General features: G+C 43.6%; 3 protein-coding genes and 3 long non-coding RNA genes across 7 annotated transcripts; all 6 read right to left on the bottom strand.

Moving 5' to 3' along the window:
• Window positions 1-25390: 25390 nt before the first annotated feature.
• On the bottom strand, window positions 25391-28544 carry LOC127302208 (uncharacterized). The gene is made up of 2 exons (XR_007852729.2): window positions 27477-28544; window positions 25391-26380 (listed from the first exon to the last, which is right to left on the bottom strand). It is a non-coding gene; the product is annotated as an uncharacterized lncRNA (long non-coding RNA).
• A 20822-nt stretch (window positions 28545-49366) lies between these two features.
• LOC127302207 (uncharacterized) lies at window positions 49367-52667 on the bottom strand. The gene is made up of 2 exons (XR_007852728.2): window positions 51457-52667; window positions 49367-50360 (listed from the first exon to the last, which is right to left on the bottom strand). It is a non-coding gene; the product is annotated as an uncharacterized lncRNA (long non-coding RNA).
• Window positions 52668-95765: 43098 nt separating this feature from the next.
• LOC139831764 (uncharacterized) lies at window positions 95766-107738 on the bottom strand. Its single transcript, XM_071821092.1, has 2 exons — window positions 107213-107738; window positions 95766-96322 (listed from the first exon to the last, which is right to left on the bottom strand). Exons 1-2 carry the CDS (start codon window positions 107736-107738, stop codon window positions 95766-95768), a joined length of 1083 nt encoding a protein of 360 aa, XP_071677193.1.
• Window positions 107739-109312: 1574 nt separating this feature from the next.
• On the bottom strand, window positions 109313-112020 carry LOC127302204 (pathogenesis-related thaumatin-like protein 3.5). 2 transcript variants are annotated; one of them, XM_051332613.2, is made up of 5 exons: window positions 111884-112020; window positions 111108-111269; window positions 110454-111016; window positions 110098-110353; window positions 109313-110009 (listed from the first exon to the last, which is right to left on the bottom strand). In XM_051332613.2, exons 3-5 carry the CDS (start codon window positions 110947-110949, stop codon window positions 109715-109717), a joined length of 1047 nt encoding a protein of 348 aa, XP_051188573.1. In that variant the 5' UTR covers window positions 110950-111016; window positions 111108-111269; window positions 111884-112020; the 3' UTR covers window positions 109313-109714. The 2 variants fall into 2 exon arrangements, with proteins under 2 accessions (XP_051188573.1, XP_051188572.1); XM_051332612.2 differs by lacking the exons at window positions 111108-111269; window positions 111884-112020 and having other exon boundaries at window positions 110454-111098.
• A 2-nt stretch (window positions 112021-112022) lies between these two features.
• Window positions 112023-113554, bottom strand: LOC127302205 (small ribosomal subunit protein bS16m/bS16c). Its single transcript, XM_051332614.2, has 3 exons — window positions 113354-113554; window positions 113135-113180; window positions 112023-112559 (listed from the first exon to the last, which is right to left on the bottom strand). Exons 1-3 carry the CDS (start codon window positions 113484-113486, stop codon window positions 112319-112321), a joined length of 420 nt encoding a protein of 139 aa, XP_051188574.1. The 5' UTR covers window positions 113487-113554; the 3' UTR covers window positions 112023-112318.
• A 737-nt stretch (window positions 113555-114291) lies between these two features.
• On the bottom strand, window positions 114292-119456 carry LOC127302206 (uncharacterized). Its single transcript, XR_007852727.2, has 2 exons — window positions 119255-119456; window positions 114292-114594 (listed from the first exon to the last, which is right to left on the bottom strand). It is a non-coding gene; the product is annotated as an uncharacterized lncRNA (long non-coding RNA).
• Window positions 119457-144179: the final 24723 nt, after the last annotated feature.

Genomic DNA, 144179 nt, shown 5'->3' with positions numbered 1-144179 from the left:
TGCAAACAAGAACACAAGCAATAATCTAGAGGTATGTAGAATACTTTGTTCTTTCTGTCAAAAGTGCAATGGGGGAAGAACTTACTGTTCTGACCACTTACATAATGCTATTTTCATATCTAGATCTGAAACATGTATCAAGAATAATCTTATATGTATCTTCCAGTAAGATAGATTGACTGATGAATAGACCGATGATTTCAATCTTGTTTGTTTTACAATTGGCTTGTCGTACTGTTTTTTTTATGCGGTGAAAAGGGAGAGATAAATTTTCTGGCATGTTGTGATTGCTAAACAAAGCGGCCATGCTGCAGTGAAAATAGGAGCACAATCTCATGGAGAATATCAATTGCATCTTCATGAGTTCAGCATAAAGTGTCAAGTAACAAAAGTAACAAAGAGAGGAGTTCACTTTTTGTTAGTTTTTATATCCATACTATATACACTTGGATCAGAACCATGTGTTGGTTGTTGGTTTAGCCTAATATAATGTCTAGAGTATATTGCAAAAATTATGCCGTTGTATGGCATTTCAAACGAAAATTTGGGGTGCTCATCTCTCAACATGATGGTTTTAGCCCGTGTGGTATGTGATTTCAGTCAAAAGATGTATTTGCCGTGATCATCCCCGTAGGGGTTTCCTTCATATATATACAACAAACAACGTGAGGCTCAAGGCACAATCACGTGATGGCAGGATAGGAATCACAAACCGATTCCTTACCCAATATACAAGAAATACATTTAAACCAATTCTATCTCTAATACTCCCCCTAAATCTAAACCGTCGTGTACAAGGTTAAGATTGGAACAAAATTTACAGAGCATGAGATGTGTAACTGGTTTAGTGCAGACATCGGCAAGCTGATCGCCAGATGCAATAAAACGAACATCAAGAGCACCCATGGCCACCTTCTCTCGAACGAAGTGAAAATCGATCTCAATATGCTTCGTCCGAGCATGAAAAAATGGATTAGCCGACAAATACGTGGCACCCAAATTATCATACCAAAGAACATGAGGGCGAGATTGATACACACCCAACTCCTTGAGTATGGACTGAATCCAGATTGCCTCTGTAGTGCCATTTTCTAGGGCTTTATACTCGGCCTCGGTGCTAGAACGAGACACTGTTGGTTGCTTGCGAGAGCTCCAGGAAATGAGATTAGGACCAAGGTAGATAGCAAAACCACCCGTCAAACGACGATCATCAGAGCAACCCGCCCAATCAACATCAGTGAAAATGTTCAACACAGAGGAGGAGGCCTTTCGAAGACGAAGGCCAGTAGACACAGTACCTTTGATGTAGCGAAGAATACGCTTCACCGCCTCATAATGAACAGACGTAGTCAGCGACAAGTATTGACAAACCTTGTTCACAGCAAATGATAAATCAGGTTGTGTCAAAGTGAGATATTGCAACCCGCCAACAAGGCTTCGGTACTTAAAAGCATCCTCAGAACTGAGTGGCTCACCAAGATCTCGAGACAGTTTATCGGTATAAGACATGGGTGTATTGACAGGGCGACACTGCTCCATATTAGCACGGTGCAGCAAATCAAGAGCATGCTTATGCTGAGTCAAAATCATCCCATCCAAAATGTACGCAGCTTCAATGCCAAGGAAATACTCAAGCCGGCCAAGATCCTTAATAGGAAACGTGCAGGAGAGGAGCTGAACCAGCCGATCGACAGCGGACGAAGAGGAGCCGACTAACACAATGTCATCGACATACACCAGCATATAAACAATAACGCCTTGTTGATGGAAGAAGAAAAGAGAGGTGTTGGCCTTACTAGAGGAAAAACCAAGCTGATGCAGCTTATCACTGAGTCTACCATACCAGGCACGTGGAGACTGCTTAAGACCATATAGGGCACGCTATAATTTGCAAACATACCGTGGTTGACGAGAATCCTCAAAGCCAGGGGGTTGCTGCATATACACATCCTCATCAAGAAAACCATGCAAGAAGGCATTGCTAACATCAATCTGACAAAGACACCACCCCCGAGAGACAGCAAGAGATAGCACAAGGCGAACAGTAACGGGCTTCACCACGGGACTGAAAGTGTCATGATAGTCAATACCGTGTTGTTGAGTAAAACCACGAGCAACAAGATGAGTGATGTCTACGCACGCTTCTATTCCTGTAGACAGTGTTGGGCCTCCAAGAGCAGAGGTTTGTAGAACAGCAGCAAGTTTCCCTTAAGTGAATCACCCAAGGTTTATCGAACTCAGGGAGGTAGAGGACAAAGATATTCCTCTCAAGCAACCCTGCAATTACGATACAAGAAGTCTCTTGTGTCCCCAACACACCTAATACACTTGTCAGATGTATAGGTGCACTAGTTCGGCGAAGAGATAGTGAGATGCAAGTGATATGGATGAATATGAGTGGTAATAGCAGTCTGAAATAAAGATGGCAGCGAGTAAACATGCAACAGAACAGTAAATAAACGGAGTTTCAGTGCTTGGAAACAAGGCCTAGGGATCATACTTTCACTAGTGGACACTCTCAACATTGATCACATAACTGAATAAACAAATACTACTTTCTCTACACTCTCTTGTTGGATGACAAACACCATTCATTGTGTAGGGCTACAAGAGCTCCCTCAAGCCGGAGTTAACAAGCTCCACAACATTCGGTGTTCATATTTAAGTAACCTTAGAGTGCATAATAGACCATTGCAATTATATCGAGTACTAACATAGCATGCACACTGTCACCGTTAGGCTATGAAAGGGGGAATAGATCGCATCAATACTATCATAGTAATAGTTAACTTCATAATCTACAAGAGATCACAATCATAGCTTATACCAAGTACTACATGATGCACACACTGTCACCATTACATCATGAAGGAGGAATAGACTACTTTAATAACATCACTAGAGTAGCACATAGATGATAGTCAACTAGATCACAAAGCTCATGATCACATAAAGATCACATGGGAGAGAGAGATGAACCACATAGCTACCGGTACAGCCCTTAGCCTCGGGGGAGAACTACTCCCTCCTCATCATGGGAGACAGCAGCGGCGATGAATATGGCGGTGGTGTCGATGGAGAGGCCTTCCGGGGGCAATTCCCCGTCCCGGCGGCGTGCCGGAACTTTTCTCGTATCGTGGCTTATTCCTTTAGGGTTTTCGCGATGGAGACTTTATATAGGCGGAAGGGAAGCCTCGGAAGAGACCTGGGGAGCCCAGACCATATAGGGGGGCGCCCCCCCTTGGCCGCGCCGCCTTGTTGGCTGGGGCCCCCTGGCTCCCCTCTGGCCCCTCTTCGGTGCTCTGGAAGCTTCCGGGAAAAATAAGATATTGGGCGTTGATTTCGTCCGATTCCGAGAATATATCCTTTCTAGGATTTCTGAAACCAAAAACAGCAGAAAAAGCAACTGGCTCTTCGGCATCTCGTTAATAGGTTAGTGCCGGAAAATGCATCAAATCGATATAAAGTATGAATAAAACATGTAGGTATTGTCATAAAACTAGCATGGAACATAAGAAATTATAGATACGTTGGAGAAGTATCAAGCATCCCCAAGCTTAGTTCCTACTCGCCCTCGAGTAGGTAAACGATAACAAGGATAATTTCTTAAGTGACATGCTACCAACATGATCTTGATCAATACTATTGTAAAGCATATGAGATGAATGCAGCGATTCGAAGCAATGGTAAAGACAATGAGTAAACAACTAAATCATATAGCAAAGACTTTTCATGAATAATACTTTCAAGACAAGCATCAATAAGACTTGCATAAGAGTTAACTCATAAAGCAATAAATTCAAAGTAGAAGGCATTGAAGCAACATAAAGGATGATTAAGTTTCAGCAATTGCTTTCAACTTGTAACATGTATATCTCATGGATAGTTGTCAACATAAAGCAATATAACAAGTGCAATAGGTAAACATGTAAGAATCAATGCACGCAGTTCACACAAGTGTTTGCTTCTAAGATAGAAGAAGTAGGTAAACTGACTCAACAATAAAGTAGAAGAAAGGCCCTTCGCAGAGGGAAGCATGGATTACTATTTTTGTGCTAGAGCTTTTCATTTTGAAAACATAGAAACAATTTTGTCAACGGTATTAATAAATCATATGTGTTATGTATAAGACATCTTATAAGTTGCAAGCCTCATGCATAGATTACCAATAGTGCTCGCACCTTGTCCTAATTAGCTTGGATTAACACGGATTATCATTGCATAACATATGTTTCAACCAAGTGTCACAAAGGGGTACCTCTATGCCGCTTGTACAAAGGTCCAAGGAGATAGATCGCATTTGATTTCTCGTTTTTGATAGATCTCAACTTAGACATCCATACCAGGACAACATAGACAACAGATAATGGACTCCTCTTTAATGCATAAGCATTCAACAACAGATAATATTCTCATAAGAGATTGAGGATTAATTGTCCAAACTGAAACTTCCACCATGATTCATGGCTTTAGTTAGTGGCCCAATGTTCTTCTCTAACAATATGCATACTCAAACCATTTGATCATGAAAATCGCCCTTACTTCAGTCAAGACGAACATGCATAGCAACTCACATGATATTAAACAAAGGTGTAAAAGTTGATGGCGTCCCCAGAAGCATGGTTACCGCTCAACAAGCAACTTATAAGAAATAAGATACATAGCTACATATTCTTCACCACAATAGTTTTTAAGGCTATTTTCCCATGAGCTATATATTGTAAAGGCAAAGAACAGAATTTTAAAGGTAGCACTCAAGTAATGTACTTTGGAATGGCAGAGAAATACCATGTAGTAGGTAGGTATGGTGGACACAAATGGCATAGTTTTTGGCTCAAGGATGTGGATGCACGAGAAGAATTCCTCTCAATACAAGGTTAGGCTAGCAAGGTTGTTTGAAGCAAACTCAAGTATAAAATGGTACAGCAAAACTTAGATATGAACATATTGCAAGCATTATAAGACTCTACGCTGTCTCCTTGTTGTTCAAACACCTTAACCAGAAAATATCTAGACTCTAGAGAGACCAATCATGCAAACCAAATTTTAACATGCTCTATGTAGTTCTTTATTAATAGGTGCAAAGTACATGATGCAAGAGCTTAAACATGATCTATTTGAGCACAACAATTGCCAAGTATCAAATTATTCAAGACAATATACCAATTACCACATGAAGCACTTTCTGTTTCCAACCATATAACAATGAACGAAGCAGTTTCAACCTTCGCCATGAACATTAAAGATAGAACTAAGAACACCAGTGTTCATATGAAACAGCGGAGCGTGTCTCTCTCCCAAACAAAGAATGCTAGGATCCGATTTTATTCAGAGAACTAAGATAACAAAATGAAAATAAAAGCACACAGACGCTCCAAGTAAAGCACATAGGATGTGACTGAATAAAAATATAGTTTCACTAGAGGTGACCTGATAAGTTGTTGATGAAGAAGGGGATGCCTTGGGCATCCCCAAGCTTAGACGCTTGGGTCTTCTTGAAATATACAGGGATGAACTACGGGGGCATCCCCAAGCTTAGACTTTTCACTCTTCTTGATCATAGTATATCATCCTCCTCTCTTGACCCTTGAAAACTTCCTCCACACCAAACTTGAAACAAACTCATTAGAGGGTTAGTGCATAATAAAAAAATCACATGTTCAGAGGTGACACAATCATTCTTAACACTTCTGGACATTGCCCAAAGCTACTGAAAGTTAATGGAACAAAGAAATCCATTCAACATAGCAAAAGAGGCAATGCGAAATAAAAGGCAGAATCTGTCAAAACAGAACAGTCCGTAAAGACGAATTTTTCTGGGGCACTTAACTTGCTCAGATGAAAAAGCTCAAATTAAATGAAAGTTGCGTACATATCTGAGGATCACGCACGTAAATTGGCAGATTTTTCTGAGTTACCTACAGAGAATTCTACTCAAATTCGTGACAGCAAGAAATCTGTTTCTGCGCAGTAATCCAAATCTAGTATTAACCTTACTATCAAAGACTTTACTTGGCACAATGATGGCGTGTAACTCACACGTTCGTTGGGAACCCCAAGAGGAAGGTATGATGCGCACAGCAGCAAGTTTTCCCTCAGAAAGAAACCAAGGTTTATCGAACCAGGAGGAGCCAAGAAGCACGTTGAAGGTTGATGGCGGCGGGATGTAGTGCGGCGCAACACCAGAGATTCCGGCGCCAACGTGGAACATGCACAACACAACCAAAGTACTTTGCCCCAACGAAACAGTGAGGTTGTCAATCTCACCGGCTTGCTGTAACAAAGGATTAACCGTATTGTGTGGAAGATGATTGTTTGCAGAAAACAGTAAAACAGTATTGCAGTAGATTGTATTTCAGTAAAGAGAATTGGACCGGGGTCCACAGTTCACTAGAGGTGTCTCTCCCATAAGACAAACAGCATGTTGGGTAAACAAATTACAGTTGGGCAATTGACAAATAGAGAGGGCATGACCATGCACATACATATCATGATGAGTATAGTGAGATTTAATTGGGCATTACGACAAAGTACATAGACCGCCATCCAACTGCATCTATGCCTAAAAAGTCCACCTTCAGGTTATCATCCGAACCCCTTCCAGTATTAAGTTGCTAACAACAGACAATTGCATTAAGTATGATGCGTAATGTAATCAACAACTACATCCTTAGACATAGCATCAATGTTTTATCCCTAGTGGCAACATCACATCCATAACCTTAGTGGTTCTTGTCACTCCTCCAGATTCACGGAGACATGAACCCACTATCGAGCATAAATACTCCCTCTTGGAGTTACTAGCATCAACTTGGCCAGAGCATCTACTAATAACGGAGAGCATGCAAGATCTTAAACAACACATAGACATAACTTTGATAATCAACATAACAAGTATTCTCTATTCATCGGATCCCAACAAACGCAACATATAGAATTACAGATAGATGATCTTGATCATGTTAGGCAGCTCACAAGATCCGACAATGATAGCACAATGGGGAGAAGACAACCATCTAGCTACTGCTATGGACCCATAGTCCAGGGGTAGACTACTCACACATCACTCCGGAGGCGACCATCGCGGCGTAGAGTCCTCCGGGAGATGATTCCCCTCTCCGGCAGGGTGCCGGAGGCGATCTCCTAGATCCCCCGAGATGGGATCGGCGGCGGCGGCGTCTCAGTAAGGTTTTCCATATCGTGGCTCTCGGTCCTGGGGGTTTCGTCACGGAGGCTTTAAGTAGGCGGAAGGGCAAGTCAGGAGGGGGCACAGGGGCCCCACACCATAGGCCGGCGCGGCCAGGGGGGGGGGCCGCGCCGCCCTAGGGTTTGGGCACCCTGTGGCCCCACTTCGTTTCGTCTTCGGACTTCTGGAAGCTTCGTGGAAAAATAGGCCCCTGGGCGTTGATTTCGTCCAATTCCGAGAATATTTCGTTACTAGGATTTCTAAAACCAAAAACAGCAGAAAACAGCAACTGGCACTTCGGCATCTTGTTAATAGGTTAGTTCCAGAAAATGCACGAATATGACATAAAGTGTGCATAAAACATGTAGATAACATCAATAATGTGGCATGGAACATAAGAAATTATCGATACGTCGGAGACGTATCACACAACAATGCAATAAAATAAAGATAAGGAGAGGTTGCTACAGTAGTAACAACTTCCAAGACACAACAAAACAGTAGCAAACTAAAAACATGGGTTATCTCCCAAGAAGTGCTTTCTTTATAGCCATTAAGACGGGCTCAGTGATTTTAATGATGCTCGCGCAAGAAATAAGAGTTGAAGTAAAAGAGAGCATCAAGAAGCAAATTCAAAACACATTTAAGCCTAACCCACTTCCTATGAAAAGGAATCTTGTAAATAAACAAGTCATGTAAGCATAATGCAACAAGTATAGAAAGGAAACACAAGTGCAACTTCAAGATTCTCAACATAAAGAGGGGAAACTTAATATTATTAAGATGCATATAACCATGTTTCCCTCTCTCATAATAACTTTCAGTAGCATCATGAACAAAATCAACAATATAACTATCACATGAAACATTCTTATCATGAGCTACATGCATAAAATTATTACTCTCCACATAAGCATAATCAATTTTATTATTAATAGTGGGAGTAAAACTACCATAACCATCATTGTAATCATCATAAATTGCAGGCATGGTATAATCATAATAACCTTTATCCTCCATAGTAGGTGGCACCAAAATACCACTATCATTATAATCATCATAAATAGGAGGTAAAGTATCATCAAAGAAAATTTTCTCCTCAAAACTTGGGGGACTAAAAATATCATGCTCATCAAAACCAGCTTCCCCAAGCTTAGAATTTTCCATAGCATTAGCAACAATGGTGTTCAAAGCATTCATACTAATAACATTCCCATTAGCATGCATATAAAGTTCCATGGGTTTTTTAATTCTCTCTTCAAACACATCATGTCCTAATTCAAGATAAAGTTCATAAAGATCTCTCATTTTGTTGTTGTTTTCCATTAAGCCTAACTAGTGAAAACAAGAAACAAAAAGATATAATTGCAGGATCTAAAGGAAATACCTTCGAGCACTCACACACTGGCAACAGTGCTAGGAAATAGCTTAGTAGTCGGAGGATGTGAATACCTTTTACCTTACCTCCCCGGCAACGGCGCCAGAAAATAGATTGATGTCTACGCACGCTTCTATTCCAGTAGACAGTGTTGGGCCTCGAAGAGCAGAGGTTTGTAGAATGATAACCCACAAGTATAGGGGATCGCGGCAGTCTTCGAGGGAAGTAAAACCCAAATTTATTGATTCGACACAAGGGGAGGTAAAGAATACTTATAAGCATAAACAACTGAGTTGTCAATTCAGCTGCACCTGGAAAAGCACTAATAACAGGGGTGATGTGAAAGCAACAGTAGTATGAGAGCAATAGTAATAGTAACACAGCAGCAGTAGCAATAACACAGGAGCAATGGCACCGGAAAATAGTTGATACTACTTCCAATGACATGTAGAACGAGTATATAATGATGAGAGATGGACTGGGGTTCCTAGCTATCTACACTAGTGGTAACTCTCCAATAACAAGTGACAAGTGTTGGGTGAACAAATTACAGTTGGGCAATTGATAGGATTCAAAGCATTAAGTTAGAACATCCAGCTTATTAATCATGTAGGCATGTTTTCCATATATAGTCGTACGTGCTCGCAATGAGAAACTTGCACAACATCTTTTGTCCTACCAGCCGGTGCCAGCCAGGCCTCAAGGGAATCTACTGGATATTAAGGTACTCCTTTTAATAGAGCACCGGAGCAAAGCATTAACACTTGGTGAAAACATGTGATCCTCACATCACCGCCATCCCCTCCGGTTGTCCCGATTTCTGTCACTTCGGGGCATTTGGTTCCGGACAGTGACATGTGCACACAACTTGTAGATACAATCTAAGCAATAATTATAGAGCTTAAATCTAAGATCATGCCACTCGGGCCCTAGTGACAAGCATTAAGCATAACAAGATTGCAGCAACAATAACTTCACAAACTTTATAGATAGACTAATCATAATGTATCATCCATCGGATCCCAACAAACACAACACCGATTACATCAGATGGATCTCAATCATGTAAGGCAGCTCATGAGATCATTGTATTGAAGTACATGGGATAGAGAGTACCAACTAGCTACTGCTAGAACCCGTAGTCCGTGGGGGAACTACTCACGGAGCATGATGGAGGCGGTGGCGTTGATGGAGATGGCTTCCGGGGGCACTTCCCCGTCCCGGCAGGGTGCCGGAACAGAGACTTCTATCCCCCGAATTGGAGTTTCGCGATGGCGGCGGCGCCCCTGGAGTCTTTCTGGAGTTTCGTCAAAAGGTGTCGCGTTTTTAGGTCGGGACGGCTTAAATAGGCGAAGAGGCGGAGTCGGAGGGGCCACGGGGCCTCCTCCCCATAGGCCGGCGCGGCCAGGGTGGAGCCCGCGCGGCCCTGTCATGTGGGGCCCACTGGCTCGCCTCCGACTCTCCTTCGGTGTTCTGGGGCCTTCCGGGAAAAATAAGATGTTTGGCGTTGATTTTGTCCAATTCCGAGAATATTGCCCGAACAGCCTTTCTGGAACCAAAAACAGCAGAAAACAGCAACTGGCCCTTCGGCATCTTGTTAATAGGTTAGTTCCGGAAAACGCATAAAAACATTATAAAGTGCAAGCAAAACATGTAAGTATTGTCATAAAACAAGCATGGAACATCAGAAATTATGGATACGTTGGAGACGTATCAGCATCCCCAAGCTTAGTTCCTACTCGTCCTCGAGTAGGTAAACGATAAAAAGAATAATTTCTGTAGTGACATGCTACTTACATAACCTTGATCATACTATTACAAAGCACATGAGATGAATGAAGTGACTCAAGGCAATAATCTATAGTTGCTAACAAATAGATAACATATAGCAAAACTTTTCATGAAGAGTACTTTCAAGACAAGCATCAAAAGTCTTGCACAAGAGTTAACTCATAAAGCAATAGATTCAAAGTAAAGGCATCGAAGCAACACAAAGGAAGATTTAAGTTTCAGTAGTTGCTTTCAACTTTCAACATGCATATCTCATGGATAATTGTCAACATAAAGTAATATGATGAATGCAAATAAGCAAGTATGTAAGAATCAATGCACAGTTGACACAAGTGTTTGCTTCTAAGATGGAAGGAAGTAGGTAAACTGACTCAACATAAAGTAAAAGAATGGCCCTTCGCAGAGGGAAGCATTGATTGCTATATTTGTGCTAGAGCTTTGGTTTTGAAAACATAAAGAGAGCATAAAAGTAAAGTTTTGAGGGGTGTTTGTTGTTGTCAACGAATGGTAGTGGGCACTCTAACCCCCTTGCCAGACAAACCTTCGAAGAGCGGCTCCCATTTTATTTTATTTTTGGGTGGCATTCCTTCCAACCTTTCTTTCACAAACCATGGCTAACCGAATCCTCGGGTGCCTGCCAACAATCTCATACCATGAAGGAGTGACTTTTTATTTTAGTTTTATTATGATGACACTCCTCCCCACCTTTGCTTTCACAAACCATGGCTGACCGAATCTTCGGGTGCCGTCCAACAATCACATACCATGGAGGAGTGTCTATTTTTGTTAATTAATTTGGGACTGGGAATCCCATTGCCAGCTCTTTTTGCAAATTTATTGGATAAGCGGATGAAGCCACTAGTCCATTGGTGAAAGTTGCCCAACAAGATTGAAAGATAAAACACCACATACTTCCTCATGAGCTATAAAACATTGACACAAATTGAGAAGCATTTTGAATTGTTTAAAGGTAGCACTCAAGCAAATTACTTTGGAATGGCGGAGAAATACCATGTAGTAGGTAGGTATGGTGGACACAAATGGCATAGTGGTTGGCTCAAGGTTTTGGATGCACGAGAAGCATTCCCTCTCAGTACAAGGCTTTGGGCTAGCAAGGTTATTTGAAGCAAACACAAGTATGAACCGGTACAGCAAAACTTACATAAGAACATATTGCAAGCATTATAATACTCTACACTGTCTTCCTTGTTGCTCAAACACTTTTACCAGAAAATATCTAGACCTTAAGAGAGACCAATCATGCAAACCAATTTCAACAAGCTCTATAGTAGTTCTCCACTAAAAGGTTTAAACTACATGAAAAAACTTAATCATGATCTACTTGAGAGCTCAAAACAATTGCCAAGTGTCAAATTATTCAAGACAATATGAGGCATTTTCTGTTTCCAACCAAATAACCATAAGTGATGTAGCTTCCAACTTTTATCATTGAACATTAAAAGTAAAACGAAGAACAAGTGTTCATATGAAAAAGCGGAGCGTGTCTCTCTCCCAAACAAGGATTGCTAGGATCCGATCTTATTCAAACAAAAACAAAAATAAAAGCACACAGACGCTCCAAGTAAAGCACATATGATGTGACCGAATAAAAATATAGTTTCAATAGAAGAAACCTGATAAGTTGATGAAGAAGGGGATGCCTTGGGCATCCCCAAGCTTAGACGCTTGAGTCTTCTTGAAATATGCAGGGATGAACCACGGGGGCATCCCCAAGCTTAGACTTTTCACTCTTCTTGATCATATATCATCCTCCTCTCTTGACCCTTGAAAACTTCATTCACACCAAACTTCTCATAAACTTCATTAGAGGGGTTAGTAATCAAAAAAACTTGAATCCACCTTGGTCCTGTAGTGACACATTGCAAGAACTCAATAAAACATTAGCTACAGCTCTCCACGTCTAGAAAGCCTCACTTAAAGTCCACAAGAGACAATGCAAAAAACAGAGACAGAATCTGCCAAAACAGAACAGCCAGTAAAGAAAAATTTTAAACAGGTACTTTCGTTGCTCAAATCAGAAAACTCAAAACTAATGAAAGTTGCGTACATATCTGAGGAACACACACGTAAATTGGCATATTTTTCTGAGTTACCTACAGAGAAAACAGCCCAGATTCGTGACAGATAGAAATCTGTTTCTGCGCAGAAATCCAAATCTAGTATCAACCTTCGATTAGAGGCGTCACTTGGCACAACATTGCAATAAAATAAAGATAAGGAGAGGTTGCTACAGTAGTAACAACTTCCAAAACACAACAAAACAGTAGCAAAATAAACACATGGGTTATCTCCCAAGAAGTGCTTTCTTTATAACCATAAAGATGGGCTCAGCAATTTTGATGATGCACTCGCAAGAAATAAGAGTTGAAGCAAAAGAGAGAATCAAAAAGCAAATTCAAAACACATTTAAGTCTAACATGCTTCCTATGAAAAGGAATCTTGTACACAAATGAATTCATGAAGAACAAAGTGACAAGCATAAGAAGATAAAACAAGAGTAACTTCAAAATTTTAAGCATATAGAGAGGTGTTTTAGTACCATGCAAATTTCTACAACCATATTTTCCTCTCTCATAATAATTTTCAGTAGCTTCATGAACAAACTCAACAACATAACTATCACATGAAGCATGCTTCTCATGATCCATAAACACATAATTTTTATCAAGCTCAAAAATAGTGCGATTAAAACTTTCAAACACACTTTTATCAATAATATAACAAGATGGTTGATCAATCTCAAGAGATATGGGACTCATAGATAATGTCAAGACCTCTCCAATCCCATTTTCATTAGTAGTACAATTAATATTATCAAGTAACATAGGACCATCATCAAGAGCTTTATCATAAACATTTGCTACGCAAAATTCTTTAGTACCATGCATTTCGACATCAGGCACAAACAAAGCATTATCATAAGATTTATCAAAGTAGCATGGATTATCATAAATAACAGTAGCATAATTATTCTCACAAGTTTTACTCATAGGGAATATTTCAAGAGATTCCACAGGAACATAACATTCAACCTCTTTCGGTAAGCATGGAGGACAATCAAATAGTGTAAGAGATAAAGAGTTACTCTCATTAGAAGGTTGACATGGGTAGCTAATCCATTCTTCCTCCTTTTGTTCATCACTCTCCTCTTCTTTTTCATCCAATGAGCTTTCAGGTTCATCAATTTCCTCCTCTTTTTCATCCAATGAGCTTTCAGGTTCATCAATTTCTTCTTCCACAGGTCCCTGCAAATTGTGAGTGCATTCTTGTGCATTAATGAGTCTCTCTTTATAATCAATGATATAAGGATTATCAGTGTAACTTTCATTGCAAAAATTAAGGATAGAAGAGACATAATCTTTAAGGTCCTTACAAACAACACAAGTTTCATAATTTTTAACCATGAAGGATTCTATCTCGGAGGCTCCCATAAATATGACAAATTGTTTTACTTCTTCGAACCCAAAATGAATATAGCTATTCCGATTATAGTTCTTAATTAAAAATTCCTCACTAAAGCCACATTGAAATTTAAGATGTTTAGTGTCCTGTTGAGAGCAACAGTTTATATCATGGCGTTTAAGCAAGATTTTAGCAGTTGTATTCAATTTTTCTATCACAGCACTCATCACTTTTCCCGCTCTTGATTCTCTATAATTATTATAATATTCTATAAGCTCCAAGTAGGTTATGGGTTCTCCCATAACAGCAGTTTTTAATTTTTAGGTTTTTCAAATTTTTATAGATTTTTGGGTATATGAGAAAAGTAAAACAAGACAAAAAGAAACTAGAAAAAAGTAAACTAAGAAAAATAAAACAAGACAGAAATAAACTAAGCACAAATAAACTAGACAAAAGTAAACTAAGCAAAACAAAATAAAATAAAATAAAAACAGAGATAGAGGTAGAGTGTACTCCCCAGGTGAACTTATGAGTAGAGCTATGCCTCCCCGGCAACGGCGCCAGAAAACAGTCTTGATAACCCACAAGTATAGGGGATCGCGGCAGTCTTCGAGGGAAGTAAAACCCAAATTTATTGATTCGACACAAGGGGAGGTAAAGAATACTTTTAAGCCTTAACAACTGAGTTGTCAATTCAGCTGCACCTGGAAAAGCACTAATAACAGGGGTGATGTGAAAGCAGCAGTAGTATGAGAGCAATAGTAACAGTAACACAGCAGCAGTAGCAATAACACAGGAGCAATGGCACCGGAAAATAGTTGATACTACTTCCAATGACATGTAGAACGAGTATATAATGATGAGAGATGGACTGGGGTTCCCAGCTATCTACACTAGTGGTAACTCTCCAATAACAAGTGACAAGTGTTGGGTGAACAAATTACAGTTGGGCAATTGATAGGATTCAAAGCATTAAGTTAGAACATCCAGCTTATTAATCATGTAGGCATGTTTTCCATATATAGTCGTACGTGCTCGCAATGAGAAACTTGCACAACATCTTTTGTCCTACCGTAGGTGGCAGCCGGGCCTCAAGGGAATCTACTGGATATTAAGGTACTCCTTTTAATAGAGCACCGGAGCAAAGCATTAACACTTGGTGAAAACATGTGATCCTCACATCACCGCCATCCCCTCCGGTTGTCCCGATTTCTGTCACTTCGGGGCCTTTGGTTCCGGACAGTGACATGTGCACACAACTTGTAGATACAATCTAAGCAATAATTATAGAGCTTAAATCTAAGATCATGCCACTCGGGCCCTAGTGACAAGCATTAAGCATAACAAGATTGCAGCAACAATAACTTCACAAACTTTATAGATAGACTAATCATAATGTATCATCCATCGGATCCCAACAAACACACCACCGATTACATCAGATGGATCTCAATCATGTAAGGCAGCTCATGAGATCATTGTATTGAAGTACATGGGATAGAGAGTACCAACTAGCTACTGCTAGAACCCGTAGTCCATGGGGGAACTACTCACGGAGCATGATGGAGGCGGTGGCGTTGATGGAGATGGCTTCCGGGGGCACTTCCCCGTCCCGGCAGGGTGCCGGAACAGAGAACAGAGACTTCTGTCCCCCGAATTGGAGTTTCGCGATGGCGGCGGCGCCCCTGGAGTTTTTCTGGAGTTTCGTCAAAAGGTGTCGCGTTTTTAGGTCGGGACGGCTTAAATAGGCGAAGAGGCGGAGTCGGAGGGGCCACGGGGCCTCCTCCCCATAGGCCGGCGCGGCCAGGGTGGAGCCCGCGCGGCCCTGTCGTGTGGGGCCCCCCTGGCTCGCCTCCGACTCTCCTTCGGTGTTCTGGGGCCTTCCGGGAAAAATAAGATGTTTGGCGTTGATTTCGTCCAATTCCGAGAATATTGCCCGAACAGCCTTTCTGGAACCAAAAACAGCAGAAAACAGCAACTGGCCCTTCGGCATCTTGTTAATAGGTTAGTTCCGGAAAACGCATAAAAATATTATAAAGTGCAAGCAAAACATGTAAGTATTGTCATAAAACAAGCATGGAACATCAGAAATTATGGATACGTTGGAGACGTATCATAGAACAGCAGCAAGTTTCCCTTAAGTGAATCACCCAAGGTTTATCGAACTCAGGGAGGTAGAGGACAAAGATATTCCTCTCAAGCAACCCTGCAATTACGATACAAGAAGTCTCTTGTGTCCCCAACACACCTAATACACTTGTCAGATGTATAGGTGCACTAGTTCGGCGAAGAGATAGTGAGATGCAAGTGATATGGATGAATATGAGTGGTAATAGCAGTCTGAAATAAAGATGGCAGCGAGTAAACATGCAACAGAACAGTAAATAAACGGAGTTTCAGTGCTTGGAAACAAGGCCTAGGGATCATACTTTCACTAGTGGACACTCTCAACATTGATCACATAACTGAATAAACAAATACTACTTTCTCTACACTCTCTTGTTGGATGACAAACACCATTCATTGTGTAGGGCTACAAGAGCTCCCTCAAGCCGGAGTTAACAAGCTCCACAACATTCGGTGTTCATATTTAAGTAACCTTAGAGTGCATAATAGACCATTGCAATTATATCGAGTACTAACATAGCATGCACACTGTCACCGTCAGGCTATGAAAGGGGGAATAGATCGCATCAATACTATCATAGTAATAGTTAACTTCATAATCTACAAGAGATCACAATCATAGCTTATACCAAGTACTACATGATGCACACACTGTCACCATTACATCATGAAGGAGGAATAGACTACTTTAATAACATCACTAGAGTAGCACATAGATGATATTCAACTAGATCACAAAGCTCATGATCACATAAAGATCACATGGGAGAGAGAGATGAACCACATAGCTACCGGTACAGCCCTTAGCCTCGGGGGAGAACTACTCCCTCCTCATCATGGGAGACAGCAGCGGCGATGAAGATGGCGGTGGTGTCGATGGAGATGCCTTCCGGGGGCAATTCCCCGTCCCGGCGGCGTGTCGGAACAGAGACTTCTGTCCCCCGAATCTTGGCTTCGCGATGGCGGCGGCTCTGGAACTTTTCTCGTATCGTGGCTTATTCCTTTAGGGTTTTCGTGACGGAGACTTTATATAGGCGGAAGGGCAGCCTCGGAAGAGATCTGGGGAGCCCAGACCATAGGGGGCGCCCCCCCTTGGCCGCGCCGCCTTGTGGGGTGGGGCCCCCCTGGCTCCCCTCTGGCCCCTCTTCGGTGCTCTGGAAGCTTCCGGGAAAAATAAGATATTGGGCGTTGATTTCGTCCGATTCCGAGAATATTTCCTTTCTAGGATTTCTGAAACCAAAAACAGCAGAAAACAGCAACTGGCTCTTCGGCATCTCGTTAATAGGTTAGTGCCGGAAAATGCATCAAAACGATATAAAGTATGAATAAAACATGTAGGTATTGTCATAAAACTAGCATGGAACATAAGAAATTATAGATACGTTGGAGACGTATCAATGAGCCTTGTGTTTGTCAACGAAACCATCAGGGCGAAACTTTGTCTTGAAGATCCACTTGCTGCCAACTATATTTGTGCCAGGCGGACGAGGCACTAAAACCCATGTCTGATTACGCTGAAGTGCATCAATCTCATCTTCCATAGCAGAACGCTAGGCGGGCTCAACTAGGGCCGTACGGTGAGAAGCTGGAACAACCAGAAGAGCATGTCGTTGATAGGGATCATAGCGAACAGTGCCATCCCGGTAAACTTTCGGTCGATGCACATTATTCTGGCCGCGAGTAACGATCGTACGCGGCGCAGCAGCTGGCGGAGGCGATGGTGCCCGCGCAGGTGGGCTGGGCGGCGAGGATGACCCATCAGTGGACCAGGGCGGCGATGAAGACGGCCCAACATCAGATGACCCACCTCCACTGGTGGGTGTGACCACAGGGTGCTCCACAGCGGGCGAGGAAGCCTCCTCATCCGGCCCAGATGAGGCAGAGCCAGGGGAGCCCGGCTCGGGCGACGAGGCATGCACATGCACGTCGATCGCTCCACGAGCCGGTACACCATCGGCAGGAGACGTCGTAGGGGAAAGCACAACACCTGGGACCTGCATAGGAGCACAAGGGAAAGTACCAAGAGGGTCAACTGGTAACATGGATATGTCATAATTACGCACGTCATTGTTCTGAACCACTGGCTCGGTGGGTGGAAAAGACACGGGGTGAAGTTGAGAGACATCGACAATGACACCCGGAGTAGCAAACGGAAAAACGTTCTCGTCAAAGATGACATCACGAGTGATGTAGATACACCCAGAGGAGCGATCCAAGCAGTTGTAGCCTTTATGCATAGGACTGTACCCGAGAAAAACACACACTTTAGAGCGAAACTCTAGCTTGCGAGAGTTATATTTGCGAAGACTGGGTGATGTGGGCATTACCCTTCGGGTAACTAATGTTGCGCTACCTCTTGCGGCCCAACCAGGGGCCCATGAAGGCAGTCGATGGCCAGGTGGGCCACTACGTTGGTTCCAAAGAAGAATCCTTGAAGAACAAGACAAGGAGACGAAGAATACAAGGAAAGCTTAGAACTAGGACCCTTTGTAATCTAGTCGTACCTGGACAGATCTCTCGAGACCTGGCTCCCAATATAAGGGCCAAGAGAGAGGCTGCCGAGGAACACGCAATCTTAGCAATCATAGCCACCACAAGTCTAGAGCTAGCTCCCTGCAGAACTTAGTCTCTCGACGAGATCATAGCCGAAACCTTCGGCACCCCATTGTAACCCGATATTTTCATAATCAAGATCAGACAGGCAGGACGTAAGAGTTTTACCTCATCGAGGGCCCCAAACCTGGGTAAATCGCTCTCCCCGCTTGTTTGATAACCGATGTCTCGTGTCAGCCTACATGATTCCATCTACCCTAAGCCCCATACGGAGGGCATTGCCGAGGAGTACCCTCGACACTGGGCCAGCAAGCGCAACCAATGGTGCGTAGGAACGTGTAATCTGGGTTGATGTTGAGAAGCCTAGTGATGGGGGTGGCATTATCAAGGACTGGAGAAGGCATCTGATTAATGAGGTAGCAAGCAGTAAGAAACGCCTTGATAACCCACAAGTATAGGGGATCGCAACAGTCTTCGAGGGAAGTAAAACCCAAATTTATTGATTCGACACAAGGGGAGGTAAAGAATACTTATAAGCCTTAACAACTGAGTTGTCAATTCAGCTGCACCTGGAAAAGCACTAGTAACAGGGGTGATGTGAAAGCAGCAGTAATATGAGAGCAAGAGAATGCAAGAATACGAAAGCAGATAATATGAGAGCAATGGCACCAGAAAATAGTTGATACTACTTCCAATGACATATAGGACCGAGTATATGATGATGAGAGATGGACCGGGGTTCCCAGCTATCTACACTAGTGGTAACTCTCCAATAACAAGTGTTGGGTGAACAAATTACAGTTGGGCAATTGATAGGATTGAAATAGCATTAAGACAGAACATCAAGATTATTAATCATGTAGGCATGTTTTCCATATATAGTCATACGTGCTCGCAATGAGAAACTTGCATAACATCTTTTGTCCTACCAGCCGGTGGCAGCCGGGCCTCTAGGGAATCTACTGGAAATTAAGGTACTCCTTTTAATAGAGCACCGGAGCAAAGCATTAACACTCCGCGAAAACATGTGATCCTCATATCTAAGCCTTCCCCTCCAGTTATCCCGATTCTTTGTCACTCACGGGGCCTCGGGTTCCGGACATAGACATGTGCAAACAACTTGTAGATACAATCTAAGCAATAAGTATAGAGCTTAAATCTAAGATCATGCCACTCGAGCCCTAGTGACAAGCATTAAACACAACAAGATTGCAGCAACAATAACTTCATAAACTTTATAGATAGACTAATCATAATGTAACAATCCATCGGATCCCAACAAACACAACACCGATTACATCAGATGAATCTCAATCATGTAAGGCATCTCATGAGATCATTGTATTGAAGTACATGGGGGAGAGAGTACCAACTAGCTACAGCTAGAACCCGTAGTCCATGGGGGAACTACTCACGGAGCATGATGGAGGCGGTGGCGTCGATGGAGATGGCTTCCGGGGGCACTTCCCCATCCCGGCGGCGTGCCGGAACAGAGATTCTGTCCCCCGAATTGGAGTTTCACGATGGCGGCGGCGCCCCTGGAGTCTTTCTGGAGTTCCGTCGATTGGTATCGCGTTTTTAGGACGAAAGGGGTCATATAGGCGAAGAGGCGGCGCAGGGAGGTGCCTGGGGCCTCCTCACCATAGGCTGGCGCGGCCAGGCCTGGGGCCGCGCCGCCTTATGGTGTGGTGGCCCTCTGGTCCGCCTCCGACTCTCCTTCGGTGTTCTGGGGTCTTCCGGGATAAATAAGATACTGGGTCTTTGTTTCGTCGAATTCCGAGAATATTGCCCGAACAGCCTTTCTGGAACCAAAAACAGCAGAAAACAGCAACTGGCACTTCGGCATCTTGTTAATAGGTTAGTTCCGGAAAACGCATAAAAACATTATAAAGTGTGAGCAAAACATGTAGGTATTGTCACAAAACAAGCATGGAACATCAGAAATTGTAGATACGTTGGAGACGTATCAAGCATCCCCAAGCTTAGTTCTTGCTCGCCCTCGAGTAGGTAAACGATAAAAAGAATAATTTCTGTAGTGACATGCTACTTACATAATCTTGATCATACTATTGTAGAGCATATGAGATGAATGCAGTGACTCAAGGCAGTGATCTATAGTTTGCTAACAAATAGATAACATATAGCAAAACTTTTCATGAATAGTACTTTCAAGACAAGCATCAAAAGGTCTTGCATAAGAGTTAACTCATAAAGCAATAAATTCAAAGTAAAGGCATTGAAGCAACAGAGAGGAAGATTTAAGTTTCAGCAGTTGCTTTCAACTTTCAACATGCATATCTCATGGATAATTGTCAACACAAAGTAATATGATGAATGCAAATAAGTAAGTATGTAAGAATCAATGCACAGTTGACACAAGTGTTTGCTTCTAAGACGGAAAGGAGTAGGTAAACTGACTCAATCTTAAAGTAAAAGAAAGGCCCTTCGCAGAGGGAAGTGATGTCTACGGGTGCTTCTATTCTTGTAGACAGTGTTGGGCCTCCAAGAGCAGAGGTTTGTAGAACAGCAGCAAGTTTCCCTTAAGTGGATCACCCAAGGTTTATCGAACTCAGGGAGGAAGAGGTCAAAGATATCCCTCTCATGCAACCCTGCAACCACAAAGCAAGAAGTCTCTTGTGTCCCCAACACACCTAATAGGTGCACTAGTTCGGCGAAGAGATAGTGAAATACAGGTGGTATGAATGAATATGAGCAGTAGTAACGAGCGCCTTTAAAAGTGCTAACTGGCAGCGTGCGATTGATGGTAGTAATATTGCAGGAAGTATAGATGCAGAAACAAGAAACAAGCAGCGATAGTAGTATTTAGGAACAAGGCCTAGGGATCATACTTTCACTAGTGGACACTCTCAACATTGATCACATAACAGAATAAATAGATAGATGCTAGACTCTACACCCTCTTGTTGGATGATGAACACCACTAACTGTGTAGGATTACACGAACCCTCAATGCCGGAGTTAACAAGCTCCACAATATTCAATGTTCATATTTAAATAACCTTAGAGTGCATGACAGATCAACATAACCAAACCAAGTACTAACATAGAATGCACACTATCACCTTCACACTACGAAAGGAGGCATAGATCACATCAATACCATCATAGCAATAGTTAACTTCATAATCTACAAGAGATCACAATCATAGCCTACGCCATGTACTACACGATGCACACACTGTCACCATTACACCGTGCAGGAGGAATAAACTACTTTAATAACATCACTAGAGTAGCACACAGATAAATTGTGATACAAAACACATTGCAATCATAAAGAGATATAAATAAGCACTTCACTATGCCATTCATAACAGTGAATAAGTATTCTGTGACATATAGCCTAAGAGACCCACACGGTGCACACACTGTCACCTTTAGACACGTGGGACAAGGAGTCTCCGGAGATCACATAAGTAAAATCCACTTGACTAGCATAATGACATCTAGATTACAAGCATCATCATATGAATCTCAATCATGTAAGGCAGCTCATGAGATTATTGTATTGAAGCACATAGGAGAGAGATGAACCACATAGCAACCAGTACAGCCCCGAGCCTCGATGGAGAACTACTCCCTCCTCATGGGAGACAGCAGCGTTGATGAAGATGGCGGTGGTGTCGATGGAGAAGCCTTCCGGGGGCACTTCCCCGTCCCGGCGGCGTGCCGGAACAGAGACTCCGTCCCCCGCATCTTGGCTTCGCGATGGCGGCGGCTCGGAAGGTTTTCTCTCGGTTACGTCGAACGTGATAGGGTTTTCGCGACGGAGACGTTAAGTAGGCGGAAGGTCAGCCTCGGAGGGGGGCTGGTGGGCCCCCACCCTCGGGGGGCGCGGCCCCCTCCGGCCGCGCCGGTGTTGTGTGGGCCCCCGTGGCTCCCCTCCGGCGGCTCTCGGGTGTTCGGAAGCTTCGTCCAATTATAAGACTCGGGCGTTGATTTCGTCCAATTCCGAGAATATTTCCTTACTAGGATTTCTGGAACCAAAAACAGCAGAAAACAGGAACTGGCACTTCGGCATCTCGTCAATAGGTTAGTTCCGGAAAGGGATTTCTATTTTCGTGCCCTCAGGTCGTTAGTTGTACTCAGTTTTCCCCAGCCCCTTAGTTTTTTCTCAGTTTTCTCCAAGCCTATGTCTGAAACCCGCAGAAGGAGCTCAGACGGAAGGAATCCGTTTATTTGGACGTTCTGTGCTGACGTGTTGCGCCACGTTGTCTGTGGGGCCACGTCGTGTGGGGCCGCATCGCGTGGGGCTGGTAGAAAGGGACCGCGTGGGACAGGACGAGAAGTGTTTGGTTGCACGTGAGCAGGAGCTGGGTTTTGTCTCTCTCGGCCCAAATTGGCATTTTTAAGAGCACCTTTTCCCCTCTTTCTCTCTCTGTCTTTTTCACCAAATTAGTATCAAATCTAGAGAAGCTTCTATTTCTGTCTTTCTTCAATATGGCAGCAAATCTAGTAGCAAATCTAGTAGCAAATCTCTAGGGTTATTTATGCCTTTTGGCCCTCGTTTTTTGCCCAATATGGCAGCAAATCTAGTAGAAAATCTAGAAGCTAGTATATGATAAATTCACAACAGCATAATCACAAAACTAAGTATAATACATAAACTGCATACAGCAGCCAAAAGCAGGCAATAACGTTGTTAATGTTCACGAAAAACTAAGCTGAAAAATATACAAGACGCACGCAATGTATGGACAACAAGAAGATTAGGATGAATGAATTTGTTCTTCATTCGTCCTCATATATTTCTTCGTCGCTCCATTCGTGCATTTCCCCAAGGAAATATTCATTGAACTCCTTCCGTCTGCAGTGTGCGGCCAATACATCCTCCAAACGGTATGGCTTGTGTTCATTTCTCATATCGTACCTTCCTATTCTATCCACACGTACTGGCCACTCATCCCAGGCCTTTGTATCATGAGAGTACTCTCTGATATAACCCAAATCCGCGTAGTAGATGCTGCCAGGTCGAAGTGTCGGGTACACTCTGGTGTCGACGGAGATACACCGGATATAATTCACGAAGAAGGTACTACTGCCAATTTTACTGACCGGATGGAGAGAGCGGCTCTGAGTGTCCACACGGTACACCAATGGTTTGCCCGCCAAAGCCTCGCTGACCAACAACACAAGCAGCAGATCACCATCCGACTTCACAAGGTAGAACTTCTGACGTCCAAGTTCTGGAAATGAAATTAGTGTCTCCATCTTGACAAGGTTTCGCGCGCTGCCGCAACTGTACATTGGTGCACACTATTCTTCCGATCTCAAAATTGTCCGCAGCTACTGCATACAGTTCACCATTGAACGGGGTAATGCAACGTAGACAATGGTTCTTGATCGAAAATCTTCCTTCTCCCCAATCTTCATTTATATCCTTAGTTGGAGTGCTCTCATCGACCCAACCAATTTCCAACGGGTAATGTGTGGCAACGAAGACCATAGTCGGGGATTTGATAACAGCGACTGATTTCAGAAAAACAGATGGCATCTGCGCCTCAAACATAGTGTTCGATTTCTTTGTGAGTGGGTTCAGCAGCCGTATCTTGTGCGGCGGGTTCTTAAGGCAAGCACGATGACACCACGGCAAAAGCCGACGAAGTAGTATCTAAAATATATTGATGAAGATAACATTCAGCACTAAGATGTGTTTAAGATTGAAAATAAAAAGGTAGATATGGAGGAATTTGAACCTTGTATGAACTTCCGATAGATCTATGGTGACGTAGCGTGATGTGCCGAGTTGGAGGAAGGTGAACTCAGCGACGCGTGGAAGGGCGTGGTGTAGCATGATCCATTCGTCCAGTGCACGTCGGGCTCGGAGCAAACCTGAGCGCCAATTTCTACAGACTTGCCTCATAGCGAGTAGGTGTCGGCGTACTCCCTCGTTCGCCGATGGCATTGGCCGATCTTGTGAAGTGGTCCATCAGCCGAGAGAGAGGCCCGGTTCACGGAGGCGCCACGCTTGGATGCACCGCCCTCGGAGGCGACGCGCTCGACGGCGGCGGCGCGCTCGGCGGCGACGGGCTCGGCGGCGACGGGCTCGGCGGCGACGGACTCGGAGGCGACGGGCTCGGAGGCGACGGGCTCGGAGGCGACGGCCGCCGGCGCATTCTTCTTCTCCATCGCCGGCAGGGTAGCGTGCGTACGGCGGTTGGGGTTTTTTCGATTTGGAGAAGTTGATGGGACGTGAGAGGGGTGGTTTCGTGCGTGAGCGAGAATGAGACGACGTGTGCGAGAGGAGGGAGGGAGGGGCTTACGCGTCCTAAATGCGACCCGCGTCCTACGCGTCCACTATTTGCACGTCTGCACCGCGACACGCGTCAACAATGGCACGTCTTCCACTTCTGCACTGCAACACGCGTCCTCGGGTCTAACCCTGGAAATTTAGATATACTCAGGTATACCCCCGATTCATATACTAGCATTTTTTGTGTGCTCAGTTTTCTCCTTGAGTGCTAATACTAGCTAGTGTAATATACTCAGTTTTACCCTCAAGTGGTTGGTCAACAGAGAGTCAACAAATGGGATTAACTAGTTAAATGAGTTATTTAATGTGCAAAAAATTCCGAAAAGGAGTGGCACTTTGTAATATCCCAGGATTGGGGGTTACAAAAAGAGAGGAAACAGATGTGTGCATTGCATTCATGCATAGAAAATCCGGGGAATTTTCGCGCTTTTGTTTAAAACCTCCAACGGGGTCGAGGTTTATCTTACATCGGTGGAATTGAGTTAGTCTTCGATGTGGGTGCGATAAATTTCGACATAACTTTTATTAATTTATTATGTTTTCGAGGGAAATAGTTTGAATTCAAATTCAAATATGAAAGACAGAATTCAAATAAGATCTTGGATTGGAATTTGAATTCTAATCAATTATATAAATACAAAGTAAAAATAAATATAAATGAGAATCAAATATTACAAATAACAATTCACTTAAGTATGATTACAACACTTATTAAAATATTACAAGTTACAAAAGAATTATGAGATTACAAAATGGAACTAAAAGAATTCCTAAATCTAAATCTTCTCAATCTTTCCAGTCTTCTCTTCCTCTTCCTGTAAGATGCAAAGAAAACAAAGGCAAACAGAAATAACAATGGTTAATGTTAAGATGTTGCCATCACCAAGGTGAGGCATTTTAATTTTGGAACTCAACTATTAGACAGTAGGAATTCATCCTAGTATCCAAATAGTGGCTAGAGGGATCAACCTCAATCTGTTGGCAACAAGACATATATCATGGATCAAACTTGGATCACTTTAGATCATTCCCGACAAGTAGGCAACAAGGATTTAAGGCAGCATTTTATCCATACAATAAAAGGGACAAGGCAACATTGTATGATCCATCTTAGCAAAGGGACAGGAGGCAACATTTATCAATTTATCTTAGGCAAAAAAGATAACTAATTGATCCCTCTAACCTAGTCAAGTTCCTATTTAAAACTAACCCACATGTTTTAATTAAGTAATCCACCATTGACAATAGTTAGTCAAGATGAATCAATAGCCAGAAATATTGATTAATAAGTCTCAGCCATCAATTTAAATACATGTAACTTCTCATCCAATCAAAGTAATACACCTGGCAGTATCAACAATAAAGGCCCAACTAGGATAAGAGCAACCTGACGTTGCTAGCACTAGGAGGAGAAGCAAACCAACTTGATAACATACACATGGAGAGGGGGCCACTTGCAAGCAGCACTATCACACCTTGCATGCTAGTGTGCTGTCACACACACAATGAACAGCCAACTGTATAAAAGCAGGGCCATCACAGCCAGTCAAACGGTTGGGTGCATACATCACGGTATTCTCTATCAGAAGCTCTTTAAGCTCACACACATCAGCAGTTCATCTTGAAACCATCAGCTCCAGCAAAATAGCTAGAACAGCAAGAACACATCAGCAGTATCCTATTTTGTTCCACACAAATAAGATCCAAATAGCAGATCAAGCCGGAGCTAGGAGGAGGTGCAGTCAAACAAGCAGTAGATCAAGATCAACATCACCAGCTATCCAACTTTGCTACAACAGGTTGATCCATTGATTTAATATAAGCATCTCAACATACTAGGTTGCACAACTAGGATCAGGGGAAATAAAGAGAAGAATCCACAACACTCCATCAAGCCACCCTTCAACTAGATTTTCATCTAGGAGGTTGGAGAGATGGATTTTCCTCTCAGACTTGCATAGAGGTGCTATGCATGTTCATCACCGAGGTTTAGAGAAGCAACAATCCAGTAGTATCTGTTCATATCATAGATTGTGCCTCAGCCTTTGCATCATAGGCCGGGCCAAAGAATCAAGCCATATCTGTTCTTATCAGATTAATTATAAGCAAGCCATCCACATAACCACAAGATCTGATCATGTATGCACATGATCCAGTAAGCAGTTCCATCCATCAGCGGCTATAAGCATACAAGCTAACACAGCAAGCCATCAAGTAAATTGCCTAACAAAGCATCCAGTAAATATAGAATGCATCCTTTCAGTAAAAGCAACATAACCAGTCATGTATGCCTGGGATGATAAAACAATTCCAAACAGGGGCATCACAAGAATATAGCAGCCAGTAGGGCAATTACATGTTCATCAACAGATTGTAAAGGTACATGGTGTCCAGGAATTATTCTTAGGCCAATCGAGTAACTTCAATAGCCGTAGTGCTTCAACCAGAATTTAGTGCCACCCAAAAATCAATTAAAGTATACAGTTGCTTAAGCCAGAAACAAATAGACATACATTACTTGTCTGGTTGAAGCGGATATATATGAGCTTTGATGCCCTGAATGATCAGCTAGACCAATATTTAGCATTGTGCAAATATAATTAACCACTTGACCCAAGTTTGAATAGCTCCAACCAAACTCACAAGCATATGCAATAATCAGGCCAAGCACACACAAACTCATGGCCAATAAATTCATCGTTTTAGAGCAGACAGAGAGAGAGGGAGAAAGGGGAATAGCTCACAGTGGTTCGGGCGAATAGAGGAAGAGGTCGACGCCGGGGTTGCGCCTACAACACCGTCCAGCCGGCGTCGAGAACGAAGTAGCCGCCACGCCACCAGTTCACCGCAGTAGGCGTCGAGGCGGTGGGTGGCAGCAGCAACTCCTATGGCGGAGCCACGCGCAGGAGCAGAGAGCATCCAGGTGGTGAGGGCCGACGGCGAATACCTTGTCGAGGCGGCGCCAAAGGCGGCCATCAATGGCCGGGAGAAGATGGCGGCGGAGCCACACCAGGGAGCGCTGGGCGTGAGCAGGAGCAGGGCGGCGCGCGCACGTAGGGCAGCATCGAGGCGGCGGGTGAGGGCGAAGCCTCACCGGACAGCAGCAGCGACCAGCGGCGGCGCGGGGTTGGCCGGCGACGGCCAAACCAACCAGCGACCGCCAGGGTTTCCAGGTTTGGGGGCGGACAAGGTAGAGCCGGAAAATCAAATCGAACGGGACAGAGAGGTAGAGGACGTCGAGGGGAGCCAGAAAAATGTCTTGCCGGTGCCGGAGTAGGCCGGCAGCGGCCAAGGCGGGCTAGGGTTCGCAGGGGTCGTGCGTGGAGCACGGCCGAACATCGAGACGGTGGGGAAATCGAAGACGAGATGGAGGCGAAGTAAAATTAGAGAGCGGCGGTGCCGGACCTGGCCGGCGACGGCCGGAGCAGCGGGTGGCGGCAGCGCCATCACAGGCGCGTGCGAGGATTGTGTCCTGGTCGTGTGCGTGCTCGTGGTGGAGAAAGAGATAGGAACGAGAGTGAGAGAGAGATGTGAGGCGCTGGGTTGTGTTGGACTCGTACGTGTACGGGTCTGACCGAGTCATGTACTCATGTGCGTGTATGTAGGATACTGACCCCAAATTAACTCTAGCCCAATAATAGCATACGTACGTGAATACTAATTGGCCAATTAATTATAATAATTAATCCACTAGTGTGTATATATTTGTGTCCTAGCTAAGTTAATCAAATTATATGATGCATCACACCTAAATTAGTGTAAGCTAGTATCATTATTTGGTTACAAATTGAAAACTATAAAAGTTTCTCTACACAAATACCAAACAAGTATTAAAAAAATAAATACATGGTGTTTCCTAACTTCTATGGATTAGGAACATTATTCATGTTAATATTAAATTGAGTTCCTAAAATGCTTAAAATATTATTTTGACTTTAATCAGTAATAAATACTTTCCAAATAATTTAAACATGGTTTCAACTTAGAATTTGATTTTTATTAAAATTTGCATATAAGAAATTCCATAAAATCTAACATAAATACTAATTAGTTTTAAATTATATTCTAGTACCAATTTATATTTGTAAGGAATGTTTCCCTTCACCCAAATTAGTAAATTAAATCCAAGATACTTTAGGAAATTCTTATGCCTTAAAAATAATTCCTTAAACCTATATATGATATGAGTTGCTATAACTCTATACTAGGAACTTGCTTTCACATCTAAAAACACGCAAACTCAAACCACACTTTAAGACATATTATTAAACATCTTTCAGCCAAATGAAATTGTTTGACTTCCTTTGCATGACCAGTTTGATACTTATAAGTAGGAATTTTATGGTTGGATCTTGTGTAGAAGGTCATAGCTAGAGTGATGTATTACTTGTATACACCAATCCATCATTAGTCCAAAGTTAACCCTTATCCAATGAATTAATCATACCTTGTTAGTGGGGTCATTCCATAGTATATATTTATGGGAATGATACCAAACCAAATAATCATTAGCCATCACCTCTAGTTCAACTCAACAAAGTGTAAAACCTAGCTCCTATCCTTAGAGATATCAACCTTAACTAACCATACTTAGCATCACACCATTGTGATGAACTCTAATAGCAACCATGCCTAATATTTTGCATCATTTGCTATACACACTAAACCCTACGAGTGTTACATATTTATGAACCATCCTATTTAGGAACCAACTATTCCCTACCAAGTGAATCCAATAGCAAACCCTAGACAGCCTCCACCTTAATTGTAATACTTCTTATTCTTTAAGAAGCATGTTCTTCAAAAGTTATTCTTTTGAAGAAATAAAGAGTAGCCACCAACCTTGCCTAATAGGACTTATAAACCCTAACTATCTATCACCCATAATATATACCACCTTGATAGAAACCATTGATAATTAAGATGCTTATACTTAATTAAAACCATACAAGCCCTTGTTACTGATGAATTCAACTTTGTTGTGATCTATCCCATCCTTACCCAAAAACTATTGATCGAGAACCCATAGTAAACCATAGAACTCCACAACCCTAATTATCATACTTGTTCTTTATTAAAGAACATGTTTCCCAAAAGTTATTCTTTTGAAGTATATGATATGTAATCATTAACCATGCCATATAGCACTAAAACTGACAACTGTTCATTACATGTTTATACCAAATGTATTCATTGTGTGCGAGAACTGTTATTATTGTGATATATTACACTACTTGTTTATGTTACCAAGTAATCAACCTTTAATAAGAACCTTGTTTGTCAATCACTCTAAAAGTGCAACACACCCTGAACTAATCATTACAACTCACTAATCCTAAATCATCGGGGTTAGGTCACGCTTAGAACGATTGCATCTCATACTTATGCATTATTGCATCCTTGGCAATCTTTTGAACATCGTCCTTACCGGACGATGATGCTATTTCAGAATTTGGAGTTATTGCGTATCGAAGACCTTGTCTGCATAATCTTGCAGTCAAGAAAGGCAAGTTCATCACTTGCTCATGTCATTTGAGTATTTCTATCAAATTACTTGCAAAGTACTATGGTTATCACTATTGCATAAAAACCAAAACCACTACTTTCATAACTATGAATATGACTATGTGGTGGGCAATGGAACCATGGATTGAGTTGATATGGTGGAGGTTCCATTGCAAGGGTTTATATCCATCTAGGATTAAACAACAAATGTCGCCAGTGATTCTTGTGCCATAATACCCGTGTTAACCATAAGATCTGGAGTGGGACGGAATAGTCAATTGTATTTCCACCTCTTGTACATCAACGGATGCGCTTTACCGTAGACCCTTGATCCAAGAGAGGACAAGTGGTACCCTTGATCCAAGAGAGGACAAGTGGTAGGGTGGGGGTCCCGATGAAGTCCCCACGGTAATTGCGGTCTATGATGGGTTGCAGCTGCCGGCGAAGGAGTTCATGGTAGAGACCTGAACTGTTGTCGTGGTCGGGGTCCACCCGTAAGTGGGAATAATGGGACCGGCGAGGACCCAGGGTTGGAGTTTGCAGCAAAGGGTGGGTGTATGAGGCAGCGGAGGAATATGATTGGCTATGACCTTATACCGGGCCTCACACCAAAGGAAGTGTGGACGGGGTGTACGCCCGGTTGGCACCAAGGTTAAGATCTCTTATGGGTAAAGCAACACACCTCTGCAGAGTGTAAAGAACCGTGACCTGTCACTCCCTATTCCGGGATATGGAACTGCGAACGCGGCCGAAAAGGAGCTCCATGAAGTTCTAGTAAACCGGTGAAGGCTGACGGACATAGTTCTTCTGAATAAAAGCAACCTTTTGAAGAAATGGTTATGAAAACTTGCATTGGTATTAGACTTTCTGGTCTAATGCTGTAGCTAGTGCATTAAACACCTCTTTCCTATAATGAACTTGTTGAGTACGCTCGTACTCATCCCACTCTTAAATCCCCTGCTTAGATATGGAGGCATCGAAGGAGGATCTACAGTGCAACTCGAAGGCCGAGGAGTCAACAACTACTTCAAGAGACAGGACCCTGTCAGAGGAGTCAGATACCACATCCAACAAGGAGAAAACCTAGTTTAGCCATAGAAGGGAACTAGCTTCCTAAACCTAGCTCCTACTTAGCTAGAATCTATTCTTAGCCTCTATAGCTAGTTAAATACTCTACAAATAGAGTTCGTCATAAGACTAGATCATGAGTCGTTCTTCTGGAGTTTATTTGCAGCTTTACCTCATTGTAAAGTAGGAGGCTATGATGATCTTATGTAACAGAGTCAATGTTGTAATTCTATAGACATGCCTTGGACCCGCATATGTTTCTGTTGTACCACTCTGAGCGATATAATACTAGTGGAACGGTGTTTCATTGGTGTTATATCAGACTTGCATACTACACCATGCAGTGGTATGCTGGGTCACCACAGTTGGTATCAGAGCAAATGCTTTGACCCTAGGAGTAAAACCCTTTAAAGGAGACCTATAGGATTGGTAGTGTCCATAGGAAGTGTCCTAGGTAAACCAAATACTTTTTATGACTTGAGATGGATATTCACTTGAGAATAATCCTGACACACTTGAGTCAACATTTCTTAGCTAGCTTACCCAGATAAAATAAAGTTAGTTAGCTAATCCCAAACATATAGTACACCATGAAGTCCTTAAACAATAGATGAGTAGACCCCAGTTGGTATACAATACATGGTAGTCCAAAGAGAGGATACAACCATAAGGAAGATATCCTATTGGAAGATGTGTACCAACACAGGTTATGGATAAGTAAGAGTTATCCAGAACTGTAATAGGAGTTATATCAAGTGATGAAGTTAATTAAGATATCCTAATAGAAGATGTAGACCCAGATAAGTAATGAGTAAGTAAAATTATCTAGACATCTGAAACCACTGATAGTAAGTGATAAAAACAACTGATATGAGGTAGTATAGACCATGATGAGTCAATCATGGGAGATAAGGAAGAGTGATAGGAATAATATATGTCTACCTACATGGTAGAGTTGCTAATCATATATGATTCACTTGAGAGTCATTATGTGATGAAGTAGAACATCTAAAGTATTTAGGTGGAGTACAATAAGAAGCCAAGTGCTAAACAAATAGTGCAAGAATTGTGTTCCAAAACAATAAGAAGTGTGCCAAGCACATCATGACCATAGTTTTACAATAGAAACACTTGGAAGTGTAGGAGCTATAGTCCAACAGTTATGTGTTTAGAATAACTATGTTAGAATCTAGATATACCATATGAAGTAGTCCTCAACATAATGAAAGCTAAGTTAGTAATTCCAAAGAAAATTAGGTTAACCTTAACCATCCCAAACCACTTTGTTTCAAGTTTATCTCATTGCAAATGTGCAATTAAGGTAAAGGGTGAGACAAATAGTAGAATCCCAAATATTCGTGCTAAGTATCACGATTTAATCCTATCTTATGTGGTGTTATATACTACACATCTCAGCCTGATGTTTAGAGATGTCTTACTCAACTATCATTATTCAGGCTTATGATGGTGTGTATTATAAGCACAAAGCTAAATCTTCTTGGATTTTTATTGGATTTTCATTGATTGACTAGATCTGTGCATAAAGTTTGACCTTGGTGTGCAAATGCATGTTGCATCATTGAGTTCTTTCTTGATGTTACAGGTCTAGAGGGTAAATGGGATCGCGTGAGGGAGAGACGAGTTACCAACCAACTGAGGAATTAGTACCGACTCATGAAGAGAGGGAGGCAAAAGAAGGTCAGGAAAGAGAAGCTAAGCGGAGGGAAGAGGCATTCTTCGCCACTAGATCATCAACATCAACCCCTGTTCTGCTTGAGCAAGAATTCTTTGAGTACATGGAAAGGATGGCTGAGGATAGAGCAGCAAACTTAGCACAACTGTCGTCGTGGTGAACGAGCAGATGCCATAGGATGGCTTAGATTGGGGCCGAATGGACGCAAGAGGATTCGGGGGAGGGTTTGCGATCAGGTGGGAAGAGATTCCGGATGGTTTCCTCAAGAACTTGGCCAAGGCCAGAAGTTGAAGAAGAAAGACACAAGGAAGAACTCCCTCTAGATCACCATGTTCATAGATTCACACAAGTTACAGGCTCTGCCTTCCTACATACACGCGTACATACTTGCCCGTGAAGATGGGCTGCCCCCTCTCCTTATATAGGGGAGAGGGTGGCTTACACTGCAAGAAACCCTAATGGCATCTTTGACTGGACAAACTCCTTTCTGAGTTCTTGTACAAAGCTACTTTAATCAAGCTCTTGTACAAAGCTACTTTAATCATAGATGACACCGGGGCCTTCTTTTATCATAGAAGCTGACGTCCCCCGGCTTCTTTCTCCGTCACCTCTCTCTTTGGCGCCAGGGCTCTGAATAAAGTTACTTGGCGTAGCTCATCCTTGTCTTCTTGCTCTGAAGAGAATCTTTGACCAGTCCTGCCGACAGGCTCTCCTTTCCGGTATCTTTTATACCGGGTCCCGGCATACCCCTTTGGGGATACCGGCTTAGCCTTGCTCTCCCGGATTCCTTCTAGGCTTCCGGCAAGAACATTAAACCGGTATCTCGATGGCTCAAACCATCCGGTTTGGCATGCCTTTGGCATACCGGGGGTTATCCCCCCAACATTAGTCCCCGAAGCTGGTATAGCCTGGAGGATTTTATCCTACGAGACCATGCCAGGTTTTCATCTTTCTAAGATACCGGTTTAGTCACTCATCTCTTGAGCTTAGTTCCGCACCTTTACCCTTGTTCCTTTTCTTCTCTTTGCAAGGCTCGTTAAGGCATCTCTTTTTTCCGGCACCACGTGTCTCTGCTCCTTCCCGGCGAAGTCGAGAATATATCGGGCCCGCGCTGTCGTTGACATGCGCACTGTAACTGACGCGCCAGTGCCCGCTGTCACATCGTTTCGACTCCCGCGCACGCATTTAATGCACCGCAGCGGATCCCACTACCTCTTCGGGATCCCGCGTGCGCCTCCGTGTGGCCTCCGTTTTCGCGCGTGTATCCGTTCGCCACGTGGCGGCCCAAAGGTGCGAACCGTCGCGGGCCGCGAGGCGAACCGCCGCGGCTCCCGCCGGTTCGCTGCCCACTTTCTCTCTCTTATATAAGCACAACTGCCCGTTCCCCTTCATCTTCTTCGCATTCTCCTCCTTCGCGCACGTAGCTCCACGCCTCTGCGCCTCCGCCGCTCTCCGTCCGCCGTCGCCCGTTCAAGCTCCGGCGCCCGGCGGGCTCGCCGCCCCTCCGCCGAACTTCGCCGTGCGGAGTTCTTTGGCAGCACCTTCCTCGCGTCCGCCGCATTTGTGCTTCTTCGCGAGCTTTTCCGCTTCGCCATCGACGGAGCTCGCCGGCGACCGCAGAGCCGCTCAACCGCCAGCAAACACTCCCCTCAGCGTCCGCGCCGCTCAAGGTTGGTATCAATTTTGCTTTACTCGCCGTTCGCTTGCTTTCCAGATCTTGAGCCTTTGGTGTTCTTATTTGCTCCTCTTCTTTGGTTTTCTTCTTACTCGTAGATCTTCACACGGGGTTGAAGTTTGGGATTCCTGTTTCTCCGCCCATCCTTGCGATGTCTGACGAGGGATCTTCCTCTGCATCCTCTTCTTCTCTTTCTCTCAAGCGCCGTAGACCTTCTCCCGGTGAATCTACGGCCTCCGATCCAATGGAAACCGATTCCGGCAACCAGCAGGAATCCGGTGACCCCCAAGAGTCCGGCGGCCACCTAGAATCCGGTAGCTTTAGCCAAGCTTCCGGTAGCCAAGAGGCCAGTGGCTCTGGTCAAGCCTCTAGCAGCTCCAGCCAATCTTCCGGCGAGGAGCCTTCCCCAACCACCCGCGGAGCCTGGATGGGCTCCTACGTTACTGAGTTTGAGATCGATTGGCTGTACCGGTCTCGGAGGATTCCGGAAGGAGTTGCCTGCCGGATTCCGGATAACGAGATCGAACCGGATCCGGAAGACGACGAGCATGTTGTTTTTCTCGCTCACTTTGAGCGCGGCTTCGGCCTTCCCGCTCTACTTTTTCCGGGATTTCCTGGATTTCTACGATCTCCAACCTCACCACCTTCCTGGCAACGCCCTTTTCTATCTTTCTTGTTATGCCACCTTCATGGAGGCTTACATCGGCATTCGTCCCACTCGTGAGACGTTTGCCCGTTTCTTCAACCTGCGGATCAACTCCGTCCAGGGCAAGGAGATCCCCAAGCCCAAGCCGCCCGTGCAGTGCGGCTCCTGCATCGTCGGCTCCCGCCAAGGGAGCACTTTTCTTAAGCTTTCCGGCCTCGAGTCTTGCCGCACCTGGCAAGGAACTTTCTTTTACGTGAAGAACACCGGCCGCGCTGATCGCATCAATCTTCCTCCATATCAAGCGGGGCCCCCAGAGGAACCAACTGGAGCTACAACCCAAGGACGGAACACGCCGAAACCAACCGGGTAGTGCGTTTCTTGGCCTCTTCGAAGAAGGAGACCAACATCTGCTTACGACGATATCATCCGGACTTTCATATCGCGCCGGGTGCTTCCTCTGAAGCGCCGCGCACATAGGATGAGCGAGATGTATGGCCCGTGCGATCCTACCAAGATCACGGGCCGCGCTCTCAAAGAAGAAAGACGTTGTTCTCAAGGCCAAGCAGATTTGTCAAACCGCTATGCCTTTTGCGTGGGAATGGGGCCTCCTTCCCTCGGTTTCTCTAACCGTCCGACCCAAGAAGTAAGAGATTGCGCAATTTGGGGTTGTCTTTGCCGGTAAGTTTCTGATTTTGCTAACCATCTTTTTTACCTTGTTTCGGGCCGGGGACCGCTTCCCCTCTATCCAGGCAGAGCCGCGAGGACCTCTCCGGAAGCGTGCCTTTGACTCCTTCGACCCGGATCCCTACATCTTAGGGAAGGATCTCAAGATGGGGAAGACTCCGGCTGCGCGCCTTGGCCGGGACCCGCCGGAGCCCACCGGAAATCCGGAGGAGCTGGTTGTGCTCGAGGTATTTTCTTTTCCGGCTTCTTATACTTTGCCATTATCGCTTTCTTGCGAATTGCTTCTTAGCCATATCCAACTCACAGATCCACGAGCGCGTGCCGCCCTGCGCGCCGAGGCCGGCACCGAGTTTGTGGACAAACTCATGGCCCAGGGCCGTAAGAACAAGCAGCCGGCATCTACCGCCGGCTCCAGCCATGCTCCTCCCTCCAAGCGCTTCCGGACGGAGCCCGTGGGGGAGAAAGAAGTGGGCGTGCGCCGCTACGGGCGCAAAGCGATGCCAACCGCTTCCGGTAATTTCATTTTCCGGCTTGCCTCCTTTTTGCTAAGTTCTTTTTCCGGTTGCTTCTTCTCAACCACTTGTCTTTTTTCTTTTTCTCAGCCCCGCTCTCAAGCTTGGCCCAAGGCCATCGGGCTCTGAGGGATCCGCAAGGACCTCAACCCCTCCTCCTCGTTCAAGCCGGCACCATCCGGTGCCGCAACACCTCTCGCCTCCCTTTCGGGGGCACAACAAATTCGGGCGTGCGGCCCCTTCACCGTCGGATCACCGCACGGAGGAGGATCTTTCCTTCCTCCCGGAACACCAAGACACCGGCGCCAGCAACACCGGCGCCGGAGAAGAAGAAGCTGCCGGGCGGGCGGAGCCTTTGCTCCTCCCGTCCTCGAAAGACAACCTCCGCGCCGGAATCTTCCGCGCCGGAAGGCTCCAAGACGGGTGACGCTCCTAGCGCTCCCCTTCTCCACGCACCATCCTCATGCCTCCGCACGAGGCTCCTCGCGCCCAGCCCTCCAAGGCCGCTCCTGGCGCGCCGCCGGCTAAGACTTCCGGGGCCCCTTCTACCGCGCCGCCGCCCAAGCCCTCCAAGCTCATCGAGGGGAAGGCGACGGCCTCCAGCGCCCCTTCGGGCGGCCAGCAGCCCTTGGTGCTGCACGTCTCCAAGGCTGCCAAAAGCGCCGGCATGAAGGCCACCGGCCTCCTCGGCCGCATTACGGAGTTCCGGCGCCAAGGCCGGGACCTGGGGCACCTCTGCCGTATGCCCAAAAGTGGAACGCCGCGGACATCACTCCGGCGACCCGCGGCATGGGCAAGGATCGGCTGCCGGCACCTGATCCTGTCGGGGATCGGTGTTTCGAGGAGCACTTCATGCGGCTCCGGCTGCCGTAAAAGAGCTTGACAGCGCGTGGTACGATTCCACGAACAATCGACGGTATGTTCTATTAACTTTCAACCTTTGCCGGTTTCTTCGTTTCCGGTTCTGCTTTATCTTTTCCTTAGTTTCATGCCGGTTTCTCTCTTGTCTATCTTCCCAGTCCCGAGTTTTGTGGTGAGAGCGCAGCTCTTAGCGCAAAACTTAACTTAAGTTTTTAGCGCAAAACCGGCACTGCCTTGCCCGATCCGAGTTTCGGGTTAAACATCTTCTTCTTAACACATAATTTACCTTAGAAATGCGCAAAACCGGCACTGCCCGATCCCGAGTTTCGGGTTAAGAACTTGGTTCTTAGCACAAAATTTTACCTTATTTCTTCTTTTTCTTGAACAGGTCACCGCCGACACTCGGAAGGCCCTCTTCGAGGAGCTTTTATGGGAGCACCGGGAGCTCGCCGAGGCACATGACAAGTGCCAAGGTAAGTTTTCGTTTCACCGGCATCTTTGCTACCGGAAACCTCTTTTCCTTGTGATATTTACAATTTCTGTTCAACAGTGATCCCGGAAGCTTCCATCGATGCTCTCAAGGAGCAGCTCGCCACGGCCCAACGTACTATTTTTCCTTTCTCCTTTGAACTTGGTTTCTTTTCAGTTTTACTAGTGTAGCCTTGCTAACACTCATTTTTCCTAAGCAGGGGAGAAGGATGAGCTCAGCCGGCAGCACCAGGAGGAGCTAAACGCCCTCAAGACCAGCTACCAGAGCTCAAGTCTCGCTGATTCAGGCGGGGCTTGACCACGCCAAGGCCCTCAAGGCCGCTGAAGTGACTGCAGCGGCCAAGTTGGACGAGGCTCGGAGAATGCCTGCAATGCCACCGTGGTGTTGCGGGCGTAGCTGGAGGAGATGACCAAGGCCCGGAAGGGTGCCGAGGAGAAGGCCGCGCGGCTGGAGGAGGGGCACAAGGAGTGCGATCAGCCGATCCTGAGACCGACACACTTGCCCTCCGTAAGTTGTTTTCTTTTACACTTTGACTACCGCATACGAGCCTTCTTTCCTTCGACCCCATTTTCGTTTCCGCTATCTTTCCGTCCGGTCTCTCTTCTTCCGGATTCTTTTCTCTCCGGTCTCTTTTTTCTTCCGGTCTCTTTTTCTTCCGGTCTCTTTTTCTTCCGGTCTCTTTTTCTTCCGGTCTCTTTTCTTCCGGACTCTTTTCCTTAAGCTTTTTCTTTCTTTGCACAGCCTCTTTCCGGACTCGCAGAGGTATGCCGTCAAGAAGGTCGACGCGCAGCGCAAGGACAAAGGCCAAGCGGATCTTACCGTGCCATGGACGCCCAAGGACCATCGGGTCGCGCTTAACGCGCGGGTGTCCCATCTGCGCTGCATAGACCGCAATCTTTCGGACATCCCTGATGTAGCTACACAGCTATACAGGACTTTATGGCCTGGCGAGGAGGTGCCGGACACCTTCTCCTCATCAACGACCGCCTGAAAGGTGCCGGCGGGAGGATCCGCGAGTGGCGGTGCTCTGCTGCCCGCGGCTGGAGCGGACTCCGCCCTCCGCGTCGCCTGCTCCTGGTACCCGGAGCTCAATCTGACGCCCTTACCGGCGTGCGCGAAGGCGCGAACGGATCTGGACCCGATCCTCTCCGCCAAGCGGCAGGATCGCGCGTACCGCATCGCGGAGTATGCCGACATGCGCACCTTCATCCCTCCCCCTCCTGGCGTCACGGATTATCTCGACGAGGAGGAGGGTGAAGCCGAAGAAGAGGTCCTGGGCGATGCTGGTGCCGGCGATGCTCCTCCGGAAGCCCCTGCTGCATGATGATTTCCTTTGAAGTGTTTGCTCATTATATCTCGTTGGTCCCGTTGCTTTAAGACAATATCTGTTAAATTCTGCCCCTGAATGCCGGGGCTTATGATGTAAAACTTAAGTTTGCCTGTGGTTGTGCTACAACATTTCCTGCCGGTAAGTTATACCGGTAGCTAAGTACTTATGAGTTTGCCTTAGCATATTTTGCTTTTGGTTCCGCTTTTATCCTGCACTGCAAAGATTTCTCAATTGCTTCCGCATCCAATTTGATGCATACTTGGTTCTTTTGCCTTGGCTCTGCCTGCCTTCTCTGGGCGTTCTTTGGCGTATGAGCACAAGGTTCTTTCACCAAACAAGCATCTTCTTGAACTTAGAAATAACTTTGAAATTTTGCAAAAAACCGGTTTAACCGGGGTTAGTTAAATTTTTCAGATTGTTCTTTCCTCGCTCTCCCTTTTCGCAGCTTCATGTGCTTATCCCCTACCGGTTTATCTTGCTTGCCATGAAGCCGGTTTGCGGACAGCAGCGAGTCGAAGACTCCGGTAGGATTTAGCACACTACTAAACCGGAAAGAAAAAACATTCAATAAGCAACCGGTAAACTGAAAAAATAGACAAGTTACATGCAACTTAAGTTGGGGTAGTCCCCGAGATTCACTCAAGGTTCCGGCATCTTTTATTCATAGCATATAAGGTACAAAAAGGAACTTCTTACACCACCACTTCAAGAGTAGAAAGGACGCAATGAGCTACGTTCCATGGACGCTTGCTCTCCTCGCCGGACTGTCCGCCTTTCCTTTCTTCCATTCCTGTGCATCTATCAAGTAGTATGCATCATTGTGAAGCACCTTGCTTACAATGAAGGGACCTTCCCACGGTGGCAAAAGCTTATGCCGGCCTTCAGTGCGCTGCACCAGGCGAAGTACAAGATCTCCTTCCCGGAAAACTCTTGGGTTAACCTTCCGGTTATGATAGCGTCTTAGGTTTCTTTGGTAAATGGCTGTTCTTGCCAAAGCCAGCTCTTTTGCTTCTTCTAGCAAGTCCACATCGTTTTCTCTGGCCTCTTTGACCTCTTGCTCAAGATAGAGCTGTACCCTTGGTGAATCATGGATGATATCGGTTGGTATCACCGCTTCGCTCCATAAACCATGAAGAAGGGAGTGTATCCGGTAGACCGGTTTGGAGTTGTTCTTATACTCCACAGTACTGATGGTAGCTCATCGAGCCAACATCCCGGTGACTTTTCCACCGCATCAATGAGTCTAGGCTTGATACCGGAAAGCACCAAGGCATTCATTCTTTCTACTTGGCCATTGCCACGTGGATGTGCCATCGAGCATAAATCCAACCGGATGTTCTTTTCTTCACAGAACCTTTTGAACTCACCTTGAGCAAAGTTGGTTCCGTTATCGAGTGATGATCTTTGTGCGGGTATCCATACCGCAAAATGACATCTTTCAAGAATTTCACAGCTGTATGCCCATCACACTTTGCGATAGGTTTTACTTCCAGCCACTTGGTGAACTTATCCACCATGACCAAGATGTGAGTCATGTCGCTTCTTGCAGTTTTGAATGGTCCAACCATGTCAAGGCACCAAACAGCGAATGGCCATGTTAGCGGTATTGTCTTTAAACCGGATGTCGGGGTATGGTTTTGCTTGGCGTACCTGCAGCCGTTGCATTTTCTTACCAAATCCTCAGCGTCCTCCAAAGCGGTGGGCCAATAGAACCCATGCCGGAATACTTTTGCTACCAAAGCCCTTGATGAAGCATGATGCCCACATTCTCCTTGGTGAATTTCCTCAAGCATTTCTTTTCCTTCCTCCGGTTCCACACATCTTTGAAGGACACCGTAACGCTTCTCTTGTACACCTCACCATTGATGAATGTGTAAGCTTTGGACCTTCTTTGTATCCTCCTTGATTCATTTTCGTCGGCCGGCAAGGTGCCGCTGATCAGGAATTCCTTAATAGGTTTAACCCATGATGGTATTTCTCGAACCAAAAACACCGGTGCATCTATCTCCATGCTATCTACCAGCATCGTTTCTTCCGGTATGGGTACAGCAGTCCCCGAGCCTACCGGAGCAGTCCCCGAGCTTGCCGGAGCAGTCCCAGGTTCCCTTCATCGATATCCATGGGTACTACGTGTGACTCTGGTACAAAAATTGATTCTGATTCCGGCTCGGCTTGATCGATGGCACTCTTAGGTGAGCCAAAGCTATTCCGGGAGGAATTTCTTGCCTAGATGAGCCCAACTTGGACAAAGCATCCGCGGCTTCATTTTCTGCTCGCGGCACATGGTGAAACTCACATCCTTCGAAGAATCCGGCAATCTTTTGCACGTGAAACCGGTACGAGGCCATGTTGGCGTCTTTTGCATCCCAATCTCCGAGCACCGCCGTACCACAAGGTCTGAATCGCCATAGCAAATGATCCGGTGTGCACCGATTTCTTTTGCGACCTTAAGCCCATGGATCAAAGCTTCATATTCAGCGACATTGTTCGATGCCCTGAAATGTACTTGCAAAACATACCGGAGGTGGTCTCCTTTTGGTGAAGTAAGCACCACACCGGCACCTAGACCTTCCTTGAGCTTAGATCCATCAAAGTGCATCTTCCAAAGATTCTATCCTCTGATCTGGCGGTTTGTATTGCATCTCCGCCCAATCAACAAGGAAATCAGCCAAAGCCTGTGATTTTATGGCATCTCTTCTTTCATATACCGGCACGTACGGTGATATCTGGATCGCCCATTTTGCAATCCGGCCGCTGGCATCTTTGTTGCACATGATGTCGGAAATTGGTGCTTCACTCACCACCTTCATGGGGTGTTCCTCAAAGTAGTGCTTGAGTTTTGTGGCGGCCATGTACACGCCATAAGTCCTTTTCTCTAAGTGAGGGTAGTTTTGTTTTGAGAGGGAGAGCACCTCGCTCAAGTAGTATACCGGCCTCGGACGGTTTTTCTTCCTCTTCTCTTTCAACCACAACCACTACACTCACAACCCGGTTTGTTGCTGCTATGTATAACAGCATAGGCTCCCTTTCTAGAGGTGAAGCCGGTACGGGTCTTGTGGCTAGCATCGTTTTTAGCTCCTTAAACGCTGCGTCTGCTGAGGTCCAGACGAACGTGTCGATTTCTTCATGAGAGCATAGAGTGGCGAGCTTTTTCTCCCAACCTGCTTACAAACCGGCTCAGCGATGCCAAGCTTCCGGTAAACTTTTGCACATCTTTTAACTCTCGAGGGATAGCCATTCTTTCTATCGCCCGGATCTTTACCGGATTAACCTCTATGCCCCGGCTTGAAACCAGGAAACCGAGCAGCTTGCCGGCGGGGACACCAAAGGTACATTTTGCCGGATTGAGTTTCATCCGGAACCGCCTTAGGTTATCGAATGTTTGCCGGATGTCATCGATTAAAGTGTTTTTTACCTTAGTTTTTATCACGATGTCATCCACATAGACTTGCACATTTTTTCCAATTTGATCAAACAAGCATTTTTGCATACGAGCGTAGTACGTTGCACCGGCGTTGCGCAACCCAAAAGGCATAGTGACATAGCAATAAGCCCCGTGCGGGGTAATGAACGCAGTTTTTATTTGATCTTCCTTTTTAAGGGAATTTGGTGGAAACCGGAATAGGCATCCGGGAAGGACAACAACTCACACCCAGCGATTGAATCAATCACTTGATCGATTCGTGGCAAAGGAAAAGGATCTCTTGGGCAAGCCTTGTTCAGGTTGGTGTAGTCGATGCACATGCGCCACACCTTCGGAGCTTTTGCCTCCGTGTTCTCATCTTTCTTCTTTTCAACCATTACCGGATTGGCCAGCCACTCTGTGTGCGTGACCTCCACAATGAATCCGGCAACAAGCAGCTTGGTTACTTCTTCTCCTATGATCTTTCTTCTGTCTTCAGCCGAACCGACGCAGCTGGCTGCCGCACCGCTTGGCATCTTTCCGGACGTTTAGAGAGTGCTCAGCCAGCTCCTCGGAACACCTACCAAATCATCGGTTGACCAGGCAAAGATATTCCGATTCTCACGGAGGAAGCCGACGAGCGCGCTTTCCTATGCTTGATCAAGGCCGGCGCCGATACGAACGGTGCGCTCTGGGTAAGCCGGATCCAGCACAATGTTCTTTGTTTCATTGGTTGGCTTGAATGCCGGTGTGCCCATGTTTTCACTCATTGCCGCCAAACTCATTTGTGAGGATTGAGCCGGCGCAACAATCTGCATTCTTTTCTTTTCCTCCGCGATCACCGGTGATTCTGCTAGGTTTGATCCGGCGAGATGCGGTTTCCGGTTGAGATCTTATAGTTTCCCACCACGATCAATGGCCCACGAGGTGCCGGCATCTTCATCTTGAGGTAAGCCGTATGAGTGGTGGCCATGAAAGCAGCCAACGCCGGTCTCCCCAGCAATGCATGGTAGGGACTGTCCGGATCCACCACCTCAAACTCCAGATTTTCCACCCGGCAATTGTCACGTCCTCCAAATGCCACGTCCACCCGAACTTTTCCTATCGGGGCACGGGACAAGCCAGGGACGATCCCATGGAACGTTGTGCGCGTTGGCTGAAGCATGTTTCTGTTATGCCCAGCGTTTGCATGGTGTGCTTGTACATGATGTTGATGCTACCGCCATTGTCTATCAGCACCTTGCTGAACTTCACTCGAAGTTTGCGGCCCTTTCATGATCGGGTCCACAACAAGAGCGTATCCACCCGGATTCGGCATGATCTTTGGGTGATCCTTGGATGACCAGGTAATTTCTGATTGGACCACATCATGTACTTGGGAACTGCCGGCATCACAAGCATTGACCTCCATGGAGCGCCGGTGTACACTTTGCCGGTCTGTTGGCTCGGTGACAAAGACAACACAGCACGAATGCGGATCTTCGTAAACATTCCGGCCTAAAGGTGCCGGTGGAGGTGGCTGGTTATCATTTTGCTCCACCCGGTTAACTTGTGGTCTTCTGCCGGTTTGGCTGCACCGGTAAAGGCGTTTGCCCCGGTAAGTGGTGGTGGTGGCGGTAGCTGTTGTTGCTGCCGCGGCATGTCTTGCGGTGGCCGCGCATCTTTCACTGTTCCTTTTGCATCAAGTACTTGGTCCAGGTACAATCCTTCGTCAGATGCTTGGACGGATGTGCCCGATTCGGCGTCTGCCACCGGCAAGGTTGATCAATGGCAGCTTCCATGGTGTATTTCGCGTGTTCTTGCCAGTTCTTCTTACGGACCCAGGGTTTCTTTTCCACCCATTGTTTCTTAGGACCCGCCCATGGCTGCGATCCGGTTTTTGCCTCTGGCTGTCGCTGGCCTCAAAGTTTTCCTGCACAGCGACAACTTGCTGCGGACCGTACCTTCGATCCGGAAAATCTTCCCTTCTTTTGTTATTCCGGTTGTCCGGTGTTGTTCGTGGCGCGGCTGTTCCGGCTCCGGTTGCCTTGCCGGTTGCGTTGGGTCTCCCAACGCATAGCTATCCGCCACACGTATCATCTCTGCCAACGTTGTCGGCATGTTGCGCTGCAACTTTTGCCACAACGGTGAACCTCTTCTCGCATCCACTGCTAAACCAAGCAATGGCTTGTGCCTCGATCACCCCCTCACAGGAGTTCCTTGTGGTGTTCCACCGGGCTAGATAATCCCGGTCTGTTTCGTTCGGGCGCTGCGCACGAGAGCAAGTTGCTGCGGCCTGTTTGGCCTCTCGATAGGTGCTGCTGAAATTGCTCACAAAGGCCTCCTCAAAATCCAGCCAGCCATTTATGCTTCCTGCCGGCAAGTTGTTTAGCCGTATTCTTGCCGGTCCAACCAAAACGATGGTATGATCCTCACGGCCCAACGCCGGTTTCCTCCTCTGCTACGGTTCCTCCACCGCCTGCAACGTATACCGCGGTCACGTAATCCGCGAGCCAATCTTCCGGCTTCGTGGTGCCGTCATACGTCTTTGTGTCACGGGGCAACATAAAGTTGCGAACTGGTGGTTTTTCTTTCATGATCCTTGGGCCAAAACACTTTGGACCTGGAGGACCTTCCTCCTCGATCATTTCGACAAGTATACTCTATCCAGACGGTGCCTCGCATCCCGTTCCGGTAAGTATCTCTCTCCCGAGGCGTTCTCCCAATGGGTTCCGGTATGCTGCCGGTTTCGTGGAATCGGCTTCATCGTGACATTCCGGTACCGCGGCCCTTGCCTCGCCGATACCTTGGGGGATCTATTTCCTCCTCCTCGTACGCTGCCCTTGCAGCTCGATAGTTTTGCCCGGTCTCATATCTACCGGCATGATTGTTTCCGGCATAGCCTCTGGCATAGCCTCGCTCTGCCCCTTGGCTTTTTCTACCGGCATCGTGTTGCCCGGCTTGTTGCTTTCCGGCAAGAACCGGATCGTACACGGGCATCTGCTGCGCATTCACTTCTTTTTCTCTCCTTCTATCCGGATGGGGGGAAGCCTGCCCATGGGATTTGCTACCGGCATTCTTTGTTGAACGCGCGGATTTTGAGGCCGCTGCCTTGTTCAGCTTAGCCAGCTGCTCAGCATTTTGCTGCTCAATGGTGTCCGGCAGCTCTCTAACACGCTCTTGCTGCTTTACCAAAGCCTCTCCGGCCAGCGACTCGCACCGCTCTACAGCGGCCTTAGCAGCTTTTATAGTTTTATCCGGGCTGCTATACTTAGGCTTTTCCACGATGCTAACAGATGCGAGGCGCTCTTGCCGGTAAGAATCTCTTTGCGCAAATCTTGATCTAGGTTGCGAGCTTTTAGCCGGTTTTCCGGCATCCTAGCAGCATGTGCGCTAACAGAAGCAAAGCCATGGGCAGCGTTATACTCACGTACGGTTAGGTTCAGCTCGCGCTGCGCCCTGACGATGTCCTTGCCGCTCTCTAGCATCTTCGGCGCTGCGCCTCCAGCTCCGCTTTGAGCCGCTGCCGGATCGATGTTCTGCGCGATGGGGGTGGCGAGGACGTTCATCGCCGCCTGGAGCGGTGTCTCCGGTGGCGCGGATGATGCTCCCGCTGCGCTGCGCCGCGCTCAGCGGTGGCTTAGCCGCACGGGTCGAAACCGCGCGACCGGCACCTTCAGCCGCAACCTCCTTTCTGCACCAGCCACACCGGTCATCATTACCTCGACGCTGCCGGCGGCGCGGCCAGCACAGAGCCATCTTGGCGGGTCCGGTGCCACCAGCACCGGCGAGAGCGGCTCGGCGCACGGGGACGGTGCCGAAGTAGACGCGATGGCTGCCGAACTCGATGATGCGGCCGTTCTTGGGGAAGACGCCGCCGTTGGCGAAGCAGCCCGCGTTGTCGTTGATGAAGTCCATGGCGTAGATGCTCTGCACCAACGCGGACACCGTACGTTCGCCGGAGATCTCGAGAACGCCCGCCCGAATGTAAACTCCATCAAGCGCCACTTCAGGCCCCACGGTGGGCGCCAACTGTCGTCGTGGTGAACGAGCAGATGCCATAGGATGGCTTAGATTGGGGCCGAATGGACGCAAGAGGATTCGGGGGAGGGTTTGCGATCAGGTGGGAAGAGATTCCGGATGGTTTCCTCAAGAACTTGGCCAAGGCCAGAAGTTGAAGAAGAAAGACACAAGGAAGAACTCCCTCTAGATCACCATGTTCATAGATTCACACAAGTTCTGAGGCTCGCCTTCCTACATACACGCGTACATACTTGCCCGTGAAGATGGGCTGCCCCCTCTCCTTATATAGGGGAGAGGGTGGCTTACACCGCAAGAAACCCTAATGGCATCTTTGACTGACAAACTACTTTACAGAGTTACCGTACAAAGCTACTTTAAGCGGCTCTTGTACAAAGCTACTTTAATCATAGATGACACCGGGGCCTTCTTTTATCATAGAAGCCGACGTCCCCGGCTTCTTTCTCCGTCACCTCTCTCTTTGGCGCCAGCTCGAATAAAGTTACTTGGCGTAGCTCATCCTTGTCTTCTTGCTCAAGAGAATCTTTGACCAGTCCTGCCGACAGGCTCTCCTTTCCGGTATCTTTTATACGGGTCCCAGATACCCCTTTGGGGATACCGGCTTAGCCTTGCTCTCCCGGATTCCTTCTAGGCTTCCGGCAAGAACATTAAACCGGTATCTCGATGGCTCAAACCATCCGGTTTGGCATGCCTTTGGCATACCGGGGGTTATCCCCCCAACAACAACAAAATGAGTTTTTCAGTCGTTTGATACGTGAGAATAATGGAGGTATCAGAAATGGAGGGCCAAAAGGAGTGAGTCTTACGGAATTCCTACAAACCAATCCACTGACTTTTGCTACCGCACCAGAACCTATGGATGCGGATGATTGGTTGAGGGACACTGAGAGGAAATTAAATACAGTTCGGTGTAATGATGAAGAGAAGGTTAGATATGCCACCTATCTACTATCAGGACTAGCAGCATTATGGTGGGATAACATGATTCTAATTCAACCTTCGGGACATGTTTTCACGTGGGACGAGTTTAAGAAGAAGTTCCGAGAAGCCCAGGTTCCTGAAAGTATCATGGAACTAAAGAGAAGAGAGTTCGAGACCTTGAAGCAGAATGACTTGTCGGTATGGAAATATCTAGTAGAGTTTGATCGTTTATCACGTTATGCAGCAGAAGATGTGAACACAGAGGAGAAAAGGATAAAAAGGTTCTTAAAAGGGATGAATCCATTCCTGAAAATGCAGTTGAATCTAACCAAATGCACAAGGTTCCACGAGCTAGTGGATACTGCAATTACTTTGGAGAATGATTATGAAGAAGTGCAGAATGAAAGAAAACGGAAGGCAAGGTTGGAACCACAACCAATTCAGATACAACAAACTCATTCAGAGATGAATTTCCAAACTAGAGATGAGACAATCACACCGTTTTATAGTCAAGTTCGATGCCATAACTGTGCAAGAAAAGGTCACTATGCCAAGGATTGCACGCAACAGGATATTACCTGTTTTGGATGTGGACAACTAGGTCATATGAAATCAGAATGCCCAGATCCATATCTGGTACGAAGATCAAATGAAGCAATGAACCAATTTTCAAATCACCGGGGGAGCTCATCATCTAAGAAGTTCGAACAAGGAAGTGGATGGAGCACAAGGACGGATGCATAGGACTTTGACCATACTTGTTCTGAACCAATCAGTATGTGGAACACAACTTCTTCATGTAGCACAATATTAGTTGCAGAATAATATCTTTAAATTACTCAAGCTTTCATGGGCAACACACTTGTCCTGTGTAAAGTTGGAATAACCATAGTTGCATAACCAACTAACATAGCGTACTGGTATTCACAGCCATGTGGGTACACAATCAATCCAAATAGGATACCCTAGAAAAGTACGATAGAAAGCCCAGGAAAAGACATATAGCCTAACCAAGGAGCTAGTTGGTTGGGGAAGATAAGTTTAGCAACCATTAGGACATCCCTAAGGGGGAGAGCGAGGGATCAGTTGGATCCAATATGAATCAATACTTTGAGCAAGATAGTTGATGAACGTCTGAACTGAGAGAAAGCTCGATCTTATTTTCATAAGATTGTCGAACACTACTTTCAGAAGGATGTCAGACCAGAAGCCGAGGTTTTTACCTCGAGGAAGTAAAAATTGGATTATCACTTGAGCAAGTGAGTAATATTTACTCAGAAGTATGAAAGCTCAAGTAAGACAAAATTAATGAAGTTGGACGAAGAAAATATCAGAGACATAACCTTATGGATTTCAGGAAGAATCTGGACAAGGGATATATTCAATTATATCTAGTAAGATCACCACGGAGTTCGAGAGAAGTCGTAGTCTGCATAAGTCAGATCCACACTCCGGAAACGTAAGAGAGTTCAAACTTCGAGGACGAAGTTTAGTTTAAGGGGGAGAGACTGTAATATCCCAGGATTGGGGGTTACAAAAAGAGAGGAAACAGATGTGTGCATTGCATTCATGCATAGAAAATCCGGGGAATTTTCGCGCTTTTGTTTAAAACCTCCAACGGGGTCGAGGTTTATCTTACATCGGTGGAATTGAGTTAGTCTTCGATGTGGGTGCGATAAATTTCGACATAACTTTTATTAATTTATTATGTTTTCGAGGGAAATAGTTTGAATTCAAATTCAAATATGAAAGACAGAATTCAAATAAGATCTTGGATTGGAATTTGAATTCTAATCAATTATATAAATACAAAGTAAAAATAAATATAAATGAGAATCAAATATTACAAATAACAATTCACTTAAGTATTATTACAACACTTATTAAAATATTACAAGTTACAAAAGAATTATGAGATTACAAAATGGAACTAAAAGAATTCCTAAATCTAAATCTTCTCAATCTTTCCAGTCTTCTCTTCCTCTTCCTGTAAGATGCAAAGAAAACAAAGGCAAACAGAAATAACAATGGTTAATGTTAAGATGTTGCCATCACCAAGGTGAGGCATTTTAATTTTGGAACTCAACTATTAGACAGTAGGAATTCATCCTAGTATCCAAATAGTGGCTAGAGGGATCAACCTAAATCTGTTGGCAACAAGACATATATCATGGATCAAACTTGGATCACTTTAGATCATTCCCGACAAGTAGGCAACAAGGATTTAAGGCAGCATTTTATCCATACAATAAAAGGGACAAGGCAACATTGTATGATCCATCTTAGCAAAGGGACAGGAGGCAACATTTATCAATTTATCTTAGGCAAAAAAGATAACTAATTGATCCCTCTAACCTAGTCAAGTTCCTATTTAAAACTAACCCACATGTTTTAATTAAGTAATCCACCATTGACAATAGTTAGTCAAGATGAATCAATAGCCAGAAATATTGATTAATAAGTCTCAGCCATCAATTTAAATACATGTAACTTCTCATCCAATCAAAGTAATACACCTGGCAGTATCAACAATAAAGGCCCAACTAGGATAAGAGCAACCTGACGTTGCTAGCACTAGGAGGAGAAGCAAACCAACTTGATAACATACACATGGAGAGGGGGCCACTTGCAAGCAGCACTATCACACCTTGCATGCTAGTGTGCTGTCACACACACAATGAACAGCCAACTGTATAAAAGCAGGGCCATCACAGCCAGTCAAACGGTTGGGTGCATACATCACGGTATTCTCTATCAGAAGCTCTTTAAGCTCACACACATCAGCAGTTCATCTTGAAACCATCAGCTCCAGCAAAATAGCTAGAACAGCAAGAACACATCAGCAGTATCCTATTTTGTTCCACACAAATAAGATCCAAATAGCAGATCAAGCCGGAGCTAGGAGGAGGTGCAGTCAAACAAGCAGTAGATCAAGATCAACATCACCAGCTATCCAACTTTGCTACAACAGGTTGATCCATTGATTTAATATAAGCATCTCAACATACTAGGTTGCACAACTAGGATCAGGGGAAATAAAGAGAAGAATCCACAACACTCCATCAAGCCACCCTTCAACTAGATTTTCATCTAGGAGGTTGGAGAGATGGATTTTCCTCTCAGACTTGCATAGAGGTGCTATGCATGTTCATCACCGAGGTTTAGAGAAGCAACAATCCAGTAGTATCTGTTCATATCATAGATTGTGCCTCAGCCTTTGCATCATAGGCCGGGCCAAAGAATCAAGCCATATCTGTTCTTATCAGATTAATTATAAGCAAGCCATCCACATAACCACAAGATCTGATCATGTATGCACATGATCCAGTAAGCAGTTCCATCCATCAGCGGCTATAAGCATACAAGCTAACACAGCAAGCCATCAAGTAAATTGCCTAACAAAGCATCCAGTAAATATAGAATGCATCCTTTCAGTAAAAGCAACATAACCAGTCATGTATGCCTGGGATGATAAAACAATTCCAAACAGGGGCATCACAAGAATATAGCAGCCAGTAGGGCAATTACATGTTCATCAACAGATTGTAAAGGTACATGGTGTCCAGGAATTATTCTTAGGCCAATCGAGTAACTTCAATAGCCGTAGTGCTTCAACCAGAATTTAGTGCCACCCAAAAATCAATTAAAGTATACAGTTGCTTAAGCCAGAAACAAATAGACATACATTACTTGTCTGGTTGAAGCGGATATATATGAGCTTTGATGCCCTGAATGATCAGCTAGACCAATATTTAGCATTGTGCAAATATAATTAACCACTTGACCCAAGTTTGAATAGCTCCAACCAAACTCACAAGCATATGCAATAATCAGGCCAAGCACACACAAACTCATGGCCAATAAATTCATCGTTTTAGAGCAGACAGAGAGAGAGGGAGAAAGGGGAATAGCTCACAGTGGTTCGGGCGAATAGAGGAAGAGGTCGACGCCGGGGTTGCGCCTACAACACCGTCCAGCCGGCGTCGAGAACGAAGTAGCCGCCACGCCACCAGTTCACCGCAGTAGGCGTCGAGGCGGTGGGTGGCAGCAGCAACTCCTATGGCGGAGCCACGCGCAGGAGCAGAGAGCATCCAGGTGGTGAGGGCCGACGGCGAATACCTTGTCGAGGCGGCGCCAAAGGCGGCCATCAATGGCCGGGAGAAGATGGCGGCGGAGCCACACCAGGGAGCGCTGGGCGTGAGCAGGAGCAGGGCGGCGCGCGCACGTAGGGCAGCATCGAGGCGGCGGGTGAGGGCGAAGCCTCACCGGACAGCAGCAGCGACCAGCGGCGGCGCGGGGGTTGGCCGGCGACGGCCAAACCAACCAGCGACCGCCAGGGTTTCCAGGTTTGGGGGCGGACAAGGTAGAGCCGGAAAATCAAATCGAACGGGACAGAGAGGTAGAGGACGTCGAGGGGAGCCAGAAAAATGTCTTGCCGGTGCCGGAGTAGGCCGGCAGCGGCCAAGGCGGGCTAGGGTTCGCAGGGGTCGTGCGTGGAGCACGGCCGAACATCGAGACGGTGGGGAAATCGAAGACGAGATGGAGGCGAAGTAAAATTAGAGAGCGGCGGTGCCGGACCTGGCCGGCGACGGCCGGAGCAGCGGGTGGCGGCAGCGCCATCACAGGCGCGTGCGAGGATTGTGTCCTGGTCGTGTGCGTGCTCGTGGTGGAGAAAGAGATAGGAACGAGAGTGAGAGAGAGATGTGAGGCGCTGGGTTGTGTTGGACTCGTACGTGTACGGGTCTGACCGAGTCATGTACTCATGTGCGTGTATGTAGGATACTGACCCCAAATTAACTCTAGCCCAATAATAGCATACGTACGTGAATACTAATTGGCCAATTAATTATAATAATTAATCCACTAGTGTGTATATATTTGTGTCCTAGCTAAGTTAATCAAATTATATGATGCATCACACCTAAATTAGTGTAAGCTAGTATCATTATTTGGTTACAAATTGAAAACTATAAAAGTTTCTCTACACAAATACCAAACAAGTATTAAAAAAATAAATACATGGTGTTTCCTAACTTCTATGGATTAGGAACATTATTCATGTTAATATTAAATTGAGTTCCTAAAATGCTTAAAATATTATTTTGACTTTAATCTGTAATAAATACTTTCCAAATAATTTAAACATGGTTTCAACTTAGAATTTGATTTTTATTAAAATTTGCATATAAGAAATTCCATAAAATCTAACATAAATACTAATTAGTTTTAAATTATATTCTAGTACCAATTTATATTTGTAAGGAATGTTTCCCTTCACCCAAATTAGTAAATTAAATCCAAGATACTTTAGGAAATTCTTATGCCTTAAAAATAATTCCTTAAACCTATATATGATATGAGTTGCTATAACTCTATACTAGGAACTTGCTTTCACATCTAAAAACACGCAAACTCAAACCACACTTTAAGACATATTATTAAACATCTTTCAGCCAAATGAAATTGTTTGACTTCCTTTGCATGACCAGTTTGATACTTATAAGTAGGAATTTTATGGTTGGATCTTGTGTAGAAGGTCATAGCTAGAGTGATGTATTACTTGTATACACCAATCCATCATTAGTCCAAAGTTAACCCTTATCCAATGAATTAATCATACCTTGTTAGTGGGGTCATTCCATAGTATATATTTATGGGAATGATACCAAACCAAATAATCATTAGCCATCACCTCTAGTTCAACTCAACAAAGTGTAAAACCTAGCTCCTATCCTTAGAGATATCAACCTTAACTAACCATACTTAGCATCACACCATTGTGATGAACTCTAATAGCAACCATGCCTAATATTTTGCATCATTTGCTATACACACTAAACCCTACGAGTGTTACATATTTATGAACCATCCTATTTAGGAACCAACTATTCCCTACCAAGTGAATCCAATAGCAAACCCTAGACAGCCTCCACCTTAATTGTAATACTTCTTATTCTTTAAGAAGCATGTTCTTCAAAAGTTATTCTTTTGAAGAAATAAAGAGTAGCCACCAACCTTGCCTAATAGGACTTATAAACCCTAACTATCTATCACCCATAATATATACCACCTTGATAGAAACCATTGATAATTAAGATGCTTATACTTAATTAAAACCATACAAGCCCTTGTTACTGATGAATTCAACTTTGTTGTGATCTATCCCATCCTTACCCAAAAACTATTGATCGAGAACCCATAGTAAACCATAGAACTCCACAACCCTAATTATCATACTTGTTCTTTATTAAAGAACATGTTTCTCAAAAGTTATTCTTTTGAAGTATATGATATGTAATCATTAACCATGCCATATAGCACTAAAACTGACAACTGTTCATTACATGTTTATACCAAATGTATTCATTGTGTGCGAGAACTGTTATTATTGTGATATATTACACTACTTGTTTATGTTACCAAGTAATCAACCTTTAATAAGAACCTTGTTTGTCAATCACTCTAAAAGTGCAACACACCCTGAACTAATCATTACAACTCACTAATCCTAAATCATCGGGGTTAGGTCACGCTTAGAACGATTGCATCTCATACTTATGCATTATTGCATCCTTGGCAATCTTTTGAACATCGTCCTTACCGGACGATGATGCTATTTCAGAATTTGGAGTTATTGCGTATCGAAGACCTTGTCTGCATAATCTTGCAGTCAAGAAAGGCAAGTTCATCACTTGCTCATGTCATTTGAGTATTTCTATCAAATTACTTGCAAAGTACTATGGTTATCACTATTGCATAAAAACCAAAACCACTACTTTCATAACTATGAATATGACTATGTGGTGGGCAATGGAACCATGGATTGAGTTGATATGGTGGAGGTTCCATTGCAAGGGTTTATATCCATCTAGGATTAAACAACAAATGTCGCCAGTGATTCTTGTGCCGTAATACCCGTGTTAACCATAAGATGCAGGTGGGACGGAATAGTCAATTGTATTTCCACCTCTTGTACATCAACGGATGCGCTTTACCGTAGACCCTTGATCCAAGAGAGGACAAGTGGTACCCTTGATCCAAGAGAGGACAAGTGGTAGGGTGGGGGTCCCGATGAAGTCCCCACGGTAATTGCGGTCTATGATGGGTTGCAGCTGCCGGCGAAGGAGTTCATGGTAGAGACCTGAACTGTTGTCGTGGTCGGGGTCCACCCGTAAGTGGGAATAATGGGACCGGCGAGGACCCAGGGTCGGAGTTTGCAGCAAAGTGTGGGTGTATGAGGCAGCGGAGGAATATGATTGGCTATGACCTTATACCGGGCCTCACACCAAAGGAAGTGTGGACGGGGTGTACGCCCGGTTGGCACCAAGGTTAAGATCTCTTATGGGTAAAGCAACACACCTCTGCAGAGTGTAATGAACCGTGACCTGTCACTCCCTGTTCCGGGATATGGAACTGCGAACGCGGCCGGAAAGGAGCTCCATGAAGTTCTAGTAAACCGGTGAAGGCTGACGGACATAGTTCTTCTGAATAAAAGCAACCTTTTGAAGAAATGGTTATGAAAACTTGCATTGGTATTAGACTTTCTGGTCTAATGCTGTAGCTAGTGCATTAAACACCTCTTTCCTATAATGAACTTGTTGAGTACGCTCGTACTCATCCCACTCTTAAATCCCCTGCTTAGATATGGAGGCATCGAAGGAGGATCTACAGTGCAACTCGAAGGCCGAGGAGTCAACAACTACTTCAAGAGACAGGACCCTGTCAGAGGAGTCAGATACCACATCCAACAAGGAGAAAACCTAGTTTAGCCATAGAAGGGAACTAGCTTCCTAAACCTAGCTCCTACTTAGCTAGAATCTATTCTTAGCCTCTATAGCTAGTTAAATACTCTACAAATAGAGTTCGTCATAAGACTAGACTGCGAGTCGTTCTTCTGGAGTTTATTTGCAGCTTTACCTCATTGTAAAGTAGGAGGCTATGATGATCTTATGTAACAGAGTCAATGTTGTAATTCTATAGACATGCCTTGGACCCGCATATGTTTCTGTTGTACCACTCTGAGCGATATAATACTAGTGGAACGGTGTTTCATTGGTGTTATATCAGACTTGCATACTACACCATGCAATGGTATGCTGGGTCACCACACACTTACTCATGGAGTCTTTACCACAAATTGCCACTTCTCAAATCATAGATAAATCATAGATAAATCAAGTTTCACCACAAATTGCCACTTCTCAAATCACCTAGTAGCTATGAAGGTGCATGGTTTTCCATAATAAGCCCTACCCAAAACAGCTTTCCCCAAAACATAGTTTGTCTGAATGAGGCCATAATTTTCACACTCATGTTGATTTGTATTGCAAATAGTTTGAGGTAGGCCAAGATGGGTTTCATTGTACAAAACACGCATTTTCCATTTTTTAAATCTCATATTTGAATCCCTTAGTCTGTTTACTACTCACTTGCCCTTGGTTTCTTGATACTACTCAGTTTTGCCCTCTCCCTTCACAAACTCTCACAGACGCCCAACATTGCCCTGATTGGTCTAGCCCATGTCACGCGGATCGTGCCCGCCGACCGTTGATCGTATGATCTAACGGGCAGGATAACCCCTATCTCTCTCTCTGGTCGGGGCCACCACCCTCTCTCTCTCTGTCGTCGGTTAGCTTCACGCAAAGTTTGGTTTTCTGCATTATTTTTCACGAGCTAAATTATAAACTCTTTTTAGGCATTACTTTTCACGCAAAAAATGATAAACCATCACCGATTTGTTGTAGCCATTACTTTTCACGCACAAAAATGATACACCATCACCCATTTCTTGTACCCATTACTTTTCACGCAAAAAACGATAAATCATCACCGATTTTGTTGTAGCCATTACTTTTCACGCAAAAAATGATACACCATCACCCATTTCTTGTAGCCATTACTTTTCACGCAAAAAAAGATAAACCATCACCGATTTGTTGTAGCCATTACTTTTCACGCACAAAAATGATACACCATCACCCATTTCTTGTACCCATTACTTTTCATGCAAAAAACGATAAATCATCACCTATTTTGTTGTAGCCATTACTTTTCACGCAAAAAATGATACACCATCACCCGTTTCTTGTAGCCATTACTTTTCACGCAAAAAACGATAAACCATCACCGATTTTGTTGTAGCCATTACTTTGCACGCAAAAAATGATACACCATCACCCATTTCTTGTACCCATTACTTTTCACGCAAAAAATGATAAACCATCAACGATTTGTTGTAGCCATTACGGTAAATGATAAACTATCACGAATTACCATTTCTTTTAGGCATTACTTTTCACGGTAAAATGATAAACTATATCACGAAGTTCCATTTCCGTCAAGATAGTCCGCATTACTTTTTTGTTGAGATATATACCCCCACAACGGTCGTCTCCTCCTTAATTTATTGTGTAAACCCCCACAACGGTCATCTCCTCCTTAATTTATTGTGTAAACCCCCACCAACGTTCACCTCCTCCTTATTTTATTGTGTAAACCCCTACAACGGTCATCTCTCCCTTATAAACACCCACATGGCCATTCCTTGTGTCAATAGGTTCTGCCTCTCTCTTCTTCGGTCACATACACTTGATCATCCATTGCCATGGCTTCCACGTCTCGGACGCGGACCGGAAGGGAAAGGGGAAGGGGAAGGGGAAGGGGAAGGGGAAGTGGATCATCATCATTGCCACCACCACCGTCAACACTACCATTGATCATAGAGGAGTTCTTCATCGTCGTCTATGAAGACCCTTTGGTCAAGAAGGTACGTACGCGTTCCCACATATATGATGCATGTGATTAATTATGGGCATGTTCTAAAAAAACCTTTAATTTCAAACGATCGGCGCTCGATCTCTTTGCAGGAACTCCCAAAAAAGTTTGCGGACTATCTTGACGGCCAGGAGCCAGCTAAGGTGTATCTGCGAGCAGCTGACTGCGGTCCTCGTCTCTGGATCGTGGAGGTCCTATTTGACGGACAAGGCCGGATGTACCTCGACAAGGGCTGGGAGAAATTCGCCATCGCGCACGGTGTGGATTTCGGCTGCCACGTACACTTCAAATATGAAGGCGACGATGTGCTCACAGTGAAGGTGTTCGACGGAACAATGTGCAGGAGGTACTACTACTCAGACGACGAAGATACTGACGATGAAAGCGACGACGACGTGAAGCCATGCATCCATCCCCTTTAGATAAGGGGATTATGACCAAGAATATATATGTAGCTTCATATGCATCGATTTAGAGATCTAGCTATTTTCTATATATTATGTAAAAAATAATATCGCATTTCCACTATTATTCGAGCACCACATCCTCCAAACGATGCCGATGCCGATGCCAATATCGGCATGGTCAGAACGGCTATGCTCGCCCTCACTGCTAGGTCAACGTCGGGATGCACAATGTTTAGCATAAGAGTCACTTTAGATTAAGCTGCGAAAATAGTCACCTGCCACAGCGGTCATTGGCTGCGGAGGCCCCACAGAGCGGCAATATATAATTTTCTATAAATAAATAGACGACCCACTGGTCATTGGCTGCGGCAGCCCCATAGAGCGGCCCCATTTGTCATTGGCAGCACCGCGTATACAATCAGGATATAAAACGGCCCACGCGTCAGCGGTAGATGGATGGCTACCCGTCAGCACGAGACGGTCAGAGAGGAACTGACCTGACGGTAACGGTAAGGCCTCTGACCTGACGGCAACCCGCGTCTTCGAGGGGTTTCAAACTAGAGGGAGGGGAAAACTGAGGAAAAACTAAGGGGCTGGGGAAAACTGAGTACAACTAACGAAGCAGGGGCACGAAAATAGAAATCCCTTCCGGAAAACGCATAAATATGACATAAAGTATGCAGCAAACATGTAGATATCATCAATAATGTGGCATGGAACATAAGAAATTATCGATACGTCGGAGACGTATCAGCATCCCCAAGCTTAGTTCCTGCTCGTCCCGAGCAGGCAAACGATAACAAAGATAATTTCTGGAGTGACATGCCATCATAACCTTGATCATACTATTGTAAGCATATGTAATGAATGCAGCGATCAAAACAATATAAATGACATGAGTAAACAAATGAATCATAAAGCAAAGACTTTTCATGAATAGTACTTCAAGACAAGCATCAATAAGTCTTGCATAAGAGTTAACTCATAAAGCAATAAATCAAAGTAAAGGTATTGAAGCAACACAAAGGAAGATTAAGTTTCAACGGTTGCTTTCAACTTATAACATGTATATCTCATGGATAGTTGTCAATGCAAAGTAATATAACAAGTGCAATATGCAAGTATGTAGGAATCAATGCACAGTTCACACAAGTGTTTGCTTCTTGAGATGGAGAGAAATAGGTGAACTGACTCAACATAAAAGTAAAAGAAAGGCCCTTCAAAGAGGAAAGCATCGATAGCTATATTTGTGCTAGAGCTTTGGTTTTGAAAACATGAATTTTTTTTGTCAACGGTAGTAATAAAGCATATGTATCATGTAAATTATATCTTACAAGTTGCAAGCCTCATGCATAGTATACTAATAGTGCCCGCACCTTGTCCTAATTAGCTTGGATCACCGGGATTATCATCACAATACACATGTTTTAACCAAGTGTCACAAAGGGGTACCTCCATGCCGCATGTACAAAGGTCTAAGGAGAAAGCTCGCATTTGGATTTCTCGCTTTTGATTATTCTCAACTTAGACATCCATACCGGGACAACATAGACAACAGATAATGGACTCCTCTTTAATGCATAAGCATGTAGCAACAATTAATGTTCTCATATGAGATTGAGGATATATGTCCAAAACTGAAACTTCCACCATGATTCATGGCTTTAGTTAGCGGCCCAATGTTCTTCTCTAACAATATGCATGCTCTAACCATTAAATGAGTGGTAAACCTCCCTTACTTCAGACAAGACGGACATGCATAGCAACTCACATGATATTCAACAAAGAGTTGATGGCGTCCCCAGGAACATGGTTATCGCACAACAAGCAACTTAATAAGAGATAAAGTGCATAAGTACATATTCAATACCACAATAGTTTTTAAGGCTATTTTGTCCCATGAGCTATATATTGCAAAGGCGAATGATGGAAATTTAAAGGTAGCACTCAAGCAATTTACTTTGGAATGGCGGAGAAATACCATGTAGTGGGTAGGTATGGTGGACACAAATGGCATAGTGGTTGGCTCAAGGATTTTGGATGCATGAGAAGTATTCCCTCTCGATACAAGGTTTAGGCTAGCAAGGTTATTTGAAACAAACACAAGGATGAACCGGTGCAGCAAAACTCACATAAAAGATATATTGTAAACATTATAAGACTCTACACCGTCTTCCTTGTTGTTCAAAACTCAATACTAGAAATTATCTAGACTTTAGAGAGACCAAATATGCAAACCAAATTTTAGCAAGCTCTATATATTTCTTCATTAATGGGTGCAAAGTATATGATGCAAGAGCTTAAACATGAGCACAACAATTGCCAAGCATCAAATTATTCAAGACATTTTAGAATTACTACATGTAGCATTTCCCGATTCCAACCATATAACAATTTAACGAAGAAGATTCAACCTTCGCCATGAATACTATGAGTAAAGCCTAAGGACATATTTGTCCATATGCAACAGCGGAGCGTGTCTCTCTCCCACACAATGAATGCTAGGATCCATTTTATTCAAACAAAAACAAAAACAAACCGACGCTCCAAGCAAAGCACATAAGATGTGATGGAATAAAAATATAGTTTCAGGGGAGGAACCTGATAGTGTTGTCGATGAAGAAGGGGATGCCTTGGGCATCCCCAAGCTTAGACGCTTGAGTCTTCTTAAAATATGCAGGGGTGAACCACCGGGGCATCCCCAAGCTTAGACTTTTCACTCTTCTTGATCATAGTATATCATCCTCCTCTCTTGACCCTTGAAAACTTCCTCCACACCAAACTCGAAACAAACTCATTAGAGGGTTAGTGCATGATGACCCACAAGTATAGGGGGTGTATCGTAGTATCTTCGATAAGTAAGAATGTCGATCCCAACGAGGAGCAGAAGGTGTTGATAAGCAGTTTCGATGAAGGATTCACTGTAAATGCTCACAGACAAGTATTCAGGGGGGTTTGATGTAACAGTTGAATAAAGTACGAGTATGTAAAGTGCGAGAGTAACAATTGCAGCGAGTGGCCCAATCCTTTTTAGCACAAAGGACAAGCCGGTTTGTTTACTTATAATGACCAAACGTTCTCGAGGACACACGGGATTTTAGTCTAGTGCTTTCGCTACATACGGCTAAATAATCTTCATTGTTGTGATAAGTGTTGTGTGGGTGAACCTATGCTAATGTACCGCCCTTCCTAGGACTAATACATACTTGTGATTATACCCCTTGCAAGCATCCGCAACTACAAGAAAGTAATTAAGAAATAAATCTAACCACAGCCTTAAACTCTGAGATCCTGCGATCCCTCCTGCATCGATATACCAACGGGGGTTTAGGTTTCTGTCACTCCGGCAACCCCGCAATTGGCAAACGAATACAAGATGCATTCCCCTAGGCCCATAAATGGTGAAGTGTCATGTAGTCGACGTTCACATGACACCACTAGAAGAATAACACCACAACTTAAATATCACACCATTGAATATTACTCATCCATAGTTCACTACTAACATTTAGACTTCACCCATGTCCTCAAGAACTAAACGAACTACTCACGAGACATCATACGGAACATGATCAGAGGTGATATGATGATGAATAACAATCTGAACATAAACTTGGTTCAATGGTTTCACTCAATAGCATCAACAACAAGTAGAAATCGATACCGGGAGAGTTTCCCTATCAAACAATCAAGATCAAACCCAAATTGCTATGGCGGTGACGGTGTCCAGCGGTGATGACGGCGGTGATGATGGTGGAGATGATGATGATGGTGATGGCGATGATGTCCAGCTCGATGACGGTGACGATGGCGTCGATTTCCCCTCCCGGAGGGAATTTCCGGCGGATTCCTCGCCCGCCGGAGAGCTCTTTTTCTCTCTCGGTGTTCTCCGCCCCGCAGAGGCGGTCAGAACTCTTCGCGAGGTACCCTCTCGTGGCTTAGGTCTTCGGGACGAAGGGTTTGGCGAAGAAAAGGAGGCGAAAGGGGTCGTGGGCCCTCCACACCACAGGCCGGCGCGGCCAGGGGCCTGGGCCGCGCCGCCCTAGGGTGTGGGCCCACCCCGGCTGCTCCCGGCTCCTCCTTCCGGCTTCCTTCGTCATCTTGAAAAATAGGATTTTTGGTATAATTTCCTTCCGCAGTTGATCTTCCAAAATATTGCGTTCGACGGTGCTTTTTCCAGCGAGAATCCCGGCTCCGTGTTCGATCCTCCAATAACGATGAAACATGCAAAATAGATGAAATAACATAAGTAATGTGTCCCAATATGAAATATATCAATGAATAACAGCAAATTATGATATAAAATAGTGATGCAAATTGGACGTATCAACTCCCCCCAAGCTTAGACTTCGCTTGTCCCCAAGCGAAACTGAGCTCGATAGACATGACCACATGTTTATGGAGTGAAGAGTCGATAAAATACGGACAAGAAGCATCATATTCATTCACACAGGACATTATAGTAGACAACCTCTTATAACTCATATTGAAACAAGTATAGGGTAATCACAAGTAAAGGTGCATGAGAAATCATGATTGGTGATGGCAAACTTCGTTCTTGGTCAGAGAACAACTAACAGATTATATTTATCTTATTGAGCAGCGCTCTCATTTATAAGGCACAACTTGCATACTCAATCATAATGGTCTTCTCATGGTCATTGATAACTTGCAAAACTTGTACTAAACAAGGAAGAATAAAAGACATGATGTAGCAAATCACAATATTATGGTTTGATCACAACTACTCAAATGCTTGCTTGAGATGGAGGGAAATAGGTTTACTGACTCAACATAAAGTAAAAGACAAGCCCTTCGCAGAGGGAAGCAGGGATTAAATCATGTGCTAGAGCTTTTTCAGTTTTGCAATCATATAAAGAGAATAAAAGTAACATTTTGAGAAGTGTTTGTTGTTGTCAACGATCAGTAGCGGGTACTCTAAACCCCTTGCCAGACAACCTCCTAAGAGCGGCTCCCATATTATTTTCATTTTGTGTGGCACTCCTTCCAACCTTTCTTTCACAAACCATGGCTAACCGAATCCTCGGGTGCCTGCCAACAATCTCATACCATGAAGGAGTGCCTTTTTATTTTAGTTTTATTATGATGATGACACTCCCCCCAACCTTTGCTTACACAAGCCATGGCTAACCGAATCCTTCGGGTGCCGTCCATCAATCACATACCATGGAGGAGTGTCTATTTAATTTAATTAATTTGGGACTGGGAATCCCATTGCCAGCTCTTTTTGCAGAATTATTGGATAAGCGGATGTAGCCACTAGTCCATTGGTGAAAGTTGCCCAACAAGATTGAAAGATAAAACACCACATACTTCCTCATGAGCTATGAAACATTAACACAAATAAGAGATACTAAGTTTTGAATTGTTTAAAGGTAGCACATGAAGTATTTACTTGGAATGGCAGAAAATACCATGTAGTAGGTAGGTATGGTGGACACAAATGGCATAGGTTTGGGTTAAGGTTTGTATGCACGAGAAGTATTCCCTCTCAAGATGTGTCTTTGGCTAGCAAGGTTAATTAGCAAGCATAAGAGTCGAGGAAACAAACAAATATACATGTGATAGAAACAATCATGCATCTTCCTTGTAAGCACAAACAATTTTAACTTCAGAATAATAAGCTATGAGCTAACAAGAAAGACAATGAAACATCTACATGTATTTCTCTTTTCTATTTAAACCTTAAAGTGTTGTTGCTATTGACCCATGCTAAGTTTGCCAAAACCACATAGATTTATTCAATGCTCCCAAAGTGATACCAATACTAACAACAAGGTGAATCATATAGTAAAGATTGCAAACTAAAATAAGATGTGCAATATGTAAATGATAAGACTTCTCATTAATATTCCATAACGATAACTCACACCAAGGGATACATAGACAACCAACTAAAGGAGAGATACTTCCAAACGCAACCCATCTTATATGATAACTTCCCTACTCATGATATGACACTACTTGACAATAAAAGTAAAAGGTAGTGATAATGTGATACCGCGGCACTCCCCCAAGCTTGGAACAAACCAAGGGGATGCCAAAACCGATGATGAATTACTCCTTCGGCGATGGTGGTGATGAATTCGACAAGCTTCTCAATAAGCTCCCGAAGCTCGTCAATCCCGTGTATGAGATTGCGAATCATCTCGAGTTGTGCTCGACGCGGTTAAAGAGTCTGTCTCGATGGCGAGTCCCAGCTCTTGGAGTTATTTCCACTCTTCACCTTCAGCTCCTTCTCTCCCGCAGTTGTTAGAGCGATCTATATCCCACCGGCTAGGCAATGCCGCCTTGGGAGTCCCTTCAATTTGATTATTGAAAATTAGATTGTGGAAGGGGTGATGAGTGCCCGATGGAGATGTTCTCGGAGCTAGGTAATGACGTGGAACCGCTCCTCCAAAGGCGAATTCTTGCGCTCTTGTTTGCACTAAAAGGGTTGTCCATCACCTTGATGCTTGCGATGGTAGCACGCGGGCTTGCGCGCGAGTCTTCCTCCACCTCTTCTTCATCTTCTTCCTTGACGTCCTTGACTTCCTCTTTCCACCCAAGATCTCGATCATCTTCATCCGGAAACTCCTTGCCCTTGTTCTTGGAAACCATGGTGCTTCTAAACCGAAACAGATCCCGCAAAACAGCTTTGAAACAAAACACGTCGAAAACACGATATACGGACCTCCAGGTCCGGGGGATTATATAGCAAAATTTTTCACGACAAACGGAAAGTACCAGATCGAACCAGAGTCGGAAAGGGGCGACGGGGCGGCCAAACCATAGGCCAACGCGGGCCCAGGTCAGGCCGCGCCGCCCTATGGTGGCACCCCCTCGTGCGTCCTTTCCACTACGTTTCGAACTCGTAATTTCGCATATTTTCCAAAAACAGCAGAAATATAGTTCGGAAGGTAAATTGCGTACTTTTCATTACCAAGATCGTTACCTATTCAAAGTCGAAGTTCGCGGACTCGTCAATTTGCCCTTTGATGAAATCTTCCGGTGTCTCCACTTGAATAATATCGACATCAACATTCTAGGAATCACCCGAGATATAATGCCTGAGTCTTTGGCCATTCACCACTTGCGTAGCATTGCCTTGGAGAGAGCTAATTTGGATTGCTCCATAACGATACACCTCCTCGACAACATATGGTCCTTCCCATTTCGAGAGTAATTTCCCTGCAAAGAATCTGAGACGAGACCGATACAATAGGACTTTATCCCCAATATTAAATTCTCTTTTGATAATCCTCCTATCATGCCATTTTTTAACTTTCTCTTTAAAGAGTTTAGCATTTTCATAAGCTTCACTTCTCCATTCATCTAGGGAACTCAATTGCAACAATCTCTTATCACCGGTAAGTTTAGGATCTTTATTTAATTCTCTAACAGCCCAATAAGCTTTGTGCTCTAGTTCTAAAGGTAAATGACAAGCTTTCCCATAAACCATTTTATAAGGTGACATTCCCATGGGATTTTTATAAGCAGTTCTATAAGCCCAAAGTGCATCCTTCAATTTACTAGCCCAATTCTTTCTAGTTTTATTAACAGTCTTTTGCAAGATAGATTTAATCTCTCTATTTGATAATTCTACTTGACCACTAGTTTGAGGATGATAAGCAGAAGCAATTCTATGATTAATACCATACCTAGCAAGAGTTTTTCTAAAACCTCCATGAATAAAATGAGAACCTCCATCAGTCATAATATATCTAGGTACTCCAAATCTAGGAAAAATAATATCTAAGAGCATTCTTAAAGAGGTCTCACCATCAGCACTTTTTGTAGGTATAGCCTCCACCCATTTAGTAACATAATCAACAGCAACAAGTATATGAGTGTTACCTTCTGAAGACGGAAAAGGTCCCATGAAGTCAAATCCCCAACAATCAAACGGTTCAATAACAAGAGTATAATTCATAGGCATTTCATTGCGTCTGGAGATATTACCAACCCTTTGGCATTCATCACAAGATAAAATAAACTTTCTCGCATCTTTGAAGAGAGTTGGCCAATAAAAACCTGATTGTAGAACCTTTTGCGCGGTTCTTTCTCCGGCGTGATGTCCTCCATAAGCACTACCATGACATTTACTCAATATCTCCCCGTTGTTCATATTCGGGACCACATCATCCCATAATACCAACCACACCTACGTTATATAAGTGGGGGTCATCCCACAAATAATGCCTCAAATCATAAAAGAATTTCCTCCTTTCTTTGAACTGAAAAGGTTGGAGGCAAGTACTTGGAAACAATAAAGTTAGCATAATCAGCATACCAAGGACTGTCTCGCGAGCTCACTTTTATTACAGCCAATTGTTCATTTGGAAAACTATCATTAACAGGAACAGGATCATAAGCAATATTTTCCAATCTAGACAAATTATCAGCAATAGGATTATCAGCACCTTTCCTATCTACAATATGTAAATCAAATTCTTGCAAAAGAAGTACCCATCTAATAAGCCTTGGCTTAGCATCTTTCTTTGTCATTAGGTATCTAATTGCAGCATGATCAGTATGAATAGTAACTTTTGAATCAACAATATAAGATCTAAATTTATCACAAGCAAAAACTACAGCCTAATAATTCCTTTTCAGTTGTAGCATAATTTCTTTGAGCAGCATCAAGAGTTTTACTAGCATAATGAATAACATTCAGTTTTTTATCTACTCGCTGTCCAAGGACAGCCTACAAAGCAAAATCACTAGCATCACACATAATTTCAAAGGGTAAATTCCAATCGGGGGTTCAACTATAGGAGCAGCTTGTTAAGGCTTTCTTAAGAGTTTCAAACGCTTCCTTACAATCATCATCAAAAACAAATGGTACATCTTTTTGAAGAAGATTAGTAAGAGGCTTTGAAATCTTAGAGAAATCTTTAATAAATCTCCTATAAAACCCAGCATGACCAAGAACACTACGAATACCTTTAACATCCCTGATAAGGCATCTTCTCGATTGCTTCAACTTTAGCTCTATCAACTTCAATACCTCTCTCGTAAATTTTATGTCCCAATACAATTCCTTCATTAACCATAAAGTGGCATTTCTCCCAATTAAGAACAAGGTTAGTTTCTTCACATCTCTCGCAAAACTTTATCAAGGTTTCGCAAGCAGCTATCAAAAGAATTCCCATAGACGGAAAAATCATCCATGAATACCTCTACAATACTTTCACAAAAACCATGAAAAATAGCAGACATGCATCTTTGAAAAGTAGCTTGAGGAGCATTACATAAACCAAAAGGCATGCGTCTATAAGCATAAGTTCCATAGGGACAGGTAAAAGTGGTTTTCTCTTGATCTTTAGCTTTAACAAGAATTTGTGAAAACCCGTAATAACCATCAAGAAAGCAAAAATGAGTATTTTTAGATAATCTTTCTAGCATTTGATCAATAAAGGGTAAAGGGTAATGATCTTTTTTAGTAACTTTATTAACTTTTCGAAAATCAATGCACATTCTATACCCTACAACTACTCTTTGAGGAATGAGCTCATCATTATCATTAGGCACAACAAATCATACCTCCTTTCTTGGGAACACAAGGCACGTGACTAACCCATCTACTATCAGCAATAGGATATATAATACCAGCTTCAAGGAGTCGTAGTACCTCATTCCTTACCAATTCCTTCATCTTTGGAATTAGACGACGCTGAGGTTCAACAACAGGCTTTGCATCATCTTCCATATTAATAGCATGTTGGCAAATAGAAGGAGAAATCCCCTTCAAATCATCAAGAGTGTAGCCAATAGCGCCTCGATGCTTCTTCAATATTTCCAATAACCTTTCTTCCTCAATCTCTGAAAGCTTAGAACTAATAATAATAGGATATATTTTCTTATCATCAATATGAGCATATTTAAGATTATCAGGTAAAGGCTTTAAATCAAAAACAGGATCTTCCTTTGGTGGCGGTGTTGTACCCAAATCTTCCACCGGTAAATCATGCTTGAGAATAGGTTGGCGAAGAAAAATTTCCTCAAGCTCATCTCTTTCTTTCCTAAAAATTTCGCTCTCGCTATCCTCCAAATGTTGCTGCAAAGGATTATTAGGAACAAGAACAATAGATGCACATTGCTCCATTTTAATATCATTACTAGGCAAATCAGCTTTATAAGGAGTTTTAGTAAATTTAGAGAAGTTAAACTCATAAGATTCACCAGCAAATTTAGTCAAAATTTTCTCTTTCTTGCAATCTATAATAGCTCCACAAGTATTTAGAAAAGGTCTACCAAAAATAATAGGACAATAATCACTAGCAGCAGAACCAAGTACCAAAAAGTCAGCAGGATATTTAATCTTACCGCATAAAACTTCCACATCTCGAACAATACCAACTGGAGAAATAGTTTCCCTATTAGCCAGCTGAATAACCACATCAATATCTTCAAGTTCACAAGAATCAATTTCGTGCATAATCTCCGTGTAAAGCTCATACGGAATAGCACTAACACTTGCGCCAATATCACATAATCCATAATAGCAATGATCACCAATTCTAACAGATAGCATAGGAACACTAGCTTGTTTGGGTTTATTAGGATGTGAAACAATATTAGAAGCATCTTCATAGAAAATAATATGACCATCCTCCACATTTTCACCACAAGATCTTTAACTATTGCAACAAGCAGGTTCAACTTTTATTTGTTCTTCGTGTTCTACAGGTGTTTCTTTTTCACTTTTATGAACCGCACTATTTATAACAGAGTACTCCTTCATTTTAGCAGGGAAAGGAGTTTTTTCAATATAAGCTTCAGGAATAACATGATCATAGCTTCAACTACAACACATTTATTAATAGATGAATCAATTTTATCTTTATACGGTTCATGATACTTATCAAAATTCTTCTTTGGCAATTCATAATGAGAAGCAAAAGCTTTATAAAGATTTGCAGCAACTTGAGAATCAAGACCATATGTAGCACTCATATTACGAAATTTATCAGTATCCATAAAAGCTTCAATGCATTTATAATCATAAATTATACCTGATTCTCGATCTTTGTCGTTCTCCCATCCTTCAACATTTTCTTGGATTCGATCAAGAAGGTCCCTTTTAAACTCTTCTTTGTTGCGTGTAAATGATCCGTAACAAGAAGTATCCAGCAAGGTCTTGTCTTGAAAAGAAAGTCTTGCATAGAAATTATCAATAATAACATTACCAGGAAGCTCATGAATGGGGCATTTGAGCATTAAAGACTTCAATCTCCCCCAAGCTTGGGCAATACTCTCTCCATCATGAGGCCAAAAATTATATATGCGATTCCGATCCTTATGAATTTCACTTGGAGGATAGAACTTAGAATAAAACCGGGGCACAATATCATTCCATTCAAGAGAATCCCCATTATCCAATAATTTATACCAATGCGCCGCTTACTGCAGACAGCGATAAAGAGAATAGTTTCTTCCTCACTTCATCCATAGCAATACCTGCACACTTGAATAAACCGCATAATTCATGTAAGAACAATAAATGATCTCCAGGGTGGACAGTTCCATCCCCTTCATAGCGGTTATCCATAACACGTTCAATAATTTTCATAGGTATTTTATATGGTATTACTTCCTCACTGGCGCTTCATCCACTACCGTTGCAGTAGTAGTAGATTTCCCAAATAGAAATTGAAGAGAAGATCTCTCCATAATGACTTATAGCAAGCAAAGTAAATAAAATCAGCACAACAAGAAAGGTTTTCCTTACCAATTCCACTTACCAATAGCGCTTCACTCTGCAAGAACGGCGCCTTAAAATAGTCTTGATGACCCACAAGTATAGGGGGTGTATCGTAGTATCTTCGATAAGTAAGAATGTCGATCCCAACGAGGAGCAGAAGGTGTTGATAAGCAGTTTCGATGAAGGATTCACCGTAAATGCTCACGGACAAGTATTCGTGGGGGTTTGATGTAACAGCTGAATAAAGTACGAGTATGTAAAGTGCGAGAGTAACAATTGCAGCGAGTGGCCCAATCCTTTTTAGCACAAAGGACAAGCCGGTTTGTTTACTTATAATGACCAAACGTTCTCGAGGACACACGGGATTTTAGTCTAGTGCTTTCGCTACATACGGCTAAATAATCTTCATTGTTGTGATAAGTGTTGTGTGGGTGAACCTATGCTAATGTACCGCCCTTCCTAGGACTAATACATACTTGTGATTATACCCCTTGCAAGCATCCGCAACTACAAGAAAGTAATTAAGAAATAAATCTAACCACAGCCTTAAACTACGAGATCCTCGCGATCCCTCCCCGCATCGATATACCAACGGGGTTTAGGTTTCGTCACTCCGGCAACCCCGCAATTGGCAAACGAATACAAGATGCATTCCCCTAGGCCCATAAATGGTGAAGTGTCATGTAGTCGACGTTCACATGACACCACTAGAAGAATAACACCACAACTTAAATATCACACCATTGAATATTACTCATCCATAGTTCACTACTAACATTTAGACTTCACCCATGTCCTCAAGAACTAAACGAACTACTCACGAGACATCATACGGAACATGATCAGAGGTGATATGATGATGAATAACAATCTGAACATAAACTTGGTTCAATGGTTTCACTCAATAGCATCAACAACAAGTAGAAATCGATACCGGGAGAGTTTCCCCTATCAAACAATCAAGATCAAACCAAAATTGCTATGGCGGTGACGGTGTCCAGCGGTGATGACGGCGGTGATGATGGTGGAGATGATGATGATGGTGATGGCGATGATGTCCAGCTCGATGACGGTGACGATGGCGTCGATTTCCCCTCCCGGAGGGAATTTCCCGGCGGATTCCTCGCCCGCCGGAGAGCTCTTTTCTCTCGGTGTTCTCCGCCCCGCAGAGGCGGTCAGAACTCTTCGCGAGGTACCCTCTGTGGCTTAGGTCTTCGGGACGAAGGGTTTGGCGAAGAAAAGGAGGCGAAAGGGGTCGTGGGCCCTCCACACCACAGGCCGGCGCGGCCAGGGCCTGGGCCGCGCCGCCCTAGGGTGTGGGCCCACCCTGGCTGCTCCTGGCTCCTCCTTCTGGCTTCCTTCGTCATCTTGAAAAATAGGATTTTTGGTATAATTTCCTTCCAGAGTTGATCTTCCAAAATATTGCGTTCTGACGGTGCTTTTTCCAGCAGAATCCTGGCTCCGGTGTTCGATCCTCCAATAACGATGAAACATGCAAAATAGATGAAATAACATAAGTAATGTGTCCCAATATGAAATATATCAATGAATAACAGCAAATTATGATATAAAATAGTGATGCAAATTGGACGTATCAGTGTATAATAAAAAATTCACATGTTCAGAGGTGACACAATCATTCTTAACACTTCTGGACATTGCCCAAAGCTACTGGAAGGTAATGGAACAAAGAAATCCACCCAACACAGCGAAAGGAGCAATGCGAAATAAAAGGCAGAATCTGTCAAAACAGAACAGTTCGTAAAGATGAATTTTAAAGTGGCACCAGACTTGCTCAGATGAAAATGCCCAAATTGAATGAAAGTTGCGTACATATCTGAGGATCACGCACGTAAATTGGCAGATTTTTCTGAGTTACCTACAGAGAACCCTGCCCAAATTCGTGACAGTAAATCTGTTTCTGCGCAGTAATCCAAATCTAGTATCAACATTACTATCAAAGACTTTACTTGGCACAACAATGCAATAAAATAAGATAAGGAGAGGTTGCTACAGTAGTAACAACTTCCAAGACTCAAATACAAAATAAAAGTACTGTAGCAAAATAAACACATGGGTTATCTCCCAAGAAGTTCTTTCTTTATAGCCATTAAGATGGGCTCAGCAGTTTTAATGATGCACTCGCAAGAAATAAGAGTTGAAGCAAAAGAGAGCATCAAGAAGCAAATTCAAAACAAATTTAAGCCTAACATGCTTCCTATGAAAAGGAATCTTGTAAATAAACAAGTTCATGAAGAGAAAAGTAACAAGCATAGGAAGATAGAACAAGTGTAGCTTCAAAAATTTCAGCATGTAGAGAGGCATTTTAGTAACATGAAAACTTCTACAACCATATTTTCCTCTCTCATAATAACTTTCAGTAGCAACATGAGCAAACTCAACAATATAACTATCACATAAAGCATTCTTATCATGAGTCTCATGCATAAAATAATTACTACTCCCAACATAAGCATAATCAATTTTATTAGTTGTAGTGGGAGCAAATTCAACAAAGTAGCTATCATTATTATTCTCATCATCAAATATAGGAGGCATATTGTAATCATAATCAAATTTATCCTCCATAACAAAGTGTACTAAAAGACCAATATCATTATAATCATCATAAATAGGAGGCAAAGTATCATCAAAGTAAATTTTCTCCTCAATGCTTGGGGGACTAAAAATATCATGCTCATCAAAGCCAGCTTCCCCAAGCATAGAATTTTCCATATCATTAGCAACAATGGTGTTCAAAGCATTCATACTAATATGTTCCATAGGTTTTTTAATTTTCGCATCAAACCATCCATGTCTTAAATCAGGAAATAGAATAAGAAGCTCATTGTTGTCCATTATGCCTAACTAGTGTAAACAAGAAACAAAAAGATGCAATTGCAGGATCTAAAGGAAATAGCTTCGAGCACACACACAACGGCGCCAGAAAAGTACTTTACCTGGGACCAGAGTATGAGAGCCTTTTACCTTTCCTCCCCGGCAACGGCGCCAGAAAATAGCTTGGTTGCCGGGGTCCGGTGTGTGTGTGCCGTTTACCTTTCCTCCCCAGCAACGGCGCCAGAAAATAGCTTGATGTCTACGGGTGCTTCTATTCTTGTAGACAGTGTTGGGCCTCCAAGAGCAGAGGTTTGTAGAACAGCAGCAAGTTTCCCTTAAGTGGATCACCCAAGGTTTATCGAACTCAGGGAGGAAGAGGTCAAAGATATCCCTCTCATGCAACCCTGCAACCACAAAGCAAGAAGTCTCTTGTGTCCCCAACACACCTAATAGGTGCACTAGTTCGGCGAAGAGATAGTGAAATACAGGTGGTATGAATGAATATGAGCAGTAGTAACGGCGCCAGAAAAGTGCTTGCTACCGTGCAGTTGATGGTAGTAATATTGCAGGAAGTATAGATGCAAAGAAACAAGAAACAAGCAGCGATAGCAGTATTTAGGAACAAGGCCTAGGGATCATACTTTCACTAGTGGACACTCTCAACATTGATCACATAACAGAATAAATAGATAGATGCTAGACTCTACACCCTCTTGTTGGATGATGAACACAACTAACTGTGTAGGATTACACGAACCCTCAATGCCGGAGTTAACAAGCTCCACAATATTCAATGTTCATATTTAAATAACCTTAGAGTGCATGACAGATCAACATAACCAAACCAAGTACTAACATAGCATGCACACTGTCACCTTCACACTACGAAAGGAGGCATAGATCACATCAATACCATCATAGCAATAGTTAACTTCATAATCTACAAGAGATCACAATCATAGCCTACGCCAAGTACTACACGATGCACACACTGTCACCATTACACCGTGCAGGAGGAATAAACTACTTTAATAACATCACTAGAGTAGCACACAGATAAATTGTGATACAAAACACATTGCAATCATAAAGAGATATAAATAAGCACTTCACTATGCCATTCATAACAGTGAATAAGTATTCTGTGAAATATAGCCTAAGAGACCCACACGGTGCACACACTGTCACCTTTACACACGTGGGACAAGGAGTCTCCGGAGATCACATAAGTAAAATCCACTTGACTAGCATAATGACATCTAGATTACAAGCATCATCATATGAATCTCAATCATGTAAGGCAGCTCATGAGATTATTGTATTGAAGCACATAGGAGAGAGATGAACCACATAGCTACCGGTACAGCCCCGAGCCTCAATGGAGAACTACTCCCTCCTCATGGGAGACAGCAGCGTTGATGAAGATGGCGGTGGTGTCGATGGAGAAGCCTTCCGGGGGCACTTCCCCATCCCGGCGGCGTGCCGGAACAGAGACTCCTGTCCCCCAGATCTTGGCTTCGCGATGGCGGCGGCTCTGGAAGGTTTTCTCTGGTTTCGTCGAACGTGATAGGGTTTTCGCGACGGAGACCTTAAGTAGGCGAAAGGGCAGCCTCGGAGGGGGCCTGGTGGGCCCACACACTAGGGGGGCGCGGCCCCCCCTCTGGCTGCGCCAGGGTGTTGTGTGGGGCCCCCAGGGCTCCCCTCTGGCGGCTCTCGGGTGTTCTGGAAGCTTCGTCCAATTATAAGACTCTGGGCGTTGATTTCGTCCAGTTCCGAGAACATTTCCTTACTAGGATTTCTGGAATCAAAAACAGCAGAAAACAGGAACTGGCACTTCGGCATCTCGTCAATAGGTTAGTTTCGGAAAACGCATAAATATGACATAAAGTATGCATAAAACATGTAGATATCATCAATAATGTGGCATGGAACATAAGAAATTATCGATACGTCGGAGACGTATCAGGAAGCAGGGATTAAATCATGTGCTAGAGCTTTTTAAGTTTTGAAATCATATAGAGAGTATAAAAGTAAAGTTTTGAGAGGTGTTTGTTGTTGTCAACGAATGGTAGTGGGCACTCTAACTACCTCATCAACCAGACTTTCAAGAGCGGCTCCCATGAAGGACGTTATCTCTACCAGCAAGGTAGATCATCCCTCTTCTCTTTTGTTTACACATGTACTTAAGTTTTATTTATGGTTGACACTCCTCCCAACCTTTTGCTTTCACAAGCCATGGCTAACCAAATCCTCGGGTGCCTTCCAACATTCACATACCATGAAGGAGTGTCTATTTGCAAAATTAAGTTGCTTACTGATGAATCAGGGCAAAACATATGAAGAGAATTATTAGTGAAGGTTAATTAATTGGGGCTGGGAACCCCGTTGCCAGCTCTTTTTTGCAAAATTATTGGATAAGCGGATGAAGCCACTAGTCCATTGGTGAGAGTCTGTCAAGAGTAAATGACAAGGTTGAAAGATAAAACACCACATACTTCCTCATGAGCTATAAAACATTGACACAAATAAGGAGTAATAAAGTTTTGAATTGTTCAAAGGTAGCACATGAAGTATTTACTTGGAATGGCAGGAAATACCACATAGTAGGTAGGTATGGTGGACACACATGGCATATGTTTTGGCTCAAGTTTTTGGATGCACGAGAAGCATTCCCTCTCAGTACAAGGCTTTGGCTAGCAAGGTTGTTTGAAGCAAACACAAGTATGAACCGGTACAACAAAACTTACATAAGAACATAATGCAAGCATTATAAAACTCAACACTGTCTTCCTTGTTGCTCAAACACTTTACCAGAAAATATCTAGACCTTAGAGAGACCAATCATGCAAACCAAATTTCAACAAGCTCTACGATAGTTCTCCACTAATAGGTTTAAACTACATGATGCAAGAGCTTAATCATGATCTACTTGAGAGCTCAAAACAATTGCCAATTATCAGATTATTCAAGACAATATGAAGCATTTTTTGTTTCCAACCAAATAACAATAAGTGCAATAGCTTCCAACTTTTGTCATGAACCTTAAAAGTAAAACGAAGAACACCAGTGTTCATATGAAAAAGCGGAGCGTGTCTCTCTCCCACACAAGGATTGCTAGGATCTGAATTTATTCAAATATAAACAAAAATAAAAACACACAGACGCTCCAAGTAAAGCACATAAGATGTGACCGAATAAAAATATAGTTTCACTAGAGGTGACCTGATAAGTTGTTGATGAAGAAGGGGATGCCTTGGGCATCCCCAAGCTTAGACGCTTGAGTCTTCTTGAAATATGCAGGGATGAACCACGGGGGCATCCCCAAGCTTAGACTTTTCACTCTTCTTGATCATATATCATCCTCCTCTCTTGACCCTTGAAAACTTCCTTCACACCAAACTTCTCATAAACTTCATTAGAGGGGTTAGTACTAAAAAAAAACTTTAGTCCACTTTAGTCCTGTAGTGACACATTGCAAGAACTCAATAAAACAGTAGCTACAGCTCTCCAAGTCTAGAAAGCCTTACTTAAAGTCCACAAGAGACAATGCAAAAAACAGAGACAGAATCTGTCAAAACAGAACAGCCAGTAAAGACGAATTTTTAAGAGGTACTTCCGTCGCTCAAATGAGAAAACTCAAAACTAATGAAAGTTGCGTACATATCTGAGGAACACGCATGAAAATTGGCAGAATTTTTAGAGCCTCCTACAGAGAGATTTACTCAAATTCGTGATGTCTACGTTCCCCCTCCTTTCCTGTAGACAGTGTTGGGCCTCCAAGAGCAGAGGTTTGTAGAACAGCAGCAAGTTTTCCCTTAAGTGGATACCCAAGGTTTATCGAACTCAGGGAGGAAGAGGTCAAAGATATCCCTCTCATGCAACCCTGCAACCACAAAGCAAGAAGTCTCTTGTGTCCCCAACACACCTAATAGGTGCACTAGTTCGGCGAAGAGATAGTGAAATACAGGTGGTATGAATATATATGAGCAGTAGCAACGGTGCCAGAAAATAGCTTGATGGTGTGTAGTTGATGGTGGTGGTATTGCAGCAGTAGTAACACAGCAGTAGTAAACAAGTAGCGATAGCAGTATTTAAGAACAAGGCCTAGGGGTTACACTTTCACTAGTGGACACTCTCAACATTGATCACATAATGTAATGTATAAATGCATACTCTACACTTTTGTTGGATGATGAACGCATTGCGTAGGATTACACGAACCCTCAATGCCGGAGTTAACAAGCTCCACAATTTGTTCATATTTAGTAACCTTATAGTGTAAGATAGATCAAAAGACTAAACCAAGTACTAACATAGCATGCACACTATCGCCTTCATGCATATGTAGGAGGAATAGATCACATCAATACCATCATAGTAATAATTAACTCCACAATCTACAAGAGATCATGATCATAGCCTACGACAAGAACCACACGGTGCACACACTAGTCACCTTTACACACGTGCAGGAGGAATAGAACTACTTTAATAACATCACTAGAGTAGCACATAGATAAATTGTGATACAAAACTCATATGAATCTCAATCATGTAAAGCAGCTCATGAGATTATTGTATTGAGGTACATGGGAGAGAGATGAACCACATAGCTACAGCGAAGCCCTCAGCCTCAGGGGTGAATTACTCCCTCCTCATCATGGGGGCAGCGATGGCGGTGAAGATGGCGGTGAAGACGGCGGTGGAGATGGCTCCGGCAATTCCCCGTCCGGCAGGTGCCGGAACAGAGAGTTCTGTCCCCGAATTGGAGTTTCGCGACATGGCGGCGCCCCTGGAGTATTTGTTGAGTTTCGTCAATCGGTGTCGAGGTTTTAGGTCACGACGGCTTAAATAGGCGAAGAATCGGAGTCGGAGGGGGCCTGGGCTGGCCACACCATAGGGGGGCGCGCCCCCCCCTTGGGCCGCGCCACCCTAGGGTGTGGGGCCCCCTGGCACTCCTCCGACTCTCCTTCGGTGTTCGGAGCCTTCCGGGAAAAATAGGAGGTTTGGCGTTGATTTCGTCCAATTCCGAGAATATTGCCCGAACAGCCTTTCTCTCGGGAACCAAAACAGCAGAAACAAAGAATCGGCATCTCGGCATCTCGTCAATAGGTTAGTTGCGGAAATCGCATTATAATGATATTAAGTGTGATCAAATAATGTTGGTATTGTCATAAAACAAGCATGGTAGATCGGAAATTATAGATACGTTGGAGACGTATCTGCATCCCTGCTTAGTTCCTACTGCCTCGAGTAGGTAAACGATAAAAGATAATTTCTGAGGTGACATGCTACCAACATAATCTTAATCATACCATTGTAAAGCATATGAGATGAATGCAGCGATTCGAAACAATGTAAATGCAATGAGTAAACAATTGAATCATATAGCAAAGACTTTTCATGAATAGTACTTTCGAGACAAGCATCAACAAGTCTTGCATAAGAATTACTCATAAAGCAATAAATTCTTAGTAAAGGTATTGAAGCAACACAATGGAAGATTAAGTTTCAGCGGTTGCTTTCAACTTGTAACATGTATATCTCATAGATAGTTGTCAATGCAGAGCAATATAACAAATGCAATAAGCAAGTATGTAAGAATCAATGCACAGTTCACACAAATGTTTGCTTCTTGAGGTGGAGAGAAATAGGTGAACTGACTCAACAATAAAAGTAAAAGAATGGTCCTTCAAAGAGGAAAGCATCGATTGCTATATTTGTGCTAGAGCTTTGGTTTTGAAAACATATAGAGAGCATAAAAAGTAAAGTTTTGAGAGGTGTTTGTTGTTGTCAACGAATGGTAATGGGTACACTAACTACCTCGCCAACCGGACTTCCAAGAGCGGCTCCCATGAATTATTTTATTTTTGGGTGGCACTCCTTCCAACCTTTCTTTCACAAACCATGGCTAACCGAATCCTCGGGTGCCTGCCAACAATCTCATACCATGAAGGAGTGCCTTTTATTTTAGTTTTATTATGATGATGACACTCCTCCCAACCTTTGCTTACACAAGCCATGGCTAACCGAATCCTTCGGTGCCGTCCAACAATCACATACCATGGAGGAGTGTCTATTTTTGTTAATTAATTTGGGACTGGGAATCCCATTGCCAGCTCTTTTGCAAAATTATTGGATAAGCGGATGTGCCACTAGTCCATATGAGAGTCCGTCAAAAGTAAATGACAAGGTTGAAAGCTAAACACCACATACTTCCTCATGAGCTATAAAACATTGACACAAATCAGAGGTGATAAATTTTGAATTGTTTAAAGGTAGCACTCAAGCAATTTACTTTGGAATGGCAGGAAATACCACATAGTAGGTAGGTATGGTGGACACAAATGGCATAGTGTTGTTTGGCTCAGGATTTGGATGCATGAGAAGTATTCCCTCTCGATACAAGGTTTAGGCTAGCAAGGTTGTTTGAAGCAAACACAAGCACGAACTAGTACAGCAAAACTCACATAAAAGACATATTACAAGCATTATAAAACTATACATCGTCTTCCTTGTTGTTCAAACATCTTACTAGAAAATATCTAGACTCTAGAGAAACCACTCATGCAAACCAAATTTTAACAAGCTCTATGTATTTCTTCACTAATAAGTGTAAGGTATATGATGCAAGAGCTTAAACATGAGCACAACAATTGCCAAGTATCACATTACCCAAGACATTATAGCAATTACTCCATGTAGCATTTTCCAATTCCAACCATATAACAATTTAACGAAGAGGAAACTTCGCCATGAATATCATGAGCTAAGAACACATGTGTTCATATGCAACAGCGGAGCGTGTCTCTCTCCCACACAAGCATGATGTAATCCAATTTATTCAAACAAAAACAAAAACAAAAGCACACAGACGCTCCAAGTAAAGCACATAAGATGTGACCGAATAAAAATATAGTTTCAAGAGAAGGAACCTGATAATTTGTCGATGAAGAAGGGGATGCCTTGGGCATCCCCAAGCTTAGACGCTTGAGTCTTCTTGATATATGCAGGGGTGAACCACCGGGCATCCCCAAGCTTAGAGCTTTCACTCTTCTTGATCATAGTATATCATCCTCCTCTCTTGACCCTTGAAAACTTCCTTCACACCAAACTTCTCATAAACTTCATTAGAGGGGTTAGTACATAATCAAAAACTCACATGTTCAGAGGTGACACAATCATTCTTAACACTTCTGAACATTGCTCAAAGCTACTGGAGTTTAATGGAACAAAGAAATCCATCCCACATAGCAAAAGAGGCAATGCGAAATAAAAGGCAGAATCTGTCAAAACAGAACAGTCCGTAAAGACGAATTTCTAATAAATACTTCCGTTGCTCAGATCAGAAAACTCAAAACTAATGAAAGTTGCGTACATATCTGAGGAACACGCACGTAAATTGGCATATTTGTCTGATTTTTCTACAGAGAGAAAATCCCAGATTCGTGACAGATAGAAATCTGTTTCTGTGCAGAAATCCAAATCTAGTATCAACCTTCGATTAGAGGCTTCACTTGGCACAACAAAACACAAAACTAAGATAAGGAGAGGTTGCTACAGTAGTAAACAACTTCCAAGACACAAATATAAAACAAAGTACTGTAGCAAAATAACACATGGGTTATCTCCCAAGAAGTTCTTTCTTTATAGCCATTAAGATGGGCTCAGCAGTTTTAATAATCCATTCGCGGGAAATAGTATTTGAAGCAAAAGAGAGCTTCAAGAGGCAAATTCAAAACAAATTTAAGTCTAACATGCTTCCTATGAAGAGGAATCTTGTACACAAATGAATTCATGAAGAACAAAGTGACAAGCATAAGAGGATAAAACACGAGTAACTTCAAGATTCTCAACATAAAGAGGGGAAACTTAATATCATTAAGATGCATATAACCATATTTCCCTCTCTCATAATAACTTTCAGTAGCATCATTGATGAAATCCACAATATACCCATCACTTAAAACATTCTTATCATGGTTCATATGCATAGAAGTATCATTAAATTTGGCATAAGAAGAGTTATTCTCATTAATAGTAATTGGAGCAAGATTATTATCAAGAATTTGAACATGGTAAACAAGTTGCCTATTAAGGGAATTGTTTTTGGTAATCCAATCATGACTATGACAAGTTTCATAAGGATAATTAGAACCTACATCATAGCATTCTTTATAATAATCATTAGAGATCGGAGGCATAGTGTCATCATAAGAAATAAAATCAATTTCCCAGAGATTTGTAATATCAAAAGTGGTGTGCTCATTCAAATCATGATTGCTAATGTATGTAAAGGGCATAGGAAGATCATCATATTCAGATTCATTATCACAATAATCATTAGGAGCAACATACTTACGGTTACCTATTGTTATCTCATATACGCGGGGATATGATGTTACCTCTTTCTTTTTATTCCCCTTCTTCTTCTTCTTCTTCTTCGTTCCTTCTTCTTCTTCTCTTCCTTCTCCTCGTTCCCTCCTTTAGGTGGAAGAGGCTTGAAGGGTGGCTTGTCCGCATAACCTGATTTACTTTCGTAAACAATAGAAGAAACTTGGGGGAATCCCTCCTTTTCATTAATTAGTTGAAAACACACAGAAGTCCTATCATATTTTGGCAAGGTGTCATCTTCTAAAATATTTTGTATGTAAGTATTTGTATGGCTATTATCAATGCAATAAGAAAAACACCCATGCAGGACATCATCAATATCAAGATCACTCATATGTAACAAAGAGATTTTTCTCGACAATTCTTCACACCCCAAAAATAAAGTAAGTTCATCATGCTGATTAGGAGTAATTTCATCATCACAATACAAATTTGCAGCACTCATTGGGTTCAATATATCACTTTGGAGGAGCATTGAAAATTAAAATGACCCACTTCATGGCAAACTTCACAAATAAAAGGATAGAGGGCACAAACTTTTTACCAAGATCATCTAGAGCCCTAAACCACTTTCTAGTTTTTTCATTAGCATGATGGATACAAGATTCATCTTTGATTTGATTAATTCCACAAGGTCTATGTATTCCACAAAAATTAACATACTTATAGGAAATAGCATTCTTAGGAGTTTGAGCATGCTTATTGCAATAATTAACAACAATTTCATTCTTCATGCAAGCCTCTTTAAAAGGTTCATGATACTTATCAAAATTATTTTTAGGTAATTCAAAATGAGAAGCAAAGGCTTTATAAAGATTCGCAGCAACTTGAGAGTCAAGACCATAAGTAGCACTCATATTTCGAAATTTATCGGTATCCATAAAAGCTTCAATGCATTCATAATCATAATTTATACCGACTCTTTACCTTCATTGTTCTCCCATCCTTCAGCGTTGTCCTCAATCCGATCGAGGAGGTCCCACCTAGCTTCAACCTCCTTGCTTGTGAAAGATCCTTCCGAACACGCGTCCAGTATAGTCCTTGTGTTGTCCCGAAAGTCTCGCATAAAAATTGTTAACAATAACATTACGGGGGAGCTCATGAATGGGACATTTGAGCATTAGTGATTTCAATCTCCCCCACGCTTGAGAAATACTCTCTCCATCACGAGGATAAAAGTTATAAATATAATTCCTATCAATATGCACTTCATGCGGAGGATAAAATTTAGAATAAAAGAGAGATGCAATTTCCTCCCAACCAAGAGAATGCCTATTCTCCAACAATTTATACCAATGCGCTGCTTTACCGCACAAATAAACAGAGAATAGCTTCTTCCTCACTTCATCCATAGAGATACCTGCACACTTGAATAACCCACATAATTCGTGCAAAAACAAGAAATGATCTCTAGGATGGACAGTTCCATCCCCTTTATAGTGGCTGTCCATAACACGTTCAATAATTTTCATGGGTATTTTATACGGAATACTTTCAGCAGGTGGATTTAAAATATCGAAGCATTATTAGAGTTATCGCATATGGGAGATAAAGCATTATCGTAACAAATTTTCTCCCAAAAGATGGGAAGCTAAAAAGACCACAAAACTAGCTTCCCCAAGCTTAGACTTCTTCATAGCATTAGCAGTAATTGCATTCATACTAATAACATCGCTACTAGCATGCAAATAAGGTTCCATAGGTTTTTTAATTTTCGCATCAAACAATTCTAAATCAGGAAAAAGATTAAAAAGCTCACTAATTTTTTTGTTGTTTTCCATTATGCCTAACTAGTGTAAACAAGAAACAAAAAGTTGCAATTGCAGGATCTAAAGGAAATAGCTTCGAGCACAAACACAATGGCGCCTTAAAAGTACTTTACCCGGAACCGGAGTATGAGTGCCTTTACCTTTCCTCCCGCAACGGCGCTTAAAAGTGCTTGATGTCTACGTTCCCCCTCCTTTCTCAGTGAAACAAGTGTTGGGCCTCCAAGAGCAGAGGTTTGTAGAACAAAGAAGCAAGTTTTCCCTTAAGTGGATACCCAAGGTTTATCGAACTCAGGGAGGAAGAGGTCAAAGATATCCCTCTCATGCAACCCTGCAACCACAAAGCAAGAAGTCTCTTGTGTCCCCAACACACCTAATAGGTGCACTAGTTCGGCGAAGAGATAGTGAAATACAGGTGGTATGAATATATATGAGCAGTAGTAACGGTGCGTAAAATAGCTTGATGGTGTGTAGTTGATGGTGGTGGTATTGCAGCAGTAGTAACACACAAAGAAGAGTAAACAAGTAGCGATAGCAGATATTTAAGAACAAGGCCTAGGGGTTACACTTTCACTAGTGGACACTCTCAACATTGATCACATAACAGAACAGATAAATGCATACTCTACACTTTTGTTGGATGATGAACGCATTGCGTAGGATTACACGAACCCTCAATGCCGGAGTTAACAAGCTCCACAATTTGTTCATATTTAGTAACCTTATAGTGTAAGATAGATCAAAAGACTAAACCAAGTACTAACATAGCATGCACACTATCGCCTTCATGCATATGTAGGAGGAATAGATCACATCAATACCATCATAGTAATAATTAACTCCACAATCTACAAGAGATCATGATCATAGCCTACGACAAGAACCACACGGTGCACACACTAGTCACCTTTACACACGTGCAGGAGGAATAGAACTACTTTAATAACATCACTAGAGTAGCACATAGATAAATTGTGATACAAAACTCATATGAATCTCAATCATGTAAAGCAGCTCATGAGATTATTGTATTGAGGTACATGGGAGAGAGATGAACCACATAGCTACAGCGAAGCCCTCAGCCTCAGGGGTGAATTACTCCCTCCTCATCATGGGGGCAGCGATGGCGGTGAAGATGGCGGTGAAGACGGCGGTGGAGATGGCTCCGGGGGCAATTCCCCGTCCGGCAGGGTGCCGGAACAGAGAGTTCTGTCCCCCGAATTGGAGTTTCGTGATGGCGGCGGCGCCCCTGGAGTCTTTCTGGAGTTTCGTCAATTGGTGTCGAGGTTTTAGGTCACGACGGCTTAAATAGGCGAAGAATCGGAGTCGGAGGGGGCCTAGGCTGGCCACACCATAGGGGGGCGCGCCCCCCCCTTGGGCCACGCCACCCTAGGGTGTGGGGCTGACAAGGGATTAACTTGTCAATGCCTATGGATTGTAGGCTAGGGTTTAGTTAGAAGTAGAGGGTAAGTAGATCTCGAAGGTTTCAGCCGAAAAGTACTCGACGACTATGAAAACTAGGGTTTGCAGACAATGATTCGATTGATTCTTCGTCCCTCGACCCCCCCTTTATATAGGAGGTGGAGTCGAAGGATTCGTGTTGTACAAGTTTACAGAATTCGGGACGGTTTCTAACTCATCCCGCCAGATTACAAGTAACACTTCCTATTACAACTCTATTTCTTCCTTAAACGCATCTTGGGCTCCCGAATCTTCTTATTCTTCGGGTAGTGGGCCTTCAATAAACCCCGGGTACTATATTCGGCAGGCCCATTTGGGATGCCTATGTCAGTAGCCCCCGAGATTTTGCTTGAATTGTAAAGTCAGGGAAAATCTCCACTGTTTATTTTTACCCGAAAGCCTTAACTTTCTATATTTCTTCTCATAAAATTCTATATTGTACAGGGATATTGGTAATTGGGGCTAGTTCATCTGACGGATCAGGTACTAGTTAACTGCTCTAGTGGCAATCCGCAAAAACCTACTTCAAAATCACGTCCCCGGACATGATCTCGGGATACTGGTGTAAACTTCGACAGTGCCGCTTAAGGTCTTACCATTCTGTCGAGTCCCACCAAATTTATCGGGTACCTAACGCGTCCGTTAGGATTTTTCTTCGTATCTGTTGATACGGATAAAAGTAGCAGAGCGCAGTCTTTGGCGATGCCACGCCCAGCAGAATGGATTCTGGGGTCTTACCTTCGCAAATTTGCGGCATTCAGAAATTGATCGCAACTTTGGCGTCCTGAGAATATATTGTCGAGTGCTTTTCCGGCTGTTGGAATGGCACATTTTATTGAGTCAAATATGACTTATATTGTTCTCCCGATGGGAGTATATGTAGAGTTAATTATAACTCGAAATATACTCTCTTGCTCTTCTATTTTTCCTTTGTTAATTTCATCGGGCACGCGAACAGCGTTCCCGATGGGAGTAGCCCCCGAGGCTACAGCCAAGAACTTGTGCTTGGTTGTAGGCTCAACATTTTATTCCACCTTGTCGCTATTTTGTCATTATTTCGCAATATGAACTCTTTCCTCTTCTTCTTCTTCTCTCTCTTTATTTTTATATTTCTCGGGTGCGCGAACAGCGCTCCCGATGGGAGTAGCCCCCGAGGCTACAGCCAAGAACTTGTGCTTGGTTGTAGGCTCAACATTTTCTATATTGTCATACTCGAAATTTTACTTTTTGTCGGAGTAGCCCCGAGCATTTGGGCAAAAACTTGTATTTGATCAAAGGCTCCCGAAGTATTGAATATTTCATCCTGTCGCCAATCTCTGAATACTTCCTTGTCGACATTCTTCACTTAATCAAATTTACTTCATCCTTGACAAGTAGTCGTGAATTTTCTGTCCTGTGGGTCCATTGCTTTCACCACGTTGACACGTCGTGCAAGTGGGGGACACACGTCCTCCGCTTTTTCTGGCGCACGTACGGTAACGCCTATCTCAGTAAAAATACTTTTTTGCCCTTGTATCTAGAAGATCTATTCTCACCCCACGATTTTTTCATCCAACGGTGCACTGCTTCACCCGATTCTTATATAAACCCTTCTTCAACCTCCGTTCATCCCCTTGCTTGCGCCGCTCGTTTGTTCCTCTTCGCAAAACTTCTCCTGCGCCCAAATCTCTCCGAGCTTCCGCATTCACGAACATTGCTTTGCCCATTGCCGTTGATGCCACCGCGCACGCGACTCACTCGCCACAGCACTCCCGAATCCAAGATGGCCACCGAAGATCTTGAGTGGGAAAGATCCAAAATCTCCAACCAGGACATCAACACGCTGAAAAGGCTTGGCCTCATGAAGAAGGAGGACGCCATCCGCTTCCCCGAAGAAAGCTACCCCAACCCTCCAATGGAGTATCGGGTTAGTTTTGTTGATCATCTCATCCGTGGCCTCTCTACCCCAATTCATGATTTTCTCCGCGGTCTTCTCTTTGTTTATGGGATTCAGCCGCACCAACCGACTCCCAATTCCATCCTCCACATTTCTATTTTTATCACCCTTTGCGAATGCTTCCTCGGAGTCCCTCCTAATTGGGCTCAGGAAGCGTATTTTCTGCCTCCGCCGCAATGGCTCTCACAACGTCACCTATAACATAGGTGGCGTTGTTATCTGTGTCCGCACTGATGTCGATTACTTCGACGTCAAGTTTCCCGACTCTGTCCAAGGATGGCGCAAGAGATGGCTCTACATTCACGAAGAAAGCGCCAATTCTGTGGAGCACAACATAGTTCCTTTTGACGGAAGTGCCAGGATTCAGCGTCGCCGTTCCTGGGATGCCGAAGCTTCTGAAGAAGAGAAAAAGGCGACAGAGGCGCTCATGGCTCGTATCCATCATCTTCAAAACACTCGAGGCAAAGAGCTATCTGGTGTTCAAATTACTGCCTACTTCCTTAGGATTAGAGTGCAGCCTCTTCAGGCTCGCAAAAATCCCCTTTGGACGTATTCTGGTGAAAATGACGCCAACAGAGTTTCCAAAGTGATCTTCTCAGTAAAGGACCCGGAAAAATTGGTTCGAAGAATTTCTCGATTAGGCAAGAAGGATCCTATTCCCTCCTCCCTGTCGAGTGGAACCATACAAGGCTTCCAATCCTCTTCCCGAGGTATTTTGTCTTCTCGAATTTCTATCTTGTTACGAATCGTTCCTTGTATCTTATTGCAGTGGTATCTCACTTATTCTCTTTTGTCACTATTTCCTTGTAGAATCATCCTACTATGGCTTCCCTTCCTCCTCTTCCTGAGGATGGAGAGGTCGAAGAAAGAGCCGTTGTCGATGATGACAACCAGGAGACCCCCTCTTTTGTTAATGAACCCGCAGATTCTCGAAAATCTGCGGGATCTACTGAGAAGGATGCTGCCTCTGAAGGTACAACATCAGCACAATCTCCTCCTCCTGCTGTTTCTCCGAAGAGCAAAAGGAAAAGGAGCAATGCCGAAGATTCCGGGACCTCGAAACCCGAAGAAACTGCTCCTTTACCTCGAAAAGCAGCTTATGATCCATACATCGAGAGTATCATCAGCTCGTAGGTTCCTTGCTCTTTTCCTTTTCTATTTGAAGAATTTTATTTTGCCTTGCTTTTTATGCTGCCACTATTTTGTCACAGTGATGATGAAGAAACACCAACTTTAGATGTGGCTGCTCGAATTGACAAGGGATTAACTTGTCAATGCCTATGGATTGTAGGCTAGGGTTTAGTTAGAAGTAGAGGGTAAGTAGATCTCGAAGGTTTCAGCCGAAAAGTACTCGACGACTATGAAAACTAGGGTTTGCAGACAATGATTCGATTGATTCTTCGTCCCTCGACCCCCCCTTTATATAGGAGGTGGAGTCGAAGGATTCGTGTTGTACAAGTTTACAGAATTCGGGACGGTTTCTAACTCATCCCGCCAGATTACAAGTAACACTTCCTATTACAACTCTATTTCTTCCTTAAACGCATCTTGGGCTCCCGAATCTTCTTATTCTTCGGGTAGTGGGCCTTCAATAAACCCCGGGTACTATATTCGGCAGGCCCATTTGGGATGCCTATGTCAGGGGCCCCCCTGGCACTCCTCCGACTCTCCTTCGGTGTTCTGGAGCCTTCCGGGAAAAATAGGAGGTTTGGCGTTGATTTCGTCCAATTCCGAGAATATTGCCCGAACAGCCTTTCTGGAACCAAAAACAGCAGAAAACAAGAATCGGCCTCTCGGCATCTCGTCAATAGGTTAGTTCCGGAAAACGCATAAAAATGATATAAAGTGTGAACAAAACATGTTGGTATTGTCATAAAACAAGCATGGAACATCGGAAATTATAGATACGTTGGAGACGTATCAATTCGTGGCAGCTAAAAATCTGTTTCTGCGCAGAAATCCAAATCTAGTATCAACTTTATATTAGAGACTTTACTTGGCACTACAATGCAATAAAATAAAGATAAGGAGAGGTTGCTACAGTAGTAACAACTTCCAAGACACAACAAAACAGTAGCAAAATAAAAACATGGGTTATCTCCCAAGAAGTGCTTTCTTTATAGCCATTAAGATGGGCTCAGCAATTTTAATGATGCTCACATAAAGATGAGAGTTGAAGCAAAGAGAGCATCAAAAATCAAGTATAAAACGAATTTAAGTCTAACCCGCTTCCTATGCATAGGAATCTTGTACACAAATAAATTCATGAAGAACAAAGTGACAAGCATAAGAAGATAAAACAAGAGTAACTTCAAAAGTTTCAGCATATAGAGAGGTGTTTTAGTATCATGCAAATTTCTACAACCATATTTTTCTCTCTCATAATAATTTTCAGTAGCTTCATGAATAAACTCAACAATATAACTATCACATAAAGCATGTTTTTCATGATCCACAAAAACATAATTTTTATCAAGCTCAGAAATAATGGGATCAAAACTTTCAAACTCACTTTTATCAATAATATAACAAGATGATTGATCAATCTCAAAAGATATGGGACTCCTACATAAAGTCAAGAACTCTCCAATCCCATTTTCATTAGTAGTACAATTAATATTATCAAGTAACATAGGACCATCATCTAGAGATTTATCATAAACATTTGCCAAGCAAAACTCTTTAGTACCATGCATTTCGACATCAGGCACAAACAAAGCATTATCATAAGATTTATCAAAATAGCATGAATTATCATAAATAACAGTAGCATAATTACTCTCACACGTTTTACTCATATGGAATATTTCAAGAGAATCCACAGGAACATAACATTCATCCTCCTTTGGTAAGCATGGAGGACAATCAAATAGTGTAAGAGATAAAGAGTTACTCTCATTAGAAGGTTGGCATGGGTAGCTAATCCATTCTTCCTCCTTTTGTTCATCACTCTCCTCCTCTTTTTCATCCAATGAGCTTTCAGGTTCATCAATTTCCTTCTCTTTTTCATCCAATGAGCTTTCAGGTTCATCAATTTCTTCTTCCACTGGTTCCTGCAAATTGTGAGTGCATTCTTATACATTAATGAGTCTCTCTTTATAATCAATAATATAAGGATTATCGCTGTAACTTTCTATGCAAAAATTAAGGATAGAAGAGACATAATATTTAAGGTCCTTACAAACAACACAAGTTTCATAATTTTTAGCCATGAAGGATTCTATCTCAGAAGCTCCCATAAACAAAACAAATTGTTCTACTTCTTCGAACCCAAAATGAATATAGCTATTCCAATTATAGTTCTTAATTAAAACTTCCTCACTAAAGCCACATTAAAATTTAAGATGTTTAGTATCCTATTTAGAGCAACAGTTTATATCATGGCATTTAAGCAAGATTTTAACAATTGTATTCAATTTTTCTATCACAGCACTCATAACTTTTCCCGTTCTTGATTTTCTATAATTATTATATAATTCTATAAGCTCCAAATAGGTTGTGGGTTCTTCCATAACAACAGTTTTTTAATTTTTAGGTTTTTCAAATTTTTATGGATTTTCGGGTATATAGGAAAAAGAGAGTGCATTTGCTACCCGCATGGGTAGCTACACACCCATGCATTATACCAATATGCAAGCCATATTAACTTGTTTTAGCTCGGTTTCCTAGTAGAACGTGGAATTCTAGTGTACAAAAGTGGTTTCTGAATTTTGATTTGAATATTTTTTGATCAAAGTCAACTCACCAATGTATTTTGCATTGACTTTTTGAATACTGAGTTGACTTTGACAAAAAAAAGTTCAAATCAAAATTTGAAAACCACTTTTGTACACTAGAATTCCACGTTCTACTAGGAAACCGAGCTAAAACAAGGTAATATGGCTTGCATATTGGTATAATGCATGGGTGTGCAGCTACCCATGCGGGTAGCAGGCTTCATCCCATAGGAAAAATAAAACAAGACAAAAATAAACTAGACAAAAGTAAACCAAGCAAAACAAAATAAAATAAAATAGAGAGAGAGGTGGAGTGTACTCCCCAGGTGAACTTATGAGTAGAGCTATGCCTCCCCGGCAAGAACGGCGCTTAAAATAGTCTTGATAACCCACAAGTATAGGGGATCGCAACAGTCTTCGAGGGAAGTAAAACCCAAATTTATTGATTCGACACAAGGGGAGGTAAAGAATACTTATAAGCCTTAACAACTGAGTTGTCAATTCAGCTGCACCTGGAAAAGCACTAGTAACAGGGGTGATGTGAAAGCAGCAGTAATATGAGAGCGGTAATGATAACACAACGAGAGTGATAATATGAGAGCAATGGCACCAGAAAATAGTTGATACTACTTCCAATGACATATAGGACCGAGTATATGATGATGAGAGATGGACCGGGGTTCCCAGCTATCTACACTAGTGGTAACTCTCCAATAACAAGTGTTGGGTGAACAAATTACAGTTGGGCAATTGATAGGATTGAAATAGCATTAAGACAGAACATCAAGATTATTAATCATGTAGGCATGTTTTCCATATATAGTCATACGTGCTCGCAATGAGAAACTTGCATAACATCTTTTGTCCTACCAGCCGGTGGCAGCCGGGCCTCTAGGGAATCTACTGGAAATTAAGGTACTCCTTTTAATAGAGCACCGGAGCAAAGCATTAACACTCCGTGAAAACATGTGATCCTCATATCTAAGCCTTCCCCTCCAGTTATCCCAATAGCTGTCACTCTGGGGCCTCGGGTTCCGGACATAGACATGTGCAAACAACTTGCAGATACAATCTAAGCAATAAGTATAGAGCTTAAATCTAAGATCATGCCACTCGGGCCCTAGTGACAAGCATTAAACACAACAAGATTGCAGCAACAATAACTTCATAAACTTTATAGATAGACTAATCATAATGTAACAATCCATCGGATCCCAACAAACACAACACCGATTACATCAGATGAATCTCAATCATGTAAGGCAGCTCATGAGATCATTGTATTGAAGTACATGGGGGAGAGAGTACCAACTAGCTACAGCTAGAACCCGTAGTCCATGGGGGAACTACTCACGGAGCATGATGGAGGCGGTGGCGTCGATGGAGATGGCTTCCGGGGGCACTTCCCCATCCCGACGGCGTGCCGGAACAGAGATTCTATCCCCCGAATTGGAGTTTCGCGATGGCGGCGGCGCCCCTGGAGTCTTTCTGGAGTTCCGTCAATTGGTATCGCGTTTTTAGGTCGAAAGGGGTCTTATAGGCGAAGAGGCGGCGCAGGGAGGTGCCTGGGGCCTCCTCACCATAGGCTGGCGCGGCCAGGCCTAGGGCCGCGCCACCTTATGGTGTGGTGGCCCTCTGGTCCGCCTCCGACTCTCCTTCGGTGTTCTGGGGTCTTCCGGGAAAAATAAGATATTGGGTCTTTGTTTCGTCGAATTTCGAGAATATTGCTCGAACAGCCTTTCTGGAACCAAAAACAGCAGAAAACAGGAACTGGCACTTCGGCATCTTGTTAATAGGTTAGTTCCGGAAAACGCATAAAAACATTATAAAGTGTGAGCAAAACATGTAGGTATTGTCACAAAACAAGCATGGAACATCAGAAATTGTAGATACGTTGGAGACGTATCACGCCTCATCCCAAAACCGAAGTGGGAGAGATGAATGAGCTAGAAGGGCTAGACCTGTTTCGACTAGGTGCCTATGCTTGCGTTCTGCAATACCATTTTGTTGAGATGTATGTGGACACGAGACCCAATGTGAGCTGCTCGGATTTTGGCATTAAGGAGACGCTCAACATGAGTCTGGAACTTATAAAAGATGATCTCAACGTCAGATTTATGTTTGATTAGGTAGATCCAACAGTGGTGACTATAGTCATCGTTAAAGCTAACATAGTATTTAAAACCTCCAGAAGAAGGCAAAGCAGGACCCCAAACATCAGTATGAATAAGCTCAAAAGGTGCAGTAGACACACGAGAGGAGACTCTTAGCACGCTGGAAAGCATCACAAACGGATGAATCATAGTTTGGAGAACACACAAGATTATTGGACCTAACAATGGTACCAACTGTATTCTGTGATGGATGACCAAGACGTTGATGCCAATGATGAGATGAAAGCTTGACACTAGAAGACGCATGACACCCGGAGGTGGCTCGATCAAACGGGGGGGCGATAGAGTCCACCCCGACTTCTACCGCGAAGGATGATTCTCTTCGTGACCTTGTCTTGACAAAGAAAAAATATTTATGAAACTCGATAAAAACATTATTATCGAAAACAAGACGATAAACAGAGAGAATTTTTTTGCTAATGGCAGGAACATGGAGGATATTTCTCAACTCAAGGGAACCAGCTAATTTAGAATTACCAACATGCGTAGTTGACATACCTGCACCGTTGGCGGCTTGAACTTGGTCCCTGACCTGGTAGCGTTCCTGAGTGCTTAGCCGACCCATGTTGGTGGTGAGATGGTCGGTGGCACCGGTGTCCATGAACCATGGCTGCTGATCATCATGGTGTGAGGTGGTGGAGTTCCCGGAGCGTTGATCATCCGCTTGATACACCTGGTTGTAGCGGTTCCGGCAGCTGAGTGCGCCATGCCCCCAGTAGCCACAAATCTGGCACTATGGACGATTGCGGCGACGACCTCCGCCGCCACCACCTTGTCCGTTGTTGCCGTTACTCCCCCGCCGCCATTGCGAGGGCCACGATTGCCTTGCTGGCCACCACCAGAGGGGCCAGTGTTACCGCCTCCTTGTTGTCCATTGTAGGGACGCCCACCAGGACGCCCGCCGTTGCCACCAGAGATGCTGTCGAAGGGGCGGTCACCACCACGCCCTGTATCAAGGCGTCGAACAACATTGGCTGATGTGGAGAAATCGCCAACCTGCTTGTTCTGTTCCTGGATGGACTCGCAGTTGAGGAGCATGGCGTAGAAGTCGGACAGAGTGATGACGGCGTTGGTGGCGCTGAGGACGGTCATGGAAGATTGAAGCGCTTCAAACTGGGTGCCGAGACCCACGACGATGTAGTCGATCAGCTCATCGTCGGTGACCGGATAGCCGACTGTGGCCAGCGCGTCCGCAAAACCCTTCATCTTGTTGAAGTAGTCGGAGGCGGAGAGGTCGTTCTTCTTCAGCGAGGTGAGCTGTCGGCGAAGCTGGCGCACGCCGGTGCGATTCTGCGCCGAGAACATGGCAGTGACACAAGCCCAGACTGCCATGGAGGTGTCGCGGCCGATCATCTGCCCGAGGATATCCTCGGTCATGTTGCCGAGCAGGATAGACATAACCCGCTGGTCGGTGTACCACCAGAGGGCATAGGCCGGGTTGTCCGCGACGGTGGTGTCGGCGCCGGCTCCGGTGGTGATCGTCTTGGGCAGCGCAGCGCAGCTTCCATCAAGAAAGCCGAGCCAACCGTGGTCGGCGATGTTCGGCACGACCTGGGTCTTCCATAGGAGGAAGTTGGTGCGATCAAGCCGCACCGTGATGGTGTTGGGAACGGAGAGCGGCATGGTGGTGGGGAAAGTTGTCGCCGGGCCAGCCATCATGGATGAAGACGCGGAAGAGCTAGAGCTGGTGGTGGTGGAGACCTGAAGCGCGGAGGAAGACATCGCGCGGAGCAGAGATTGGATCGGGAACGCGTGCTCTGATACCAAGTCAAAAGATGTATTTGCCGTGATCATCCCCGTAGGGGTTTCCTTCATATATATACAACAAACAACGTGAGGCTCAAGGCACAATCACGTGACGGCAGGATAGGAATCATAAACCGATTCCTTACCCAATATACAAGAAATACATTTAAACCAATTCTATCTCTAATAATTTCAAATGATTGTGAGGCATCGGAGAAATTTTGAGTGCATGTTCTTTGCATCATATGTTTGCTCTGTCATTGTTGGAGCATCATATGTTTTCTATGTTATTTTGGTCATTTCCATTGAGTGGTTCAGCTTGAAAGCAAATGTTAAGGGAATTTTATTAGCGTTTTTGCAAGGAAAATGATCCAATCCCCCCGGGGATCCCGACCTTGCAGCCTCCGGACGCGGGTCCATTGGATGGACTCCATCGTGCGGCCCATACTATCCCACCGGCCCCGCAAAAGTGGAGAGAGGAAGAGTCAACCTTATCTGCTTGGGGCCGTCGTCTCCAACCTCTCGTTCACCATCTCCCGTCGCCACGCCCGCACGCCACCTGCTCGCCGGAGAGCTCCGTCGGCCTCGCGCGGGACAGCAAGACGCGGCCAATCCCATGATCCAGTAGCCTCCACCCCCTCCGCTCTCACCTCCTCAGCACCCATCTCCACAAAGCGCCGCCTCCATCCCCCACGGATCGGCGCCGCCGCGAGGTGCGGCCATGGCTGCCGTCGCGCCCCGCACCTCATGGCTGTCGTCGCGCGCCGCCGCGAGGTCCTCCTCTCCCCGTTGCAGTGTGCTCGTCGTCCCTCCGCACGAGTTCGGGCCGCAGCGCCCCACCCACGCGCCGTCGCGCCCCCGCGGCCCATCCACTCCCGTCGCCGCGCTACAGCCATGCTCCGGGCGCCGTGCTACAGCCATGTTCCGGTCGACGACGTTGCTGTGTAGCCCAATTTTGGGATGCTACTAGTGGCTATCACTGGTGCTATCAGCCGAGGGCATCGATGCTACAAGCGGTCGCCGCCGATGCTACTAGCGCCGCCTCCATCTCGCGCTCCTCTGCTTCGTTAGGAGTTTTGCTGCCTTAGGCCTGCGGCGTTGCTACCTGCGGAGGTCGTTTTTGCTATTTAAGTTGTCCGGCATTGCTACCGGCGAAGGGTGGATTTTTGCTACCATAGGCATAGGGCGGTGCTACTAGCAGCTTGTGGCGTTGCTGTCCTGATCGGACGGAGTTGCTGCAACCTCGGACGGCGTTGCTGCCGGCTGCAGGCGATGTCTCCGTTGATGTCTTAGAGGATTTGCGGCATATGAATAAAAAAATTTGCTACAATTTATTTGCGGTTTTGCTACATCTGCGTAATATGTTTGCTACGTGGTCTCCGGCGAGGTCTCCGGCGAGCCCAGCTTTTTATTTTATTTTCTGAACGAACCGTTTTTTGCTTCAATCATTTGCTGCCGGGGGTGGTTTTTTGCTGCCGGAGATGTTTTTCTGTTACATGCAAATCTAACCGTTAAAATGATTGATCCGACGGCTGGGGACCCGGGGGCTGGGGAATCAGATCCCCGGGGAACGCCCAGCAGTTTCCTTTTTGCAATCTAAAAAGTTGCAACCATCCCATTTAGTAGCAAAATTCAACAAGCCAACTATGTGGTATTCATAAGTTAGCTCTTCTATCATATCTTTACCTTTATATCAAGTAAATCGATCTATTGCTTGCTCGAGACACGTTGGACTAAAAATTTAACCCTCTATAGTAGTGAAGCGAAGTAGCACGATACTCCCCGTAGTATAGTGCCACCGCTGCTTCACACCGCACACCGGCAAATACGACCCATCCATGGAGTGTCTTGAGCATGCCGCTCCATCAAAAACTGCAACGGCTACCAATTTACATATACATGTACCGTTAAGAATGAACACGCCGTGTCACAACGCCATTCAGGCGGCGCGACGAAGTGCACATGTTCATCTCGTATCGCTTAATTTCGTGGATGTGGACCATTTTTCCATGTATGTTGCTGTCCGGCTGCGACCTTTTCGTTAAACCGGGCCACACAAAACTAGAAAAAACAGAGCTTCACAAACAATAACCGCAATTTATTGGTCGAATTCCTTACGCACACTTGGCCGGCCAGGAGAAGCAACGATCGTGGTTCGGACATTGAGCGGCGAGGAGTTCCAAAAAAGAAGCACAAATCAAGCCAAAGGTTATACTATGTAAAGTCCACTCATAACTTAGCCTGACCCAAAATTCAAGATCAATAATACTCCATTGTTAGGAGAACCATGATAGATCCTCATATGTTTACTCGTGTGGGAAGAACCATGATTTCGCCTGTATATCATTGTCGCGGAATACATCAGACACAATGGGATGATATGTGTTATTCCTCAGATCGTACATACCACAACTAGTTTTCCCAGAGCAACACTTTTTTGGACCATAGATTGCACGGTCAAGAAAATATATACGGTTTCCACACAGATAATCATCGTGGTTAGGAGATACTGGGATGGCCTTGGAGCACGTTTGACTCAGAAACAAAACTTGATCACCGATGCTCGATAACTGTGCCCATCGTGACATCTGCAGATCCGCTTCAAACATCTCGAACGCCGGGGTATCATCATCATAATAGCTGCCCCAGCCATACTTCCATTTGATCATCAGCAACTTGCCACCACATGAAACCACGAGGAATCGCCTCACACCGTAGCACGAGGGGTCACTGCCCTTGATCGCTAGCTTCCCGGGGGACAGCAGTACTGGTTTGTTCTCTTCAGCCCCACGGCCGTCACTGACCTCATGTGCGAAAAGGTCTCCTCCTTCGGTGATGGCATATATGTTTCCATCGAGGAAGGCTATGTCACTGGTAGAAAAACAGGCTTCCGGTGAGCCCCATAAGTCGCGAAGGCATAGGAACCGCGACTAATGGGACCTTTAGTCGCGGTTCGGGAGGCGAACCGCGACCAAAGGCCTGGGCCCAGGGCGCTCGGTGGCCAGCCGGTGCACGTGGGGGGCTTTAGTCGCGGTTTGGCTAGGCCAACCGCGACTAAAGGTGCCCGAGGGCCTTTAGTCGCGGTTGGCCAGGCCAACCGGGACTAAAGCCCCTCCCCTATATATACCCATCCAGCAGCCAACACTTAGCCATTTGGAGCCATTCTCTTCACAAACTTCACAAGTGGGTGTTAGGTTTGCTTTTGGTTCCTCTTATGCACATAAGGTGTTTGATGAAATCCCAAGAGCATGAAACAAACATGATATGAAGTGTTGGAGCCACACTTAAGCTTTCTCATTTATTTTTTCCTCCTCGATCGCGGTTAGCAACTTGAATCTTTGATGTGTCGTTGATAAAATATGCATGTGTGTGTAGTTCATTGTTTAATTTATATTGTTTGTAGCTAGTTAGTTTAACAAATGCATGATGGTTAATTATATATTTTATATTATAATAATGCAGATGAATCGACAATGGATGTACGGTAACCGACTCTCCGGCGAATTCAGTACGGGTTTGAAAGATTTCCTCGTAGTGGCTAATGCGAACAAGCAGGGGGGTTTTGTTATCTGTCCATGTGTTAACTGTAAGAATCAGAAGGGTTACTCTTCCTCAAGAGATGTTCACATGCACCTGCTTCGGCACGGTTTCATGCCAAGCTATAATTGTTGGACCAAGCATGGAGAAAGAGGGGTTATAATGGAAGAAGATGAAGAAGGGGATGATTTCATCGATGAAAGCTATCTTGCTCATTTCGGTGATACTTTCATGGAGGATGCTGAAGGTGAAGGGGAAGGTGAAGAAGAGGCACGTGATGATCCCGTTGATGATCTTGGTCGGACCATTGCTGATGCACGGAGACGCTGCGAAACTGAAAAAGAGAGGGAGAATTTGGATCGCATGTTAGAGGATCACAGGAAGGCGATGTACCCCGGATGCGATGATGGTCTGAAAAAGCTAGGCTGCACACTGGATTTGCTGAAATGGAAGACACAGGCAGGTGTAGCTGACTCGGCATTTGAAAACTTGCTGAAAATGTTGAAGAATATGTTTCCAAAGAATAACGAGTTGCCCGCCAGTACGTACGAAGCAAAGAAGGTTGTCTGCCCTCTAGGTTTAGAGGTTCTGAAGATACATGCATGCATCAACGACTGCATCCTCTACCGCGGTGAATACGAGAATTTGAATGAATGCCCGGTATGCACTGCATTGCGTTATAAGATCAGAGGCGATGACCCTGGTGACGATGTTGAGGGCCAGAAACCCAGGAAGAGGGTTCCCGCCAAGGTGATGTGGTATGCTCCTATAATACCACGGTTGAAATGTCTGTTCAGGAACAAAGAGCATGCCAAGTTGTTGCGATGGCACAAAGAGGACCGTAAGTCGGACGGGGAGTTGAGACACCCCGCAGATGGAACGCAATGGAGAAAGATCGACAGAGAGTTCAAAGATTTTGCAGCTGACGCAAGGAACATAAGATTTGGTCTAAGTACGGATGGCATGAATTCTGTTGGCGAGCAGAGCTCCAGCCATAGTACCTGGCCCGTGACTCTATGCATCTACAACCTTCCTCCTTGGTTGTGCATGAAGCGGAAGTTCATTATGATGCCAGTGCTCATCCAAGGTCCGAAGCAACCCGGCAACGACATCGATGTGTACCTAAGGCCATTAGTTGATGAACTTTTACAGCTGTGGGGCAGACCTGGTGTCCGTGTGTGGGATGAGCACAAAGAAGAGGAATTTGACCTACGAGCATTGCTGTTCGTAACCATCAACGATTGGCCTGCTCTTAGTAACCTTTCGGGACTGTCAAATAAGGGATACAATGCATGCACGCACTGCTTACATGAGACTGAAAGTGTATATTTGCCAAATTGTAAGAAGAACGTGTACCTTGGGCATCATCGATTTCTTCCGAAAGGTCATCCAGTAAGAAAGAAAGGCAAGCATTACAACGGCAAGGCAGATCACCGGCCGAAGCCTGCGGAACACACTGGTGCTGAGGTATTTGATATGGTCAAGGATTTGAAAGTCATCTTTGGAAAGGGTCCTGGCGGACAATCAGTTCCGAAGGGAGCTGACGGGCACGTAGCCATGTGGAAGAAGAAATCTATATTCTGGGAGCTAGAATATTGGAAAGTCCTAGAAGTCCGCTCTGCAATCGACGTGATGCACGTTACGAAGAATATTTGCGTGAACATCCTAAGCTTCTTGGGCGTGTATGGGAAGTCAAATGATACAAAGGAAGCACGGCAGGACCAGCAAAGTTTGAAAGACCCTGATGACCGGCATCCGGAACGGTTTCAAGGTCGTGCCAGCTACGCTCTGACCAAAGAAGAGAAGGTCATCTTTTTGAATGCCCGAGCAAGATGAAGGTCCCGTCAGATTCTCGTCCAATATAAAGGGAATAATAAACATGGCGGAGAAAAAGTTCCAAAACCTGAAGTCTCACGACCGCCACGTGATTATGACGCAATTGCTTCCGATTGCTTTGAGGGGCTCTGCCGGAAAATGTTCGAGTAGCCATTGTGAAGCTATGTGCATTCCTCAATGCAATCTCTCATAAGGTAATCAATCCAGAAGTTCTACCACGGTTACAGAACGATGTGATCCAATGTCTTGTCAGTTTCGAGTTGGTGTTCCCGCCATCCTTCTTCAATATTATGACGCACCTCCTGGTTCACCTAGTCGATGAGATTTCCATTCTCGGTCCTGTATTTCTACACAATATGTTCCCCTTCGAGAGGTTCATGGGAGTATTAAAGAAATATGTTCGTAACCGTGCTAGGCCGAGAAGGAAGCATCGCCAAGGGCTATGGAAATGAGGAGGTAATTGAGTTTTGTGTTGACTTTGTTCCTGACCTTAAGCCGATTGGTCTTCCTCAATCGCGGCACGAGGGGAGACTAAGTGGAAAAGGCACGATCGGAAGGAAATCAACGATATGTATGGACGGCCATTCTCTGACTGAAGCACACCACACAGTTCTGACCAATTCCAGCTTGGTGGCTCCGTACTTTGAGAAACACAAGAATATTTTACGCTCGGACAACCCTGGAAAGCCTGAATCCTGGATTAGGAAGGCCCACATGGAGACTTTCGGCAGTTGGTTGAGAAAACATTTAATGCATGACAATAAGGTTGTAGATCAGCTGTACATGTTGGCCAAGACACCATCTTCGACTATAACGACTTTCCAAGGGTACGAGATAAATGGAAATACATTTTACACGATCGCCCAAGATAAAAAGAGCACCAACCAAAACAGTGGTGTCCGCTTTGATGCAGCAACCGAGAATGGGCAAAAGGTCACATATTATGGTTACATAGAGGAGATATGGGAACTTGACTATGGACCCTCCTTTAGGGTCCCTTTGTTCCGGTGCAAATGGTTCAAGCTAACATGAGGTGGGGTAAAGGTGGACCAGCAATACGGAATGACAATGGTGGATTTCAACAATCTTGGTTACCTTGACGAACCATTCGTCCTAGCGAAAGATGTCGCTCAGGTTTTCTATGTGAAGGACATGAGTAGCAAACCGAGGAAACGGAAAGATAAGAAAACGATCAGTACATCATGCGATGATCCAAAGCGCCACATTGTTCTTTCAGGAAAAAGAAACATCGTGGGAGTGGAGGACAAGACAGACATGTCAGAAGATTATAATATGTTTGCTGAAATTCTGCCCTTCAAAGTGAACACCGACCCAAGCATTAAGTTAAATGATGAGGATGCTCCATGGATACGGCACAATCGTAAGCAAGCAGGGACGACACAAGGGAAGAAATGATGTGTAATAATTTATTGTACCAAACTTTGTTGAATGAATCATGTGAATTATATTACCCGTGATGTGTTTGGTGTCCATTTCGAATGATTCAATTGACTCGAGATAGCACTGATGATACATGAAATTTGGAGTGACTAAGTCATACTCCTGCATACATGAAATTTGGAGTGACTAAGTCATACTCCTGCATACAGGAAATTTGGAGTGACTAAGTCATACTCCGCATACATGAAATTTGGAGTGATTTAGTCATACTCCTGCCTAGGCGTATAATATGCATACTCGTAGTCTTCATAGCCGCCGCCGTTGTACCGGTAGTCGTCGCCTTCTAAGTTGCCGGCTGTTGCCGCTGCGTCGTCGTCGCTGCCGTCGTCGCTGTCGTCGCGGCGCTCGTGGCTCGAATCGAGGGTAGCGCAGCGGGGATATCGCCGGCCGTGATGTAGTCCATGACGCTCGCAGAGTCCGGCCGTACCACCATAGCCGACGGCCGGCCTCGTGGAAGTTTCCGTGAGGCGCACCGTCCTCCTCATACTCGGCGAGCGCCCTCTCACGCCGATTGATGAAGAAGGCGTCCCAAGTATGCTGGTTATCGGGATGCCGCCGGGGATTCATCCGCTGCTCCGGCGTGAGGTCGAGGTAGTAGTGGTTCGTGATGGCCGCCCGGCGCTAGCACTCGAGGACGGGAGGGACCGGCACGCCGGCGCTTAGGCTCCGGCCCGGCAGGACGCGGTAGCCCGGAGGGCAAGGGTAGTTCGAGGCGCAAAGCTCCTCCACCTGCTGGTAGGTTAGAGTGGGTACGGTGGAAGCCATGAGAGAGTGATGAGAGATTGTAGAGATGTGATAATGCTGGCCAAGCCGGGCTACCTATATGTAGTGACAAATGGCGGGAAAAATGGGAGCGGGAAGACAGGAGGCGGGAAGAAAGTAGCGGGAAGAAAGAGGCGGGAAGAAAGTGGCGGGAAGAAAGTGGCGGGAAGGAAGTGGCGGGAAGAAAGAATTTTTTGATATATTATTTTTCTGATTTTTTTGATATATTATTTGTATTTTTAAGAATTTGAATTGAATTAGTTTTATTTTTTTGATTTTTTTGATATATTATTTGTATTTTTAAGATTTAGAAATGAATTAGTTTTATTTTCCTGAATTTTTTCATACATTATTTGTATTTTTAACATTTAGAAATGAATTAGTTTTAATTTTCTAAATTTTTTGATATAATATTTGTATTTTTTAGATTTTGAATTGAATTAGTTTTATTTTTCTGAATTTATTGATATATTATATGTATTTTTCAGATTTTGAAATGAATTAGTTTTATTTTTCTTTACTTTTTGATATATTATTTGTAATTTGTAAAAGAAAAGTAATTTGAAAAAGAAAAGTAATTTGAAAAAGAAAAGTAATTTGAAAAAGAAAAGTAATTTGAAAAAGAAAAGTAATTTGAAAAAATACCTTTAGTCGCGGTTGGCCCCGCCACCCGCGACTAAAGGGTATTTTTCCGCGGGAAACTAAAACCCGGAAAAAATATCATTTAGTCGCGGTTGGTGTGGCCAACCGCGACTAAAGGGTACCCTTTAGTCGCGGGTCGCCTCCCCAACCGCGACTAAAGGGGGGTTATTATAAATACGCGCGCGGCTAGTTCCTCTTCTTCTCCGCGCGAACGACGACTCGATTCAGCGAAGCCCTGCCGCCCGCCGATCGACCGCGCCGCCGTCGCCCCGTTCCTCACGCCGCCGTCGCCGTCGCTCCTCACGCCGCCGTCGCCGCGCCCGAGCCGCCGAACGCGCGCCGCCCCGTTCTTCGACCGCGCCGCCGTACGTCTCGCTGTCCCCGACGCCAACAACCGCGCCGCTCGCCGCCGTTCCCCGCGCAGAGAGTCGCGCTGTGCTTGCCGGCGCCACCGCGCGCCCCCACTCGCAGCGCCGCCGCTTGCCCGCCGAAGACGACCGCCGCCGCCGCCCACCGTATACCGCGCGCTGCGGGAGAGAGAGAGAGAGAGGGCGCGGGGAGCGCCAGTACACGGCCGGCGCCCCTGCCTCTCTCGTTTTTTTTTGTTTTTTTTTTGTTTTTTTAACTTAACTAAAAATTTGTATACTAACAAAATTTTGACTTAACAAAATTTAACAAATATATATGTAATATATAGTATAATGTATATAATTTTGTACTCCCTCGAAATTTTGACATAACAAAAATTTACTTAACAAAAATGTGTTAGGTTAACAAAAATTTACACATGTAATAGTATAATGTAACTAAAATTTTACTTAACAAAATTTAGACTTAATGTAACTAAAATTTTACTTAACAAAATTTAGACTTAATGATCAAAATTTTACTTAACAAAATTTAGACTTAATGATCAAAATTTTAACTTAAGAAAAATTTTACTTAACAAAATTTAGACTTAATGATCAAAATTTTAACTTAACAAAATTTAGACTTAATGATCAAAATTTTAACTTAAGAAAAATTTTACTTAACAAAATTTAGACTTAATGATCAAAATTTTAACTTAACAAATTTTTATTTGGGATCGAGAGGGGGCGGCGAGGGTTATGTGTCCTCGGCACCGCCACCGCCCTCTCGGTCACCGCCACACCGGTCTCTCGGTCACGCGGTCACTGCGTCCCCCTTTCGCCACTGCCACCGGTCTCTTGGTCACGCGGTCACTGCGTCTCCCCTTTCGCCACCACCACCGTTCTCTCGGTCACGCGATCACTGCGTCCCCCCTCTCGCCTCCCTCGTCGCCCTCTCTCTTTATATGTAGAAGAGATATGATAATGCTGGCATATACACAATTAATTTGTTTTGACTACATGTTTTCAGGACTGACATATGGCGGACGATAGAGCTGACCCGACTCTGGACAACTATGATCCGGACGCTGAAGACCATATGTTCGGCATCATAAAAGGCGATATTCTATATGTGCCGACCGGACAAGAAGAAGATGATATCTCTTCTTATCTGAACCTGGACGGTGAAGATGAAGGGCGCCGTCAGCAGGATGATGCCGAAGAAACGTCGATAAACGACGATCTTGAATTGGAAGTAGCAACCACCTCCGGCGCCGAGGTATATATGTACATTGAGCCTCTGGTGATACAAACTAACTGATTTGAATAAATATGTGTGTACTAACGCGCGCGACTCTCTTTCTTATTTTAGCCCTCGGCCGGATCGTCGAAAAAATCGAGTACGTCGTCAAAGCGTGGCGCAACCAAGACAATGAAACCAAACGAAACATGCACCATCGAGGTTGTCGAGGAAGCAACCGGCAGGCCGCTGGAGCCCAGCAAGAACGCCACCAAGTTTATCAGCCAATGCGGAGCCGTTGTTAGAGACAACGTCTCGATCACCGTCCAGGAGTGGAATGAGCCAAAGAAGGCACGTCTTGGTTTCACTTTTGTCGGTAAGAGAACAAAAAAAGATTGCTTCAACAAGCTTATGGAACATTTCGTTCTACCTCCGGAATACCGCAAATACGATGAGACGGGTAACAAGATTAGGGAAAACAAGGAGAGGTGCAAGCTAGTCAAACAGTTAGCTCTTTCTAAGATGTCCAACGCATTCCGGAAATACAACCAAAATCTAGCCCATGACTTTGTCAAGCAGGGCAAGACTCCGGATTTCAAAGGACAATATGAGAAACTGCAACATGATTGGCCAGAATTTGTGAATCAAAAGAAATCGGAGCAGTTCCTTGAAATGTCGAAAAAAAATAAGAAGAATGCGGCCAAGAAGGAGTACAATCATATTATGGGGCCAGGAGGGTATCGCTTTTGGCAGCCTAGGTGGGAGAAGATGGAGAACGAGCTGAGGACGCGAGGAATCCGTCCAGGTACGGAGGGATGGGACCCAAGGGCCAAAAGCTGGTGGTACGGGCATGGGGGATCGCTGAACCCGGAGACAGGGGAGTGTGTTTATCAGGGCAAAATAATTAAACCCACCCAAAAGCTTATTGAGGCAATGAGGGATGCTCAAGAGGGGAGGATCAAGTTCAACAGAGAGAACGACGCCCTGACAAAAGCCCTCGGGAATCCTGAACACGGAGGACGTGTACGAGGCATGGGGCCCATTTCGTGGAAAGTAGGGTTCCCCCAGAACGATGACCCGTACGGTTACAGAAGCCGTAAGAGAAAGATGGATCGGGATGCAGATGTTGTGGCGAAGTTGGTAACGGAAATGGATGTGATGAAGAAAACCGTGAGTGTACTAGTAGCCGAAAGAGATGCAGCTCGGGCGCAGCATGAAGATCATCCAATGGATCTCGGAAGCCAGCAGCGGAGAAGAAGCAGCGTGGCTTCCACGGAGGCCTCACCGGCTGGTGCACCGACGATCGAAATTACTGCACCGGAGCCTCTGGTGGTCGAAATTACTGCACCGGAGCCTCCTCGCTACCCCGTGGACGATATAAAGGAGATGACAGCATGTCATCTGTATTATCCTATCGGGAACATGTCCATGAAGGTAGCCATCGGCGATGCTTTACCACTGGAGCACTCCACCACAACAACCCCATTCAAGATGGCTATGCTCGTGTCACGGTGGATGAGATAGTCCAAGGGTTTGAGGACCTGGACATTGACATTGCTACACCTGAAGGGGTGAAAAGACTTGGAGATGTCAAGCGCCAGTTCATTCTATGGCAGAAGAAATTTATCAAGTTTCCAGGCGAGGCGCCAACAAGTCCACCCCCTACGGTGGTGGTGGTGGCGGTGGCGGTGGCGGTGGCGGTGGCGGTGGCGGTGGCGGTGACGGTGGCGGTGGCGGTGGTGGTGGTGGTGCTTCACCTACACCTCCTTCACGTCAGCTGACGCCGCCCCCCAATTCACCTCCGGCGGGTAGCGACGCCGCCCCCGCCTCCTCGTCCGGCGGGTGATCGAGACACCGCCCCAATCCACCTCCGGCGAAGAAGCAGAAGCAGTCCTGGGTTATTAACCCGGACCCTTATGTACCTAGAACCACAAAGATACCAGAGCCATCACTGAAGCCTCTCATCCCGAGGCCTTGGGAACTTAGTGTCGAGGAAAATGCAGCGGCCGTGGCTGCTCAGCATGAGAAATGGAAGGAGGAGTGCAAGAAGAAAAGAGAGGGCGAGCCCAAGCCAGTATTTTCTGACAAGCAAAAGCAGTGGGCTAAGTCATTTTTGAACACACCGTCCCAAGCCGCGAAGCATCTGCCTGACGACTATTTACGTGAACTTCGTAGGCAAGCACTCGCGTTCAAGAGGAACCAAGAGTTGGCGGAGAAGAAAGCCTTGGAGGAGGCCGAGACAAAATTAGAAAGGGGGAAAGAAGTTGCCCAGCTCGGGGAACAAAGTAAACAATCGATCGCCCCGCTCATAGTGCAAGCCGCCGGTCCGGATGCCCCCGATATCATAGCAGCTGCGGCAGCACATGGATTGACTGTAACGAGTGCCAGAGAACAAGCGGCCGACTTAGGTATCACTCTTCGTGCACTGTTAGGCCTTGATGAGGCGCCAATGAAGGACGTAGTATTTACATATGTGAAGAATGGCCCTCTCGTCGAGCCTGCGCAGGAAGAGGATCTACCTCGACAAATGAAAGGTCTGCTAAATTGGTACAAGGGTTACATAAAACTTAAAAACGCCAAAGACTATATTTATGCGGAAGTTAGATATGAGCATCACTTCAAACATTACTATGTACAAATTCATCGGAGTGAATTGTTCCAGCTGTTCAATCTGCGCGATCTCGACAAATCTATCATCAGTTGCTACGTTCTGTAAGTGATTTATTAATTTGGCTAGCTACGCATGATGTTGTGGCCATTTGATCCTGCTCAGTGATTCGTGCACTTTTAACATCCGTTAGCCATGTTCCGTTACTCACCTACAAAGCAAAACCATCAGCCTTGTACTATCGACAAAGCACAGTACTCCATCAGTTCTCATCTTTTGTGTGCCGAGACCATGGAAGTTTATTTCTTTTTGAAACGGAGAGACCATGGAAGTTTATAACTGTTGCTTATACTACTTGTTAGGGCGGGACCATTTCCATGAGTACTTCTCTCCCTCCGCGGCGTGCAGAATAATTGTACAGAGTACTTATTACTTAAGAAATAAAACGCGGAAATCACTTGAACAAACCCGAAGGATAGTGTGCCCCATAGATTTTAGAATCATCATCACATAAAAAAAGGACAAAAAGATTGTCGTCATACATTGAGCACTGGACCAGGAAAGTAATCTGCATAATTCAAATAGGAAGAAGAACATCCACCCTGAAGAAATGGAGATGCAAACATTTATTTCCTCATAGAATCGGGTCTACCATTGACCACAATCTCCAAAATGGTCACGAACACAATCCCGACCACATTCCAAATGTTCAAAACTTTTTCGAGAATACCCAAATCATCAAAACTCGTAAACTGAAGACCACAAAATAATCACTAATCTTACTTAATAGAACGGCTTTCGCGGGCAGTAGACAAAGTGAGATGGAGCATAGCTAATCTTTGTCTGCAACAAATTAGATAAAATTCAGAGAAAAATCTAGCTTACCAATTGCTCACAAAGCAAAGCTAGAACGGCTCAGATGGTTTGATGCAGTAGGACTTGGCATATCACTATAGCAATAAGAAATGGATCTGTGGACAGAGTGGGATTTCAGTTCACAATGGTTGCACTGCAAGCTGCAAATTGTGGGAGATATTACAACAACAAAATTGGGGAAAAGAAAACGTTGGCTCAATTTGATCAGCATCAGGCCAGAAGAACCGCGACTAAAGGTCCTCCGCCCTGGCGCTCGCCTGCGGCCCACGTGGATGGTAAGGAACCGCGACTAAAGGGGGGGGCCTTTAATCGCGCTACTTTGGTCGCGGTTGCGCAACCGCGACTAATGGCAGTTGCGAACCGCGACCAAAGCCCCTTTTTCCACCAGTGTGTCTTCGTAACCGGCGGCGGCTTGTGAGCTCGACGACCACGAGGACGAACCGGGCCGGCAGCACGCGACCTGTGGGTCGCGATTTGTAGGCATGGCGCTTAAGACTCTGGCGACGACAAGATTGCCGGGGCACACGATGAATTTCGTCACGCAGTATAACCCAGCGTCAGGGTGCCGCAGGTTGTCCGTGCCTGGCAGCGGAAAGGTGGCTCCGGAGAGAGGGTTCTCCAGGAAGAGGCCGACCTCCGTGTGGTTGCTCGACGCAAACCCGATCATTAGCAGCCAATCCTCGGAGGAACGCCAGCAGAACGCGTGTTTGCTGATGGAGCGCAGGCGGTGCACCTCACCGTCTGGGATGGTCTGGGCTTGGCTGGTGTCGGTGTTGATGGTCCACGGGAGCACGGGAGGCAGCAACGGCGCTTGCTGCTGTGAGGCGTGGCGCCAATGGCGGCAGACGCAGCCAAAGCGGACGCGGTCGGCGAGGGAGCAAAACCGGCCTAGGACGAGGCCAGCGAGCTCCGGTGGGAGATCTGACCACAAGGACGACCACGAGCTGGATTCCGGTGGCGGCGGCATCACGGGAACGCTGGTTTTGCTTGGCCTGCCGCCCATGATCAGATGATCGATTCAATGATGGAACCTAAACTCCCTACGTAATTGCACCTCTGTATGTATCATGGTATCTACGGCTCTACGGGTATAAGATGGAGTTTGTTTGTATCACAAAATTAACGGAAGCTTCCATCCCGGTCGGACACGAGAGGGAACAGACAACCGATTTCTCCACGCTCAAAGGTTGCAATCGTCAGATTATTAGGCAAGGAGTGGGTTTAATTATCCGTAATCAATATCGCACATGGACTACCACACTTAACCATACACATCGAACTAAAAAAATTCTAGCAGATATGAATATGGACAAGTACTAGTGCAAGGTATAAGATGAGAAGCATGTACATAGCGACAGAGAAGGTCGCTCCAGCAGCAACATCACCATGGCCGTTGTCGCTATCGCCCATGGTGTTGTCAGAGTCACCGGATCTGTTGAGGAAGAAACATGAACCGACAAGGAAGAACTCGCACAACATTGAGCAGTCGCGCCGAGACACTCCCAAAAATCTTATCGCCTAGCTCCCTTGTGCAGGATCTCGACGGACGTGGTTTCGAAGGCCTCCTCTCCTGGATAGCAGTGCACGCAGTTGCCGGGATGGGAAAAACTAGAGGACGACGTAGCATAGTGGGAACTTGGGAGTGTGGAGTGGTAAGTGGGGGAAGGGTCATCCTTATATAGAAGCTAGGATTGTGAGCGGACTCTTAGGTTTTTTATGAGTTCTTTAGTATATGCGGCACAACTTTATAATCGCGGTTGCTTTAGGGGCACATAATTGGCTAATCCCGCGGTTTCGATGTGGGCCACACCCGTCAGTGTGGGAATAAATTTAATCGTGTGAACTAAATTAGAATTGCTAAAATAACAAGATTCGTGATAAAATGAATATCGGCACGGAGTGAAATACTCATCAGAATATATAATACCTAAACAACCATACGTCAGCCGGGACTGAAATACATAGTGAAATACACATATTGCTACCACAAATAATAATTTCTTACTCAGAAATAAGGTGATCTAGAGTTTCTGCAAGCGACCCGAGAGCGTCCGACATGAAGGCGTACGTCGAGTTAATCGCGTTTATCGTAGGAGCCACCTTTTCTTCAGATTCCCTGATTACTTGCTTCAGAGTGTCCTTACAGGTCATAGTTGGACAATTCGTACAAGTCGTCGACGGTTTTCTTCCACGTCGCGACCAACACACGTTGCAACTCCAGCAGGTGCTCTTTATCAACATACAACACGAAGTCACACTGGTGGTGACACTCAGACCCTCAAACGAATTTCACAATCCATGCCCCAATGTCTGGATACCAAACGAGCAGTACTTCTTGCCCTCTTTTTTCATTATTAGCTTACTTTATCTGTTTTTAACAAATTTCAGTTTATTCCCCCTACCTTTACAGTGTTTACACAAATTGCCCCATTTAGTGAAAGTTTGATCGCTTTTACTCAAGGTGGAAGTAGGCCAGTAGGGGTTAAAAAAACAGAATTCACACTTCTTTTCTTTACAACTGATGTAAACACAACGCAAGGATAAGCCATTACTGACCATAACGATATCCTAACATTTCCATCCCTCGGTCACAAAACTGTACGTGCGTGCAGACAGGTTGAGCACGGCCGGAGTGGGAATATCTGGAGTTCAGATACCTGAATTAGTTTCTGCAACGTGAATTTACATTTAGTTCAACATTCAGTGTAAAATAGACCCAATCTTACCAATTAGTCGCCTAGCGCGCACCTACACTGTTCACAACAAACTGCTTTACACGAAGAATATTATAGGATCATCCAAATAACCAGTGCCTGCAAATTAACCCCTCCTTGATCGATCTCTGATCTCTTCCGTGGTGCAGGTTTCGCAGATTCAGAGCCAGCTCTGCCCTGAGCTCTAACGCAGGGCAAGGTGAGCAAGGGAGCACGGTCCGGTCGAACGTCAGGGATAACAGACGAGCAGCGGTAGCAGAAGAAGCCACGGCCGGATGTATCTCGTGCTCGCCGACGAGGCCCTCATCGCCGGCGGCACATGAGCGCCTCCGCGGCCGTAGTTGTAAACCGGCGGTTCATAAGCACCACCGTAGTTGTTGTAAACCGGTGCACCCTCGCCACCGTTGCCGTGGGCCGGCGGCGCATTGTCCTCGCCAGTGCTCTGGCCTCCGTTCGCGTACAATGGCCGCGCATTGACTCCGTCGATCTGCGCACCGAGGAAGACGGCGTCCGACTCCTTTATCCTGCAGCGGAAACCAGTCACAAGGCTGTGAACTACACGTCTGTACATGTCACATGTGTATGTTTGCCATGGCGGGTTGATGAACTGACCCGGATGTCGGGAGGCAGAAGGCGACGTTGTAGTCGTCGGCATTGCAGGTGAAGGTGCTAGTGCTGTCGTCGTAGGCGTAGCTGTAGGCGCGCGGGCACGCCGTCTTGAAGATGGACGAGTAGGCCGTCGGCCGGCACGCTGCCGGCGTGCCGTAGGCGCCGCTGCAGCAGTACCTGTCCTGCCCGAACGCCTCGCACGCGCTCCGGCACGCGATCGCGCCGGCGCCGCAGTCCACCTGAAGCTCCCTCGGGCACGCTGGCACATCGATCGACAACTCGAGATCATCAGAGCTGGCCGGCAATGACGGGCGGTGCGCGCAAGCCTAATTATAATGCATGAAACGTTTATTACTTACAGCGGTTCAGGTCGGCCATGCAGCCGGTGGCGTTGCACGCGCCCTGCCCCCGCAGCGCGCGCGGGATGGCGACGACGGGAAGGTTGTACCCGTCGACGAGGCTCACGTCGTAGAAGTCCTCGCTGCCTGTCTTCCCCAGCGTGACCTCAAAGAGCGTGGCCGGTGGCGTGGCGCCGGCGCCGCGGCACTCCATGCGCCCGCCGCAGTCGCCCGTCTGGCAGATCCCCGCGCCGGCAGCGTCGAACACGCACCCCGTGCGCGCCCACATCCGCCCCGACCACCCTGTCGGCGCGGCGAGCCGCACTGTCTGCCCCGGCGCGAGCTCAAACCCAGTGGTGGACAGCTGCGGCGTGCCGGAGCCGGCTAGCGTCCCCGGCCAGATGGTGTAGGCGCAGTAGTTCGATATGGTGAACGTTGTCGCACACGTCGAAGCCTGAAACCACGGCGCCAACGCCAGCACAAGGAGCCATAGCTTGCAATGTCTTGGCTCTCCCATGGTGATCCACAGCACAAACAGCTGATCTTGATCGGAAGCGAGGAAGAAGGCATTGGAAGGATACTTCCTAGATTTAAAGAGGAAGCCATGCAAAGAAAGCTTTTCTTGGTGAGCTTGGTTTAGCATATGATGGGGGTGGCCTAGGGAAGAAGAAATACCTTTTGGGATGATACAAGCTTATGCTACCTTGATTCCTGGTCAAACATTCTCTTCTCTGTTTTGTGAGTCTCAAGTCATACTTAACCTGTCTTTCATTTTTACTGCCTGAACTTGTTCATGCAAATTGGGCAGAGTGCATGTTTCAGCTGTTGTCTGTCAGTCTGGATGAAGAACATGATATGTCGTTAGACATTATCATTAGCAATAACAAGAGCCAGGATACCAGTATGAAAATCCGGTGGTATTTTTTCTGCCTGTCTGATGCAATTCAGTGTGGTAACCGTGCTTCTTATTTGGGTACCATTTTCAGCGATGTAAACTGGCTCTTTATTTTTGCTGAATATTAATACCAAACGGGTGTTAGGGTTAGGGTTTAGGGTTTTGAGTACAGTATTGTTTTACCTACGGAGTAGCTGTTTTATTCAGTTGCAAAACATATCCCATATGCTCTTTAATTTCAATTGTCGGAATCAAAGTACAGACCTTCTAAAAAGGAGCAATGAGAATCAGGACAATTTCATATTCTACTTCAGCTAAATAATTTAATTTCTTTCTAAGGCAAATCTTATGGCATACTCCCTCCATTTCAAAATAAAAGTGTCACAGATTTGCATGTACCGAGACATGTTTTAGTGCGTAGATACATGCGAATCTATCACACTTATTATGGAACAGTGGAAGTATGTTTTAGAATATGCTCTCAGGAGACAACATGCCTCTTATAGAAGCAAGGCCTACAAGGAAGGGATCACACAGGAAAAATCAACAGACAAACCTCACAAGTATCCACAAGGATGCCCCAAGAGTCCAAGAGGCAAGGTGCACCTTTTGCAGCTTCATAATCAAGCAATATATCTCACCTTTGCAACCACAGCAGATAAAGCATCAGATCTGATTGGATCACACATGAGGAATAGTCATAAAGGAACAATTTATTTTTCAACTTGGGAATCCAAAATGAACTCAGAAGTTCACTGAAGTTTTCATTTATATCATCATCTTCCATTCAAAAGGAATCATACTAGGAGACAACTTAGTAGACTGGAGACGGCTAACTCATGACGCAGCATTTCCAGAAATAAAAAGGAGAGTTACATGACTAAACTGTTGCCACATTGTACGCTACACACTCATAATCTTATCAGATGCATGATAAACAAGTTTTTTTTCCTCTTGCAGCACCACTACATAAGCCAGAATTAAAATTTTATCACGCTTCCAATGAAGGTTCTGCAGGTTCTTCAGCATCACCTTCAGTAGCATTGGGATCATCAACAATTGTGACACCCTCAAGATCCAAGGGACGCCCAGTCATCGGATGAATGGGGTTCCTGTCACGATGTCCACCCTTACGGCCCATAGCTAGCAATGGAGGTGGAGGCAGAACCCCGGCACGGAAGAGTATACGCTGCACAGGATCTGATGGCTGTGCCCCAACAGATAGCCAGTACCTGCAACATAATCATAGTTGTCACTAACTGTATGAGGTTATGTGGTCTTGCAGGGCAGGTGAAATAAGCAGCATGGCATATCTGTAGCAAATACTCATTAGGTCTGCTATAAATGCAACCAAGCACATCTCATGTACTACTTATGATGGAATCGAGCAAATCTCATGTACATGAAACGCCCGCATCCGTATTCATTAAATCAGTGGTTTTCTTCTCTAATGGAGAGGCAACTAGGTATAACTGAATGAGGTTTGCCAATTGGCATTTCACTTGTCTTTCTTTTGATTTACCTACACAACACTCCCAATCGTACACTGTACTGCCTGAAGCAAAGCATTATAGGGAACAAGGCCCAATTTATTTAGGTTGAGAAAATAGGCATGATTTATTTAGGTTTAGCCGCTTAAATGCTCAACCGACCTACACAAGGAAGTATTACGGGGATGAACATACAATGTTATTTGTAAAGTAGGTGCAGCAGCAAACTGCAATCTGCGATGTTTTCTCCAAAAAAGGAATATAATAACTGGACAATACTCTCTGAAATGAAAATCAGGAGCAGGCACAGAACTCACTTGACCCGGTCGAATTTGAGACCCATCCTCTTGCCACCATCCTTCCCTGCAAACAGGGACAGAAAAAAGGCACGCACTCTGTTATTCACTAAAGCTCCAACCGCCGCACAAATTCGCATCACTCAGCTAGGCTCGGGTAGCTGATTCAAGCGGAAATTCGAGGTGGGCCGGGGATTCCTCAACAGATCGAGTGGGAAATCGAGGTGGGGGGAATCTCACCGGGGAGCGGGTTGTAGTAGCCGAGGACCTCGAGGTGCTTCCCGTCGCGCGGGGAGCGGCTGTCGGCGGCCATGACCCGGTAGAAGGGCCGGTTCCGGCAGCCAAACCGCGCCAGCCGGATCCGGACCACCATGGCGAGTTGGCGACGCTTTTTTTTCTTCCTCTTCCTCGCCGCCTTCGCCTGTCGCCTGCTCTGGGTGAGGGAGGTCGTTTGGGAAGAAGGGTTTTAGTACATTTCAGCTGTTTCTGGGCTGGGATGGGCCTACCGTAAGTCGTTCCAGGAAATTTAGCGGGTTCATGATCCAAGTTTGGGCCATCGTTTATGGGCTGGTAAAATATAGCTTCATTTTCCAAACAAAAAAAAAAGAGCCACTTCAGGTTAAAGTTTCATTTAACCAATTTTACATTTTTGTGCAGAATAAATTTCACATCTCACATCTGACAGGGGTAAAATGCGGCATAACTTAATGAAGTAAATGTAAGAATTTACACGAGTTTTCAGAAACGTGTGCGCTAACTCGAGAACACGAACAAGATACGTGCTAAATACACAAGAAATCTCTGATACAAGAACACAGCAAGGTGGTTTCGTAGATCGAAGCTCTCTGGTCTCTGGCACCGGCCGCTGAAGAACATAGCCTACTGCTCACAACATTCAGTGTCCGGCAGGAGCTGGGCAGTTGTGAGGAGGCAGACAGCGCCAAATCGCCGACTAGGCGGAGTAAATCGGCTAGCAGCCTGGCCCTAGATGCCGTCTAGCCACCTAAGCAGCTGCCCTTTTTAACCCAGCTCCCACTTGATCCTTGATCCTATCATGGTTGGTGGGGATATGTTTTTCCTGCAGAAAAGATGAAAGGAACACATGAATATTGGGCTTTCTCCAAGAATGAACCGCAGTGTGGATGAAGTGGGGGGAAAGGAAGAACATGAGACCCAGATTGAACAAGCAATTGGTTTTCAGCTTTCTTGTTTCCAGTGCACCTCTTGGCATTTGTTCCCTGACAGACAGCGACGGCACTATTGTCACTGTTGTCTAACAAACATCGCATATCCGTACTGGCATGTTTTTCCTACCTAAGAACACCTAAAAGTGAAACAACCATGAAGCAAAGCAGTGGTGTCTTCCTACATCTGCAGAATCTGTGTCAAGACCATGGGAGAGTACAATGCTGCCTTGCATCCAATTTCTAATGCCTTGAGGAATTTGCATCTGTGGGAACCTGCGGATTGACCTGTCCCCTCTGAGAAAAAAATAAGTGATGTAGTCATTCAAAAACAGTCACTATATATCTTGCTAAACAAAGCACTAAGCCAGAAACTTTCCATCTCAGAACTTCCGTAGTAAGTAGGAAATATTGTTCCCCAGAATCAAGAAAGTACTGAAGGATGCCCAGTTTCTCCAATGTTGACAAAAGAAAATATTAGATGATGCTTTTCAGATTAGTTGAGTTGTATATTCCTACTTTTTCCTAGAAAGCTTGGTGGTGGAAAAGTATTCAAAATTTTAAATGCATGTCAGGTAGAGAGAATTTCTGCAAGTCTAAGTGATTACAAAGACAGGCTATATTCCATTAATACATTCTGAAGAACCTGTACCTAAGATGTGCATTGGTAAAATAGGAGAATTTGATCAATTAAACTTAAAAGATACTCCCTCTGTTCCATATTAGTTGTTGCTGATTTAGTACAAAGTTGTTGTATTTAAATCAGCAACAACTAATATGGAACTGAGGGAGTAGCATATTCCAAGTGAACAAAAATAGTACTATTAGGCGTTGAAGAATGATGAATCACTTAAAAGGCTATATTGGTTAATTCAGTCCAATAAAAATGCATGGGAGTATTTTTTATATCGAACCTGTGTCTTCAGGCATGGGAGTATTTTTTATATCGAACCTGTGTCTTCAGGCATGGGAGTATATTTTTATATCGTTTGATTCATGATTCACATGCCTGAAGAACCATGAATCACTTAAAGGCTGCATTGGATAATTCAGTCCAATAAAAATTCTGCGTGCAAAAACACTTAAAAATATTTAAGTGCTGAAGACAACATTTCCGTTTCTATCTACAGATTTTTAATTGAAGGAGATACCAGAGCATAAATCGTAATAATTTCATTAGTCTTTTCTTCTTCCCGCCTACTCTCCATGTCAACAAAGATATCTTATCTCCCATAATTCCATTAAGCATCCATTTCTTCCAATAGATTTATGTACCAGTGGACAAAAAAAAAATCGACTGACTTATGTACATTGAGAGAAAAAGGGATTTGATTTTTGTTACCCAGCCTTACTGAACTGCATCATTTCTACGAGTGCTACATAAGGTGTATGTGTTACTTATGAAGTTATGCTATCCATATCGAGTAAGCAATATCAACCTTCAGGCATGAAAAATAAGATATATTCCTATTTTCTCAAAAGGAAAGTGAAAGGACACAAATAATGCACAGTGCATAAGAAAGAAAGGAAGTGCAGTATCTATATTCTATGATCATGAAAGCTACTCCTCTAGGATGCTCTCATCTAAAGGAAATCCAGATATTCCGCAATTCAAACTTCCTAGTGAATAGCCAAAGGGAATTGTGCAATTATAAATCGCTGTTAGGTCTACTATGAGTACATGAATGCTTAGCTAACAAATCTTGGCAGTCAGGTAACGATGCCGACAACAAGCGATTGCGTGCCTAAGTTTCTTACAAACAACTTTGATGTGAACGCATGCTTTAATTTGGTCATTGTTTGGATGACGACGTTGAATAATTTGATAACTTTATCAGTAAGACTCATTTTAGCATTGACGCAGTTCTATCAATCGGTCACAGAGAGTAGTTATGGGTCAATCTCTCTCACACCACATCAATGACGTAGGATTGGTCTACTCAACTTCTAGGAACACACCAACAGGGCCAGGGTGGGAGGCTGGTCCCTTCTTCTAGATGAGAATTTCACTACTAAGTATCATTATTTTCTACTTATAAATCAATCTACATTTTGGGTCCATGCTCCGTCACTGACAACCAAAGCTGTCTCCTACTCTTTTTCACTGTATGTTTTTTTTTTGAACAATTTTTCACTGTATCAAAGTCTTAAAACTGGTTTCATTATCATGTAGTTAGCTACAAATATGACTGCCATGTAATTTCATAACGTGAAGCGTTTCACAAGTAACCTTCAATTCCATCACATAAAGCTCTTTCACAGTAAACATTACTAATCCCATATTGCAGCAAACCGATGAGCATAAAAGGAAGAAGGCTTTACCAGAAGTACGAAGTTGATTACTGATGTACAGCACAGAGGAAGGCCTGACTTTCTTTATAAAATAACAATCAATGAAAGTGCACATGACATAAATGCATTAACTGCGAAGTGTTTTTGAGAGGAAGTTTTGTAGGCCGCTGTATCCAGTCGAGCCAACTATTTTGCCCAGCCCTAACTAGAATGAATCTGACAAAAATGAAAGGTAAATTATCACACCAAAGTTGTACTGCATTAAAAATGCGACTAACAAAAAACTTGCACATGCAACCTAGAAGAAGAACCTCTGATCTCCAGCAAGGTCCATCGCACCTTGTAGTTATTAACTCACTAAACCAATCCCTTGTTAACCTAACTGTTTCCTTGTAGTACACAGCTAAACTAAGATAAGCATTAAAGTTGTCAAGGAAACAAGGTTGTTACTTCATTGACACTGCACTAGCATTAATCAATAGTGTATAAAATAAACTAATTCCATCAACAGAACAAGCATCGATATGTTTACCTGATTAGGAAGTGGATCTTGTTATATGCATGTACCTCACTATCTAGACAACACAGACTTCAGCCTTCAGAGAACCCAACCATTCATAGTGTGTTAGCCTTTTAGCAACCAGTAATCAGGAAGTTGAAGATAGAATACTGATATAGTTGGCCAATCAATTAGTAGGTCACCAACATGAACAAATCAAAAGGAGTACGACAAACACTAGTATCAAAGGCATGGCAGTAGATCTAAACATACTAGCTTTGGTGTGATATGGTGTTTGCTTGTTTGAAATGGCAGTCGGCTCAAACCCAGTTTCTATCAGATTTGCCGATTTCGCACTGTAATTTTTTGTTGCCTCCTTCAACAAACTGCTTACTACAGATGATCTACCACAGATATTCCAAGGATTTCACTGGAGTACATTGTAAAGAATGTTCAATGCGCCAATACAGCAGCCTCTCCCTGTTTCTCTGACAAAGCAGCAGTAAGAATAGGGATATATTCATATATATACATGTATGTTCCCAGAGAATATGATAGATCAACCTGGCAATGTATACTAATTAGTATGCAAAGCATCAAAAAAATTCTTATTAGTAGATTTTCCTTCTTGCTCAAACAAAGGATAAAACTATTGATTGGCAGAACCTAGCTCGCCATGCCCAAACTTATTGATGAACAATAAAAACGAATATTTGCTTCTTTTTAATGTACTGCTATGTAACAGAAAAATGTGATCTAGAGGATGATATGCAGACCACGTAGGAGGCTGGAAGAATTGGAGACAAGCACCATAGTGCTATATAACAGTGACATGTCGGCACATACAAATTACACCCATACAACTCCATATGTCAGGAACTACGGTGTAGATAAGACCAGAATAAGAAATATATGAACACTTATTCACACTATTATAATATCTAATATTTGTCATCCACAAATGAAAATTTCTTTCTTTGTGACAGCATCACGTTAGATTAAGTAAAAGTATTATACACGAAGCTTCTAGCTATAATATTTGGCAGTGTCGTTATTCATCACGTAGCTCCAAAAAGACAGCACGGATTAATATGGATACAAAAATGTGAACATGATCTTTGAAGTATGCAGCCTTTTAGCAGTCTTGCGGACAAATATAAATAAAATGAGGAAGGTAGAAGCTAGCTTTCACAAGTCATTCATCAGTACCAACAAATAATGGCTGCATTTTGATACCACTGCATCTTCGCTATGTTAGTTAAACTTCTTTTCTTGCACGCAACCATCACTAACTTCCCATGATCAGGCAGAATAAAAGGTGCAGTACAATAACCCGAAGCATTCTAGAAGTGTTGAATAATTTGGTAACAGAAACACAGATACTACTCCCTACATGATGAGATAAGCTTAAAATTACATGTTTATTGCACATGTCATAAAACCTTTTTCAAAAACATAAAAAATGAAGCGCTGAGAAATTAATTAACCAGTCATTTGATCCCTCCAAGATTTTGCTGTGTTCAAGTTTGAAGCAAGCTTCGCAAGTATTACTATCATGCAAAGCAGTCAACTGAAATGTTACGATCCCGGTCCCCTTTTAGGTAAAGCAATTTCAATGAATGATATCCCATCCATACACTGAATGTAGTAGATCATGGCAGCGGAAAGATCGAGCCCAGCAGAAAGCTTCCGCGTGCTTTCGTCCAGCAAGCGAAGTGCTTCACAAGTAAGGGGTGATTCACCTGAAGCCAGCCATGCCAATGTCAAATTGGTTGGTTTGACACATACGAACTTTTCGCTTAACGACAATTGCATTGGCAATGCTATCGCGGTCACTGGATGTTTGTTCACACGAATTTCTTACCCCCAGACGGCCAGACTCACATTTGTTCCCCATACAGTTTGTCAACTAAATAAACTCCTGCAAATCCGAGTGCCATGTGTTGTGCAACTGTCCATTTCGCTGAATCCTGCATTGCAGACAGGGTCACTCACTGCACAACCTTTTTTCCCATCGCTTTTCTACGAATCTTCGTATGACGCAGCGGATAGCATAACCAACAGTCGTATCGGAGGCGCAACCCTTCCCCCTTGCTCCGAGAAAAATGAAAGCTATATGCAATCTGACCGCTAGGAACAACAGCAGCAGCAGCAACAGCCACAAACCTTCGCTCCAGCAGTCGCTCGCGACGGCGCGGCGGATCCCGCTGTCGCGCCCTCCCTGCAGCGGGAGCGCTCGCCGGTCCGCCCGGCCGCCTCGAGTCCGGTGAGTAGTCCGTGGCTCCGCCGCGCCGTGTCTTCGTCCAGACTCGAGATGGAAGTGGTGTGTGCGAGTTGGTCCAACCAGACCGAGTTGAGCGTCGGGTCAAGATCTGGTTACCCAAATATTCATCCCGTAGGGCCGTACCTACTTAAATAAGTACAATTCTAGTTTTTGTATTAAGTTAACCTTTATAAATTTTGACCAACTCTATTGTAAAAAGTAGCAATATGTGATATCAAATCGTTATAATATAAAAGTACATTTCAAGATGAATCTAATGATACTAAATTGGCACCATAATTATTGTTACTTTTCCCGTTAAATTAGTTAAATGTTAAGACATTTGACGTAAGAAAAGAGGTAGAAGTACACTTATTTGTGAACGGAGGAAGTATGTTTCACGTGTCCCTTATATATTTTTCAAAACATATATCTCATGTATTTGTAAAATTTAATGCAAAATTGTACCGTTTGTGGCAGGTACGAGAAGAGCAAACAGTATGTAGAATGTACGATACTACTCAGACACCCAAGTATATTTTTATGTATAGGTCACAAATTATCTTTTTTTTACGAAGTTTTGTATAGCTGTACAAGATAAATTATAACATATGTTCGAGGATCATTTTCTGATTTCTTTTTAACCTAGAAAAGCATGAGGTAACATATGGAAACGAGGGCGCAACTAGTTGCGCAAAATAATCATACTACGAGTGGCCTCTTCTTTTCGGATTCAATTTTATGGAAATTACCTGGGCTTAAAGTGAAGGGATACATCATATATACACTAGTCGATAAGATGGTATCGAAATGTGTAAAAACAAGATTTTCTCAAAGTGCCAAAACACATATCGATCTCGATCAAGAAATCCAACGTATGATTATATTGAAATTAATAACCAGAAATATACGCGTATCTCCATCCCATGACTCACGACTGAGACCTATCGTGCTCGACATAGGTGATGCCCGCCGCCACCCGCTGAAGTTTTTTTGCGGAGACAAAAGAGAATCGAAGAGCAGTAGCGAGAGACTGTGGTGAGCACATATTAGAAAAACGTCAGGTTGACGCATCGGCTTTGGTGGTGGGCCTCGCCGACCAGTAGGATGCGGTTAACCGGTTACCCACGTTGGACCCATAGTGCAAGTCTCTTAGAATCCACGGCATTCTAAAATGTGCATGCTCCCATTCAACCATGGAATGAATGAACGCCGCTCTTTCGTGCCACCTACCGTGGTGCACTTATGTGCCGATATCAATAATACCACACTAAGAGCATGGGCTAGACCTGGATACATATGAAATCATTATTTGAAACTTAGTACTCCCTCCGTCTTATAAAAATTGTCTGAGATTTATCAAAATTTAGATGTATCTAAATATTATTTAGTGTCTAGATATATCTAATTTTGACAAATCTCAGACAACCTTCATGGGATGGAGAGAGTATATATATTAAATGGAAGGAGTAACTCACAAGTAACTATAAGGTAAAAAAAACTCACAAATAAACACTCTTAAACTTGTGGAATTAAGAAAAAAACCCAAAAAACTAAGAAGATTTCCACACAGAATAAGAAAACAGCCAACTCTTCTTCTTTTTTTAGCTCAAAACAACCACTCTTGTCAAGCAGACTTCAACCACCACTATAATCCTCCACAAGGCACACGCTAGCCTTTTGAACTACCATTTCCTGAGCATACCTTTCACATATAAAATTCCAATCTTACCCTACAAACAATCAATCACTCTGCAAAGACACAAATAACCACACCTCTCAAATCAGCTCATCATTTCTTGACCGGCCAGACATTACTTGAACTATCAGGTACACTTTCGAGATTAAGACCGAGGCCGAGACTTGGGCTGCTACGGGGCCGAAGCACCTGAGTTTTAGTAAGACATGCGAGTAGGTTTAGCTGTTTCTTTTGCTTTTATTTGTGTATGCTTGTTGAAACTTCTTCGTAGTTAATAAAAAATAGGCAAACATTTTGCCTCAGTTTGAAAATCTACTATGAAGATATTATAAATTTTGATAGTTCAAATCTGGTAAAAAAGAAACTCATTCGAGACTACAGTCTACAGATACAACCTAGATTAATTAGGTGCAGGGCAGATACCCATCTCTACATAAACAATGAATCTCTCACTCTCTCAACAGATAAAGAATACAGTGAAACAAGGCATTAAGTATGACATACATGATCTGTAGCAAGAGACAACTAACATGACAATTTGAGTGGTCAACATAAGCAAGAGCCCTAGATTTGGGCAAGACTATTAAAGAAGAACAGTTCTCTTAGGGAATAATTTCAGTGACGTGAGTGGTGTATAGTATCAGAGATTTGAACCGCAGCCTGAATAAACTGACACTGCCGTGCTCGTTTGGTCAAGAACTCAAGATTGTGTCCTACTGTCATTGTCGACATTCACAAGACATGGCTCAGTATGGAGTACAGTGCACGTAATAGTTGCTGTGAATGGACAAGAAAGTTAAATTAAACAGTTCGAACAATCCCAGTTCTCTCCGTTTCAAGGGAAAAAAAATTCCCAATTGCTCCACTTGTATCATGTGAGCATTACTTAGTTGGTATATTCTAGAGTACGTAGAAAAGTTACAATTAGCGAACATTATGTTTATTTATCATCATACTCTAAATGGATATACTTTGACAGTCATAGGATGTGTGGTCCGGCCAGTTGGGGGGCGGCCATTTTTTTAATCTCATCAAAGCGGACTATTATTTGAGTATGTGGCACCGTTTTCAACTTTCATCAAAGAAGGACACGAGTTTTTGGCGAGTTCGTTAATCTCAGAGCTTCGCGACTCCAGTCATAGATACGTATATTAAGGGCAAATGAAATCATGGCCTCTCAGAGCTCCACCGCATGCATGGGCACCGTAGAGCCATTAGGCTGGTGCCAATGCATCACCCCACTATAGCCTCGCCACGTCAGCTTTTACCCTCACTCTCACCCCACTCTCACCCCACTCTCACCCCACGGTGCCAGTGCACGGGCTATAGTGCCAGCTCTCACTTCCTCTCTCCTCCCTACCGCCCCCACTAGCACCGCTATCGCCTCCCTCTCGCCCCGCTCTCGCCTCCAACGCGGGCTATAGGCGGGCGGTACCGCCCCCTACCGCCGGGCGGTGGAACCACCGCCCGCCGCTACCGTCTCGCCTCACTATCGCCCCGCTCTCGCCTCCGGGCGGGCGGTACCGCCCGCTCTAAGGCTGGTGCCAATGCATCACCCCACTATAGCCTCGCCACGTCAGCTTTTACCCTCACTCTCACCCCACTCTCACCCCACTCTCACCCCACGGTGCCAGTGCACGGGCTATAGTGCCAGCTCTCACTTCCTCTCTCCTCCCTACCGCCCCCACTAGCACCGCTATCGCCTCCCTCTCGCCCCGCTCTCGCCTCCAACGCGGGCTATAGGCGGGCGGTACCGCCCCCTACCGCCGGGCGGTGGAACCACCGCCCGCCGCTACCGTCTCGCCTCACTATCACCCCGCTCTCGCCTCCGGGCGGGCGGTACCGCCCGCTCTAACGCCCGCGTTGGCACCAGCCTTATGTTCTTCCAATCAGCAGCCACCACGTCGCAGTTTGATAAAATAAATTACGGGTTTTTTATGTCCATCTCTTTTTATTTTTTGACGGTAACTTTTCAAGTTAACTTTTAAGTTGTAACTTTCCGTCGGCACTTACCCCACCGTACCTCCTCGAATGTGAGTAATTCTCCGATAATATTTTTTACCGTATTTTTCTAATGTTTCTTTAATTTTATTATTCAAATGTATGGTACCTTTCCAGGATAACTTTTCGCCGTAACTTTCCGCTGGCAGTTATCCCACGGTATCTCATCAACAGTGAGTAATTCCTCAACAGTAATTTTTTGACCGTATTTTTATAACTCTCTCTTATGGTGTTGGAACTCTAAGTGCAGAGTCTTGTGTCAACAGAGTATTTTCTCCACAAGGGTGACTCGAGGGTTTATATCGAACTCTCAGGGAACTGATCAAAGAGTATTCTCTTCTCTCTTCTTCTAGCAATCATGCAAAGGAAAATGAAAGTCTTGTGTCCCCAACTCTACCGTGTGGTTGTCGAGCACAAGGTTTCGTATAAGTAAATAAAATATAAGTAAAAAATAAAGCGAGTAAAACTAGATAAAATAAATTAACTAAGTAAAAAAACAGTAAAGAGGTTGATTGTTTTGGGTGTTTTGGATGCAAATAAGAAAAGTAAATATTTTTGTATTTTCGGATTAAAATAATGCAGCAAATAGAAAATAAGATAAAAGCAAGATAATGGTGTTTCTTATGATAAAAAGTGGACCAGGGTTCATGGGTCCACTTGACTATTCTCTCTTTTAAGCTGTAGTGGACAAATAGCATTTCATCAATGAGATATGAGGATGCGAAATAATAACATGTGAAAGATATGTATTCATATGGGCCACCTAACATAGAGATGATACAACACATCTCTCTTATACTCCACAAGAAAAGGAAAACTCCATGCAATCGTGTACTAAGAATTAACAGAACATAGACATAGCCATAAGTACTTTGACATGATGTTTGAATATCAAATATGCTACATTGAAAAAATAAAATCATCACTTTTGTCATGTGACGAACATGGCACATTCATTCACTTTATCCCTAGTGAGGTAGCAAAAGAAACGGAAAAACCATATAGATCACGAATTTGTTATCACTATTCGATCACTAAAATAATGCTACTTCATCTAATACACACATCACCCCCACACACGCTCTTGCATAGATTTTGGATCAGAACAAATACTTAAAAACATGGTACATAATATGCATCTATCAAACATTTTGCACATAATATGATGAGATCTCATAGCACAATACCATAGAATAAAGATCCACCACATAGGTATTACAAATATGGCCATAATCATGTAGGGCAGCTCATATGGCACTAAGAACTATGAAGAACATGAGAGAAATAGATCAAGCTACTTCCACAAGCCCGTAATCTGGCCAGAGGTGGACTACTCCCACTTGATCATGATGATGATGATGAAGATGTTGGAGAAGGTGGAGATCCCTCCGGCGGTGATCCCGACGGAGTTTCCCCCTCCAATCTTCTCTGATGCAGGCATCTATTTTCGTGTTTCTGTCTTCTACGGCACTCTCCTCCCGAGAACTCTTCGGGGCCATATTTATAGTGATTTTTAGGTTAAAATACGTCGGTGGGTGAAAGAATCAAGTCAATTGGACGATCGACGGTCGAAAGAGGTTAGGTGGCGCGTGATGACCCACAAGTATAGGGGGTGTATCGTAGTATCTTCGATAAGTAAGAATGTCGATCCCAACGAGGAGCAGAAGGTGTTGACAAGCAGTTTCGATGAAGGATTCACTGTAAATGCTCACAGACAAGTATTCAGGGGGTTTTGATGTAACAGTTGAATAAAGTACGAGTAAGTAAAGTGCGAGAGTAACAATTGCAGCGAGTGGCCCAATCCTTTTTAGCACAAAGGACAAGCCGGTTTGTTTACTTATAATGACCAAACGTTCTCGAGGACACACGGGATTTTAGTCTAGTGCTTTCGCTACATACGGCTAAATAATCTTCATTGTTATGATAAGTGTTGTGTGGGTGAACCTATGCTAATGTACCGCCCTTCCTAGGACTAATACATACTTGTGATTATACCCCTTGCAAGCATCCGCAACTACAAGAAAGTAATTAAGAATAAATCTAACCACAGCCTTAAACTCTGAGATCCTGCGATCCCTCCTGCATCGATATACCAACGGGGGTTCAGGTTTCTGTCACTCCGGCAACCCCGCAATTAGCAAACGAATACAAGATGCATTCCCCTAGGCCCATAAATGGTGAAGTGTCATGTAGTCGACGTTCACATGACACCACTAGAAGAATAACACCACAACTTAAATATCACACCATTGAATATTACTCAACCATAGTTCACTACTAGCATTTAGACTTCACCCATGTCCTCAAGAACTAAACGAACTACTCACGAGACATCATATGGAACATGATCAGAGGTGATATAATGATGAACAACAATCTGAACATAAACTTGGTTCAATGGTTTCACTCAATAGCATCAACAACAAGTAGAAATCGATACCGGGAGAGTTTCCCCTATCAAACAATCAAGATCAAACCCAAATTGCTACGGCGGTGACGAGGTGCTGCGGAGGAGATGGCGGTGATGATGGTGGAGATGATGATGATGGTGATGGCGATGATGCCCAGCTCGATGACGGTGACGATGGCGTCGATTTCCCCCTCCCGGAGGGAATTTCCCCGGCGGATTCCTGCCCGCCGGAGAGCTCTTTTCTCTCTGGTGTTCTCCGCCCCGCAGAGGCGGCTGTAACTCTTCGTGAGGTACCCTCTGTGGCTTAGGTCTTCGGGACGAAGGGTTTCGCGAAGAAAAGGAGGCGAAAGGGGTCGTGGGCCCCCCAGACCACATGGCGGCGCGGCCAGGGCATGGGCCGTGCCGCCCTAGGGTGTGGGCCCACCCTGGGTCCTCCTGGCCCCTCCTTCTGGCTTCCTCCGTTATCTTGAAAAATAGGATTTTTGGTATAATTTCCTCCCACAGTTGATCTTCCGAAATATTGCGTTCTGACGGTGCTTTTTCCAGCAGAATCCTGGCTCCGGTGCTTGATCCTCCAATAATGATGAAACATGCAAAATAGATGAAATAACATAAGTATTGTGTCCCAATATGAAATATATCAATGAATAACAAGCAAATTATGATATAAAATAGTGATGCAAATTGGACGTATCAACTCCCCCCAAGCTTAGACTTCGCTTGTCCCCAAGCGAAACTGAGCTCGATAGACAGGACCACATGTTTATGGAGTGAAGAGTCGATAAATAAAATACGGACAAGAAGCATCATATTCATTCACACAGGACATTATAGTAAACGACCTCTTATAACTCAACTTGAAACAAGTATAAGGCAATCACAAGTAAAGGTGCATAAGTAATCATAATTGGTGATGGCAAACTTCGTTCTTGGTCAGAGAACAATTAACAGATTATATTTACCTCATTGAGCAGCGCTCTCATGTTAAAGTTTATAAGGCACAACTTGCATACTCAATCATAATGGTCTTTTCATGATCATTGATAACTTGCAAAGCTATATTCATTCAGATAAAACTTGTACTAAACAAGGAAGAATAAAAACATGATGAAGTGAATCACAATATAATGGTTTGATCACAACAACTCAAATGCTTGCTCAAGATGGAGGGAAATAGGTTTACTGACTCAACATAAAGTAAAAGACAGGCCCTTCGCAGAGGGAAGCAAGATTAAATCATGTGCTAGAGCTTTTTTAGTTTTGCAATCATATAAAGGGAATAAAAGTAACATTTTGAGAGGTGTTTGTTGTTGTCAACGATCGTAGCGGGTACTCTAACCCCCTTGCCAAACAACCTCCAAAGAGCGGCTCCCATATTATTTTCATTTTGTGTGGCACTCCTTCCAACCTTTTCTTTCACAAACCATGGCTAACCGAATCCTCGGGTGCCTGCCAACAATCTCATACCATGAAGGAGTGCCTTTTTATTTTAGCTTTATGATGATGATGACACTCCCCCCAACCTTTGCTTACACAAGCCATGGCTAACCGAATCCTTCGGGTGCCGTCCATCAATCACATACCATGGAGGAGGGTCTATTTAGTTTAATTAATTTGGGACTGGGAATCCCATTGCCAGCTCTTTTTGCAAAATTATTGGATAAGCGGATGAAGCCACTAGTCCATTGGTGGAAGTTGCCCAACAAGATTGAAAGATAAAACACCACATACTTCCTCATGAGCTATGAAACATTGACACAAATTAGAGATACTAAGTTTTGAATTATTTAAAGGTAGCACATGAAGTATTTACTTGGAATGGCAGAAAATACCATGTAGTAGGTAGGTATGGTGGACACAAATGGCATAGGTTTGGGTTAAGGTTTGGATGCACGAGAAGTATTCCCTCTCAAGACAGTCTTTGGCTAGCAAGGTTAATTAGCAAGCATAAGAGTCGAGGGAAACAAACAAATATACATATGATAGAAACAATCATGCATCTTCCTTGTAAGCACAAACAATCTTAACTTCAGAATAATAAGCTATGAGCTAACAAGAAAGAAAGACAATGAAACATCTATATGTATTTGTCTTTTCTAACTAAACCTCAAAGTGTTGTTGCTATTGACCAATGCTAAGTTTGCCAAAACCAAATAGATTTATTCAATGCTCCCAAAGTGATACCAATACTAACAACAAGGTAAATCATATAATAGAGATTGCAAACTAGAATAAGATGTGCAATATGTAAATGATAAGACTTCTCATTAATATTCCATAACGATAACTCACACCAAGGGATACATAGACAACCAACTAAAGGAGAGATACTTCCACACTGCAACCCATCTTATATGATAACTTCCCTACTCATGATATGACACTACTTGACAATAAAAGTAAAAGGTAGTGATAATGTGATACCGCGGCACTCCCCCAAGCTTGGAACAAACCAAGGGGATGCCAATACCAATGATGAATTACTCCTGCGGCGATGGTGGTGATGAACTCCTCCCGCGCTTCTTAATAAGCTCCTTCATCTTCAGTTTCTCAGCTTGACAATTCTGCACTAAGATTCGGAGAGATTCATTGTTATCTGAAGTTGGCGACGACGCTTGTGATGCGAATCGAGTGGTATTCAATCATCCTTCTGAGACGGCAATTCTCCTCCTGGAGTATCTCCACTTCTCTTCTTAGAGCCCGATATTGATCACAAAACTCATCGGTAATCCGTAGCACTTCTTCCATCATGGGGAAGGAGTCGAGGCTAAGAGCAGGTGGTATAGGTCCCTGCAGGTTATGAGAAAAAGAACGTCGAGTATCAACAGATCCCACCAAGATTTGCTTGCTCCCTCCGGCTTGCTGCTCTTGTCTTGATGGCACCTCCTTCACTTCTTCCTCCGAAAGCCCCTTGCCCTTGTTCTTGGAGACCATGGCGCTTCTAAACTGAAAACAGATCCTGGCAGAAACAGCTCGAAACAAAATACGTCAAGAACACGATATACGGACCTCCAGAGGTCCGGAGGATTATATAGCAAAAAATTTCACGACAAACGGAAAGTACCAGATCGAACCAGAGTCGGAAAGGGGCGACGAGGCGGCCAGACCATAGGGCGGCGCGGGCCCAGGCTTGGCCGCGCCGGCCTATGGTGGCGCCCCCTCGTGCGTCCTTTCCACTCCGTTTCGAACTCGTAATTTTTCATATTTTCTAAAAACAGCAAAAATATTGTTCGGAAAGTAAATTGCGTACTTTTCATTACCAGTACTGTTACCTATTCAAAGTCAGGTTCTGGCGGACTGTCAATTTGCCTTTTGATGAAAGTCTCAGGTGTTTCCACTTGAATAATATCAACATCAACATTATAGGAATCACCTGAGATATAATGCTTGAGTCTTTGTCCATTCACCACTTGCGTGGCATTGCCTTGGAGAGAGCTAATTTTGATTGCTCCTGAACGATACACCTCCTCGACAACATACGGTCCTTCCCATTTCGAGAGTAATTTCCCTGCAAAGAATCTGAGACGAGACCGATACAATAGGACTTTATCCCCAATATTAAATTCTCTTTTGATAATCCTTCTATCATGCCATTTTTTAACTTTCTCTTTAAAGAGTTTAGCATTTTCATAAGCTTCACTTCTCCATTCATCTAGAGAACTTAATTGCAACAACCTCTTATCACCGGCAAGTTTAGGATCTTTATTTAATTCTCTAACTGCCCAATAAGCTTTGTGCTCTAGTTCTAAAGGTAAATGACAAGCTTTCCCATAAACCATTTTATAAGGTGACATTCCCATGGGATTTTTATAAGCAGTTCTATAAGCCCAAAGTGCATCCTTCAATTTACTAGCCCAATTCTTTCTAGTTTTATTAACGGTCTTTCCCAAAATAGATTTAATCTCTCTATTTGATAATTCTACTTGACCACTAGTTTGAGGATGATAAGCGGAAGCAATTCTATGATTAATACCATACCTAGCAAGAGTTTTTCTAAAACCTTCATGAATAAAATGAGAACCTCCATCAGTCATAATATATCTAGGTACTCCAAATCTAGGAAAAATAATATCTAAAAGCATTCTTAAAGAGGTCTCACCATCAGCACTTTTTGTAGGTATAGCTTCCACCCATTTAGTAACATAATCAACAAGAACAAGTATATGAGTGTTACCTTCAAGAGGGAAAAGGTCCCATGAAGTCAAATCCCCAACAGTCAAATGGTTCAATAACAAGAGTATAATTCATAGGCATTTCATTACGTCTGGAGATATTACCAACCCTTTGGCATTCATCACAAGATAAAATAAACTTCCTCGCATCTTTGAAGAGAGTTGGCCAATAAAAACCTGATTGTAGAACCTTTTGCGCGGTTCTTTCTCCGGCGTGATGTCCTCCATAAGCACTACCATGACATTTACTCAATATCTCCCTGTTGTTCATATTCGGGAACACATCTTCGCATAATACCATCCACTCCTTCTTTATATAAGTGTGGGTCATCCCAGAAATAATGCCTCAAGTCATAAAAGAACTTCCTCCTTTGCTGAGCTGAAAAGGTTGGAGGCAAGTACTTGGAAACAATAAAGTTAGCATAATCAAGATACCAAGGACCTGTCTCGCGAGCTCACCTTTATTACAGCCAATTGTTCATTTGGAAAACTATCATTAACAGGAACAGGATCATAAGCAATATTTTCCAATCTAGACAAGTTATCAGAACAGGATTATCAAGACACCTTTCCTATCTACAATATGTAAATCAAATTCTTGCAAAAGAAGTACTCATCTAATAAGCCTCGGCTTAGCATCTTTCTTTGTCATTAGGTATCTAATTGCAAGATGATCAAGATGAATAGTAACTTTTGAATCAACAATATAAGATCTAAATTTATCACAAGCAAAGACTACAGCTAATAATTCTTTTTCAGTTGTAGCATAATTTCTTTGAGCAGCATCAAGAGTTTTACTAGCATAATGAATAACATTCAGCTTTTTATCTACTCGCTGTCCAAGAACAAATACTACAAAGAAAGTCACTAGCATCGCACATAATCTCAAAGGGTAAGTTCCAATCAGGAGGTTCAACTATAGGAGCAGCTTGTTAAGGCTTTCTTAAGAGTTTCAAAAGCTTCCTTACAATCATCATCAAAAACAAATGGTACATCTTTTTGAAGAAGATTAGTAAGAGGCTTTGAAATCTTGGAGAAATCTTTAATAAATCTCCTATAAAACCCAAAGATGACCAAGAACACTACGAATACCTTTAACATCCCTGATAGGGCATCTTCTCAATTGCTTCAACTTTAGCTCTATCAACTTCAATACCTCTCTCAGAAATTTTATGTCCCAATACAATTCCTTCATTAACCATAAAGTGGCATTTCTCCCAATTAAGAACAAGGTTAGTTTCTTCACATCTCTCGCAAAACTTTATCAAGGTTTCGCAAACAACTATCAAAAGAATTCCCATAGACGGAAAAATCATCCATGAATACCTCTACAATACTTTCACAAAAACCATGAAAAATAGCAGACATGCATCTTTGAAAAGTAGCAGGAGCATTACATAAACCAAAAGGCATACGTCTATAAGCATAAGTTCCATAGGGACAGGTAAAGGTGGTTTTCTCTTGATCTTTAGCTTTAACAGCAATTTGTGAAAATCCAGAATAACCATCAAGAAAGCAAAAATGAGTATTTTTAGACGATCTTTCTAGCATTTGATCAATAAATGGTAAAGGGTAATGATCTTTCTTAGTAACTTTATTAACTTTTCGAAAATCAATGCACATTCTATACCCTACAACTACTCTTTGAGGGATGAGCTCATCATTATCATTAGGCACAACAATCATTCCTCCTTTCTTGGGAACGCAATGCACAGGACTAACCCATCTACTATCGACAATAGGATATATAATACCAGCTTCAAGAAGTCGTAATACCTCATTTCTTACCACTTCCTTCATCTTCGGAATTAGACGACGCTGATGTTCAACAACAGGCTTTGCATCATCTTCCATATTAATAGCATGTTGGCAAATAGAAGGAGAAATCCCCTTCAAATCATCAAGAGTGTAGCCAATAGCTCCTCGGTGCTTCTTCAATATTTCCAATAACCTTTCTTCCTCAATCTCTGAAAGCTTAGAACTAATAATAACAGGATATATTTTCTTATCATCAATATGTGCATATTTAAGATTATCAGGCAAAGGCTTTAAATCAAAAACAGGATCTTCCTTTGGTGGAGGTGTTGTACCCAAATCTTCCACCGGTAAATCATGCTTGAGAATAGGTTGGCGAAGAAAAATTTCCTCAAGCTCATCTCTTTCTTTCCTAAAAACTTCACTCTCGCTATCCTCCAAATGTTGCTGCAAAGGATTATTAGGAACAAGAACAATAGATGCACATTGCTCCATTTTAAAATCATTACTAGGCAAGTCAGCTTTATAAGGAGTTTTAGTAAATTTAGAGAAGTTAAACTCATAAGATTCACCAGCAAATTTAGTCAAAATTTTCTCTTTCTTGCAATCTATAATAGCTCCACAAGTATTTAGAAAAGGTCTACCAAAGATAATAGGACAATAATCGCTAGCAGCAGAACCAAGTACCAAAAAGTCAGCAGGATATTTAATCTTACCGCATAAAACTTCCACATCTCGAACAATACCAATTGGAGAAATAGTTTCTCTATTAGCCAGCTGAATAACCACATCAATATCTTCAAGTTCACAAGAATCAATTTCGTGCATGATCTCCGTGTAAAGCTCATACGGAATAGCACTAACACTTGCACCAATATCACATAATCCATAATAGCAATGATCACCAATTCTAACAGATAGCATAGGAACACTAGCTTGTTTGGGTTTATTAGGATGTGAAACAATATTAGAAGCATCTTCACAGAAAATAATATGACCATCCTCCACATTTTCAGTCACAAGATCTTTAATTATTGCAACAGCAGGTTCAACTTTTATTTGTTCTTCAGGTTCTACAGGTTTCTTTTCACTTTTATGAACCGCACTATTTATAACAGAGTACTCCTTCATTTTAGCAGGGAAAGGAGTTTTTTCAATATAAGCTTCAGGAATAATATGATCAGCAGTTTCAACTACAACACATTTTGAAGGAGATATGCCCTAGAGGCAATAATAAAGTGGTTATTATTTATATCTTTATGTTTATGATAAATGTTTATATATCATGCTATAATTGCATTAACCGAAACATTAGTACATGTGTGATATATAGACAACAAAGAAGTCCCTAGTATGCCTCTTAACTAGCTTGTTGATTAATGGATGATTAGTTTCATAATCATGAACATTGGATGTTATTAATAACGAGGTTATATCATTGTATGAATGATGTAATGGACACACCCATTTAAGCGTAGCATAAGATCTCGTCATTAAGTTATTTGCTATAAGCTTTCGATACATAGTTACCTAGTCCTTATGACCATGAGATCATATAAATCACTTATACCGGAAAGGTACTTTGATTACACCAAACGCCACTGCGTAAATGGGTGGTTATAAAGGTGGGATTAAGTATCCGGAAAGTATGAGTTGAGGCATATGGATCAACAGTGGGATTTGTCCATCCCGATGACGGATAGATATACTCTGGGCCCTCTCGGTGGAATGTCGTCTAATGTCTTGCAAGCATATGAATAAGTTCATAAGAGACCACATACCATGGTACGAGTAAAGAGTACTTGTCAGGAGACGAGGTTGAACAAGGTATAGAGTGATACCGAAGATCAAACCTCAGACAAGTAAAATATCGCGTGACAAAGGGAATTGGTATTATATGTGAATGGTTCATTCGATCACTAAAGTCATCGTTGAATATGTGGGAGCCATTATGGATCTCCAGATCCCGCTATTGGTTATTGGTCGGAGTGAGTACTCAACCATGTCCGCATAGTTCACGAACCGTAGGGTGACACACTTAAAGTTGGATGTTGAAATGGTAGAAATTGAATATGGAATGGAGTTCGAATATTTGTTCGGAGTCCCGGATGAGATCCCGGACATCATGAGGAGTTCGAATGGTCCGTAGAATAAGATTCATATATAGGATGTCATTTTATGTGAATTAAAATGTCGCGGAAGGTTCTATGGAAGGTTCTAGAAGGTTCTAGAAAAGTCCGGAAGAAACCACCAAGGAAGGTGGAGTCCACATGGGACTCCACCTCCATGGCCGGCCAGCCCTAGTGGGGGAGGAGTCCCAAGTGGACTCCCCCTTAGGGGGCCGGCCAACCCCCCATATGGGAGGTGGAAATCCCACCTTTGGTGGGAGTCCTAGCTTGGCTAGGTTTCCCCCTCTTATGGGAAGTTTTTGGTTCGGGTCTTATTCGAAGACTTGGAGACCAACTCTTGGGAATCCACCTATATAATGAGGGGCCAAGGGAGGGGGCCGGCCACCCCAAGACCACAAGCTGGCCGCCCCATTGAAGTGGCCGGCCACCCCCTCCCAAACCCTAGCCGCCCCCTTCTCCTCCATATCTTCCGCGTAGCTTTAGCGAAGCTCCGCCGGATTTCTCCACCACCGACACCACGCCGTCGTGCTGTCGGATTCAAGAGGAGCTACTACTTCCGCTGCCCGCTGGAACGGGGAGGTGGACGTCGTCTTCATCAACAACCGAACGTGTGACCGAGTACGGAGGTGCTGCCCGTTCGTGGCGCCGGAACCGATCGTGATCAAGATCTTCTACGCGCTTTTGCAAGCGGCAAGTGAACGTCTACCGCAGCAACAAGAGCCTCCTCTTGTAGGCTTTGGAATCTCTTCAAGGGTGAGACTCGATAATCCCCTCGTTGCTACCGTCTTCTAGATTGCATCTTGGCTTGGATTTCGTGTTCGCGGTAGGAAATTTTTTGTTTTCTATGCAACATTATCCTACAGTGGTATCAGAGCCGTGTCTATGCATAGATGGTTGCACGAGTAGAACACAATGGTTTTGTGGGCGTTGATGCTCTTGTTATCTTTAGTTTGAGTACTTTGCATCTTTGTGGCATAGTGGGATGAAGCGGCTCGGACTAACTTTACATGACCGCGTTCATGAGACTTGTTCCTCGTTCGACATGCAACTTGTATTGCATAAGAGGCTTTGCGGGTGTCTGTCTCTCCTACTATAGTGAAGATTCAATTTACTCTTCTATTGACAACATTAGTATCACCGTTGTGGTTCATGTTCGTAGGTAGATTAGATCTCTCTCGAAAACCCTAAACCACGTAAAATATGCAAACCAAATTAGAGACGTCTAACTTGTTTTTGCAGGGTTTGGTGATGTGATATGGCCATAATGTGATGATGAATATGTATGAGATGATCATTATTGTATTGTGGCAACCGGCAGGAGCCTTATGGTTGTCTTTAAATTTCATGTTGAGTAGTATTTCAAAGTAGTTGTAATAGTTGCTACATGAGGTGAACAACCATGAAGACGGCGCCATGAACCTTGACGCTACGCCGACGATGATGGAGATCATGCCCGTTGATGATGGAGATCATGTCCGTGCTTTGAAGATGAAGATCGAAGGCACAAAGACTAAAGGGCCATATCATATCACATATGAATTGCATGTGATGTTAATCCTTTATGCATCTTATTTTGCTTAGATCGCGACGGTAGCATTATAAGATGATCCCTCACATTAATATCAAGATAATAAAGTGTTCTCCCCTCGTATGCACCGTTGTACGCTTCGTCGTTTCAAGCATCTCGTGATGATCGGATGTGATAGACTCAACGTTCACATACAACGGGTGTAAGCAATGTTGCACACGCGGAATACTTGGGTTTGCTTGACGAGCCTAGCATGTACAGACATGGCCTCGGGACAACGGAAACCGAAAGGTTGAACACGAGTCATATGGATGATATGATCAACATGTTGATGTTCACCATTGAAGCTACATCATCTCACGTGATGATCGGTTTTGGTGTAGTGGATTTGGATCGTGTACCACTTAACAACTATGAGGGATGTTGTATTAAGTGGGAGTTCATTAGTAATTAGATTAAAACATGAACTAATTATCATAAACATAGTCTGAGTAGTATTTTGTATTAATTTTGTAGTATTGGCATCCGTTTACTACTATGCGCTAGTCTTGTTATTGAGATAGAAATACTGTTAAATCTGATAAGAAACTTTACGGATTAGTACCGTATTGTTAAAGAATCAAGAATTGATTAAGTCCTATTGCAAACTTTTAGTAAACCTCACATTGTTGATTCAAAGAGCTATGGTTTCAATTAGTACCCAAAGTTATCTTGTCTCCGTGAAACTTGAAGTTCAAATCTGTTTGAAAAGTAAGGAGCTGAAAATTTAGTTTTCAGAAATAATCAAGGTATGAGATATATGTGATATCTAAGACCTTATTGCAAGATGATAGAATATAAATTTGGTGAGACTACATAAACTCATAAGTTTTATGGGAATGTATGAAGGTTGAAGACGCCAGGCGTCACAATCCTCCAACTATTGGGGCACTAATAATATTCGCATATCCATGAAGTTATCATCCTTAGTATGCACCGTTGCTAAGACTCGTCGTTTCGAAGCATCACGTGATGATCGGGTGTGATAGATTCTACGTGTGCATACAACGGGTGCAAGCCAGATTTGTACATGCGAATACTAAGGTTAAACTTTATGAGCCTAGCATGTACAGACATGGTCTCAAAAAGTTGTCATGAATTTATGGATAAAATTATGAGTGAAATTGTTCATCATAGTTACTAATAAGTGAAATCTAGAACACTTGTCATATGATGATCAACTTCAAAGTAAGAACCTCAAGGTTATTGGTATTTGACCAACAAACCTAGAAGTTATTGATGTTGAAGTGTTTTTCTGAATAATGAGGAAAGCTAAAAGAGAAACTGCAAAAGATATTCTGGCAGAAAGAAAAGAAAAGACTAGAAGGTCTAGCTCAGGTGTATATAAATGATATACATATTATGGTTGTATTCCTAGTTAAGTCACACTATGAAATTCTTGGGTATTAGTACTACATTGGTTGGTATGAAGTGTCATACAAAACAACGCAATACAAGAATACAATGGCCTAAGTGACTGACAAGGAATATGATAGGAATACACGTCTGGAACAAAATAAAGTGTTATTATGTTCATCGTTGGCATTCTATCTAGCCCTTAGAATTTATAATAAAGAACTTAATAATTGTTATTTTGCTCTTGTCAAATAAAAACAATGAGTTGTTCAAATTATGACATTACTCCATGAACGATGGATAAGTTATTATAAATTTTAATGGTGAAACACACATACATAACACTGATGCTAAAAATGCCATAAGGCAAATGATTTGAATTCCACTTATTTGTGGAACCGCCATTTAGGTCATGTTAGAAAGGAACGCATGAAGGAACTCTATGCAAATGGATTTTTGGAGTCATTTGATTTTTGAATCATTTGGCGCTTGCAAATCTTTTCTAAAGAGAATGATTAAAATACCGTTCATAGGCCAAAAGTTGAACGGGCAACTAACTTAGTGGAAAAATACATGATGATGTATGTGGTTCACTGGGCATAGTTGTGTGCGGGAGATTCTTCTACTTCATGAAAACTTTCAACAATGAATTGAGTATATATATGTGGATATATTCAATAAGGAAGAAGTTTGAAACATTTGAATGGATTCAAATAAATTTCAGCATGAAGTGGAAATCATCGTAATAGAAAAGTCAAATATCTATGATTGGATCATGGTGGAAATATTTGAATTACGAGTTTTAGCGAACATCTAAGAGAGTTATGAAATTGTTCTACAACTCACATTTCTTGGAGTATCATAATGATGATATAGTATTCAAGATATGTATCCAAACCTTGTTGGATTAATGATGAGATAAAAATATTATGACGCCATTATATTTTTGTGGATTATGCTTTAGTGACTACCGCTTTTACACTAAATAGAGCATCATCATGATCCGTTGAAATGACACCGTACGAGTTATGGCATAGGTAAGAAACCTGATAGTCTTTTCTTAAATTTTGGTATGCATAGCATAAGTAAATAAGTTTACAACCAAAATCGGATGAATGTCTTTGTTGGTTATCCCAGAGATTTGATTGGGAATTCTTCCCACGAGACAAAGACAAAAGTGTTTGTCAATGTTTCTTATTTCCGAGAAATTGTTTCTAGTGAAGTATTTGAGTGGGAGGACAATATAATTTGATAAGGTTTATGAACCTGAGCATAATGATCAGAGTAGCGCAGCATCGGAATTGGTTTCGGAAGCGGCCACAACGATCATGGCTCCCATGACTACAAAGTGTTTTAGTCATGGAGATCGAAGTACATATTGAACCTTGTAGGTATGGTTTACTTTGTGATCAAATAAATGATTTGTGGACAAAGGATTGATTTTGAACAATGATAAACCAACTACAAACAAAGAAGTTATGATGGGCCCTGACTCCGTTAAAATGGCCATGTGCCATGAAATCCATAATAGATGAATACTTTTTGAAAGTAAATGGATCTATAGACTTGGATGAAATATCCTTGAAGAAGCTCGACTTGTCGAAAAATTGTTTACGACAAAGTTCAAAGAGTTGACTACGATAAGATTAGATCTTCCGTAGAAATGCTTATAGTCTATATGGATTATTCTAGTAGGATGGCAAAATACATTACTTATCAGAAGTATGTATTAAAGGTGTATACAAAATACAACCAAGAGTTTTGCTGGTCCGTGGAATATTAGATAGGTATACAAACTTCAATTTGATGAAGTGAGTATCGCGGAGTTTGAATCTTCACCAGATGAAATAATCAAAGAGTTTTTGATTTCATCAGAGACGATGAAGAGGCTTGCATTTGCAAGAAATTAAGTGGGAGCGCTAAGACATATTTATAATACTTTATGTAGGTGACATATAGTTGGTTATAAATAATGTAATTATATACTTGATTAAAAAGGTTTCATTGAGAAATTAACTTCAATGAAAAGATATGGACTGAAACAAATTTAGTGTCAAGATCTATGAAGATAGATTGAAACACAAAATAAGTTTAAGTCAAAGTACATAGAATGGATATTGAAATAGTTCAATATAGAAATATTAAGAAGATGTTCTTGTCATGTGAAGTTTTAACAAGACTTGAGTGTATCTGACACTCAATGAGTAAAAACACATGAGTGATTATAGATCACGAATAATATGTACACAATCAGATATCCTATGCTCTAAGAGTGTTATGAGCATGATTCATGTGATGATCACTGAAAAACAGTAAGAATATTCTTGAGTACTTAAGAAGAACCAAGTATATATATATAGTTTTATATGGAGAAATGACAAAACAAATCGTTGTAAGGTGTTGCACCGATACTAATTTTGTCACATATGAAAATAAAAATTCAAATCTCAAATTAGACTAAGTGTTGTTTAAAAGGTAGCACAATGAGCTAGAAGTTGTCTATGCTAGATTTAGAAGAGTTCTAAATATTGTGACGGATTCTACAAAAGGAGGCAGAGTATGTCATTGTTTTGACAATGACCAAGGATGTTAAGTCAAGAAGTTCTTTGAGAACTTGGTGTAGTTCCGATAGTGTCAGAACTTTGAAGCTATATTGTGTGTGACAATATTAGTGACATATTTCAGACCGCGGAATTAAGGTTCCACCAGAAGACCAAACATATTTAATGCCAACTCATTTGGAAATGAGTGATGCGTTGAGACGCAAATGAATTACAAAATACATACGTTTCTGAACGTGTCAGATCCGTTGACTAAAACCTCTCCCGTAAGCAAAACATGATAAAGCACCGGAAGGCCAAGGTGTTATATCTTTACAAAAGTAAACTAGATTATTGACTCTAGTGCAAGTGGGAGACTGAAGGAGATATGCCCTAGAGGCAATAATAAAGTGGTTATTATTTATATCTTTATGTTTATGATAAATGTTTATATATCATGCTATAATTGTATTAACCGAAACATTAGTACATGTGTGATATATAGACAACAAAGAAGTCCCTAGTATGCCTCTTAACTAGCTTGTTGATTAATGGATGATTAGTTTCATAATCATGAACATTGGATGTTATTAATAACGAGGTTATATCATTGTATGAATGATGTAATGGACACACCCATTTAAGCGTAGCATAAGATCTCGTCATTAAGTTATTTGCTATAAGCTTTCGATACATAGTTACCTAGTCCTTATGACCATGAGATCATATAAATCACTTATACCGGAAAGGTACTTTGATTACACCAAACGCCACTGCGTAAATGGGTGGTTATAAAGGTGGGATTAAGTATCCGGAAAGTATGAGTTGAGGCATATGGATCAACAGTGGGATTTGTCCATCCCGATGACGGATAGATATACTCTGGGCCCTCTCGGTGGAATGTCGTCTAATGTCTTGCAAGCATATGAATAAGTTCATAAGAGACCACATACCATGGTACGAGTAAAGAGTACTTGTCAGGAGACGAGGTTGAACAAGGTATAGAGTGATACCGAAGATCAAACCTCGGACAAGTAAAATATCGCGTGACAAAGGGAATTGGTATTATATGTGAATGGTTCATTCGATCACTAAAGTCATCGTTGAATATGTGGGAGCCATTATGGATCTCCAGATCCCGCTATTGGTTATTGGTCGGAGTGATTACTCAACCATGTCCGCATAGTTCACGAACCGTAGGGTGACACACTTAAAGTTGGATGTTGAAATGGTAGAAATTGAATATGGAATGGAGTTCGAATATTTGTTCGGAGTCCCGGATGAGATCCCGGACATCATGAGGAGTTCCGGAATGGTCCAGAGAATAAGATTCATATATAGGATGTCATTTTATGTGAATTAAAATGTCGCGGAAGGTTCTATGGAAGGTTCTAGAAGGTTCTAGAAAAGTCCGGAAGAAACCACCAAGGAAGGTGGAGTCCACATGGGACTCCACCTCCATGGCCGGCCAGCCCTAGTGGGGGAGGAGTCCCAAGTGGACTCCCCCTTAGGGGGCCGGCCAACCCCCCATATGGGAGGTGGAAATCCCACCTTTGGTGGGAGTCCTAGCTTGGCTAGGTTTCCCCCTCTTATGGGAAGTTTTTGGTTCGGGTCTTATTCGAAGACTTGGAGACCAACTCTTGGGAATCCACCTATATAATGAGGGGCCAAGGGAGGGGGCCGGCCACCCCAAGACCACAAGCTGGCCGCCCCATTGAAGTGGCCGGCCACCCCCTCCCAAACCCTAGCCGCCCCCTTCTCCTCCATATCTTCCGCGTAGCTTTAGCGAAGCTCCGCCGGATTTCTCCACCACCGACACCACGCCGTCGTGCTGTCGGATTCAAGAGGAGCTACTACTTCCGCTGCCCGCTGGAACGGGGAGGTGGACGTCGTCTTCATCAACAACCGAACGTGTGACCGAGTACGGAGGTGCTGCCCGTTCGTGGCGCCGGAACCGATCGTGATCAAGATCTTCTACGCGCTTTTGCAAGCGGCAAGTGAACGTCTACCGCAGCAACAAGAGCCTCCTCTTGTAGGCTTTGGAATCTCTTCAAGGGTGAGACTCGATAATCCCCTCGTTGCTACCGTCTTCTAGATTGCATCTTGGCTTGGATTTCGTGTTCGCGGTAGGAAATTTTTTGTTTTCTATGCAACGTTATCCTACACATTTATTAATAGATGAATCAATTTTATCTTTATACGGTTCATGATACTTATCAAAATTCTTCTTTGGCAATTCATAATGAGAGGCAAAAGCTTTATAAAGATTTGCAACAACTTGAGAATCAAGACCATATATAGCACTCATATTATGAAATTTATCAGTATCCATAAAAGCTTCAATGCATTTATAATCATAAATTATACCTGATTCTCTATCCTTGTCGTTCTCCCAACCTTCAGTATTTTCTTGGATCCGATCAAGAAGGTCCCTTTTAAACTCTTCTTTGTTGCGTGTAAATGATCCAGAACAAGAAGTATCCAGCAAGGTCTTGTCTTGAAAAGAAAGTCTTGCATAGAAATTATCAATAATAACATTACCAGGAAGCTCATGAATGGGGCATTTGAGCATTAAAGACTTCAATCTCCCCCAAGCTTGGGCAATACTCTCTCCATCATGAGGCCAAAAATTATATATGCGATTCCGATCCTTATGAATTTCACTTGGAGGATAGAACTTAGAATAAAACCGGGGCACAATATCATTCCATTCAAGAGAATCCCCATTATCCAGTAATTTATACCAATGCGCCGCTTTACCAGACAGCGATAAAGAGAATAGTTTCTTCCTCACTTCATCCATAGCAATACCTGCACATTTGAATAACCCGCATAATTCATGCAAAAACAGTAAATGGTCACCGGGATGGACAGTTCCATCCCCTTCATAGCGGTTATCCATAACACGTTCAATAATTTTCGTAGGTATTTTATATGGTATCACTTCCTCACCTGGCGCCTCATCTACTACCGTTGCAGTAGTAGTAGATTTCCCAAATAAAAATTGAAGAGAAGATCTCTCCATGATGACTTATGGCAGCAGGCAGAAATAAAATCAGCACAACAGTAAAGGTTTTCCTTACCAATTCCACTTACCAATAGCGCTTCACTCCCCGGCAACGGCGCCAGAAAATAGTCTTGATGACCCACAAGTATAGGGGGTGTATCGTAGTATCTTCGATAAGTAAGAATGTCGATCCCAACGAGGAGCAGAACGTGTTGACAAGCAGTTTCGATGAAGGATTCACTGTAAATGCTCACAGACAAGTATTCAGGGGGTTTTGATGTAACAGTTGAATAAAGTACGAGTAAGTAAAGTGCGAGAGTAACAATTGCAGCGAGTGGCCCAATCCTTTTTAGCACAAAGGACAAGCCGGTTTGTTTACTTATAATGACCAAACGTTCTCGAGGACACACGGGATTTTAGTCTAGTGCTTTCGCTACATACGGCTAAATAATCTTCATTGTTATGATAAGTGTTGTGTGGGTGAACCTATGCTAATGTACCGCCCTTCCTAGGACTAATACATACTTGTGATTATACCCCTTGCAAGCATCCGCAACTACAAGAAAGTAATTAAGAATAAATCTAACCACAGCCTTAAACTCTGAGATCCTGCGATCCCTCCTGCATCGATATACCAACGGGGGTTCAGGTTTCTGTCACTCCGGCAACCCCGCAATTAGCAAACGAATACAAGAGCTCTTTTCTCTCTGGTGTTCTCCGCCCCGCAGAGGCGGCTGTAACTCTTCGTGAGGTACCCTCTGTGGCTTAGGTCTTCGGGACGAAGGGTTTCGCGAAGAAAAGGAGGCGAAAGGGGTCGTGGGCCCCCCAGACCACATGGCGGCGCGGCCAGGGCATGGGCCGTGCCGCCCTAGGGTGTGGGCCCACCCTGGGTCCTCCTGGCCCCTCCTTCTGGCTTCCTCCGTTATCTTGAAAAATAGGATTTTTGGTATAATTTCCTCCCACAGTTGATCTTCCGAAATATTGCGTTCTGACGGTGCTTTTTCCAGCAGAATCCTGGCTCCGGTGCTTGATCCTCCAATAATGATGAAACATGCAAAATAGATGAAATAACATAAGTATTGTGTCCCAATATGAAATATATCAATGAATAACAGCAAATTATGATATAAAATAGTGATGCAAATTGGACGTATCAGCGCGCCCAACATGTTTGGGCGCACCACCTGCCCTCTTTTGGGCCTCAAGCCCATCCAGGTCTCCTCCTCCAAAACTTTAGGGTGCTTCTCCCGATGAAAAAGTGACACTCAAAAAATCCCAAGTCAATTTGACTCTGTATAGGTCTCTGCTGTTGGCGTGGTAGTTAACACACGTCCGTTGGGAACCCCAAGAGGAAGGTGTGATGCGTACAGCTGCGAGTTTTCCCTCAGTATGAAACCAAGGTTATCGAACCAGTAGGAGTCAAGGAACACGTGAAGGTTGTTGGTGACGGAGTGTAGTGCGGCGCAACACCAGGGATTCCAGCGCCAACGTGGAACCTGCACAACACAATCAAAGTACTTTGCCCCAACGTAACAGTGAGGTTGTCAATCTCACCGGCTTGATGTAAACAAAGGATTAAACGTATGGTGTGGAAAATGATGTTTGTTTACGAAGAACAGTAAAGAACAGAGTTTGCAGTAGATTGTATTTCAGATGTAAAAGAATGGACCGGGGTCCACAGTTCACTAGTGGTGTCTCTCCCATAAGATAAATAGCATGTTGGGTGAACAAATTACAGTTGGGCAATTGACAAATAGAGAGGGCATAACAATGTACATACATATCACGATGACTACTATGAGATTTAATCGGGGCATTACGACAAAGTACATAGACCGCTATCGAGCATGCATCTATGCCTAAAAAGTCCACCTTCAGGTTAGCATCCGCACCTCTTCCAGTATTAAGTTGCAAACAACAGACAATTGCATTAAGTATGGTGCGTAATGTAATCAACACAAATATCCTTAGACAAAGCATTGATGTTTTATCCCTAGTGGCAACAGCACATCCACAACCTTAGAACTTTCGTCATCGTCCCGCATTCAATGGAGGCATGAACCCACTATCGAGCATAAATACTCCCTCTTGGAGTTACAAGTATCAACTTGGCCAGAGCCTCTACTAGCAACGGAGAGCATGCAAGAACATAAACAACATATATATGATAGATTGATAATGAACTTGACATA

This window comes from Lolium perenne, chromosome 5 (assembly GCF_019359855.2).
Source record: "Lolium perenne isolate Kyuss_39 chromosome 5, Kyuss_2.0, whole genome shotgun sequence".
Classification (NCBI taxonomy): domain Eukaryota; kingdom Viridiplantae; phylum Streptophyta; class Magnoliopsida; order Poales; family Poaceae; genus Lolium; species Lolium perenne.
Note: the sequence above shows the minus strand (reverse complement) of the source record. Positions and strands in the feature narration are given on the sequence as shown.

Coding starts and splice junctions, on each gene's coding strand:
- LOC139831764 (XM_071821092.1), bottom strand. CDS start 107,738: ATGCCGCCGCCACCGGAATCCAGCTCGTGGTCGTCCTTGTGGTCAGAT. Junction 96,323..107,212: donor GGTCGCGTGCTGCCGGCCCG/GTTCGTCCTCGT, acceptor CCAGTGACATAG/CCTTCCTCGATGGAAACATA.
- LOC127302204 (XM_051332612.2), bottom strand. CDS start 111,075: ATGCTAAACCAAGCTCACCAAGAAAAGCTTTCTTTGCATGGCTTCCTC. Junction 110,354..110,453: donor CATGGCCGACCTGAACCGCT/GTAAGTAATAAA, acceptor TCGATGTGCCAG/CGTGCCCGAGGGAGCTTCAG. Junction 110,010..110,097: donor TTCTGCCTCCCGACATCCGG/GTCAGTTCATCA, acceptor TTTCCGCTGCAG/GATAAAGGAGTCGGACGCCG.
- LOC127302205 (XM_051332614.2), bottom strand. CDS start 113,486: ATGGTGGTCCGGATCCGGCTGGCGCGGTTTGGCTGCCGGAACCGGCCC. Junction 113,181..113,353: donor CTACTACAACCCGCTCCCCG/GTGAGATTCCCC, acceptor CCCTGTTTGCAG/GGAAGGATGGTGGCAAGAGG. Junction 112,560..113,134: donor CTCAAATTCGACCGGGTCAA/GTGAGTTCTGTG, acceptor ATTATGTTGCAG/GTACTGGCTATCTGTTGGGG.